At 41.4% G+C, this 144,179-nt stretch overlaps 1 long non-coding RNA gene across 3 annotated transcripts; it reads right to left on the bottom strand.

The window, feature by feature from the left end:
• Positions 1-51,886: 51,886 nt before the first annotated feature.
• On the bottom strand, positions 51,887-127,649 carry LOC128834583 (uncharacterized). 3 transcript variants are annotated; one of them, XR_008444454.1, is made up of 4 exons: positions 127,589-127,649; positions 65,303-66,452; positions 65,106-65,178; positions 51,887-52,705 (listed from the first exon to the last, which is right to left on the bottom strand). It is a non-coding gene; the product is annotated as an uncharacterized LOC128834583 (long non-coding RNA). The 3 variants fall into 3 exon arrangements; XR_008444455.1 differs by having other exon boundaries at positions 65,106-66,452; XR_008444453.1 differs by lacking the exon at positions 127,589-127,649 and adding an exon at positions 67,094-67,166 and having other exon boundaries at positions 65,106-66,452.
• Positions 127,650-144,179: the final 16,530 nt, after the last annotated feature.

Below are 144,179 nucleotides of genomic sequence, written 5' to 3'. Positions count from 1 at the left end.
AACTACCACAAGCTGCTTAACCCTTTCTTGGTGATCATGGCACCCTGTAAAACTCAGTTGTGGCCCTACCATCTGGCATATTATACATTTTAAAAGATCTCTTAAGGCTGGAATAAGACTTCACTGGAGCTAGTCCTCTGATCTGTCTTTGAAATAAATCACATTATTTTCTTATGGGGCCAGAGCTGCCATCACTAACTAGAGTTTTCCTTTTATTTTGTTTTACAACTTCATCTGTTTTTCTGCTTTAAGACTCACTCTCTGGCCAACCAACAGAACTTGGATGAAGTCAGCTGGGTAAATCTATATTTACTCTAAGGCTAACCAGACTCAGTTGACTTTAGCTTGCCACGTATCCCGAATGTTGAGACCTTGATTCCCTCCTCCCCCCTGCCGCCCCTCTGTCCCAAAAGCTACAAACACCAATTTTAATGTTGCAAAAAGTACTCTTGGCTGCATTTTGCTCCTTAGTTAACTCCACTTCCCTACATGAAAAGAAACATGTTGTTTATACATTCTGTGGTCTCGGTGCTGTTACTGGGTTGTGATGCTGTGACATGACTGTCAGACATGGCATGTCATGACAGCTTGATGTGCCATTTCATCCAGTCTTTTGCATATAATCTAAACCTTGATGCTAGATCCAATTATAGCAGAGGCCTTGCTTTCTTATATCCTCCATGTCTTCAAGGGTAATAGCACATAAATGGTGCTATTATAAATATGCTAAAGTAATTTTGATCCTTTTGGTCCATTAATATGTAGAATAGGCACTGCATCTGTGAGTAAAAAAGTTAGATAAGCAAATGGAAGAAAGGAATGCTACAGGGTAAAGACAGATGGCTGTACCTTCATGGGATGCATGGTTTTCTTCCATACCCAAATATTACTTTTAGTAATGGGTGAGCCTCAGCAATCTTGGAATTATCTGTTGTATTATCCCCATCTGTAAAAGTAAGGCCTAAGTCCACAAAGGTTCATAGGTGTTGCAACACCTGACTATTTTTTTAAGGTGCCCTTTAAAAATCACTGGAATCCACAAACCCAAGGTTAGGCCCTTAGCCTCCCTATACAGTTCGTGTGGGGAGAGAGGTATCTAAGAATGTGTACTGGCGTAGTTCACCCCCTCCTCAGCCCTGAAGAGCCTTATAGGCTGCACCAGGGAGAGAATCAGGTTGATAAAGGCAGGACTGGCTCTAGCTTTTTTGCCAGCAAAAAGCAAAAAAAAAAAAAAAGTGTGGGGGGGGGGCGGCTGGACTGCCGAAGCACAAAAAATAAAAATAAAAATAAAAATAAAAAAAACACGGCAGCTGCAGGGAGCGTGTGGAGGGAGGTCAAGGCGGCTCGCAGGGGGGTGAAGGGCGGCGTCTTGCAGACGGGTGAGAGGGACTCCCCCCTCCCCCCGGCCTTGGAGTGCCTCTCCTGTCCGGGCAGGCAGAGCCCCTAGGGGCTGCAGGAGGTGCTGACTCAGCCGCTCCTTTAAAGGCGGCTCAGCTGGGCCGGGCTCAGAGCGGCGCGGGAGGTGGAGGCTGGTGCAGGCGGCGGGGAATGGCACATCCCGGGGAGCCCGGCGGCACGGTGAGCAGCGGGGATCGCTAGTTCCTGCCCCCCGAGGCTGGGGTCCGTGCCCCTGCATGGGTGGGCTGGGACTGGCTGAGCACAGGGAGCTGGCCAGGGGCTCCGGAGCTGCGGACCGGGCTGCCAAAGCAAAAAAAAAAAAAAAAAGTGTCGCCCCAAGATTGGCCGGAATGCCGCCCCTTACATTGTACTGCCCCAGGCACGTGCTTTCTCATCTGGTGCCTGGAGCCGGCCCTGGATAAAGGTAACTGATGATGAATCCCAGCTGGAAAGGGGCAGGCTGAGCAGCTATAAAGCAAGGAAATTGAGCGCAGGAAAGGGTTTCAGGGAGATAATCTGTAGTTGCTCTCTGGGTTCAGCAGTGGGTAGGAGGACTCCTGAGGGAGCAAAAGACCTGGGATCCAGTCTGTGATGGACTCGGGCTTACCCAGAAGAGTTGTGAGGAAGAGAGCCTGTGGAAAGCGGAGTAGGAAGAAATCCAGGAAAAGATCAGCAAGAGTCGCTATAGACCTTGGCTGCTGATTATAGGGTCCCGGGGCTGGGACCTGAAGTATCTGGTGGGCCCAGGTTCCCTACCAGCCCCTGGGAAATGGTGCAGGACTGGTGAAGGTGGCATCTGGATAGTTGGTCTGGTGAGATGTCAATACCCTGGAAGGGGAGCAGCGGGAGCTACAATGCTTGGCCAAAGGACAGAGTCATGAAGAGGGAGTAACCTGAGTCCAGAGAGACCATGGGCAAGCAACTGAAGGGGGGAGCATCAAGAGCTAATCCCCACATGAGCCAAAAGGAAGTGTCCCAATGGTGAGTAGTAACCACCATCACAGAATACGATCCACAAAAGCTAGTCTGCAAGGTGGGGAGCAGTCTGAGATAACCACTGGAAGAGCTATAGTCCTACCCCTCTCATGGAGGCAAACACCTACATCTGGGCTGCAGAGGGGCCCTATCTCTGCTTGTGATCCACAGCTGGAAACCCCTCTGCTCGAGTCAGGTGGCTTAGGCACCTAAGGTGGTGTTGCAAGGAATGCTGGCAAAGGACAAGGTAATGGTGATGGCAGCAACTTCCTTAAGTCTGTATCCCAGGTATTAGAGCACTCACCCAGGATGCAGAAGACGCATTTAATTCCTCCTTCCCCCTGCCTGTTCAGGAGAGGATTTGATCAGGGGTTTCCCACGTATCAGGAGAGTCTCCTAACCACTGAGCTGTGGGATATTCTGGTGTTTGGGGGTAGGGAAGGGTGTGTCGCAACATCTCCTGTTGGAGCTGTTCCACTCTATATAAATAATTAGTCACTGTGTCAGAGAATGTGACTCTATAGGACACTCACTTGAAAAGTGGGAGGCTAGGGTTTATGGTTCCTCAAGAAAGACTGAAAACACACATCAGAATATCCTATAATCCAGTGGTTGGAGGACTCACCTGAGGGATGAGGATCCCCTGTTCAAATTGTTTCCCTCAGAAGGCAGAGGGGGAATTGTACTGGCGGTCTCCTGCATCCCAGGTAAATACCTTAACAAATTGGCCAAAGGCTACGAGAGGCATCCACCTCATTTTGTGTGGAGTTAAGTGTGCTCTGAGCATGCCTGCTGGATTGGATCTCACAGGCAAGTTAGGCAGGGCAAGGTCCATTTTCCCCTGGCTTGTGGATCATGCTGGGGCTTAGGTGTGAGGCAGGCATCCTGATGTCTGCTTAAACTCCATATATGAAGTTCATGACCACCTCATCAGGATGATATTGGGTCCTATTTCAGAAAACGTTGTGGTGGGAAGGCTGAGTTAGCCTTGTCAGATGCAATTACACAACATAACACACTGTAATGACATGAGACAACTAAATGGCAAAATGTTGGCACCCAACCAAGCATTTAAGGCACCTACTTTCAGCTCTACCATCTGCTATCCCTTTGCATAGCAGCTTTCCCAGCTGAAAACACAAGGCCGACTGGCTCAAACTGAGCATTTCTCCTGCCAGGGGTGCTGGAAAAAAATTGTATAATGCGGGTGCTGAGAGCCATTGAACCAAACTATAACACCTGTATATGATGAAAACCACTTCAAGCCAGGGGGTGTGGCAGCACCCCTAGTTCCAGCATCTATGCCTCCTTCCAACCTATGTTCAAATTGGAAGATTCAAATTTGCTCTCCTCCTGTGATCAACCCATGTTTAATGGAAAGTCTTCTGTTTTCTTTCCTCCCCTTCATCTAGTTGGCCTTGGGGAAGAATGAAATATTGTCAAGGAAAAGTCTTCTCTATATGGTGTGTGTGTGTGTGTGTGTATACACTAGGGTGACCAGATGTCCTGATTTTATAGGGACAATCCTGATTGTGGCTTTGTCTTATATAGGTGCCTATAACCCCCTCACTCCCCGTCCAGATTTTTCACACTTGCTGTCTGGTCACCTTAGTATACACAGTGTTAATACACACTTCCCCTTCAGGATATATACACACACAAAGCAATACAAAGAATAGAAATAAATGTTGGGGGCTGGCTGAAATTTTTTTCTCAACTATTTTTCAATAGAAAACTGGGTTTGAGTGTGAGGCCTGTGGCCTGAAGGGAAGGGAAGCTCTCCAGGGAAGGGAGCTCTCTGCTACCATTTATTGGTGCTCAGAGGAAAGATCATCCAAGAGCTGCTTCATAAAATAAGCTACTTACCCAGAATCAAGAGAAGCTCCATAGGGAAGGAGCTCTTCCCGAACATCAGTTGGGGATAGTGTGGGTACATGTGCACAAGCTTTGTCCCAGGTGACACTTTGGGAAGACACCGGAGCTGTACATGAACTTGGGATTGGTGGGACTGAGTTAAGAGAGGGAGGAGGACTTGTGGCAGGACTCATCACAAGGATTCTATGTGCTATTGACCCCCTCCACCGAAGACTTACAAAGGTGATGGCGCATATGCGGCTTTGCAGTGAGAAGCCTCGGAGCTGCCTCTCTTTGCAGACGTTGCAGGCCCCAGCAACAGAGCTGAGTGAATTCCATTGAGGGATCCCCTGCTAGCATCAACAACGCTGAAATCACTGTAGCTGAGTTAGGGAATTGGAGCCTCAGGATACGACCGGGTGGCATTTCCCCTCGAGACAGGCTGCCTGAGTGCACCTCTGGACTCTGGGACTGTGCTACCCACTGACACCAAAGTGTGAGTGTGGTGAAAACGAGGAATAAGTGAATAAGTGATGAGTTAAAGAGAGACTTACTTATTGATTATTCACCCTAGCAGGCAGGCAGTAGGTTCCCCAAGTTACTGTGGGGGCGGCAGTTCGACTTTGTATTTGTATATCTATATTGTTGGGCTATTGTTGTTGTTTTCACAAGTTGATGCTTTGTCCCCTTATTCACTAATGAAGTCTTTCCTCATTTTATACGAAGGTGCAGTACTTGCTAGCAGGGGAGTATTTCCTGAAAAGGATGCTCATGGGACATATTTAGTTTTTTTGCCAGGTTTCTGGGCAGGAGCTTGAGCCAATGTGAAATTTAAAAGGAACCCTCAAGATCTTTGACCTTGGCCCTTGTTGCTGCTAACAACACATGGGAGAAGGGTTACATCATCTTGTGTGTGAGAGAGGCAGAGAGAGGTGTCATCTTTTTGCCGAAAATTTTACTTTTTTCACAAGAAAAACCAAACACATCTCAAGTGAAATTCTGGCCCCATTGACTTCAGTGACTTTACCCTAAGAATCAATCCAAAAAAGCATTGCTTACCTAGTAAGGACACCACACTTATTCTCTCCCCTTTATGTGAGTATTTTCCAATTCCAATATATACCCAGGGCACAAAGTTACATTAAAATCTCAAATATAAATATTCTTTTAATGAACACAAAAGTCAGGGAACTCAAAGTTAATGTTTCCCAAGCAAACCATAACCTTGAGTAGCTATAGTATTTTGCATTACTATGTATACATTGTTAAATATATGCCCTAATAGCTACGAGTGAGTTATGGTTGCTATAGGAACCATAGCTTTAAATTTCATGACTCTTATGCATTTAAATTCTCAACTGGGTGATGAACAATTGTGAAGATTATTATTGTATCAGAACTTGGTATCTTCAGTTTTGCTATTCTCATTTGCTGCAAGTGTACTTGCAGTATTTATGAACTGTCACCTTTTCACTGTACTGATGCTGAAGTTAAGCATGCTAGTTCATCCTACCATATATGTCTTGCATCTGAAGAAGTGAGGTTCTTACCCACGAAAGCTTATGCTCCCAATACTTCTGTTAGTCTTAAAGGTGCCACAGGACCCTCTGTTGCTTTCTACCATATATGATATTTCATAGAAATGTAGGGCTACAATGGACCTCAAAAGATTGCCCAGTCCAGCCTACTGCACGGCTGCAGAACCAAGTAAACCTAGAGCATCCCTGACAGGTGCCTGTCCAACCTCTTTTTAAAAAATCTTCAGTGATGGGGAGATCCCTGTCTGGAGTGGCTCATGACCATGAGTGCCCAGCTCAGGGCAGACACCCCGAACTGCTGGTATGTTCTATAATTAGATTTCGCCAACCCAGTAAAAAATGTGAACTCATGAATCACTATAACAGTCTTAGACTGGAGACTGCATGGTATCGTGTCGCATGAACTTAGTGCTAAATGGTCACTTACACTAAAAATCACAAAATATTCAGGTCTCTTTCAGTCCCAAGAGTCCAGTCACTTACCCCAGGTCAATTTGTACCCTAGATCTTACACCAAAGACAACACCTGTAGCCAGTCCTGTATTCAACTATCTAAAGGTTGATAGGCCTCCTTAATAGGCAGGACAGGACAATTCTCATGTCTGGGTTCACAAGATTAGAGCAAACATTTGTAAAGTTATAAAGCAAAACTTGCATGTTTCCTTTTAGCATGGAGAACACACACTAAAGTGAGAATAACGTATGCAGGGTTGCGAGTTCAATCCTTGAGGGAACCATTTAGGGATCTGGGGGGGGGAAAATAATTAAGGAATGGAACTGCTTGAGATGCACAGGGCTGGAGAGAAGATAATCTTGCATTGTGAAAGCTGGGAATCACCAAAATGATTCCCTGTTATGTAAAGATACTCTATGTGCAGAACTAAGACAGTGTACAACCCCAATTCATTTCTATTGGTTCTTGCTAGGGCCTGCTCTGTACTTCAGAGATGCCAATGGGAATCATCTGTATAGCTACAGGGGGTGGTTTCTTTTATTAATGTTTTTTAAGTGAACTAGAACACATGTTCTGTGCAATTTGTGAACGGAGGAAAAAATCCAGCAGAAACTGAGCATGAGAACTGCAAAGGGAATTTTAAGGCACTGTTTAACAGACGCTTAGGGCTGGTCTACACTACACATGTAGGTTGACATAAGGCAGCTTATGTCAACCTAATTATGTCAGTGTCTACACTACAGTCTTTTCCTGCCAATGTAAGTGCCCTAATACACCAACATCATAACTCCACGAGAGGCATAAGGCTTATGTCAGTGTAGTTAGGGCGACCCAGTGTCTGTGTAGACACTGCCTCCCTTACAGCGGTTGTTGACAGTCTTGAAATTGACAAGAAAGATGGGGATCTAGAGCCCAGCTGCCCCCGCTTCCCTAGAGAGCTGGGGGGCTGGACCCTGCTCCTGGCTGGAAGCCGGGGGGAGAATGGACCCCACTCCCAACTGGGAGCTGGGGCAAGAAGCCTCGGCGGCTTCGGAACCCACTCCCAGCTGAGAAGCCTTGGTGGCTTTGGACCCATTCTCAGCCAGGAGCTGGGCAGACTTATCAACTTCATGGCTGCCCTGCTTCCGGCGGGGAAGCAACAGAGGGTTATGGGGTGAAGCTGAGAAGCCAGGGCACCTGGACCTTGCTCCCCAAGGGTGAGAAGTGCTGAGCGGCTTACCTGCTCCTGGAGGGGAACGGAGCAGCCTGCTTCTTATTTACAATGTCATCTGAAAGTGAGAACAGGCATTCGCATGGGACTTTTGTAGCCAGCACTCGTCTGCCCCTTAGCCACCATTCCAGAGGACATGTTTCCATGCTGATGCTGGGTTCTGCTCGATAACGATCCAAAGCAGTGTGGACAGACGCGTGTTCATTTTCATCATCTGAGTCAGATGCCACCAGCAGAAAAGTTGCTTTTCCTTCTTGGTGGTTCAGGTTCTGTAGTTTCTGCATCAGAGTGTTGCTCTTTTAAGACTTCTGAAAGCATGCTGCACACTGTTCTCGCTTTCAGGTGACATTATAAACAAGAAGCGGGCAGCATTATCTCATGCGAATGTAAACAAACTTCTTTGTCTGAGCGATTGGCTGAACAAGAAGGACTGAGTGGACTTGTAGGCTCTAAAGCTTTACATTTTTGCATGCAGTTATGTAACAAAAAAAATTCAACATTTGTAAGTTCACCTTTCATGATAAACAGATTGAACTACAGTACTTGTATTAGGCGAATTGAAAAATACTATTTTTTTTTACAGTGCAAATATTTGTACTCAAAAATAACTATGAAGTGAGTGCTGTACACTTCGTATTCCGTGTTGTAATTGAAATCAATATATTTAAAAATGTAGAAAACATCCAAAATATTTAAATAAATGGTATACTGTTATTGTTTTTAACAGCACAATTAATCCCAATTAATTTTTTAATTGCTTGACAGCCCTACTGCTTATATATAATCACACATTTATAGGTCCTCGTTATTAATTTTACATATGAAATTATTTAGCTCAGGTCAGCATATACAATTACAACATTCCTTTCTGACAACGTGAGTCCTGCTGCTTCTGTCCCATAATTTCATAAGCATTCTCCATCCCTAGTTACATGTAGCAATTATATTACTGATATACATTTTGTTCCTCTGTACAATTACACAATGTTTTTTTTTTTTTTTTTTTTTGAGGCAGGAAGGACAGCTGAAATATTTTTGTCTTTGCTGGAGAAATAAGTTGTGTGCATCTTTGTGACAGAGTGAAGGGGCCTTACCACCCACGGAACTAACTTACCACGCAACAAACGGTAATGAGGGAGAGTTCTTAACTGATTGCCCCATCAAAGGAAAGAGCTAAAGCAGGGTGACTTTGACTTAATGGAGGTTTCCAAGGGTAGTCAGACAGGCATGGTCACAAATATGTTCATCTTATTTGCCCCCCCCCACACACACCCTCACCCCCCCAAGTGTGAGTGCCTAAGTCAATATGTATGCATGTCAGGATGTACATGTACAAATCACTTGCATGCAGGACAAGTTCACATACTTAAAAAATATCTGGGGAGTGGGGACAGATATTAGTGAATGTCAAGCTTACCAAGGAATAGGGTTGCCAACTTTCTAATCGCACAAACCCAAGACTAGGGACCAAGTGGCTAGGCAGCAGTTCTGCAGAAAAGGCTCTAGGGGTTACAATGGACGAGAAGCTGGATATGAGTCAGCAGTGTGCCCTTGTTGCCAAGAAGGCTAACGGTATTTTGGGCTGTATAAGTAGGAGCATTGCCAGCAGATCAAGGGACATGATCATTCCCCTCTATTCGGCATTGGTGAGGCCTCATCTGGAGTACTGTGTCCAGTTTTGGGCTTCAAACTACAAGAAGGATGTGGAAAAATTGGAACAAGTCCATCGGAGGGCAACACAAATTATTAGGGGGCTGGAGCACATGATTTATGAAGAGAGGCTGAGGGAACTGGGATTATTTAGTCTTCAGAAGAGAAGAATGGGGGGTGGGGCGGATTTGATAGCTGCTTTCAACTACCTGAAGGGGGGTTCCAAAGAGGATGGATCTAGATTGTTCTCAGTGGTATCAGATGACAAAACAAGGAGTAATGGTCTCAAGTTGCAGTGGGGGAGGTCTAGGTTGGATATTAGGAAACAGTATTTCATTAGGAGGGTGGTGAAGCACTGGAATGGGTTACCTAGGGAAGTGGTGGAATCTCCTTCCTCAGAGGTTTTTAAGGTCAGGCTTGACAAAGCCCTGGCTGGGATGGTTTAGGTGGGGATTGGCCTTGCTTTGAGCAGGGGGTTGGACTAGATGACCTCCTGAGGTCCCTTCCAACCCTGAGATTCTATGATTCTATGAAGCACCCTTGCCCTGCACCTGCCCCACCTCTTCACTGAGGCCATGCCCCCGCTCACTCCATCCCCCTACCTTCACTCACTTTCACCGGGCTGGGGCATGGGGTTGGGATGCAGGAGGAGGTGCGGGTTCTGGGAGGGAGTTTGTGTGCAGGAGGGGGCTCAGGGCTTTGGGAGGGAGTTTGGATGCAGGAGGGGGTGAGGAGTGTGGTCTCTGGCAGGGCAGCGCTTACCTCAGGTGGCTCCCGGAAGCGGCCGGCATGTCCCTGCGGACCCTACGTGGAGGTGTGGTCATGTAGCTGTGTGCAACACCCCTGCCTGCAGGTACTGCCCCTGCAGCTCCCACTGGCCATGGTTCCTGGCCAATGGGAGCTGCAGAGTCGGAGCTCAGGGTGGGGCAGCACACAGAGTGCCCCTGGCTGACTGTGCCGGTCACTTCTGGGAGCCGTGCAGAGCCAGGGTAGGTAGGGAGCCTGTCTTAGCTCTGCTGTGCCATTGACCGGACTTCTAGAGGCCTATTAAAATCTCCCGGATTGCTTTGAATAGCTACCGGGAGATCAGTGCTGATTCCGGAAGACTCCCAGCTAATCTGGGAGGGTTGACAATGCTACCAAGAAGTCTGAGAAAAAGCAAATGTCCCAGGTTGGCAAAACTGGGGTGGAATATTTAGCCTGGACTAGGCCACTTTTCCATTTATTTGAAAACTTTTGTTGGAAACAGCTTTAAGCATTTGGACAATAAAGCCCTTTGAGAAAGTTTTCCCCATGCACTACACTGTTGTTGGGCTATGCTTAGAAACTCTTCTAGCTTATACTCTTACATAAAATAATGGAGAGGTATTAGAATGTCTTACCAAGTTATAAATTAATCTTGAGGTAGTACAAGTTATTGCAAACCACCTGAACTATGTTCTGACAGTCTCTAAATCATGATATGATATATCAATTTCTGCTTATGTGTAATTTGTTATTATGTCAATGTTAACCAACTCTCCAAGTTGTTAGACTGGAAATTACTAGCAAGTATAAATTACAGAACTAGAAAACCAAGCTGCAATAAGACAGACCTAACTACAAAGTTCAGCATTGCTTCCAAAGCTACAAATGAGCATTGTAATCACTACAGCACAATACCAGGCTGCTGACTTTACAATTGAATTATTTACCCGTTGCTCATTTAAATCAGCATTTGTTAACCTGGTCCTTCAAGCATCTGTGGGTTATCACTTCCTGTTGACATCAATGGGCAGGGCCCCTAGAGTGGGGTGGGGTAAAAAGAGAAGTTTGCCTGAGGCCCCCTGTTTGAGAAGGACCCCAAAATGATTGAGGGGCAGCCAGGCCAAATTTAAGTTAGCGGCATTTTGACCTGGTGCACGGGGTGGCTGTGCCACTCAGATTGGGCACCCACCATCAATCGTGTGAGGAGCAACTTGCCTGCCCCGGTTGGGCTCAGATCCCACCATTGCTGCTGCGGACATTACTGTGCCAGGCCTGAGGGGAACCACCAGGCCAAGAGCCCAGTGGTAGAAGCAGGGTCGGGGCTCGGGGATGCAGCTCCCACCAGCAGTGGGGGTGAAGCTGAGGGAGAGGTGGGACTGGAAGAAACAAACCCTGGCTGCACAGAGGGCAGAATTCCTACATTCCTGCAAGGAAGGTAATGACCCCACAGGCCTGGGCCCCACACTGACCCCCTCATCCCCTCCCCTCTTCTTAAACTCTTTTGTGTCCATGTTAATGTCTTTGTAAGTGTGGATGAGCCTCAGTTTCAGGTTCCCAAAAACCTCTGTACTGCCCTGTCACAGGGAGCTGAGTGAGCTCAGCAACGTGAAGGAGGTGCTCAGCTTCTGTCAGGATCAGTTCTTTGATTTATATCTATGAATAGAAAGATGCCCATGTACAAGCTTGACTGCCATTAAGCCAAAGTTCTTGTAATATGTCAGGAGGGGCATGTGGAGTTGCCACATGCAATACAAGAGGGCAAGAAGTTTGTCTCATCTCCATTTTCACAAGGAGGTAGGTTTTTTTCATGAGTTTGTATTGCCTGTATGGTATGCTTTGCATACCTGTAACCTTTCAATTAATGTTATTTATGTTTCAATAAACTGCTATGTTACTTTTCCAGATGTCCTAATCCTTCATGTAAATGAATTTATTAAACCCAGCCACTAGACTCAATGAATCCTGCCAGATCCAGCATGTCTGGGCCCACATACTATGTAGACTAAGCTTTATTTGCATAAACTTGTTCTGTAAGTGTAATCTTATGTATCATCTGCAGAGTTAAAGTTTCACTAATGTAAATCCCTGACAAATCAAGCACAGATGTAGCTCTTTGCCCTCAGAGCTTAGCTTGTCATTTGACTGCTCTCCCTTGTATCTTTTTCCCCCTAACATTTTTCAACACTAGTAGTCGCTTAAAGCTGTTTATGTAGATACATTGCAGGTACTAAACCTGACACTGAACATTAGTCATGTAGGCCTTTTCCTTTTGATCAAACTGCCTGACAAAATAGGGTTGGCATGTAATTCTGGGTGTCTGGTTATACCACCTGGAAAAATTTGCTCTGCCAGTCAATGGATGCCAGACAGATTGTTCCAGTTTGCTGGGCGATCTTTCCGATAAGAAGGAGTCAGGCTCAATAAATGGTTAACCTAAACTGTCAAATTCCATAGCGCAGCCAAGGAAAATTCAATCACAGGGCAGTAGGTGCTGTAACTCCTTAAAACCATGGGGGGAAGGAGAAGGAGCGGTTGAGGAGGATGGTGGAGTGAGGAGATGATTCTTGTGTGGCATGTGCTGCTGTCTGTGAGAAAGTAAATACTCTTCCAAATGTAAAACCAGTAGGAATTAAAAAGAAAAAGAAAAAAAAAAAAAAGTCCTGCCAGCTCTTGAATCATGTATGAAGGGGAGAAAAATGTTACTTTTGAATTTGGAGGGTGTTGGTGTTCTTTGGGTTTGTTTCTGATTACTTTAAGGTCTAAATATGCTTCCTCTGCTGGTACCCAGTTGCTATTTATTTGGCTTTAGTCTTTGATCTCCCTTACGCTGGCACATCATAAAAAACATATTCCTGTTTGAATTCTATATTATGCAGTTAGTTGCTGCTTGGTATGTTCACCAGGCTGGCTGTACCTACAGAATAAGACTTTCTTTGTTTTTGATAGACTCCAGGTGTTTATTGCTGCAACTGACTAATGGATTTGACCACAAAATATGCATGCAAGAAGCAAGCTGAAAAACTAATGGTAAAACTACTGGTCTGATAACTTCAGGGTGTGCTGTACAGTAACACTCCCTTCCCCCTTCCCCCTTCTGTAAAGAAGGACCCACATACTGAATTTCACTTCTGAGTAGAGTTAGGCAAAACCATCAGTTTTTGGAAACAAAATCTGAACTTTCTGTGAGCTTCTGTCAACATAGGCAAGGATGAATTTTCACCACATCTGCTGGTGAGCACAACTTTTTTTTGTAGTTTGAAAATGGAAAAAATCCCACCCCAGGAAACACGTTGCAAATATTTATACATTTGACTAGGTGTAAATGTTGCTATTCAATTAATGAAATCTTGTGTTTTTACTCACCAAAATCATCTTTCATATGGTTGGAAAGCAGAAGAGTTTGACGTGAAACTTTAACTTCCAGGAAAAAGCTTTTTATGTAAGTTTCACTAACCGTGGAAGTTTTTCATGTACTTCTCTACTTTGGCTATGATTTCATCAATACTACATGTTAAACCATCAATACTGTAGCATGTAAAACAAATTGAAAGAATTGCTTTTAAAAAATATAAACCTTCAACCAGGGACAAAACAAATGTTTCACCCATCTTCCATTTCTGAAGCTACTGAAGTACTTACTAATTGTAATAAAAAAATAAAGGTTGTGGAAAACTGGTTGGCTCAGGGGACTAGTAATATTGCTAATGACTCCCAGTTTCTACTATATAAGGGCCATACAGTAGAATTCTTGAAACAAGCTGGAGTTCTCAGGTTGTGCTCAGGACCCTAGGAATTGGCCTTTCTCCAGCCACTGAGTTCACCTGGGAACACAGAATTTAGAATTGGAAAATACATGCTAACACACAGGAGTACTAACTTAATAAATTAAGTCACAAATTGGTCTGATCCAGTATGGCTCTTCTCATAACAATGAAGCATTATAATATTAATATCAATGGTCCACTTAGCCCAGTATCCTGTCTCTGACAGTGCCCAGTGCCAGATGATTTAGAGAGAATGAACAGAACAAGGCAATTTTGAATGATCAATCCCATCATCCAGTCCCAGTTTCTGGTAGTTGGAGAGTTAGGAACAGCTGAAATATGGGGTTGCATCCCTGACCATTTTGGGTAATGTTGTAGAAGTGTTGGTCCCAGGATATTACAGAGACAAGATGGGTGAGGTTATATCTTTTATTGGACCAACTTCTGTTTGTGAGAGAGACAAGCTTTCAAGCTTACACAAAGCTCTTCTTCAGGCCTCAAAAGCTTGTCTCTGTCACCAACAGAAGTTGGTCCAATAAAAGATATTACCTCACCCGCCTTGTCTCATCTTGAAGAATAGCCATTGATGGACCTATCCTCCATGAAATGATATGTTAAACTATGAGATAAAATGCATACAGTATATCCATGAGGATAGATCTTATGACACCAAAGGCTACAGTTTGGAAAATTCCATCTTTTTCTGTTTTTTGTTTGTTTGTTCATCATTTTTTGGTATTTAAAGGCTGTGAATCAGTCCAGAACCCTAGCCCAATACAAATAAGCACGGATCTCTGGAGTTATTTCCCTAGTGTGTTCTGCCTTATAGAGTCACTCATCATATTTTCATAGTTAAAACTGAGTTGAGGGTTTCACTTTATGGATTACGGATACAGCATACGCTCTCCAAAAGTACAGCACTCTTGGTTACAGAATTCATTATCTGAGATTTTACTGCTAAATTTGTTTTATTACGTTATTGATTACAATTACTAAATAGTCAGCCCTCTAAGAAATTCAGCACTTCTCAAGTTTTCTTTGGCCCTAATGATCGTAATAATGAAGTAACAGAGACTCGCCAAACTTGATATCTAGGCAAAACTAATTGAAAACTCATGTAGACTACAATTTAAGAAACTGAGTTGTGAATAAGCTAAGATATTAATGACCGTTGTAACTAATTGTTATGGTTACATTCAGAAATAGGACTATGCCAATAGCTCAGGTCATTAATAAGTGGTTCCATTGAGACATCAAAGGTATCTCAGCCAGTCATTACTCTTCCTCACCAACTAATTTTCATACTCAGTTCCATTGGTTATGCATTTCCAAACCTCAACAAGTTTGAATGTCTTTTAAGTTTCAGTTGAACCTTAACACTGCATTTACTAGGTTTGTTTTAGGGATAAGTACAATATTCTTATCATATTTGTTATCCTTAAGTTACTGATGTGTATTTTCAACCATACCATCAAGCCTAACATAGGGGTTTTTTGTTTTTGTCTGGGAATTATAGACATTTAAAACTATTGGAGAAGCATTTTGAAGCCAGATCTTTCACCTTCAGATGCAGATTCAGCTCACCTACACATGCAGGCTTCTAAATGTTGATATGCTGCTGCTTTGCTTCTTGGCTGCTGCAGCTACATTGCTATTCATAAGCAACACTAATTGAGCCTCTGTTTTAGGAGGTTAATTCTGGCTCAAATTGGAAAAGTGCCCTTTATTTCCTGCATGTGGCCAACCGCAAAAGCTGGAGCGATGGGAAGCAAATGTATGGATCAAACCCATGCTTTTACTGCTGTGTTCTATTTTCTATGCAACACTGGTCCTCGATTATATCATATTCATATTGTGATTAACATCTGATTGTTGCCTCTCTCTTCGTTTTGTTTACACTGGGGTCTTTAGGATTATCAGTGCTTTACACAACCTTGTCAGATAGCCATTTTCTGCTATAGAAAGGGCCATTGGGATCTGTATCTCAGTTATGCACTGAGAGCCTGAGCCAGGTCCAATAAAAGATATTACCTCACCCACCTTGTCTCATCTTGAAGAATAGCCATTGATGGACCTATCCTCCATGAAATGATACGTTAAGCTATGAGGTATTAAGCCATTGACTTCAGTGGGAACTGTATCTGATCCTTAAACCCCAATTCAGCAGAACCCTTAAACACATGCTTAAGCCCAGCTCTATTCAACAAAGCATTTAAGCATGTGTTTATAAACCACTGACTTCCTGTATGTTTAATTAAAGGTGAGGGAGGGGTCCACACAAGGAAACTTGAGTTCAAAGAGAGAAGACAAAGAAGCCTGGGGGAATGGGTTACTGATGGGAATCGCTGGGTGCAGATGGGGGAGCCAATTATAAAATAGCTGGGGAGGTGTCTAGGTCATATCCTTTGGACTTGTTTCCAGAACCATTTCTGGTCAGATCATAGAATATCAGGGTTGGAAGGGAACTCAGGAGGTCATCTAGTCCAACCCGCTGCTCAAAGCAGGACCAACTAAATCAAGATATACTTGACCAAAATATTAAATCCTCTGCCACACTCTCCCTAAAGCTCCCTCCACTAAAAACTACTCCAAATTGTAGGTGCAGATTAACAGCAGCAGTTCAATTCTGGATGCCAATCCTGAATAGTTACACCTATTGCAAATTTATTTGGAGAATGCAGATTTTGTAGGCCTCAGCCATTTCAAAATGTAATGCCGACTCTTGATACATTAGGCACCAATTCATCCAGAAAAGCAATTATGTCCGTATTACCCTGGAACTCCCCTAACTCTTTTCTATAATCTTTAAATGTTTATAATTTACCATGCTCCCATCATGTGTGCTGTTTGTTTAGTTTTTTTCTTAATAAAGTAGATTGTGCAGCATGTCTGCTTTCAGTGCAGTGCTCCTTAATATTGATGTGGTTGTTTCAATAACTGTTTATATGCTGAAAGAAATGCCTTTCACTCAGTTTTCAAGGAAGACAAAATCCCACAAACTGAGTCCAGTTTTCTGTACAATGTGGTGGTTACTATTAAAAAGCAACCTTTCCCACGGTTACCACACATTATCTCATGTACCTTGGTTACTTCCCTATACCTACATAATTCTGGTTGCCTGCTGACTTTACAATGGCAACAATATATGTACTGCATGTCATGAAGAACCCCTTAAGTTGCCTTTAGTGTGATTCTGAGAGTTTCCCACAGTTGCATGTGTATATCATACTTGTTCTCTCTGTTACCTGGAGTGATAATTATGAAGACCCTAGAGGCAAATCAGAAGACTAACCATTCCTTTATCAGTGTTTAATTCAACTATAATCAAGAGCACTGCTGTGTTCATGTTCGGGCTGGTGTCAGGAAAACTCCATCCACGTAACTCTCTGTGGCACATTGCACTCAGTCAACAGAATGAAGTTTAGTTACTCACTTTGTATTAAAATAAACAGAATTTGATAGTATATCAATTATTTTCTTATGCAAGTATTGAGAGGGCCAGAATTGGACTGGATCAAAGATAAGATTAACTGGCTCCATGTTGAAAAAGGTGGCACACATTGGAATGTTATCTCAAATCAACAAACTCCAATTTGGTGATGCGGCACTCAGGACTCAGTTAACTAGCACCTTCTGAGCGTTGATCAGGGTCGGCTCCAGGCACCAGCCCTCCAAGCATGTGCTCAGGGCGGCACCTGGAGGGGGGCGGCGCTCACCCAGGGAGAGCGGGGCCGCGGCCGGGCTCGCCGCCCTCCCCCGGCGCTCGGCCGGCCGGGGAGAGCGGGCCCGTGGCCGGGATCGTCGCCCTCCTCCCGGCGCTCCGGCCAGTCGGGGAGAACGGGGCTGCGGCCGGGCTCGGCGCACTCCCCGCTGGGGGGCAGGGGGCAGCGGGAGGCTTTTTTGCCTGGGGCGGCAAAAATGCCAGAGCCGGCCCTGGCATTGATCAACCCTTGTATACTAGTAATGTACAACACCTGCTTCACTTTCAACTCTGCTTAGTTTGTCAGTATTTTCAGAGCAGTTTGGTAGCTATCATGGAAGTTGCAGGCTGGGATTGTCAAAGGCACCTAAGGGAGTTAGGCGCTCAACTCCTAATGACATTCACCTCCCTTAGGCTACTCTGAAAATCACTCCATGTACATGAGTCGTACTCTGACTTGTCCTTCCATGCTTTTGCTTAGCTCCACTTTCCTTCCTCACAATTTTTTTTTTTGTAGTGGGACTGGCTCCTTGGTGACTTGAGGAAAATTTTTTAAAGGTCTTTTGGCATTTAAAAATACAGATAGGCATTTAGGTGCATTTGAAAATCCCACTAGGCACCTAGCTCCAACTGCCACTTTTGAAAATGGGACTTTTGTGTTCTTGAAAATTTGTACCTGCAATGCCTCACTGATCTTCTCAGCTCATAAGGGCAGCATAACTGCTACAACACCTCATGAAGGGGTGTAGCATATGTTTGCCCCCGTGGCCAACTAGCTGTTGGTCATTACAGGCAAACATGTTCAACCTTCTCTCTTCCCCCCGCCCCCGTCCCTTTTTTGGCATGTAGTGTGTCTCAAGTGGTATGACCCCCGTTTATGCCTGGCACTCCAGGGAGCACTGGAGCTGAAATTGTGGCTGACCCTTGCATGAGTGGCACAAATGCCCCAGGGGTCAGTCCTGGGGCCAGCTGTGTTCAACATATTTATTAATGATCTGGATGATGGGATGGATTGCACCCTCCGCAAGTTCACAGATGACACTAAGCTGGAGGGAGAGGTAGGTACGCTGGAGGGTACGGATAGGGTCCAGAGTGACCTAGACAAATTGGAGGATTGGGCCAAAAGAAATCTGATGAGGTTCAACAAGGACAAGTGCAGAGTCCTTCACTTAGGATGGAAGAATCCCATGCACTGCTACAGGCTGGGGACCAACTGGCTAAGCAGCAGTTCTGCAGAAAAGAACCTGGGGATTACAGTGGATGAGAAGCTGGATATGAGTCAACAGTGTGCCCTTGTTGCCAAGAAGACTAATGGCTTATTGCGCTGTATTAGTAGGAGCATTGCCAGCAGATAGAGGGAAGTGATTATTCCCCTCTATTAGGCACTGGTGAGGCCACACCTGGGGTATTGTGTCCAGTTTTGGGCCCCCCCTGCTACAGAAAGGATGTGGACAAATTGGAGAGAGTCCAGCGGAGGGCAACGAAAATGATCAGGGGGATGGTCACAATGCCACTTCCGATGGGGGGCCAGGGGCAAACTGTCCTTCAACCGAGACAAGGGGATTTGGGGGTGGGGGGCAAAGTGGGACTGGTGGGTGGTATGGTTAAAGTCATATCATCTGGGTGCTCAGATCTTAGGATGAAAAATGATGTCTTGATATGGTGAAGGGAGGTGACTGTTGTTATAATATACAGAAACAAAACAACTTCAAGGATCAAGCGGCCCAGAGTGGGAGCCTGGGTAGCTGGCTAGACTGATGTGTAACTTAGTGAACTGACTCCTTCATTTTTGTCAACTATATGCAAAACAAAAGGATGTGAACTCCTTGTTTGTAAGAGGTGGATGCCTGTGTGGTGATGGAAAAATAATAAACACCCAAACTATTTTTAAAGAGGGAGAGACAAAGAAATTATTGACTTGTCCTTAGACAAACCCTTTCTGACCCACACTGACTATCCACAGCTTGGCTGCTGTCAGCTGTTTCTGCCCACCCTTTCTCAGCAGGAATTACTCTAGGCTACAGTATCAAAGAAGGAATGTCTATACTTGTTTCCCACTGCATTCCTTGCTGCTAGCCAGAAACAAGCTCAGACAAGACCTCTTCCTTGAGGGTTACCTTAGAGTAGGAAAAGGGGTAACCTCCCGTATACTTAAACCTCATCTAGCTTATCCTCAGATAAACATGTAACCTCTGTGTCACTTGTCAAGTATCTGTGAATCCCTACACAGGTCTTCTGAGTAACAGAGATATGACAAACAAGACACCATTTGTTTAAAACAATGAATGGAAAGCAATATTTAGCTTTGGACCTGTTTTGGTTGAAAGGCTGGTGTACTACATATGTTTGTATTTCTAAGAGTTGAATGGGAACAAGACAGCAGAAAAAAAACAAATGAGCTTTAAAAAATAAATGGAAAAGTCAAAGCGTTCTTAATGCAGCATTTGGGGTTTACAAGTAGCTTCCTGGTGAGGATAGATGGCTCTTCTTTTCCTCTCAATATTGATAGCACATACTGTACATTGTTGTTAAAAGTACCTAGCATACAACCACAAATAGCTGTCTGCTCTTCTCTGTGCAAATTCAAAACACAATGCAGCACACACCATTGAGTTAAGTGTTATAATTCCATTGAAGCCGATGAAAGGGAGGTAGTTAAATGTTACCCACAGTCTGGTTTTTTAAACCATTTGGGAATAGAGTTTGGTAAAGAGTGAGAAATTATTCAGACATTTCAGTGACTTCTAAATACTTTATCACATCTATGTTCACAAACATTTTATTAGCTTTTTTTGAACATTCATGTAAATAAAGTTGTGGTTAGAAAGATCTTCCTGGAAAGTGAATTTTAGGATCATAGATGAGATTTGTTTGATCACAACGCTGTTTGTTTGTTTGATTAAATGAACTCATTTTGAGTGGAAGAGAAATAGTTTATATAGGTTAGGTCATCTGTGAGAGAACAGAGACAGTTCCGTGTGACTTAGGTGATCAGTCATACAGCTCAAGCACCAAAGTGTGAATGCTCCATAGAATATGCACAGAAAATTATTCTGATGAAATTTGTGCAAATTTTTCATTACAAACTGTTAATATAAGTGTGTTTTGGAATACTAGGCCCTGATCATAAGTTACTGGGCTCAAAACAGGGGTAACTGAGTGAAATGTAATGACATGAAATACAGGAGGTCAAACTAGATGATCGAGTAGTGCCTTCTGGCCTTAAACTCCTATGAATCCTGCATATGCCTAATTGTACATGTTTTCACTAGTCCCACTGAAGTCATCTTTAACCTCCTCTTTGATAAGCTACCTAAATTTGAGTTTCTTAAGTAGCTTACTGTAATGAGTATCTTACTACATGTTTTTCCAGCCTTTGAATCATTCCTGTGGTTCTGTTTCTTTTTTTAAAATCTCTAATTTTCCAATCTGTTTTTAAAGTGTGGAAATCAGAACTGGACACAGTATTACAATAATGATTTCACCAGTGCTATAAACAGTATTGATACTACAGCTAGGAGGGAAAACAGTTTGTTCCTCCCACTAACATTTTTATATTTTGAAAAAAAATTCTGTCTTGTATTAGGATGAAAAGTCAAAACCCTTATGAACTGAAAATCCTTTAAAATAAATAAAATTGGTTGGAGTCAATTGAAATGTGTTTTAATAATTTCAAATCCTCTCATTTTGGTTCTGACAATCAATTTTTTTTTAAAAAATGATAATTTTGCTTAAATTTTGAAAGTCATTTCAAACGGACATTTGGTTTTTAAGTCAAAAATTAATTGAAACTGATCCTTTGCTATGAAAAGTTTTGGTTTCAATGAATCAGCATTTTCCAACAGAAAAAGTTTAGTCAATAAATTCCTGACCTCTCATTAATATCACCTCTTTATTCCTATTTAATATTCCCCTGTTTATACAGTCAAGGATCATGTTGGCCCTGGCACTGGATGGTCATGGTCAGTGGGTTTTCCATCATAATGCCTACACTAAGTCCTTTTCACCATTAAAGGTGATGTTTTCCCCCAGGTCAGGTTAGAGACGGGACAGTAGTAAGTGAATTTGGAGTAGCTTGCACTCCCACTGCAGTATTAAGTCTCTCAGTAAACAGAGCACTTCTATTTCCTGGACTGTTAGCTGGTCACCTTTCATGATTTTGCATTATTTTAAAGAAATAATTGCAGTTTTAAAATGCGATCAGGTGTTTAACTGGCAAAACATAGCCTGCAAAAGTCAAACAAATTATGCATTAGTCTTAATTGTTGGTTAGTTTTGATATTTAATCTGTAGACTCAGGACAAGAGATCCATATGAATGATACATGAGTGTGACAGGCAGGGAGACCGGAGAAAGTAAATTGTTTTGTTTTGGGATATGTTTTATGCAAATGTGTACCATGGATGAAAGGGTATGATGACAAAGCTGCTGGCAATTTCAACTTTGACTCAGGCACAGAATAAAGAAAAGGTTCCTTAGGGGAAAATGGGAAGATGCCCCCATAGATTCTATTTATCATCCTTGTTTTTTCACCTCATCTAGTTTGGTCTTCAGTTGATCCATGGATTCATATCTGCACATATGTGTGCAAAATACTTTTTAGAGCATGCCAAGTTTTAATTACAATTTGGATTCTTTTGGCTGCATGTTTTACAAATAGTATATTTTTTACTCTGTATCCCTAAGCCATTGAAGTCAATGAGAATCATTCCATTAATTTCAATGGGCATTGGATCAGGCCCTATGTGAAATTCATATAAAGTCCTGTTGCCACTGAAATATTTGGGCCTGGTTCTCAATTATACTGAGGCCCCTTTATGCTGCTCTGGTACTGTAAAGTGACCTAACAATGAGTGCAAATGTAATTTACTTTATAAGGCCCTTTGCATTGCCAGATCCAGGCACTTTGAATTCACTGGTGGCAAGACAGGGCTTATTGTTTAAGGAAAATTAAAGAACCCTCTGAAACATTGCAGTAGGGAACACAGGAAAATGATGGGCATAGACATTACATCCTTGCTTTTCTCCTTTCTATTTTTTCCATTCTTTTTTTCTTATTTCTCCTTCACTCTTTGCAACACTTCAAACTGTCACCTTTTGTCATGCTGTAGACACTAGTCCGCTTATTTGCCTGTGTATGGGCTTCCACCACAGATCTGATGGATACTGCACTACAAATTTAGGTCTCTGAGAAGCAGATTTCCTCTTGGTGCATGAGAAGTTATCTTGGCTTCATCAGAATCACTATGACTGGGTTTTCTACTAACCCCACCAATTTGTTTCAAAACATTTCCTTTTCAATTCATGCGAACTGTTTTGGGAAAGCTCAAAAATGTTGATTTTGATCATTGTATCAAATTCCATCTGCTCATCTAAGGTTTATCCAACCTCATCTGTCTGAAAGTTTGGCTGGAAAACTCACAAAAATCAGGCTTCCCGAGAGATTTCCACTACTTTCTGGTTCAGGTATGGCTGGACGTACCATAAGCACAGCTCATTACATGGTATTTTGGTATCTCCAGTTCTGAATGAACTCCCAAAGCATGGAGGCATGTGAAAAATTAAACAAATGAAGTGAGTGTGGAACTTTCTGGAACCTGTAGAAATGTTTGTGTTTCCTCTGAACAGATTTGACAATTCATAGTTCTCAGAATGCTTTGAGGTGTGCTGAAATGTTTCCTATCCTAAAAACATTGTTAATGATGTTGGGGACTTGCAGACCCAGTTAACAGTTTTGTCATCTAGGCATGAAACATTCTTTTAAAAAAATGAATTTACATTTAAATTCCTTACAAAATATTTTGATGCCAAGTAGTTATGGCTCATTAGCCAGCTATGTTTTTCAGTGAAAAAACTCAGCAATTCTATTAAAAATACATGGCATACGCTTAGGCTATACCTTGTAAAATTTTATTTTAAGAAATTAAGGTCCTGATTCAAATCTCACTAATGTTAATGGGAGTCTTTATTGATTCAGTGTGGTTTTGATAAGGCCCTAAGACATCTTCAGTAACAGGACTGTGAAAAAAGCATAAAATATTAGATCATTATTTATAGTCTCCAAGAAAAATGCTCAACTATTGTAAAATAAGACTGTAAAAAAATCTGGTTGTCTGTCAACTATAATAATCTACTAGACATTTCTATAATAGAATTTTCCATGTCCTGGCCTGCCTCCTCCCCACCAAACTCGTGGGTCTGCAGTTAAACACTGGGCTTATGCAGATAGCCAACAGTTTGGCTATGTCATTTACATATGACCTACAACACAGCAATAACAGATGTGACTGACTAATACCTGTATATGATTTGAATTTGATTTGAACATGAATGGTTTCAAATACCTTCTGAAAGGCTGAATCACTCAACTAGTGATCCTCCTGAAAAGTACAAATTGCAGAGGGTATCATAGCAAAATTAAAGTGATCATTAGAGAACATCTATAAAAATGTTTGTTGAATAATGTCAAGTAGGAACCATATGTTTTTTACTTCTTTTTGTTTATTAAATCTAACAACATGCTACAAGTCAATACTTATTACAGTTCTTACTGATGTAGTTACTGTATTGATACAGTAAGCTACATTATGATCTCACTTTATCCCAGTTTTGCACTGGTGTAACTGAATTGACATCAATGATGTTAGTGCGGATTTATACTGGTGTAATATAGTAGAATTATGCCCAAAGACTCTATGGGCCTGGTTGTGAATTCCTTGTCTACATTAGTCGCTGGATCGACGGGCAGCGATCGATCCAGTAGGGGTCAATTTATCGCATCTAGTCTGGACGTGATAAATTGACCGCCGAGTGCTCTCCCGTCGACTCCGGTACTCCACCAGGGCGAGAGGCACAGGTGGAGTCGACAGGAGAGCATCAGCCATCAATTTACTGCACTGAAGACACCACGGTAAGTAGATCTAAGAACGTCGACATCAGCTATGTTATTCATGTAGCTGAAGTTGCGTAACTTAGATCGATTTCCCCCCCCCACTAGTGTAGCAGGCCTTACTCACACTGGTGATCAGTTATTCATATGACTAGTGGTACTGATGTAATTGCTCAGCAGTATGACTAAAGGATTCACAAATGTGGTCATAAATGTCAATTTTGTAATGGAAAATGAAATAGTTAACGTAAGTATATTAAGTAATGCTGTGGGGCCACCTGTAGATATGATTTGTCATTAATAAATAAGTAAATATTTCATAAAAAAGTGACATCTTATATTTGGTATTTGACATTTTGTAAATCAGTGGATTTATTACAGTAGTATCCAGAGGCCCCAACTAGGATCTGTGCCCCATTGTGCTAGTTATTGTACAAACACATTGTAAGACAGCTCCAAACACTAATATTATCCGTGATGATAATGCCTAATTTTCTGAAATAGACAATAATTTAATATTCCGTTCACAAAATACAAATGCAAAATAAGACACCCAAACTGAGAGGGTCATTTGCAGGGTTTACAATTTTCCCGTTATTTAATATACATATATATTAATAGGTATGATTAGTATTGGGTACAATCAATCTAAATACTCAGATACCACAATGATGCATGCAGTGTAAAGTCCGGTATAGATAGATGGTTATTTTTCAAAGGATAGATTCTGGTAGAGTTGGTTGAATTTATTTTAATATGAAAATTTTTGAAAATTCATTTGGTAAGGTTCCAAATGGGCACAGTTTTAAATTTGCTTTGCAATATTTGAAATCAGAATTTTAATGAAAACCAGTATCAAACTGGTTAACTTTTTGTTTACCAAAAGTCAGGTTTGTTGGTAAATATTGTTAACTTTGATAAAATGTAGATTAAAAATGTGAAAGGTTTTTTGCATAAAATGTAAAGCATTGAAAGATTTTTTTGTTATTAAACTTCTTTTGTTAAATGGGAAAAAATCTTTAAAAGTTTTCAGCCAGCTCTTATGCTGCGCCAGCTCTTCAGGTGGTGTAAATCAGCATATTTTCATTAGTATAAATGGAGTGATGCCAATTTACACCTGCTTTGAATCAAGCTGTGGGGTGGGGGTATATGTTGAAAGGAAGCTGTTGATTTTGAGGAGGTTTGTCTATGTTGGCAATGACTTTTTATTCTCTTGGAGCCTCTTGGAAATGTCTGCAGAACATTCCAGGTTTGGTTTTGCTACTTAAATAAAAAACACTGACTAATATTTAAACACTGAAAGGCCAAACTCTCCCCTCAGATATGCATGCAAAATGCTTATGGAAGTCAGAAGAGTTGAGTACATATCTAAGTATACAAAATGTGGCCCTTTTTCTTATGTTTTTACTTTAAAAAATCCTAAGCAAAAACTCTCCTTTTAAAACCGGAAAAGAACAATTTTGAAGGTTCAGATGGTTTCAGGGGCAGATTCTGCAACCCCTTTTCCCCAATGATGTGTAATCCATTGACTTAATGGAGACTACCTGTGGAGTATGGGATACATCAGCATGAGTAAAAAAGGCAGAATCTGGCCCTATGATTTATGAAACAAAACAAAGAGAAAGGAAGAAACTATACATTAGAATAGAATGGGAAATTTATTCACAAACATAAACTGGTATAACATTTTATCCACAATTTAGGGAGCAAAACTCAAATATACATCTTTTACCTCCTTGATAAAATATTAGTGGACTTAACAGAAATAGGTCTTAAAAGCTGAGCTGGCATTTTGATTTGTAAAACAAATTAAACCAAACTTGACAATAAGGCATGTGCTTTAGATTTCCCTGGTTTGAGGCACTGTTTACTCTGGCAGATCTATCCTTAAGTGAGGCTTTTTTTCCCCCCTCAAAGCTGTTACATGGTAGACTGATGTTGGCTGACCCTAAAGCAAAAATTTGAAAACAGCACATTTATTTTTCTCCTAATGTTGAACACACATGCAATGAAGCATTTTTTTGGTCTTGCTGGAAAATCTTTAAAATCTGGACTATTTGTCCCTCTTACCCTGCCTTAAATGTTCTTGTGAATATAAAAATAACATGGTGAACTTGATCTTGGGGTGAGCTTAATCTTGGATCTATCTGTTTTGCAGCAAAAAGCAGTGTGCAGTTTGCCAAACTGGAAGAGAGAAATAGTGATTCTAACCCCTTATAATATCTGTGACAGGGGATTATATTGCATGCTTCAAATGTGGGTAAAGACTCAAAGTTCACTTGGCCAATTGTGCAAACTGTTTTAGAGGTACAAATTTACCTGTTGAGCACTAGCTGGTGAAATATTGATATAATGAAATCTGTTAACCCTTGTGATTTTTATCTTAGTGCTTATGGCAGGAGTGCCCAGAAGGCATTGTTGCATATTCTCTTACAAGTTCTTTTTCTTAGCGTGTGAGCAAAAGTTTAGTCTTTGAAGAAATACTTTGTTGGGTTTTTTTGTTCTTCCGTATACTTGGACAGAAAATGCCATTTGTCAGAGTTTACTCTCTGCATTATTCATTATATTTAAAGGCAAGTCTGGGGCAGGGTAGTTTCCTGGGATCTTAGATCTCTGGAAGAAGGGATTGCTTGCACACTGTTTGTGACTGCCTGTGATCCAGAACCATTTTGTGTATGTCAGTAAAGCAAGCTACATTTAAAATATTGCCCAGACTCCATGACCTTGATTGTTCCTCCACTGGGAAGCCAACCTGCAATGCCCCAGAAGTCTGCTACTTCTTGGCAGAGAGGCAATACTCATGTTGAAGAAGGGGCAACATTAGCTAGTTTACTGCAGTTGCTATTCTTACTCTTTGATAGACTCGAGGTTTAAGTATAATCACTCCAGGGCTGGTCTACATACAGTTTTTCCATGGATTTAACTAAACTGGATTTACCTATACAGATGAAAAATTCTTTAAAAATTTGAGTCCATCTTAAGGGACTAATTAGGTTTAGTTAAATCAGTGCTAAAATGGTATATAGACCAATCCTCGCACACTCTGGGTGAAGAGGGAAAAAGGAATTTTAAAAAACCCTGTGAGCGATCATGCCCTTTGGTGAAACTTCATAAATCTTTGCTGCTGCAGATTGAAACAACTAAAAAATTCCTTTGGGCTACTCTAACTTATGTCAACAAACAGCTCCCAAGGAGCTGTTCTGGCATTCCTGACTGGTAGAGCACATTGAGCTCTGGCCCTTCCCACTCCCAGCCTGCCCTAGAGTGCCACCTTCATTGAATGAACCAGGAGCCACTGGCATAGGCTGACTGTGGCAGCTGAGGACTCATCTATACTGGCAAAAAGCTCAGGTGCTGCTTTTAAAGCAGCTTTTGGTCCCTTTTACACTACTGAAGCAGAACAAAAGGGACTGAGGCTGGAGGGGAGAGGCCAAGAATCTGGCCCAGAGAGGAGACTCTTGCCCTGCTGCTGCTGCCTGTGTTATATCTGTTGTGTGGATAAACAGACATCAGTTGCCAAGATTGTCATATTGGCACCTATCTCACTAAAAATTCACTTTAAACATTAAATTATCCATACACCATAACAATGGTGTTGTTTCAAAAATTGACATAAACTGGCATGGGCATACATACTAATTTTTTTACTGTGACATTCCCCAGGGTACAATCTGAACTGTTGAACAGTGATGTCCCCTTCACTCTAGCCTGGGATGCATTTTATACTGCTTTGCTGTCAGAACATCCACTGCTGGCCTTTTTCACACAGCCTTCAGCAGGTAAATTCACTCCCAGCTAAACACATGAGCAATCTGACCTGTCACTCATGAATTTCCTACAGGGCAACACCAACAAATTCTTAGTCCCAGACTTTTCCCTCAGTAATGTGCATCTTGTACTGTGAAGCACACTGCTGAACAATGCAAGCTCATAGAAAGTCTGTCTTTTCATCAAAGGAAAATTATATATGCACCCACCTTGTTATCCCAAATGAAGTTTCCCTCATGATCTAATCCAAACATGCTGGTTAAGATAAAATAATAAGATAAGTTTATTAACTACAGAAAGATAGATTTTAAATGATTACAAGTGATGATGCATAAAAGTCAGGATTGGTCACAACAGAAAATAAGAGTAATATGCAAGCTATTACCTAACTTAACAAGCTAAGTGAACTTAAAAGCAAAAGTTTTGTCTTGCCATATGCTGTGATAAATTTCACAGGCTGGGTCTCCTTTCAGCCTGGAACCACTCCACCTGAGTTCAGTTTTTTGAGAGTCATTGATGTCTTGAGGAGAAAAGGTGAAATGGAGGCCACTGTCTCTTGTACCACGCTCCCCTCTTTGAGGATTACCTCCAACCGGGGTGCAGGCAACAAATAGTCTCATGTGGACATGAGGGTTGGACTGTCTGTGATGAAATATAAAATTTCTTGTTTACACCTTCCCATGGCTGAAGAACAGGTGCTGAAGCCAATGATAGTTCTTTAACACCTGGCTGGGGCCAGTGTGTCTTGGTCTCTGAAAAACTGGCTTGTTAGTGTTACCCAGAATTACAACATATTTCAGTAACAAACATAGAATAGAATCTTAACCTCAGATATAGTGTTGCTACACATGTTTTACTGGGACAATAATGTTTAGCAGATTATAACGTTTCAAATGATACATCATAAAGCATACTTAGTACAACATTTATCATAGACTTGTAAAAGTGGTGACCATAATAGTATATACTGTCACAATTATAGACAAATGGTAATATGGATCTGTTTCTCTCTGTTTTACTAATACAGGGACAAAGGCTATGATGGTTGGTGGTGATGGATAATATTAAAGATGGGCAGTTGTATAAATAAAATATATAAATCTCATACACAGGATCAGGTCATCCCATCTCACAAAATAAATTCAGCTGTCTTCACCATAATTTTACTTTTTCCTTATCTAGTTATAAGCACTATATGGTATTTTACATGGAGGACAATAACCATTCACAAAGTATAATTTTCCCCTTTATATTCAGTTTTAACGTCTTTTCCCAATGCTCATTATTATTAAATAAGAAATACAGGGGTGGGAGAGGTAGCTTGATGGATACCGCAGCCATGTGAAACTACTAAAGAAAGTTCAAGAGTGGGTTGATGTGAAGAGTAGCAGTAGCTTGCTCCCAACAGTGCTCCAGCCTTTAGGTACAGTAAAATTAGTCATACAATATCCTCGGAATCTGCTGCCTTCATTAATTCCTTAGGCCTACTGAAAAATAATAAATTCACTGTAATGAGTACAGGATGCTGTGGCTGGCAGAGGCAAGTGAAGTGGAGGAATTAACAGATACACTGCAACCAGGTGGAGCACAAGTACATGCATGCCAGAGACTACCTGTGCAAAGTGACAATCTCCAAAAGTACAGAGTACAACTAAACCACTCCTGTTAAATAACTGATTTTGTCAGTCCTTTGAGTGGTGCCTAAGACATGCATCACTGTATTTACATTATAATATACCTCTGACAGGGTGAGGGACCCCTGTCCATTGCAAGGGTGAGTTCACTCTGTCCTTTGAGTTGCCCTCTGTCTCTGGGCAGTGGGAGCTAAGGGTTAAGGTCAATAGAGTTGATCTGATCTGCAGGGCAGTAGGGCTGGGAGGAAGGATAGCTCAGTGGTTTGAGCATTGGTCTGCTAAACCCAGGGTTGTGAGTTCAATCCTTGAGGGGGCCACTTTGGGATCTGGGGCAAAATCAGTTCTTGGTCCTGCTGGTGAAGGCAGGGGACTGGACTTGATGACCTTTCAGGGTCCTTTCCTGTTCTATGAGATAGGTATATCTCCCTGTTGCTCAGACCTCCCTCGGGACTCCACATCTCCCATTGGTCGTGGTTTCTGGCCAATGGGAGCTGCAGAGCCAGCCCTTGGGCAGGAGCAGCGCACGTAGTCTCGCTGGCCGCCCATGCATCTAGGGGCTGCAGGGACCTGGTGGCCACTTCTGGGAGCCACATGGAGCTAGGGCAAGCAGGGAGCTGGCCTTAGCCCCGGGGCCCCACCGCACCACTGAGACGCCAGGGTCCCTTTTCAACTGGGAGTTTCATGGGGAAGGTCTGATTTCACAGTCTGTGCCATGTTTTTCATGGCCATGAATTTGATAGGGCCCTAGTCATGGGAGATGTAGTCCAGCCAGGGAGCCTAGCTTATAGAAGTGCATGGAGGCATGGGGCATCCAAACTATAACTCTTATGAAGCACTGCAGCAGGTTAAATAGACAGATTAATGTCAAACTGATTTTAAGAAACCATTTTGATTCAGTTCAACAAACTGAAATGTTTCAATCTGTGTTGACCCAACCTAAAATGAAATATTTTGTTTTGATTTTTGATGGAAAAATCTAAAAATTTCTGCAAAAACTAAATGTTTCAGTAGAAAACTTCAATTTTCTGTTGAAAAACCATTTTGACAGAAAATCTCTCACCCTTGCCAGAATATCTAGGCTCACAAAATTAATGCAAGATAAAGTTTTAAAAAAACAACAACAGAAGCATCAGGGATCCACTAGTAAATAGCTGCACAAGGGAGACTGCCTGGATCGGATTCACTGTTCCTTCAGTTCTTTGCTGCACATGGGATTGGAAGAGAATGCGGACAAAGATGGCCTTAGGCCATTTTTGTGTCTCCCTAATTCTGCCCCTGGCCCATGTCACAATTTAGAGGAGCCTGTAGGCTGCCCTAATTGGCACCAGTTTATGATGACTTTTATGCCCATACGAAATAGCCGGATTACAACGCATTCAGACCATGCCCTCTCCTCAATCTGGCCTGTCCAGGGGTGAAAGTAACTTAAAGGACTTACCGGTACACCAGAGTCCTGAGTGGGGATGTGGCCTCAACCGGAAGAGGCGGGGCCTCAACTGGAAGAAGTAGGGCCTTTCAAGATTTAAAGGCCCTGGGGCTCGGGCTCTGGCTGGGAGCCCCAGGGCCTTTAAATCACCCCGGAGCTACCAGCTGCAGAGGCGGCTGGGAGCCCCAGGGCTCAGAGGCGAATTAAAGGGCCCGGGGCTCCGGCCGCCGCAGAGCTCCGGGCCCTTAAATCACCGCGGGAGCCTGGCTGCCAGAGCTCCGGCGGGGATTTAAAGGGCCCCGGGCTCCCCGCAGTGGCTGGAGCCCTGGGCCCTTTAAATCACCGTCGTGGAAGCCGGTCCAGTCCGGCACGGCGTACTGGCTCTTGCTGCTATGCCGTACCAGACTGTACTGACTTACTTTTACCTCTGGGCCTGCCCCAGCACGTGACAGGGTCCAGTTTAGAACCATTATGCCGGCTCTCTGTGGGGTGGGGAATTTCATCCATGACAGGATTTTGTGGGGAATCTCATCCATGACAGCCATTTACACCCCCTGAATGGTGTAAAGGAGCCACAACGTGGAGCAGAACGTGGTCCAGAGTTCAAATAACGCTACTTACATTCCTCAGGATAGAGGGGGCTGAATTTATCCACCAGTCTGAGAATACATATATAGATCCTTTATAAAAGAAAATAGTGCCATAAACTGGAACTGATACATCATGTACAGGGATAACATTTAAATGCATTCCTTTGATCCAAATGTCAAAGTATCTCTGTTCTTGGATTATTAAAAGAAGTACTGTTCCAATATAGATAAAAGAAAAAGGAGATTTCTGTAAAACTCTTTAGCTTTCCATTCTCTGGATATGGGCCTGAGACACAGAATTTTGATCCACATCTAAACTTTCCCATAGTGTGAGTCAACAGGTTTGATTTAGTCCATTATAGAAATAGAAAATAGTGGCAAAGTTCAAATCCTCGTCTCTCTAACGTTCAGGATAAGGAGGGGTTCAAATCTGGGGTGTGAGCTCTGGGACCTTCTCAAATATTTTTCTTTAGATAGTTACATGTGTGGGGCTTGATCTACCACTGCCTTGCATCCTGTGCAACGTGAGTGCAAAAGGAATGTACAATGTTACCAAATCAAGTCAGTAGTCTGCTCACTCACTTCCTGTAGACATAAATGACTATAGAAGGTGCAAGGTAGTGGGGAATCAGGACTAAATGTTAGGCCTTGTCTACACACTAGTTTGTACCAGTTTAGTTAAACTGATGCAAGTCTCTGGCCTGGTCTACACTTAAAAGGTAGGTCAACTCGGGGGGATGAAAAATTCACACCACTGACAGATGCAGTTAAGCTGACGTAAGCCCCAATATAGAAACCAGAAAGTCAATGGAAGAAAAACCCCTTCTGTCACTGTCACAAGTATCTGTACTACTGCAGTAAAGTGATGTAGCTGCAGCGCTTGTAGGGCAGGTTTATTCTTAAAAAGCTGTAGTGGCGCAGCTGCAGCACTTGAGTGAAAACACTACTGCACTGATGGGAGACCTTCTCCTGTTGGCGTAGTTAATCCCACTCTGTGAGAGGCGGTAGCTGTGTTGACAGGAGGAGCTGTCCTGTTGACATAGCACTGTCTACACAGAGGGTTAGGTTGGTATAACTAGATTTTTCACACCCCGGAGTGATGTAGTTATACTGATGTAAGTTTATAGTGTAGACCTGCTCATAGTGTAGTCATACCCTCGGTGCGGAAATGATTATGTCAGTTTGAGAGTGGCTTATTTGGATTTAATATTAACCTATTCCTAATCAGTTTAAGATAAACTGACTAAGGCCTGGTCTGCACTTGAAAATTAAATTGGTACAACTATGTCACTCATGGTTGTGAAAAATCTACACCACTGAACAACATAGTTATACCGACCTAACCCCCATGTAGATAGCACTGTGTCGACAGGGAGCGCTTCTCCCATTGACATAGCTACTGCCTCTCACAGAGGTGAATTAACTACACTGATAGGAGCAGCTCTCCTTTCAGTGTAGGAGCATCTTCACTTAAATGCTACAGTGGCACAACTGCGCCAATGCGGCATTTTAAGTGTGGACCTGCCCTATGGACCTGTGTAAACAGCGGTAGGTCAATGGGAAGGTAGAATACTCACACCACGTAGGTAGTGTGTACACTGAAGTGCTACAGTGGTGCAGCTGTACTGCTGTAGCATTTTAAGTGTAGACAAGCCCCAAGCCTGGGTTAAACCAAAATAAGAGTATCCACACAGACTTTTGCACCTATTTAGCTAAATCAGTTTAAAATCATACTTTAAAGACAACTCTGCCATTGACAAACTCTTAAGGAGGAATACAGTAGAGCTCCAGTGTCCCCACAAATGTGAAATTTGGATAATCTTTGTGGGCTACATCCAAAACACCCAGCAAGACAGAAAATTAATTGAATCCTCATTGGTGAAATAACATAAGAATGTTTCTCTTTTGTTAGCTACAGCTTGTGTTTAGTTCCCGTGGAATGACCAATTTGATAGTGCCCAGCAAGGGCTTTTCTTGTGGCAGATTTTCTTAGTTCCATCAGCTGCATCAGATAGGAGTAAAGTTAGAAGTGAAGCACGTCATACTGACAGTGAATCCAGCAGACAGAAATTTGGCTGAGTTTTCCGCTTCACTTGAATCTCTGCTAAGTATGTGATGAAAGAGTGTTTTCAACTGTGCCAGCTGTGGAGAGGTTAATAAAATAAAACAAAAGAAACCTAGAGTATTAAAGCTTCTGGCTTTGCTGATTTTATGCATAAAAGCAACATGTCAGAAAGGCAGAACTTCTGGTGTCTTATTTTTTATTTAACTTGATGATTGTTCCATTCAGTTAATTGTTGAAGAGCATGCAAGTGCTGTTACGAATGTCCCCAGTCTATACATCTGCTTTTCAACATTTTTCTTACCTTGCTTGGCATAAGAACTTCATATCATGGTCCCAGACTCATGGTACCATTGCCCCCATCCTGCAATATGCTTATGTGTATAACTAACTTGACTGAGTACGGTTGGGTTACTTGCATGTATACAGTTACTTACGTGCATAAGCATTTCCAAAAATCAGGGCCAGTAGGTTGGATTTTCAAAAGCACCTAAAGATGCATTTACGCTGCAAAGAAAAATTCACAGCCGTGTCTCAGACCCAGGGTCAATTGACTTGGACTCATATGGCTTGGGCCGCAGAGCTAAAAATAGTAGTGTAGACATTCCCTCTTGGTCTGGAACCTGGGCTCTGAAACTCTGCGAGGAGGAAGGGTCTTAGAGCCTGGGCTACCGCCTGGGTGGAAACGTCTACACTGCTATTTTTAGCCCTGTGTGTCGAAGTCAATTAACCCAGGCTCTCAATCTCGACACTGCAGGTTTTTCTTTGCAGTGTAGATGTACCCTAAGTATTATAGGAGTACAAATCCCTTCAAATCTAGTAGGATTTGTGCTCCTTGCTCGCTTAAGCCACTTGAAAATCCCACCCTGTCTATCTACCAAGTCAACCAGAGGCTCTGCTTCCCACTCATCATCTTCTCCTCTCTATTCTTGCCCTTGCAACCATTCCAGAAGGTTTATGGTAAAGAAACAGGTGCTTAAATAATAAAGGTGATACCACATCTACCTGTAATGTAACATTGTAGCAGTGCCTGGGTTGAAGCTAGCAATCTATTTCCATTATGGGCCACTCCTTTCAGCAGTTTAAAACTTGGCCATACCAATTCATTGAATGTTCTGGAACTGAAACTTGACATACAATCCAGAACACTTTTTTTTTACCCTTCAGAATTCATTTGAAATGTGCATAATTGTGATTTATTTGATACTTTGACCTGCTACTGGCCTCGCACAGCGAGAATCCCCACTGACTTCAGTGAAATGCCCATTGATGACACTGGGAATGTGGTGCGTGCAAAGTATGCAGCATCACGCCCTAAGAGCATGTGGGTTAGCCAATGGGGAGGGTATGCCATGGCTGGGTCCTTGGATACCAAATGACCACTCTGGGTTAGCAAAACTGCTTTGCTTGAAATTCTTCCAAGGTTCAGAATGTCATGTTATAAAGTTGAATAATAGCTGGGTATGTAGATAGATTATCAAAAGGCAGCAGGATGCCATGGTATGGAGGAAGAAATAATTTGGAAGCAATTAGTTCAATCTTGGAACAGTTATGATGGAGTAATTGTATCATGCTTACGCATTGTAGTTGAAAACAGCTTTGCAGTTTTGAGTACTTGCTTCGGCCCTGATTTAGGAAAGCATTTAATAATGTGTTTAAGTCCCATTGACATCATTGAATTGACTTAAGTGCTGTTTTGAATAGGGATGTTTTTTCGGAATTGGGGCTTAGTATTCTTCTACTTTATTTTTTTCATTTTTTTTTTAATTTCCATGACAGAAGATGTCTACATATCTGTATCATACCAAAAGTGGGGGTATTGTGACATTGTTAGGTTATTAAAAGTATATAATATTTTGGTTATATGCACTGGAGTGTTTAAAATATTGTACATTCTTCATCTTCTCAAATGTTGTGGATAAAATGGATTATTTCATGCAAAAAATCCTGAAAAATGGAAAGTTTGAATAGATCTTAGTTTTTTCAGAGTATGTGAAACAATTTAAATGGTCAAATTCTGCTCTATTGCTCCTGGGTAACTATAGTGAATTCAGAAGGGTTGCTTGTGAGAGTGGATTTTTGTACCTAATATTTAACTGGATAATGCCATTGGATAGAACAGATTTACTCTTTGCATGCGCACGCGCAGACACACACACACACATTTTGCAAGGAGTAAATCTGTTCTATCCAATGGCATTATCCATATATACACACACACACACACTGTACTTCAGAGTTAATATTTTGTAAAATAGTTTTTAAAAGTCCATATGAACTGCAATAGGTAAAATAATCCAAAACAGAAGCATATATACAGTAATGACAAATTATAATCTACCAAAACATCAAGTTTCAATTATTGTCAGCCTGTCAGACAGGATTATCCATTTCATTTGCTCTGAAGGTAGTTAATGAAAAGCTTTATCAACAACACTACGTACCTCATAGCTAATACATAAAAACCGGAATTCATGGGAAAATCTTTGTTTTAATTGTCAGATTCATTTTTTTCTCTCAAAACATCTGTCATTATTTGCTAACTATAACTCTTTCTTCATACAGAGTTCTTTGTTCTAAAATGTAGTCTTAGGAAATTTCAGTAAAGCAGAATTACCTTTCTCATTTTGCATCATCTCAATGAGTAGAAATTAAAGCCAAATTAAAATTAGAAATAAGGAACACATTTTTAATAGTGAGGGTGATTATCCATTAGAACAAATTGCCAAAGGAAATGGTGGATTTCTATGTCCTGATGTCTTCAGTTTATGACTGGATGCCTTTCTGGACAATTTGTTTTAGTCAAACACAAGTTAGAGGTGTAACTCAATACTGGTGTAGCTGAGTAAAATTTTATGGTGGTCATACTATGTGCTTTAGTGGTCCCTTCTGGTCTTAAACACTATGCATCTGTGCAAAGATAACTCAGACATAATAACAGAAAAAATGTAAAGATCCTCCATCAGTATGGAAAGAGAAAAGAAACCAGGGGGAGATATAGGCCCTGATCCTGCATTAGAATTTGCTAGCATGGACCCCTGTCCCTGCATGGAGCACCATTGATTTCCAATGACTTTACTATCTCTGCATGGGCACAGGAGTCCACACTGGTGGATCTCATTGCAGAAACAGGTTCCTACTTACCTATATTATGGAGAACTGGCACAAAAAGCACCCCAGTGCAGGATCCACAAGGGGATTTAGACATCTAAAAGCCCAGTTTTAGGCAACACCACAGTCACAAAAGCTCCACTCAGCTGCTGCCTGACCCTTTAGGCACGCAAACTCATCTTAAATTTTCACTGTAAAAGTTTCCTAAGTGCCTACATTTCTGCTGCTGAGCAGATGCACTGCTGCCTCAGGGAGACATCAGGATGCCTGTCTCATGCTTAAGCCCCAGCATGATCCTCACACCGAAGGAAGATAGACATTGCCCTGCCTAACTTCCCTGCTGGGCCCAATTTGGTAGTCTAACTACACACACAACAGCTGGGAGGAGGATGGATACCCCTGCCTCTAGCCCAGTGATTAGGGTTCTCAGCTAGGATATAGATTCAATTCCCCCCTTTGCCAGATGATAAAAATAATGGATTTTAACATAGGTTCCCCACCTCTCAAGTGAGTTCCCTGACTCTGGGATATTCTGATGTGGGTCCCTCTTGTTTAAGCCAGTTCACTTTAATTAAATATGAATTGGGCTAGAGATAGTGAGAATCACTTTAGAGCCCGGTGGCTACAGCACTCACCTTAGAGGTGGGGAGCCCCTATTTAGATTCTTTATCCTGAACAAGCAGAAGGGGAAATTTACCTGGGGATTCCAAGGGGAGTATTATAATCCCAAGGCTAAAGGTTATGAGGAGGCTGCTCATACTCCACCTACCCCCAGCCGTTTTCTGCATTTGCCTAACTCATTCTCACAAGAAATGACTTAGGTGCGTAAGCTGGCTGACTCCAGGAGAGGCTCTCCTAGCTGGGGATCACAAGTAGAGATAGGTGCAACGTAACACGTGGGGTTGCGACGCCATGCAAATTTGGCTCATCGGCCCTTCTGTAGCAGGGGCAGAGGAGGAGACAGGACAAACCTGAGTGGTGCTGTGACCCATGCACCAACTCACCATGCCACTTGATTTAGGGGCCATCTGAAATTGGGGGCCCTGGGGAAACTGCCGTTCAACTGGGAGGGGGGTTAGGGAACCAAAGAGGGACAGTCCTGTCAAAACTGGGATTATTAGTGAATCTACGGGGAAAATAAAGAACATAAGTAGAAATCTGAAATTATTTCTATTTATACCACCAAATTAATCAGACATCACTTTGACTTAGGGTCAAATTTTTGCCTCAGTTATACTTTATGCATTCCTTCTTGTAGTTTGAGAAAATAAAATGTTAGTCTGTAGTGTAAGGAAAAGCATGGGTGAAGAGCAGAATTTGGCTCTGGATCTGCAAACAAATCCTATGTGAGCAACAATGAGAAGCGCTCATAAGAACGTGGGTGTGCGAGTATTCTGCAGAAAGAAGGCCACAAATGATAAATCAGCACTCTGCATGGGTGTAAACCCCACACTGGTACTGAAAGGGTTGAGGGGAGCTGGAGGGCTTAATTAGTGCATCTGGAGGATGGACCAGGCCCAGTTAAAGTTGAATCCCTGCTTGGGGGAGAAGCTGGGTGGAAAGAGAGAAAGTCCACAGGAGAAGAGGGCTGAAGGGAGAAAGAGAACTCTGCAATTCCTCTCTGGGCTGTAGAGTGGCCAGCAGGGCCAGGGAAGGAAGAGGAAGCCCAAAGAGAGAGTTGGTGTTGGGATCTTCCTCTGAGTAGAGAATTCAGGCAAGGGACCAGGAGAGAGAGAAGCCACAGGGGTGAAGCAAGCTCTGGCAATGAGCTCTGGCAAAAGGGCAGGATCTGGATGTCCAGGGAGAGAGGCAGTCATCTGGGGAAATGAGCAAGGGAAAGTTAAGAGGGATGAAAAGTCAAGTCTGAGGAGGGCAGAAGTTGGTTCAAGTTTATATATTTTTAATGGGAATTTGTTGGGGGATTCTAGGGGAGAGACCTGCGAGTCCCAGTCTGAAAGAAGGGTGAACCTACAGTGGCTGTGGAGCCTGGGGAGATAGAGAGGGATGAGTATTGTTATACAGGGGCCTAGGAAGAGGCTGTGGGAAAGGCCTGCTGAAGTAGAAAGAAGCCCAGGGAGGTTGCATGGGGAATAGATAGATCCTGTCTGCTTACTACAGCATTCCTGGACCAGAGCCCAGAGGAGAGGGAAGGCCTGGGTTCTCTTACGAGCCATTGGGGAATGTGGTGTGAAGCCACCTGGTATAAGGGGATAAGGACTCTTGAAAGCCCTGAGACAAGAGTGTATAAGGTGCTTGAGGCCCAGAGTCAGGGGCAGTAGATCTGCCGTAAGGACATTGGACTTCTGTTTGTTGGACTGTCCCCATGGAAGGGTGAGGGGGACTAAAAGTAAGAAGAAGAGACAGATCACTGCAGAGCCAGAGTGGTAGCCACCTGAGAGTCTGCTATGCCATACTCAGCCACTAGGAGAGGTGTCAGCCAAAGGCAGATTAAGGTTTTCTGGGGCCCTGGGCCACAGCAATTAGAGGGCCCCTCTCAAAACCCACAATCCATTTCTTTCACTTACCCGCAGCTCCCATTGGCTGGGAATGGCAAACTGCAGCCACTGGAAGCTGCAGGCAGCCATGCACATGTAAACAAATTGTCTGGCGGCCTGCCAGCAGACTACCCCGATGGGCCGCATGCTGAAGGTTGCCGACCCTTGAACTAGAAAGTTGGCAACCCTAGATCCAGAGCTTTAAGAGCCCCTTTGCGCTGCTCTGGACCTTCTTAGCTGATGTAAAGAGGCTGCACTGAGAGTGTGGATACTGTGTGTTAATCAGGACAAATGTATGCAGTGTTGATGGGTGTTTGCACTTACACCATATTTCATTGCAAGTTGGACTATATTTTATAAACCTTGTAATACTATATGAATTTCCAAGCAGACTTTGATTAATCCTGGCGTGGTATATCTGTATGGAAAACACTGACATTCTGCTTATTGGGCCGCTGCACTGGAAGGGGAGGAAACCTGCCTTTACTTGCAAGAAAAATGCTTTTCAAACATTGCTCTTATTTGTAGATCATATCTTACAGAAACCACGGGGACTGATTTTGGCCACATGAAGGCCTCCCTTTCAGCAAAATACACACATACATACTTTAGGGAAGGCCTCCCTTTTAATAAAATACATACATACGTTTTATTAAAAGGGAGGCCTTCCCTAAAGTTGCTTTAATTCCCTGTGGCTGGTTCAGTTTAGGCTTAAGAGATGGCCTTTAAACTGGGGAGCAGAATATCAAATATATCTAATTAAGCACGAACCTATTTAACTTTTATATATTTTTCTTAACTGCAGGGTCACATACAGCAGTGCTTCTCAAAGTCGGGCCGCCGCTTGTTCAGGGAAAGCCCCTGGTGGTCTGGGCCGGTTTGTTTACCTGCTGCGTCCACAGGTTCGGCCGATCACAGCTTCCATAGGCCACGGTTCACCGCTCCAGGACAATGGGGGCTGTGGGAAGCGGCAAGGACCGAGGGATGTGCTGGCCGCCCTTCCCGCAGCCCCCATTGGCCTGGAGTGGCAAACTGCGGCCAGCGGGAGCCGCGATCGGCCGAACCTGCAGACGCGGCAGGTAAACAAACCGGCCCTGCCTGCCAGGGTGCTTACCCTGAACAAGCAGCGGACTGGCTTTGAGAAGCACTGACATACAGGATATGGTGACTATTTGTGATTAGTGAGCCTTAAAGGATTCAGAAATTTGGTTCTAAGAACCATCCACTTGATCCATGTGATTGTAACAAAACTTCATGGTGCTTGAAGGCTAAATACGACAACACATCTTGATGCATGTCACAAAATTGTAGATGCTTACAGAGGACAGATCCATGAAAATCAGGACTGCCTTGGTGCTGGTCCACACTAACCCCCCACTTCGAACTAAGATACGCAACTTCAGTTACGTTATTCACATAGCTGAAGTCGAACTATCTTAGTTCGAACTTACCGCAGGTCCACAGGTGGCAGGCAGGCTCCCCCGTCGACTCCGCATACTCCTCTTGCCGAGCAGGAGTACCGGCGTCGACAGCGAGCACTTCCGGGATCAATCCCAGAAGATCGATTGCTTACCGCCGGACCCGGAGGTAAGTATAGACATACCCTTGAAAACTTGAGGAAGATGGCACCTTTGCTCAGATTACTAGTGGGGTGCAGCACCAGTCCATAAAGCCGATGTTGTGTGTACACAAACTCCCCCCCCCCCATTATCCATTCTGCCTCAAATGGATTTCCTCATCTTTACTATTTAAAATGAAAAGGAGATGATAGCTAGAGACAATTTGTTAAGAACTCTCTCACCAGTGGTTAAGTGACAGCACCATATATTGGTATATGAAACAACTAAATCTATGGATTATTTCTTGACTTGTGTGGTGGGTGCAGGACACAGTGTTCCGAGAGCTTTCCTCCCCTATAGCAGTCAGATTACAGAGCAGTATTCACAGCACCATGACTTGTGAATAGCACATCTAAGTAAGTAGATTGATAGCTTAGACTGTGGAACCCATCGCCACTAGATATCATTGAGGCAAAGAGTTTAGCAGGATTCAGAAAAGGATTAAACATTTATATAGATAATAAGAAATCCAGTTCTTTCGTTATTTTTAAAATATACGAGAAGAGCTTTGGAAGAGATATAAACACCTCAAACTTTGGGGCATAAACCAGCATTTAATAGGAGTTGGAATGGAGCTTTCTGGGGGGGAGGGGCAGGGGCAGGTTATCCTAAAAATGCCTACTGTTTTTGGTATTTGTCTGTGTCAGGATACAGGACTAGATGAACCATTGGTCTGATCCACTCTGGCAATTCCTGTGTTCCCATTGGGTAGTCAAAAACCTTGTAACGGTTTGAAAAAACAAAAAGGTAATGTATTTTCTGCCAATTCATTTCCCTTATTCAAAATAGGAATCAACTACCAAAATATGTTTAATAATGGACATATTTTTCCTGGCATTTATAGAAACACAGAAGATGAGTGTCTCATTATAAAAACATTCAATACTACAGAGATACTGTGCATATGTTTTTTCTTGAGTAGCAGAGTGAACAGTTGCATAAAAGTGAATGGATTAAAGAATGTAACAATGGAGATCATTATAGCTGGACTGAGACTACAATAACTTACACATTTTTTTGATGAATTTGCCAATCTTGTATGAAAATACTTAAGCAACTCTCTTTATGCTAATCTTTTGGCATTTCCTAGACAGCAAATAGATTTGAACAGAGATGGGCCTGACTAGCAAACATTTGGAACTTATCCAAAGTTTGGGAGTATTTGCACCTCTGCACCTACCCACCTCCAGGGGGGAGGGATAGCTCAGTGGTTTGAGTATTGGCTTGCTAAACCCAGGGTTGTCCATTCAATCCTTGAGGGGGCTATTTAGGGATCTGGGGCAAAAATCTGTCTGGGGATTGGTTCTGCTTTGAGCAGCGGGTTGGACTAGATGACCTCCTGAGGTCACTTCCAACCCTGATATTCTAAGATTTTGGTTCAACCCATTACAGAGGTAGGGTTCAGCTCTAAACTTCATCTGTAGATCCAAACTTATTCTCAATTCAGGGAGTGTTCAGATCCAGGGGCTTGGGTTTGGGCCGATTTCTAGATATTAATGGGGTGGGAATGCAAATGGATATGAATGGAGTGAATAATCTACATTCTGCCCCAGTTTTGCCTGTTGTAATGGGTAAGTAATTCACAGCCTGAAGCACGTTTGTTTGACTTGTGTCTTGAGAATCCAGCCTTCTCAAGTGAAATGCTGCTTTGCTGACTCCTCCAGTTTTGAAATCACTTTCTTGGTTACTCAAGCAGGAAAAGATAAACATTGGAAACATTATTAATAAAACGTACTTAATTCAGAATGGATTGGACAATAGAGTTTACAATCATGTATTCCACACTGTTCTGTGCTCCGACCCAGCAAGCTAGTGACTGCCCAGATCAGTTAAGCTTCCTCTGCTTCGTCTTGGGCCCTATAACTACTGTGGCAGGTCATTAACCGGCTGGTGAAGCCCCAGCACATTGTACATTTATTCTCAAATCCTAGCAGCCGTTGTCAAGTCCAGGAGCCAGAAGGAGGTATCTCTGATGTTAGCTGACAGAATGATAATTTATGCACTCTGTAACTTAAAGGGATTCCAAGACCAAGTGTAAGCTAACGAAAAGTGAATTGCTTTTTTGGAGAATTGTCCTTATTTAATCTGTTGAGTGAAGATGCAAAAATAGAATTGGGCAGTCAGTTGCTCTCTTGCTCTCTCTTTTTTTAAAATGAGAAAAAAAAAGATGAATGAATTAAATCTGATGCTAAAGTAAAAAGCAAAATAGAAACTATATGACTTGTGACTAGTACAAAATGTTTCTCCTCACCATGTTTTGGGTTTTTTTTTAAACTTTACTATCAATCACTGCAAAAAAAGTTTTTTAACTTACTTAGAGGTTTAGCTTTAAGTCTGGATTTTTTTAAAGCTCAAATGAAAGGATCTCTTTAATCAGATAATTGACCAGCTGGTAATTTCAGCCCTTTTGTGACACACCAGTTGGCAGGTACAGTAGTACATAACCATGAGCCTTTTGCCTCCATTCTCACTCCCTTTGGGACGCTCACAGAAGTGTCTCTGTCTTATCAGTCTCTGGGGACTGTCCCCAACATTTTGAAGTTCTGAAAAGGAGGGCCAGCTGTCAGAGGTAATGACTGCCTGTGGACGTGCAGATGGCACTAAAGCTACTCAGTCAATCCATCATGCACCTGAAAAAAAATGGGTTTCCACTGAACAGCTGTCTCAGTACAGTGTGACAAACTTGTCCTGGGTCCCCATAACCAGGCTCTGAAATTCTTAAACAGTTTTAGGTGGGGCTTCAATCATGAAGGATGTTAGCTTCCCCCAAAGTAAGTAATGGTAGCTAGGAAAGCATTGCATAAACTGTCACATCACAAAAGCCATGGAAGATTATCCCTTGCCATTATTGTCTGCCTTTTTCCTTTTATTCCTTCTCTACTCATCGCGTCCATTGGCAGCCATGAATGAAATGTAACATGCTAATGACTGACATCCATTAAAGCTCCTTGACAAACCTTGGGCCTTATTTTGAAAGGCCCCTGGAAGAAAAAGGATTGTGTGCTCTTTGAATCTGAGGCTGCTGAGCCGCTGCCAAATGTAGGCTGTTCCATTCAAAGAGCTGACTGAATAAATGAGAATAACATCCTTGGGGACCTTCAGGATCAGTTTACTCTGAAAATGCTCAGCCTTACAAAGGGTCAGAGTCACAAGGTAAATGAAAATGGCTGGGAGGGGACTTTGATGGCTGAAACACTGTAACTGTAGAGGACTTGAAAGTAAACTGTATTTTTAAAAAGAGAGAGAGAGAAGGTGGGGGGGCTCCCCACCGGAGAGTCATTTGTAGGGAAAGAGGCAGTTGAAAACCCTAGGAAATAGAAAGAAACCTCTCCACTCTGTTCATTCATAGTTGCTCTTTAAAATATTGCCTTTTAGAACACAAATGGTGTCAGTTGCAAGACAGAACCTCTCCTGTAGCCTGCTTCCTTGCTGTCCTATTAGCTGCAAGTTCATTCACAGTGATCAAACAAGCAGTAAGGGCTTTGTGCAAGAGTCTGAGTGTTTCCTGGTTAGGGGAACTGAGCATCTTCATGTCCCATTGGGAGGTAGGGATGCTTGTAGGATCCTAAGTAACTGAAAATCCACATATCCAAACTTTAAAAAGGATTTTCCATGTATTTGATCCTTCAGTTAGAAAATTTCCATATGGTTGGTTGAACAGGCCTTATGCAAGAACCAGTTTTAGGGAGGAAGATTTTATTTTGAGAGGAAGGATGTGCTGGGCTGGGAGAACACCTGGGTTCAGTTGCTGGTTCTCTGAAGATTTGCTATGTGAACTCGGGCAAGTCACTTAATCTTTTTGATCATTATCTGTCTTGTCTCTTTAGACCTCGATCCTGAAAACACTTAAGTATGTGCTTAACGTTACTAGCATGAGTATTAATGGGACTACTTGCAGTAGTAAAGTTAATGTGCTTGAGTGTTTGTAAGATTAGGGCTTTAGAGTGTAAAATGCCCAAGGCAGGAATAGTCTCTTACTATGTGTTTTTACCAGAGCTGGCATTTTGGCCCACTCTTAGTTGATATTACTGTAATATAAAAAATAGTAATAATAAAAATAACTAAAATACCGAATTGTAGCTCTCCCTCAGTCTTGTCTCTGAAGTTTGCAAATTTAATTTTAACTCCTCCAACTCAGGAAGTTGTAGTTGTACTTAAGCATAACAACACCTGTCAAGTACATAATTTTATAGATAGAAGTTGAGTAGCACTATACAAACAAAGTAAATATACTAATGGAGATGGTATGTTGTCATCAGTATATGCAATTAAATCATCTTCTCTCACACAATAAAGATGATGCCCTTAGGCCACTCAATGAAACAAAGAAATTACTCCACAGTTCTGCTGATGGAAAAGGCATTATTGGTCTAGTTTTAAATGCTCTTTCTTCCAAAAAGGGAGTCTGTAGGAAGACTGGGAAAGAGAATTTCCTACTGGAGACCAAGAGAAATTCAGGCCTACTGGTTTTAGACATCTATGACCAGATCCAAAGTCTTTCTATTGACTTCAGTGGGCTTTGCATCAGAATCTCTGTATGTGCCACACATCTTTTAAGTCAGCATCAGAATCTTTATATAACTTCCCTTATTCCTTATAAATGAAATGAATGACCAGATATGAGATCAGTGTTAGAGAAGGTATATAATGTAGTAGGTGATATTTTCCATTTGTGGAATCTTTTTGGGATCAAGTTGCTAAGCATTATTCTGATAACAATAGGACAGCAGATAATATCTCCTTGATATGCTTTTTATGGGTTTGGATGAGGGTAATTAGCCAGAATTTCCTTGATTATGACATCATCTCTTACTTGCAGGCTGAATTGTTATAGCAGAAATGCAGATACACCCCATTGAACAACTGGATTACAAAAGCCTGGAATGTACTTTTAATGGGAAATTTAAAAAAATCCAGAAGATATTCTTATGCCAGCTCCTGGACCACCTGGCTGTGTTTCATTAATTACTGGGGAAAAGAATGGGTCTGATCATGCTGCTGGGATTCACATATTGAAGGGACTCTCTACTCATAGATTTCACCATAGGTCTAGGCATCTGCATATGGAAACAGGAGAGCATTGCTTGGGCTGAAGGGTCTAGAAGCTGTTACTTGTCTGTATGCCTTCCTTTACACTGGGGAACACATAGCCTTGCCAGGAAGGAGAATGGGGTGGGGTGCTGTTGGGGTACCTAGAGATGGCACAGAGCTGCGTGGAGATCCCAGGTGAGCCGTAGTGAAGTTTGTGGAACAATTCCTTTCATTCTTTTGCAGGGCAGACAAGCTCCACTCCTCCAGTGGAAGAATGCAGAGGAAACTCTGTCAGGGGAACCTCGCAGATCTTGCTGCCCCATAAGGTAGGTATTATCTTGTTGGGTCAAGTTCTGGACCAGTAACATTTTGGATTTACACAGCACCTTTAATCTAAGGGCCTCAAAACTCTGTACAAAGGAGATGTGGGTAAGATGTATTACCCCATTTTATAGATGGGAAAATTAAGTGAATCCCCTAAAGCCACAGAGCATATCAGTGGAATAGATGGTAAAACATTCAATTAAAAAAAATGCAGTCTGATTCAGAGATCCTTGCTCTCAAAACTATCTTTATGACATATTTAAGTATATATGTGTGTATATATTATAAAAACATACACTCACGTTTCATAGTGCCTAGATAAAGCAGGAAGTATAGCCAATAATATATTCTTAAATATGTTTGTTTCTTAAAAATGTCTATTTAAAAGGAATTCCACTAAACCAAAGACACAAGAAATGACCTAGTTTGGGATTTATCTCAATTATGTGTGCCAAGAATCATATAATAGATTTTGTTTTCCAGGAGCAGACTTGAAGTGGCACATGGAGTTCATTAAAATCAAGCTAATGGTTTCAATCAAGTTTATAATAGAATGGAATAGCCAGCCAGCAATTCAGATCCTTTAGAAATTAGTGTTGTAACTGCTGACACATAAGTGTGTCTGCTTCCTTCCAGTGATGGGCAAATTATTTGTCACCTACATATTTTATGTTTAGAAATATGCTAGGCTAACGATGTTTATTCATTTTTATGCCAAACCCCAAGTTTTGTGGATAATAGTGAGCAGGTCAGATGGCTTTGCAGTAGGATGACCAATGTATGTTTTTCTACTCAGCAGTCATATGTAAAACCATAGTAGTATTAGGACAAAACAGGTTATATTTCTTTCGTCAAGTGGCACCACATGTTTTAAACACAGAGCAAGTTACACTGGAAGAAATAGAGTGGCATGGCTTAGCTTCTTGATACAAGCAGTATGAATGTATGTTTTAAAGTATTTCTTATTCTCCTGCTTCTCAGTATAGTTTTGTAAATATAATTCTTTAAGTTCATAGTTTCCTATATTTTAAATTGTCCTTTATGTTGCTCTGTTGTGAGGGTTTGTTTTGTCCTCTTCAAACTGTTCTGCTACTTTGGAAAGGCAGAATGTTGTGTCTCATCTGCAAAGGCTTAACGATGTTTTTGTGTGCTGGTAAAAATACCTTAAGGAGATCTAGGGTCTCCTTGAAATTACTTGTTTAGGAGTCAGAAAATTGATTGAGTTTTTTATTCTTTGCTGTGTATACAACTTTAGCCTTCAGAGGGCAGCCCAAGGCAGTAGACTGCCTTTGCATGCCTGAGCAGATCAACATGTGTTTCAGTGCAACCTGAGTAACCCTAGTTGAGAATATGCAGCAAAAGCCAAAGCTAGCACTCCTCATCTGTCATTGCACTGAGGATAGCTGAGGCAGCCATATTTAATCAGCATCGAAACCTCCTCCCGGGTGATGTTTGTACCCTCTTGTAATATTTTATTCTAAGCCGTTTCCCAGACAGCATTATTGATTCATGTCATTATTCTCCACATAGCACTGTGTGCTTATGCAATATGATACCTGATTGCAGTTCTTTTTATGGACATAACCTCATAACAAAAAAGTAAGGTGACTATTGTATAACATTTAAACTGTACTTTGTGTGAAATACAAGGAAAAGAGCATATCTATCTCTATCTCTATATATCTCTATATATTCTATTATGTACCTTATTTTACATATGTTGATATTACATAAATGTGTATTTACATGAATGAGGACTGAAAATCTCAGCACAATAATTCGTAATGGTGTTTCCTGTTAAGTTCCGTTGTACTTAGCTTTGACAGTATTAAAGGTGTGGGGGGTATGGGTTTCCTATCCTAGGGTATGAGTCTACCCTAAACAAAGGACATAATTTGTAGAGTGTACGTGTTTAATTTCATTCTAAAATTCTGTAAATTTCTGTAAAATTCTGTAGATTAGATGTCTTGAGAGACAGTATAGCTTTCATCGGGCACAGTATACGCTTTCCATAAACAATTGGCATCCAAGCTACTCCCCTCATCTTGCTTTAAATTCCCTCTTTTCCCCCTCGCTTTCTAATATCAACTTTCATATAATTCCGTATTGCCCCAGGCTCTCTTGTTTCATAGACCAAATCACTTCTAGTAAGAAAAAGTGAGTTGATATATGAAGGAAACATTTCCTTGATGGGCATAGGAAAAAAAAAGCCTAAAGAATTTTCTTGATGATCCGTTTCATTTCCTAGTTATACTGCTTACAAGATAACCTTCCAAAGAATGCCTTGAGAAAGTGCCCCTCGAGCCTAATTGGGGGATTTCAGTTTCAATTAAAATGGTACATCCCCCACCTCCCCCCACCACATAAACACCACTCCCTCTGAAACTGAGAATAAGCCTGGAACTTTGGTCTGTGGAAGTAACTCAGTCAGTTAGGCTTCTGAGCTGGCAAACTTCAACGTGTAGTGCAGAAAAACTGCTGGAACAAAACCACATTTTTATATTTATATTTTTCCTCTGAATAATGGAGGCCCTGTAATATAAGGAGGGGAATGGAATGTTTTTTATAATTGGGAGAATGTAGTTGAGGGAAGACAATCAAATGTCCTTGAAAACACTTCAGGGTATCTGTCACATGTATTCACAGATTTAATGATTCCAGCAACTGGAAATGGAGAAGCACTGTGGAAACAGAGCAGGTTTCAAAACATGAAAATGGAAAGATGCTGCACTAAAACCAAGACTGAGTTAGTAAAGCAAGATGAAAAATACACAGAGCTTTTGAATGGAAATATATAATCAAAACTATACAGTATGGACAACTTTTAGGTACATAGAAACTGGCATATTGGATCAGACCAGTGGTGCATCTAATCTAGAATCCTGGCTCCAACAGTAACCTGTACCATATGTTTTGGAGGAAGATACAAGGAGGGCTGACACAGGCACTTATGAAATAACCTGTCAATAGGGGAAATTTATTCATAATCCCCTCAGTCAGTTGTTGGCTTGTATCCCAAAGCATCAGGGCTTATTTAACGTCTAAACATTTTTAAAATATACATACACACATATGAATATCCATTTTACATTACCTATCTATCTATATACACACACACATGCATCTATATGCATATACATAATATGTGTGCGTGTGTGTATCTATATATTCAAACACACACATGCTTCTATATGCATATACATTACACACACAAACAGAAATATACAGATACAATTACCTAGGCTTAAAAACTACACACCGGGAGGGAGAGGGGTGTGATGGTTTTTAAAAAGTTAATGCAGAAAAGCAGATACACGTTTTAAACTTTTTCCCACTCCCATCATGTTCTAATATTCTCCATTTCTAACTCATTTCCACTCTTTGTGCTGAAGGCCACTGCCCACATGGAGGTTGTGTCAGACTTCTCCATAAATGGAACAACTATCTGTTGACTAGGAGTACAACATTAAGCTTGCACACAATTCATCACTCACGTGAAGGGTCAGCCTTCTTCTTTGGAGTTCATATCTGTGCATTTTTGACACCCATTGTGCTTGCCCACTAAGCGATCTTGCTGAAAATCAGTCTAGAAGATCACACAAGAAATGAGCCTTTCATACATTGCTTTGCTGGCTACTGCTGGAAGCACAAGAAAAATATACACTCATCTAAAATACATTCTGCCTATTGCATTGACAGCAAAGCCAAGATGAAGCATTTCCTTTGAAAATAGGGAAATGGTCTTTTTAAAATAAGAGAGAAATCAATTTGCATGTTTCTCTTGGAATGTGATCCTCATGCACTCTGCTGCAGGCGTGAGCCAGATGCTTTCCTGTAGTTCAGACACTTATAGGTTAAAAAGTTCGCAAATCATTTCTTATCACTGTGTTCTGTTCATGTCTTTGTCATCGGGATGGGGGACGTGAGGCAAGAAAGGAAGAATAACTCCTTATTCCACATTCTCTACTGCACGTTCTTTCCCCCTTCAGTGTTTCGTAATACTTTTTTCATTCTAAGATTTTCAAAAGGGACTAGTCATGGGATGCCTTAATTTTTGGGTGCCCAGTTTGAGACACCTTAAAGGGGATTGACTTTCTGAAAGGGTGAGCACTTGCCATTTGAAAATTGAGCCCTTTTAAGGCATTTCAAGTTGGGCACCCGAAAGCGGAGGCAACCCAAATCACTAGTCACTTTTGAAAGTCTTGGCTCAAATTCATCAGTGTGCTCATCAATTTGCATATGGGCTGCATTAATAGTCCCATTGACTTCACTAATGCAAAACTCCAGTGACAACTTCACTGGGACTACTTGTGTGATTAACTGACCATCAGCATAAGTGCTGCACAATCTAGCGTTTATTTTGGCTTCCCTTTCTACCTTTCAAACTATGCCAAGGCATTTCCTCATTCATTGAATATATTCATATTAGAGATGTAAAAGAACTATTAGGCCTGCATGGCAGGATTTTTTTCTTGAATGTTCTACATTGTTTTGTCCAATCCAGTTTTAAATAATTCTCTTGATGTGGGTTGTTCACTTTTCCCTTGACAGATGTATCCACAGTCTAAGTGTTAGAAAATGGTTCTTGATGCAGTATCCAGCCTAAATCTTCCTTTCCTTGGTTTCTTATCTTTTTCTTTTCTTTTGTTATAGACAGGGCCGGCTCCAGGGTTTTGGCCGCCCCAAGCAGCCAAAAAAAAAAAAAGCCGCAATCGCGATCTGCGGCGGCAATTCGGGGGGAGGTCCTTCGCTCTGAGGCAGAGTGAGAGACCGTCCGCCAAATTGCCGCCGAATAGCTGGACGTGTCGCCCCTCTCCCAAGCGACCGCCCCAAGCAGCTGCTTGACAAGCTGGTGCCTGGAGCCGGCCCTGGTTATAGAATATTTTTATTGTGCTCACAGGTGACCAGTAAAATTGCATATATAAAGGAGATCAGGACAAACCTTTAAAGTTGTTCATAGGGATCACATTCACAGAGAACACAATAAAACAATAGAACACAGTTTTAACTAAGGAATATTTCTTTTTCTTATTTTCATCCCATTACTCCTAGTTTAATCTTCTTACCCACCCTAAAAATAAATCTTTCATATTTGTTACAAGCTTCAGATAGTTGCAAAAGATTAAATGGGGGAATTTCAATAGTGTCTGACTGATTTAGGAGCATAAATCCCTTTGGCTTTCATTGGGACTTCCACTCTTAAGTAATTTGAGTGCTTTTGAAAATCCAACCAGTAGAGCTGGTTGGAAATTTTTTTCCCCATCAAATAGCAGAATTGAAACATTTTGTGAAATCATGTCAATTTTGCCAAAATTTCATTTTGGAGAAAAGAAGCTGGGCGGTGCGGTGGGGGTAGAATTCCAACAATGTTGAAGTGCTGTTGCAACATTGTTGGAATGAAATATTTTGATTTTTTTCTCTTGAAATGACTTTTTGCTTCAAGTTTTTATTTTGTATTGTATTTTTAATGTAATATACATTTTTAAGAGAAACATTTTGATTTTATCTAAAATAAATGTTTCAGAAAAAAATAAATTTAAGAACAATTGAATTTACTTCAATGGAGAATGTTGAAATCAGGGCCTGATTATGAAATTCTGAGGCTCAAAGCTAATTTATTTATTTATTTTATTTATTTTATGTCAAGTGTAAGAGGCCCCATATCATAAAAAAATTAATTTATTATTCACAGAAAGGATATTGAATATATAAACACGAAAGCTTTATATTTGCATATATACAAAGGAAAAGTTGGAAAACTAGAATAATAATCATTTTCAGCAGCCCTCTGTAACGATGATATCATGACAGAAATAAATTTTAAACAAATTCTTTGAACTAATTGTGTATATAAGTAAAGTAGAAGTAAACAATACAATATAAAAATACAAAATAAAAAGAATACACTAAATAATACAATTTACTAGAAGAAGAGTTCAATAAAAACCTATGTTATTTTACCATGGATATTTCTGTGAAAGTTAGTGCTATTTTGTCTATATTCTCACAGGAAAACAAGAGAGGATATATATATATATATTTTTACACCATGAATAAGGAAAATTATCCTTCTTTTCATATGAATAAATGAAAAAAAATTGATTAATTTTGTTAGGGAAATACAAAGTTTATACAGATTATATATAAAATATATTTACAAATGTTTATTCCGATTTAATTTTAGTTACAAAACAATGAATTGTTGGGATTTTTCATTTGCCATACTAAAAAAATACAATGTATTATACATATGATATGTGATTTATAAGTCTATATGAGAATTTTTACATAGCATAATACCTATAATAAAATATTATCTTGTGCACTCCAAACCCGCCGAGCAGAAAATCCCAGTCTTTTTTCTAGGCAGACATCTCTCTTCACGTTCGCTTCTCTATCCTCTGTCTCCCCCAGGACCACTAATTAATCTTGAGTAAACACCTCGGACACACAGAGTGAAAACAAGCTATATGAGCAAAAGAGAAAGAAAGAATTTACCAGAAAAAAGACCTCTATTTATCTTTTCGTCAGCACTCTCTGATATTTGCTGTGAAGTTTCCCGAAACTGACGGGGGAAGCCAACACAAATTTATCCTCCTCAGGATCCAGTCGACCCAAATTCATAAGACGATCACTTGCAAACTCAATCATGTGAAACATGGATAGCGCATGAAGCAGAAAGTGGCGTGTGCACTAAAATACAAATCTGTACATATGTACAGATCAAAAGAAGAACGAACATACTAACATACGAGTAAGAGCTTGGCAGGATTGCTTCACGAAACTGCCGGCTCTGACTTCACATTTTTCCCAATTTTATTGGCAGTGAGATTATTTATTTATTTAAATAAGTTATGAATGTTACCAGTAGCAGCTGGCCAACAAAACGCTGCCGTCGGAGACTGATAGCATACTTACTCATAGAAATACTAATTTTACAAGTGCAATTATTGATTTTTTTTCTCAGCCCCTGGCCTCCCGCCTGTCAATAATGAACAATTAGTGAATGGTAAGAGTAGGGTAAGGGTATTTGTATAGCCAGATATGCCTATTTTTGTCATATTTGAATAAAAATGTCTATATTTAGAGAGAATCTTCTTTTTCCCATATCTCCTTTATTTATCAACCGATTTTGAAAATATTTGAAATGGAGTCAGTTTTTTTGTTTTTTTGTTTTTAGAGGCCCCTCAGATTGCGAGGCCCTAAACTGTCGCTTAGTTAGTTTATACCTTAATTTGCCACTGTCTGAAATTCTGGGTTTTGCTCTGAAACAGAACAAAACAAATCTTTGAGATCTCAAAATCCTCTGCAAAATGTAATTTCCTTTCTGTGCCCAGCTTTGCCTACCACATACATACATGTACCACACTGACATTTGGGCAACATACGTCTCTTTAGTTCTTCACCTCTCCCCATAAGCAAATCCTTCCAGCCTCGTAATTATATTTTTCTACTCTGAATCCCTTCTTAATTTGTTGACATTTTTGTGATATTAAGATGGTCAGAAGTAAACAGAATATTTTGGGACCAGGCTAATCATTACTATTTACATTATGTCTCCGTATGCGTCCCGTGTGCATATTCACTGTTTTTTCCTTTTGCCACCATATTGCATTTCCAACTGTTATCTAATTTGTTATCCACCAGCACCACTCTACACATTTTTGCTTTCCAACTATCCATCTGCCTGTGCCATTCAGTGTATTTGTCACTGATTTCTGTGGATTAGACCATTAGAGCTTTATTTTATTTCTCTGATATCAGTGTGCCTACTTGCAGATTAAAATACTATTCAACCTGAGTAAGGGTGGTATAATCATGCCCTCATTGATAAACAAAGAGTTGCAAAGAAATGCACAAAGATCAGTGTTAGACATGGTTTATTTAATAATTTTGTTAATGATCGGGAATAAAATGTAAATAGCATGTTAATTAAATTTGTTGCTACTAAAGTGGAGGTTATACAAATTCCAATCAAGACAGAGAAATATAAGGAAATTGGAAAGGTTAGAAATACGGTCAGGAAGTAAGAAAACAATGTATGCAATAGAAAAATGCAGTCTGATAGTAACACGGATATTCAATGGCATACACATAAATGTAAAACAGTAATACCTACAGTGGTTCTAGTGGACAGCAAATTAGATATCTTACAGTCGTAATAAGGGGGTAAAAAAAAGTCAGTTTAGACTGCATATATAAAAGGTATTATGTCACGCACCAGGGTGGTGATAGTCCTTACACAGAGCAATAATGAGACTGCACCTAGAAAACTATGGTGTAAATCAGCATAGCTCCAATGGTTTCAGGACAGTATCTCAGGCATAAGACTCTTATCATCTGTTTTTTCCAGGACAAAGCCCACACCAGCATTACAACAATTGATGCTAGATGTCAGTTTCTTTGTGTCTGAAACTGTCCTTTTTCTTGCCTTGTGATGGTTTCTAGCTGAGAACGATGATCTTTCAGGGTCAAACTAATGGGAACCAGTGGAGTACCTCCTTCCTTCACTGTCCCAACACTGTGGAACTCTTCCAAAGATGAGGATGAGCCAAGTCTTGTCTTGTTTGCAACACTATACAGAACTCTCTTCACATACAGTTTGCCATTGATGTTAGTGGACACTCCCATTAAATATCAGTGGGCTTTGGATCAGAACCCTACTCTGTGAGAGAATCTCTCATCTAGCACTTGCAATGACTTTTCCCTCAGCCTGTGATGACTCATCCTTCAGGTGTGCTGCAGCAGCCAATCCATTAGCCAGGAGTGGGTCAGATGACCCTCCCAGATGATCCACAGAAAAAGCAGTGAACCGGTTTGTGCAACATCACCACTTGGCTGGGAACTCTCCCCCTGCCTCGTGGTGTTACAAACTGTCAGAGCTTCGAGCTTGCTCTGGCTCCTGCCTCAGGCTTGCAGCCAGCTCTCGCCAGCTGGCTCGTCAACAGATCCACCTGCACCTGCCTGAACTGGCTCTACCCCTGCCTGGGTGAGTAGCCCACAGACCCCCTTCAGAAGAGAATGGTAAAAGCTTTTGGTCCTACACCTCTACTTCAATATAACACTGTCCTCAGGAGCCAAAAAATCTTTCCGCGTTATGAGTGAAACTGCGTTATATCAAACTTGCTTTGATCTGCCAGAGTGCGCAGCCCCGCCCCCTGGAGCGCTGCTTTACCGCATTATATCCGAATTTGTGTTTTATTGGGTCGCGTTAAATCGGGGTAGAGATGTACTTTGAGCAGAACACACAGAGAGATTCAGTTAAATAACACTTAGTTTAGAACTGCCGATAAGTAGATAAATGGTAATCATAGATCTATTATTATACTGTTATATTATAGTTCACTATTATATATATATTATAAGGGAGAGTCACTAATTTATTGTATTCTGTATATTTTTAGATTAAACAGGAAAGTGCAGTTACGAAAAGATGCAGCATATGATAAAGCTGATAAACACACGTTGATGTCAAGTTTCCCTATTGTTTAGATTGTGTTTGCCCCTCATTACAGTCATTTGTTCTGCATGGCCAGGGTTGAGTTCCATATTTTGCTTTTGGCAGCTGAGAGCTATTATTGGGCTGCAACATCTGTTTCAACAACAGTGGGTCCCTGGTCAGCAAAACTAATTAAAAAAAGAAGCCCAGAGCAAAATACCATGACCTAGCTAATGTGTGTATGTGAAAACAGGGTAACGAATGGAATAATGAAAACTTTTGTATGCTTAGAATTATGTTAAAAAATGCAAGTGGTGAAAAGGCTTGGAATTGTTCATGTCACACTGCTATGAACAGTACAAGTGAAGGTTATGATACTGCAAACACTTGTGCAAGTAGGCAACTTTACACACATGAATATTGCCATTGAACTCAGTTAGATTACTTAGTTGTGTAAAGTTTCTCATGTGCATAGGTGTTTGCAGGATTAGGTCCCAAGTTTCCTGGGTGCTGTGCCTGAGTTTTGCTAATGTGTGATAGTAACTATCCAGAATTATCAACTGTATATTTAGTAATGATGTTCTGCAAATTTGCACTCATCAAGATAAAAGTAAATGACGCTGGTGAGATCTTGGCAGGATTATGACTGGGATCCAGGCAGTTGGGCATAACGGTCAGAGCCGTGGGGTTGGCCAGGCCTGGAGGTTAGAGCAGAACTGAGTAGAGGCAAGAATCAGGACGGGGGGATGCATGGGAGTGTAGTCAAGAGCAGAGCGTCAGAGCCAGGGATCAGCAGCTGAATGCCGGAGCGAATGAGTGAGCCAGGGATGTGGTTGGGAAGCAGAGCCTGGAGTCAGAGCCAGGGGTGCCAAGGATGGAGAAGGGCAGGAACTGAAGCAGTCACAAGAGCAGGCTGGGCAGGAGCAGGAAGCAGAACCAATCACAGCTGCAGGCATAGACTGCGCTGAGCAGCCGGTGTGCTCTAGCTGCTGCTGGGTCAAGTTGTTGCTAGCTCCATTCCTCCACCAGTCAGGAAGTGTAATCAATCAGGCAACCCCTGGCAGGATCAGCTGTGGCCAGTGTGTTGCTTAGAGACTGACCCTGCTGCAGCTGGCTACTTGACAGTTCTCCCCACACCAAATACTTCTCCATAAGGTTCCTACCTGGCCGGTATTTGACCAGCCTGGCTGGGATTTTTATGGTTTTGCCAGTTGCCAGAAAAATAATTTAATCTACCATTTTTTTAACATGGGTCTAAAGATTTGCATTATCATCACAATACACTGGGATATGTAATGTTAAAAATTTCTGTGTCCAGCTAAAGATGCTGCAGTGTTCCCACTGCTGCAGTTTAAGTGACAACAGATCAAAACTGTTGAAAATACAGCAGCTGTCTGCCCACCAACACACACGTGCACTGTGCCTATGTGTGTGAGAGGGTTTGCCTCATGCAAGAGTGAGGAGATGTACGATGTTATCAATCTTTTCTATATGTGTTATCTCTCTAGCTACTATAAGTGGCTGTTGCGGGAGGGTGTTGCAGAGTTGCCTTGTGATTGGGGCTTGGCGTTGCGGTGGGCTTGCCTTGTGGAGGGCGGGGAATGCTGGCGGGTTTTTGCATTTCAAAAAGTAACTCTACTTCTCCCTGACCTAGCAAGGAAGAGAGGAGTGATATTTATATTGGGCTGATGAAAGAAGATGACTTGTTTGAGAAGAAGGCATTAGACAAAATGCTCAGGACAGCAGGAACAGGAAGCTGTAGAAGTAAGAACTATGTGGTTGCCAGAGTGATAGCTGAGATCATTCCAAAACATTCCTGTTTCTTTCTCTTTCCAGGTTGACTATATGAGTTCTGAACTGTTTAAAACAGAACAGAACCCAACAGATGCTTTGTATTACATGCACGTAGACAAAAATTCAATGATTTTTTTCATATATGGGCTGAACTTCATGGCATAAGAGGGAGCAAGAAGCCCCTCTACGCCCCTTGCACAGGCTATGCTGGGGCAGAGGAGGGAATTATGTATTTCAGATTCACAATTTTTTTCCTGTGCAGCACTTGAGGCTTCACAACTTCCATACACAGGGCTTATGGCAAAATTACAATGAAGCCCTATTTGAATGTTAACAGATACCGATAACTAATCAAAGATTTACATAATTAATGTATCAGTTCATAGTCCAAGAATATATTATTTTTTTATTAATTGGTTAATATATGGCACTATGTGCTTCATACTTACTGAAGTCTTCTTTTAAAGGCTGGAACCTCAGCCTGAAAAAAATTCATTTTTCTGATAGCATGAGCAGGTAAAATACCTCTATGTTACTCAGAAACTATTTTAGCACTTTCAATATATTTTAAACATTTTCACAGTCTTATGGGGAAATGACAGAAGATAACCAAAAGGTGGGTACAAATTTCCATTTCCATGGCACGTTATTGTCGCAGACTGTTATGAAAGAAAGAAAAAATAAGGACTTTTATATATTTGGGCTGAGATTTGTCAAAGGAGTCTAAAGGTACCCAAAGTTGGGCACCTAACTCTTAAATTCAAGTTCTTAGAAAACCTCAGTCTTGAAACAGAGTCAAAATTTTCTGTAAAATTTTCAACGGGTAGCATAAGATAAAATTGCAAGAGGATCCTTTACCTATGTTCTCTCCCATAAACCCAATGGGATTTTAAAAGTCTAGGCTTCTGAAATTTTCCAGTTGATGAACACATGTGACATTTTGCTAATTACTGGTTGTGTACTGAACAGAAGTTCAATGTAACTCGTGTGTTGTAAAACCTCAAAACCCTTAGTTTGAGTTTTTCTTACAAATTTGAACTTTGCCAGGTTTGATGTGTAGATTGGGAAAGGCAAGTTGGACTTGATGGGTAAAATTCTATGGCCTGTGTTACGCAAGAGGTCAGACTAGATAACCCTAATGGTCCCTTCTAGCCTTAAAATCTATGGGTGATATCCAACCCCATTGAAGTCAAGGTAAAACTTCCATCTTTTTAATTCAAACAGAGCAATACTCAGAGTCTGTCAACACAGGCAGAGTGTAACTAGAGAGAACAGTTCTACAAACCTGTTTGCTGAAACAGTCAATTTTTGTTAGTTCTATTTAGCCAGGCCCGCCGACAGCAATTTTGGGGCTCAGGGCAGACCAGTCAATGGGCCCCCAGCAAGGATGGCTGAGGTTTTTGGGCGGTGCTACACCTGCATTGGCTGGTGCCCAGCTAGCTGCTATCGGCTGTGCTGCTGGGCGTGCTCTTCCAGCATGGCCAGGGCTTCCACATGCTCACCTGGGTGCTTTCCACCCTCTGCGTGCCTAGGAGCCCTGCAGCCCGCCCGAGCGATTTAAAAGGGCCCAGTGCCATGGGTGGCAGATATTGAAGGCAGGGATGGCTATGCCTCCCCAAACAGCCTTGCGTGGCCCTGCCCACGCTCCACACCCAGGCCCCTTCCTGCTTCCTGGGCTGTGCTGAGGGGGGCTTTTCCTCCCGTGGCCAGGGCCCCAGGCTGGGGGGCTAATGAGGGCTGCTGGCATTTCAGATCTGGGGGGCCCATGCCACCCACTCACCCATCTGGTATTCTGAGGATAGCGGGGGCCGTGCTGCCTGCTCATCCTCCCGGCATTCCAGGGCTGGCAGGGGAGACCGTGATGTCCACTCACCCGCCTGGCATTCCGGGGCTGGGGGGGGGGTGCCGCTTGCTCACCCGTCTGACACTCCAGGACTGGCGGCACTTGGACAGCCTGGGGTGTATGTGGGGGAGGGGGGTGGCTACCGCATTGGGGTGGGGAGGAACTTTGGTGGGAGAGGCGGGGCCTTGGGCAGAAGCGGTGGTCCGGGCCGGGGGCTAGCCTCCCCAAGCTGGGGGTTCACCTGCTGCCTATGCCACGGACCCTTTTTAATCACCTGGGAAATTGCCCCCTTTGCCTCCCGTCCGTCCCCCCCACCCCTCCCCATCAGTGGGCCTGTATTTAACACAATATTTTTTGACAGTGTGACAACTACAAATGGGTTTTTGTGCCTGGTTTTAACACAGAAACACTAATTTTTATTTTAGCCTTTTTCTGACCTGAACTCCTGCTTATCTATGATTTCATTTAATATGAAAAAAGAATCATTAGACCCTACTTTCTTGAAGACATCTAACTTATCTAAGTAATTCTTAACTTGCTCTTTACCTATTTTATCTGCAGCTCCTACCCCATTTACACTAATGTTCACTACGTCCGTTGTCTGATCACTGCTAACTTTTTTTTGATGAAAACTGAATTAAAAAAAGACATTTAACACTTTGGCAATTGCAGCATTTTCTGCTGTTGTCTTTCCCTCCTCATTTAGTAATGGACCTGCCTTGTCCTTGGTTTTCCTCTTGCTTCTAATATATTTGTAAAATGTTTTTGTTATCCTTTATGTCCTTAGCTAATTTAATCTCATTTTGTGCCTTGGCCTTTCCAATGTTGTCACTACATGTTTGTTTTTCTTACTATATACATCCTTCATAATTTGACCTAGTTTCCAATTTTGTATTACTCTTTTTATTGAGTTTCAGATTGTTGAAGATCTCCTGATTAAGCCAGCATGGACTCTTACCAGACTTCCTATCTTTCCTATTCATTGGGATATTTTGATCTTCTGCCATTAATAATGTGTCTTTAAAAACCTGCCAAATCTCCTGAACTCTTAGACCTTTTCCCCCCTTAGACTTGCTTCCAACAGGATCTTATTTACCAGCTCTCTGACTTTGCTAAAGTCTGTCTTGTTGAAGTCTGTTGTCTTTATTTCACTGTTTTGCTTCTTACTGTTTCTTAGAAATCATAAACTCTGTCATTTCATGATCACTTTCACCCAAGATGCCTTCCACCTTCAAATTTTTAACTGGTTCTCCCTATTTGTCAGAATCAAAGCTAGAACAGCCTTTCCCCTAGTCTCTTTCCCCACATTCTGTAATAAAAAGGTGTCTCCAATGCATTCCAAGAACTTGTTGAATACTTTGCGTCCTGATGTATTTCTCAACAGATGTTTGGGTAGTTGAAGTCCCTCATCATCACCAAATCCTGTGCTTTGGATGATTGTTAGATTTTTTTTTTTTTTTTTTACAAAAGCCTCATCCATGTCTTTTTCCTGGTTAGGTAGTCTAACTAAAGTATAGCCCTCCCATGACATCACCCTTGTTTTTTACTCCTTTTATCTTTACCCAGATATTTTCAACAAGTCTGTCTCCACTTCTATCTTTGTCTCAGTCCAAGTGTATATATATTTGATATAAAAGGCAACACCTCCTCCCCTTTCTCCCTGTCTGTCCTTCCTGAACAAGCTTCTATACCAATATTCCAGTCATGTGAATTATCCCATCAAGTCTCTGTGATGTCATAATTGTAAATATTCACTAGTATCTCTAGTTCTTCCTATTTATTCCCCATATTTCTTGTATAAGTATGCAGATATCTAAGATTTCTCCTCTATATTCCCTGTTGTCTCTCCTTTGTTCCTGCTGTGATTGCCTATCTTCCCCCTAGATTCCAACCATTTACCCAGGTGTCCATGTTGTGGACTTTCCTGTGAGCTTTTGTCTCCTGCCCCTGTTGAACCTAATTTAAAGCCTTCCTCACTAGGTTAGTCCATCTGTATCCGAAGATACTCTTCCCCTTCCTTGATAGGTGGACCGCCAACTCTGCTCAGCAACCCTCCTTCTCATAACAGCATCCCATGCTCGAGGAAGCTGAATCTTTCCTGGTGACACCATCCGCGCAGCCAGGCATTCATCTCCAAGATGTGTCTGTCTCTAACCTTGACAACTGGAAGGATCGATGAGAACACCACCTCTGCACCCAATTCCTTCACCCTTACACCCAGCACCCTGTAGTCACTTGTGACCTGCTCAGTGTCATACCTCGCATTAATGCTCACGTGGATGAGCAGCGTGAGGTAGTAGTCAGAGGCCAGATGATCCAGGGCAATCCTTCAACAATGTCTCTGATATGTGCCCCTGCCAGGCAGCACACCTCTTTGGATGTGACATCAGGCTGGCAGATGGATTCCTCTGTTCCACATAGAAGGAAGTCACCGATCACCACCATCCTTCATATCCTCTTGGGAGTGGTGGCCACGATCCTCCCAGCCTTGGAGGTACGTGGCTTCTCCTCCACCACTTTTGTGGGAGATTCCTCATCTCTCGTTGCCAGGGCAACATATTATTTTTATCTCCGTGGAATCTCTGAAATTCTTTTCCATTCATTCGTGTGGGAAGACTGCAAGATTAAGATTTATGGCCATCCTTGCCATTTCTTGCGTGGTCATTAGGAGTAGGATCCAAATCCGTTAAATTCATTGGAAAAATTCCCACTGACTTTAATGGGCTTTGGAGCAGGCCTTAGGTGTCTGAATTAATGACTATTGGTTGTTATTTTAAGTTATAAAATCCTTGGCAAGTACTGTGTTCTCAGTTGTCTGAGTCTATTGTTGGTGCTCAACAAATTATAAAAGTAAAAATTATAATTCTACTCCTGGTATTCTAAATGTCACTGGTGAGATTTGGATTGTCCACAGATAATTCTCTTTGGTAGGCTATAATCTAGGCTAATTTATCAATCTAGCTTGATGTGTATTACCTTGTCTTATTGATCAGATCACTTTGTGATCCATTTCTGTGTATATCATAGAATATCAGGGCTGGAAGGGACCTCAGGAGGTTATCTAGTCCAATCCCCTGCTCAAAGCAGGACCAATCCCCAGACAGATTTTTGCTCCAGATCCCTAAATGGCCCCCTCAAGGATTGAGGTCACAACCCTGGGTTTAGCAGGCCAATGCTCAAACCACTGAGCTATCCCTCCCCCCCATGAATGAGTTTTTCCATTTTTGTCATTAAGTTGTACAGTCTCCTCCTAACAATCATTTTTTGTTCCACTTCAGGTACAACACCATCGTTTGCCAACTGAGCCACTACTGTAATTATCCTTTTACCATTCTGCAATTAAAAACATCCATCAAAATTCATTTCTGTTTTGCTTGAAACACATCTTGTTTGTGGCATTTACAGTTTCTGGAAATTAACTAAATGCATGGAGTTCATTTATCATTTAGTTCATGATGTTCAATGATTATATCTCAGGTAATGATAACATTGGGCTGCTTTTTCTATTTGTATTAGGTGGCAGAGTGAAGCTTTTTTTAAACAGCTATTGTGGAGATTAAATTGTTACTAAAGCTAGTAGCTAAAATATATTTTTGGGGTAGGATTAAAAATGATTTTTTTTCTTTAAAAAAAATTTTTTTTTTTTTTTGGTATTTCAAAAGCTAAAAAAATACCAAAAACTTCCCATGAAAAATGTAATTAAAAAAGCCATTTTTCTTCCAAATAAGTTTGACCAATTTTGCAGTAGTTCTATTTAGGATTAAATTTTCAACAGGGCTTCAGCCTGATTTCCCTTTAACAGGCACAGTTTGCACCTCTAAGTCCACTTGAGACGTATCTAGTTCCCTTCTTTAACTCTCAGTAGAACACAGGCCTGGGCTCACCTCTTTGCTCCTCTCTCTCTGATTACCCTGGCAGCCAGAATAGGTTCCAACTGCCTATCTTCTGCAGCAGTTGTTGGGAGGCAGGGGAAGAGTAATTCTGCTTCCTGATGGTAAGGCAAGGTGGCTACTTTCTGACATAACAAGGACTCTGTCTGTTAAAGGATTAGGTTGGCTAAAGTCCAGCCCAGCAGGGCAGGAACTTTTTTTCCTGACTCATTTTGCCAGGGTACAGGTGTTCCACTTTGTTCCTTAGATGTTTGTCCAAACTAAATGTTGTCTGATAAAAATGAAAAAAATTGCGATTCACTTGAAATTGAAAATGGTGCAGATAATAATCATATGATACCATGGGCCCAGTGCTGGCTGGACTTTCATCTCTTGCGACCCCATAGCACAAGTGGTATGTCAGAGCAGAATTTGGCCCCAGGGCTTCAAAAAAGTTAATGCCAAGGCCTCTGTCAACAGTTTGTGAACCTTGGGAAAGATTTACAGTGGTTCAACCCTTGCAAATTTAACACGAGTCTTGCAATATGTGTTGATTTTGTTAAAATCCCAATTCCTGGAGTAAGCGATTACATGAGAATCTCAGACATCATTAGGAAGGAAAAGTAAATTTCTAGACTACATGGTTGTGGAGAAGAGGTTTAAAAATGTGATGCAGGGTCTAGTTGGCTCAAAACAGAAGAGAAATAAAAAGAAACCAAAATGTACTAGTTGTAGAAAACCTCATGATTTTTAAGCCAATCTTATGATTTTTTTAGAAGACTTGACTCATGATTATTGAACTGTTGGGGTTGGCAGCACTAAAAGAAACACACAAATCATCAGATATCAATTTAAACTTAAAGTTTAAGTCTTAGGTTTCAGTTTAAACTTAAGGTCTTTTTGCACCTCCTCCAGATCTGGGGTTTGGGCTCATGCCCATATTTAATAAAAAGGGTACTGTCAAGTTAAATGAGTAAAGAGGTGCTGTCAAATGAGGTAAATATCTAACTATGATCACCATGCTGTATTATTTTCACTTATGCCTTTAAGTGTTTTTGGGCAGGAATCTGATGATTGTTCAGTACAGAGAGAGTACAGTCAACAAAATAATATTTACTGTAGTGATACAGAGCTACTGGGACCTAGCCAAAAGGCACAGTGGTGCTTATGAGCAAAAGATAAAAGCAGAACCAGTGGGACCATCTAAATTGAATTTTGAGGTTCCTTTAACAAGAAATAAAGGACTGACGTCTTTCCAGTAATACTATACTTTCACATTACATCTGATTTGCAGTTGAATTATAACATCTACAGCGCTTAATATGGCCTTGATTCACCACTGCACTACTCCAGTTTTACAGTTCTGTAACTACATTGATCTAGTTACAAAGGTATAAAATTGGAGTAACACAGTGACGATGAATCAGGACAGCAACCTTGTCAAGAAAGAATTATGGACCAGATCTTCGACTCATAGCTTCATTGACGTCAAAGGAACTACATCAATTTATGCTAGCTCAGAATCTGGCCCAATTTGTAATAATTCAAAAGTAACCATGAAGTGTTGAAATCATAAACATTCCTACTGATTAGCATGGTGTTAACATAGTTTACTCTAGTGTTTTGATTTATATCTCATATTCCAAATATGAATCATGTTCTAATTACAAACATATTAGACTTTTTTTTTTTGCCTTGAAACATTTTTTTTAAAGATAATTGCATTTCAACTGTTTGAAACTTACCCACAGCTTGGGGTTATGCTGCTCTCTGATCTGAGTAACTGATGTTTTTCAAATTCCTTGGTGCACTGATTGCAATGCTAATCAGTTAGGTGAAATAGGAACAAGTAACTGGTACTTTCTGTCATTTCTAGCACTACAAACAGTGACTCCAACATTTATGCTTGAGTTGAACTAACCTTGGAATATCTGCTCACATTCACCTGAAAGTCAATGGACATCTGGAGCCAAACAGCCTTTATAGACTAACTTCTAAAAATGGGAAATAAAAACAAAACAACAAGAGCAACACAGCCTCTTAAGCATGTCTCCTAAGTTTTACCCTGGGAGACTGGATGGCTCAGGGGAATTGATAATGGAAACTGAAGCCATTCACCTGGAGTTTTTTTCCCAATCTGATCCAGATTAATATTGACTGAAAGTCTTTCATATCTGGCAGCTATTCCTTGGTCTCTGTGAAACAGTTAGTGGTCTCAGGCCAATTTCTAGTAGCAGCCTTATTCACAGGCACAGCAGAGGGGCCAAGAAGAGAATCAACATGGTGGCTGACCTGCAACTCTCTCCCTTAAAGGTGGTCCCTACAGGTCAAGGACAAGGTACTTTAGCAGGGAAGTGTGGGGCAGTCTGCAGTGCTGATGCTTGTGGGGTCAGTAGAGGAATTTATTTCATAATGACAATGGGCCAGAGGGATGAAAGGGAAAGAGTGACCCCAGGGCAGTAATAAAAGAGAGTTACCAAGTGCTGGGAAAGGGCACATCAGTTGCAATGTTGCGATGTCAAGGCCTTTGCTCGTCAATGGCGTATCGTAGTAATAACTATGCTTTGCACTTGAATCGCAGTTGTCATTCAAGGATCTCCCTTCAAGACAGGGAGATTTTCCCAAGCACAAATAACAGTTAGGCATATAATTTCCATTGTAAGTCAATGGGAACTAGGTCCCTAATTACCATCAGTGTCTTTGAAAATCTGATTGGCCACCTGAAATATATATTACAGAATAACTTGTGCTCATGGTTTCTCGGTTTAAAAAACTATTCATTCTCCTATTACATGTTGTTTTTTTCCCAAGTACACAAAGAAATGAAAGGAAATACTGGTAGCCTCAGAATTAATGTCAGTGACTATAATTGTAGATTTTACTCCTGGGTTGCGCTAAAGTAATGCTTTGCAGCATAGGATGACATTGAGAAGGGGAAGAACAAATTTATACCCCACCTAGCATTAGGGGTAAAGAGACAGCTAGTTTTAGCAAAAAACAGATCTCCCAAAAGCAGCCTATACATTCAGTTAGGTTCTCTGTCCATAGCTGGAGATGAGCTTAGGCTGAACATGCAGCACAGCATCTAAATACAGGCAGGTAATCAGGTAACTTGACCCACTTGATACCTACTTGAAAAAGTACAGGTTGGGTGTGCGGTACCTAAACTAATTACTCAGAAATGATTGCCTGGATTTGTGCCAAGTATTATCTCACCCGTCTTCAGCACTGCTCCAATGGAATGAGGAGAGACAGAAAATACAGTAACCTGAGAAGGAGATAAGAGCAAGAGAACAGTGAGAATGATCTTTAGCTGAGCAGTAGATGTTCTGTCTCTGCATTGCTCTTTTTCCCCGATTCTACCTGAAGTAAAGCATGCATCATCTTCTCCCTTTAAATAGATCAGTTTCCAAAATGTTTCAGCGGTATCACCCATGCATGTACTGAAAAACACGGGGTAGTCCACCCACTGTGAATAAATTTACACCACAGGGACTTACTAACCATTGGCTGTACTAGCATGGAACTGTCAGTGTGTAATCAGACCACTGGTAGCAGTGGAGGTATGCTTGGTTAATGCTGTGCAAATAAGATAGGTTCTAATCCAAAGGTCCATTAGAGTCAATGGAAAGACTCCCATTGCCTTTGAGTTTTGGATGAGACCCACAGAGAGCAGCAAATTTTGCTACAGCTGGGAAAAGCCAGCCATTATTATCTGATGTAATAAACAACCTCTTTATTGAGGCCAGTCAAAGGCTTTTGGAGAAGCCAGTAGGGTAAGTTAAAAGATAGGAAGACAAAAGAATTAAAGAAGCACAATACTTTTCGCTAGTTCTTTGTAATGTCTGAGTAAAATCTAGTGATTTTGTGTACAGATGGGACAACTCATTTGCCAAATTTAAAACTCACTTGAGAAATATGGGTTGTAGCTTTAGCACAAGATTAGAACCTTTTGAGGTAATTGGGGAGGAAGACATCTGGTACTGGGAGCTCTTTGATTTAGAAGACAAAGGCACAACAAGATGGAGTGACTGGAATCTGAAGGCAGCAAAATTCCAACTGGAAAAAAGATGCGTATTTTTAACAATGGGTAATTAACCGTAGACCAGTTTAGCCAAGGGATGCAATAAATTCTCTGGGTAAAATCCAGGCCCCCTTGAAGTCAATGGAAATTTTGCCATTGACTTTAAGAGGGCCTGGATTCCATTCTCCATCACTTGAAATAAAAATTGGATATCTTTTTAAGAGAAATGCTCTAATTCAACCACTAGTTATTAGGGTCAGTCAAGGATTACCGAGTGAAATCTAAGATCTGGATTAAGCAATGGGTCACACACTAGAAATTTATTTGGTCCTTTCTGGTGTTAAAGTATAGCAATCTATTAATTGATTTCTGTTTGGTGTTATATGTTTATGGACACAAATTATATGTATGTGAATATTAAAATGTAAATAAATAAAACACCAGACACCTATAGATAATATTGTGGAATGCAAAACATTTCTTTATCTTCACAAGGTAGAACTGACAAGAATCTCCCAAATAATGTATTTAGTCATCCCTATGAGTGACTGATTCTTTCCGCTCCTTATCTTATGCAACTCAGTATATTTATTTTTAAATGTATAAAGGCATGTAGTGCTAGTGAAATAGTGATTGACTGGCTGCACTGGAAACTGCAGTCCATATTTATCCATAGAACATACAGCTTGGGCATTTGTCAGTGTGTTTACCTATTGCTTCGCTTTTTATATCGTGTGGGGTTCAGGTTGGGGATGCTGCATGTTTACCCCAGTTCCCTTTCCATGATTTCAGCAGAGTTCTTGCTCCACATGTAAGGATTAGAGAGCAGACCAGTCTTCATCTTTGAACTCTATTTTGACACTGCCAACAAGTGTTGCAATTAGTGCCAACAAAAAAGGTCTTGTTTCTGTGGCTGGGGAGAGGACTTCAGTACTATCACACTAGCATCTTTCATGAGAACTAAACTTACTACTTTTTAAAAAAAAAATCATAGGGCCTGATCCTTAAAGGCCATTGAATTCAATAGAAAAACTCCCATTGACTTTAATGGGTTTTGAATTTAAACCAGTAGATGTTGAGAAAAATAACCCGGAAAATAGGAGACTTTATACATTTGACTTCAAACTGAAACTGAATGAGGGCAAATTACTCTGAGTTAAAAGAATCTGCTTGCTTTTGCTGCCAGTTAGTTTCTTTCTGTCATCTTTGGTGGTCATCTGAATTCTTAGACAAAGGAACTCTATGTGCTGTATGTGGCTGCTCCTCCAAAGTGAACCAACAGCCAAAATTACCTGTGACCTTTCCCATGAGCATGAGCAGAAACCTCTCCCAGAGCGAGATAAAGAAATTAGAACTTCATTCTTCCGTGGTTTACTCCTAGGAATGCTTCTTGGCAAGATGCTAAGAATAAACCAGTTATTGAAAAGGGGACCTGGGAAGTTGACAAGCATGGGCTAAGCCCAGCGAGGAAATTTGATGAGGAAATAAGATGCTTTGTAGATCAATGTGTAGTGATTAGTCTTTTGAATGCTGGGATTATTATATAAGGAGAAAGGGAGGGGGTGCTTATTGTATCTGACAGCTACCACTTATACAGGTATTCTTCCAAGTAATGAGGAACATAATGGAGTATTTGTTTATAAATCTTAAGTGAGCCCCCTGTATTTTCCACAGGCCAATTAAATGTGATAGAAAGCTAAAAACAACTTTTCTTTTTCTCCCCGTGAAACTAGAATCACAGTGGTGAAAGCAAGGATAAAAATCCCAGCAAAAATCCTTTTCTATGACCTGCATGCAGTCTGAAATGTCAGAGTCTCTGCTCACCTTGAAGAGAAAAATATTTATTTTATATTGCAAAGACCTCATACAGTGGCAATGAAACACATGCTGGAAGGAGAATCGCTGATGGTCTAGATAGCACTACACAATAACACAACATACTTGCCCTCCAGCTATATTGGAGCAGAGCCATTAGGTAAAAACAAACATTCAAATAGTACAGTGAATTTTAAAACCATCTAGATTTCACATTGTTTATTAATCTAAAAGTTGCTATAAAATCAAACATCTGGTTACCCAACAATTGTCAATTTTTCCCACTGTTTCATGAATGGCTAATTCTCCTTTTGAAAACAATGTACTAAACATGAGGGATCCTCAACAGAACTCTTCACCCACTCACAAACACAGATTTTACATACATGTATTTCTTCTTTTCACAGACACACATGTTACAGCAGAATGGCTTACTAGTAAATCATTGACATGTAGATTCTAGTAAGTGTGTGTGAGTGAGAGGGAGTGCACACAACCTTGTAGGGATAAAAATTCAAATTTCTTGAAAGCTGTTCCGTGTTTCGTACATGATGTATAGTACATTACATTATTTATGCCTAGAAATGCCAAATAAATAGAGAAAGACAAAGCATAAGGCTGAGGGTAAAACAAACTCAGACTCATCTCCAAATTTTTCAGAGAAGCTCGTGGGTTTGATTTAAACAAACCCATTTTCAACTTCATTTGACTCTGACTATCTTATAAATGAATGGTTGCTTGCTTGTTTGTTTAGTTTTCTGCACCCTGGCTCTTGTTAGTTAAGACCACCCGGAGTCAAATCTAAGTTAGAGAGTTTCCAGTCTTGTCTGTAGAATCATTTCCATTGTATGTGGGAAAGAAGAGGGATGTTTAATGTAAGTCTATCCCCCTCTATAATTGAAAATTCACTCTAGCAAATATTACTTTAAGTAGAAACAAAGCACAGATTCCCCAAGTAAAAATATCTATGGAATCAGATAATTAAAGAGAAAACAAAAACTATATTCACGAGGTTGCACATACACACACGCATATACTATGAGGTGTCATATCATCTAGACTGAGGTCCAGTCTCCTTTTGGGGGGGGGCATATATGGTACCCACATAATATATGCCCTCATGTTTGCACTTGGAAAATAAATTGTGGAGATCATTTAAGTTTTGAATCTCTCTACCTGATTTGCACTTTGTGTGGAGATGCAATACTCAGTTATGATATTTTGCAGATGAAACTTCTTCTGAAAATGCACCCCTACACATTTATATTGAATGTGCATTCAGTTTCCTCCATGAGCCTTGTTTTGGGAAATGTCTGCACTCTGGTCTCATCTGCCATTAATGGTCTAGCCATTACTCCTTAGACCAGCAACTAACTGGCTGAGGATTTCTATGGTAGTTTCTAGGGTTTGGAGTGTCTCTTCCCCCTTACCCACCCCCACTCAAAATTTTCATCTTATTCTGTCTCTCAAACAATCGACACATACTCTGTGGTTCAAAAGCTGCGAATCCATGGAAATTCTGCTGTAACTCTGCTTACTTGTAAATCCAGTATAAGTGTTATCAGTATCAGTATATATATAAAATAACATCAAGATTGTGTTTCCCTCTGAATTTCTAATATACTGCAGGGCAGTGGTTCTCAACCAGGGGTCTGGGGCCCCATAGGGGGCCGCAAGCAGGTTACAGGGGGTCCACCAAGCAGGGCCAGTGTTAGACGTGCTGGGGTCCAGGGTAGAAAACCGAAGTCCCACTTCATGGGGGTGAAGCCTGGGGCCCTGAGCCCTGTCACCTGGGGCTGAAGCAGAAGACTGAGCAACTTAGCTTCATGGTGCCCCCTGTGGCATGGGGCCCTGGCAACTGCCCTGCTTGCTACCCCTTAACATCGGCCATGGATTTTAGATGCAGAAAACCAGTTATTTTTGGAGTGATTGTTTTGATTTTAGCTTGCAAAACCACTGCCTCACAGTGTTCTTAAGACTACACCCTAAAATTATACTTGTTGTTTATTATCTACTGCTAATGGTGCACAGTAAAGCATAGAGCATTTCCTTTGAACTGACTTCGGTAACCATTCTTCTTTTATAACTGGTATTTCTTGTCGGTAAAGTCTCGCAGTCACCTGGTGAAGTATTTTGTTTTCTGGACAGATCTGACTTTTCATAAACATCTTCAGTATGAATCTTTTATGACTGCTCTTCATTTGTCTGGGTTACACTGAATAGTGAATGCAAAGACATAGCCTCTTCAGATACTGACTCAAGGGAAAACAACAAGCAGTTCACACAAAGGAAATTCAATCCCCTACCAGCTAATTAAAAAAGCATTACCTTCCACAAATGCTGACCTCCAGCCATGCAAAGGATAAAGATGGGAGTCTGTCAGTCATGTTTACCTAACAAACTCTGGCACAATATTATGATGAATGGACAGATCTAAAACGGGATGATATTGTTCAGAACTCGAAGGTACTCTTAATACCATGTTTAAAGAAGCAAAAGACCTCATCAGTAATTTGAAACTTCAGCCTGCATGCTAGGGATACACCAGTGGTAAACTTGACCAGTACCACAGATACTAGATACACAAAGCACAGTAGGAATATTATAGGCATCCTAGGGGATTTTAATACGGTTAGTATGAGTGTATTTAAAAGACCACAAAAGCTTCAGATAGCTTAATCTATGTATGCTGGTGTTCCACATTTCATTCATCTTCCCAATAGCAGAATGAACACTGAATGGTCTCTACTTGTTTTTGTGATCCAGGGTCATTATATTGTAGGACTAAATACACTACTGTTGAGTTTGGAGTCATTTCCATTTCTGTGATACCATTACTTCAATCAAATTCACAATGAGATTTTCTACTGGAAAGAGCATTCATTCATATTCTTCTACCTGGCATACAGTTCTTGTTCTCTCTTTCTCTATCACCATAGCATTCCAAGGTTCTGCAATTCATGATCCAAACTGTTGATTCATAATGTCAGTTCAATCATAAGGCACTTTGTTATTGTGAGAAAAAAGGCTTTAAACCCTTAAATTAAGATGGTAATGCTCCTTTCATTCAATTTTTTTCTTGACTCTACTGAACCAGTTTCTGAATGTCAGGAGTGGGGATGGGGGAAGCTCAAGATAATTTAAAACAAACACATGATGCTGTATAGCCTCATCTAGATAGAAGAATGTCTATGATCAACTCTGCATTTGAGCCATGTTTTAAGGGAAAATATGGGCTCAGAGATATTTATATTTAAGGCATTGTTCAGGCAGTGTGAAGGGGCCTTAAAGTGCAATATACTCACATATACTCACTTTAGTGTAGATGAAAATCAGGCCCAGGAAGTCAAGCATTTTGAGATAACTCTTCATGCTGCCCCATATTTCCTCCTGTGAGCTTGATTTTTGTATTGTTCGGTTCAGGTTGTAGGGGAAAAGGAAAAGTGCCATTTTCCCAGAGAAGAAAGACAGGAAAGATTGAGTTCTAAATATGTCTTTAAAATGCCTCATTCACATGTTGGGAGAATGCCTCAGAACTGTGAGAGGTTTGTATTTGATCTTATTGTGGCTTTCAGGTCACTAAGGCCTAGATCCTCAAAGGCATCTAGGTGCTTAATTCCCAGTGAGGATCTAGGCCTAAGATGTCCTCAATGCCTTGATCCTGAGAACTGGTACTCTTGAGTTTTTGGAAGCACTGAAAATTTGTCAGGACACCAGAATGAATGGATTATTAATAGATTACTCAAAATGAATTATTTGACTAATGACCTTAATGTAGCTTTTTGTGCATAGAACAAGTTATATCACAATGTCTAGTCACCTGGGGATAGCAGAGTACACAAGCTCGGAGGTGCTCAATTAGAGCCATCTTTGTATAAGTGATAGGCGGCTGCTCACAGGGAAGTCTCTGTTTTGAAACTTGCTCCACTCCTACCAATGCCTCGATTTGCTAGCCTTCTGGACAAGCTGCAAAGCCTGTTCTTTTTCTCTCCTTTCTCAGGCTATTGAGGAGAAAACAGGTTTTGGGAGGGTTATATTAATAGGAAGTCCTTTTGCATTATTTTGTCTGTTTTAACCTATTAGATGGGCACTGGAGATATTGTTGATGAAGTTGAAGAAATTATAATAAGAGATAAAGAGTAATAAAGACAATGGGAATTAATCATATCCTGTGGGGGAGGGGAAGAGAATTTGGCCCCCCGTTATGACTTCAGTGGAACTGAGCTAATTTTTTCATATCCCTAATTTTTAAAAAACATAAAATTATATGACTTTGCATGTATTTGTTTATTTTGTTTTTTATTAAGAGTATTGTGACTGAGTTAAAAGACATCATTGAACAGTTCCAGCCCTGTTGACCTGTATAGTCATGATCAGACAAAATTAGACTACTGCATGAATAGATTTCGTGGTGTGTCGTTATTAGTTAATTTAGGCAGGAAGAAAATATAGATGCTACAACATGTGCATCTGGAAAACTGAGCCTGGCTCAGTTCATTACCTCAAAGGAGGGCTACCTTTTTAGCATAGTGCAATGGAGTTCACTATGCCTGCAAAGCAGGTCATTGTAATCCCTCTTCTATATAGCCAATTGGCCCTGCAAATGCTGCTAGAATGGTAGGAGAGTACAGCCACCTGATACTGAAAACCATCCAGCACCAATGCCTAGGACAGTGGTTCTCAAACTTTTGTACTGGTGATCCCTTTCACATAGCAAGCCTCTGAGTTCGATCCCCATCCACCCCTTATAAATTAAAAACACTTTTTAATATATTTAACACCATTATAAATGCTGGAGGCAAAGCGTGGTTTGGGGTGGAGGCTGACAGCTCACAACCCCCCATATAATAACCTTGTGACCCCTTGAGGTGTCCCAACCCCCCAGTTTGAGAACCCCTGGTCTAAGAGTTTCACTGGGAAGGACGATGAGCCATATAGGCAGCAAGCACCTGGTCCACTGAGTACATCACAAACAACAGCAGAGAGAGAGCTGATAGGATCTGAAAACTGGAAGAGACAGACAGGTGGGCTCCAAGGACCCTTTTGTTTTAGTGTTTATGTTTAGGGCTTTGACTTCAGGAATCCTTTTTTGTTATCTCTCATTCACTATTGAGAGATTGACTCCCACCTATCTGTCCATGATACCAGCCTCCATCACCCACTTGCTAAATTTTCTAACAAGCATCTTTGTGCATTCTCACATGCTGCTCCTCAGGCTTGGGATGAGCTTCTTGTAAACATCTGAAATGGTATCTCATTATCTTCCTTCAAAACCCTCCTTAAAACTCTGCTTTGTTGCAATGCCTACAAAAAACTTGATAGTAATTAAGCTGCATATCATGCTGACCAACATTGTCTTGATTCCTTATACTGCCCCATCTGTTTATATCCATCTGGGTTTTGGTTTTTTTTTGTCTTCTACTGAGGGCTTATCCATGCTTAAAATGCTTCAGCACCAATGAGAGGGGTTCTCCTGTTTGGCACAGGTAATCCACCTCCTCAAAAGGTGGTAGCTAGGTCAATAGAAGAATGCTATCTATATGCAGACTTAGGTTAGCTTAACAGCGCTCCTCAAGGGTGTGGATTTTTCACACCCCTGACTGATGCAAGTAAACCAGCCTAATTTTCTAGCATAGACCACGCATTAGGCTATGTCTACACTTAAAATGTACCACTATCGTGCTTCAGTATAGACACTATATATGCCGAGGGAGGGATCCTCCCGTCAATGTAGGTAATCCACCTCCCCAAGAGGTGGTAGTTAAGTCAACCTAGCGCTGTCTACACTGGGACTTAGGTCAGCTTAACCATGCTGCTCGGGTGTGGATTTTTCACACCCCTGACTGAAACCAACCTAATTTTCTAGTGTAGACCAGGCCTTACTACAGCAACGGGAGGGGTCTCCTCTTGCCACAGTTAATCCACCTCCCCAAGAGGCAGTAGCACTGTTGACCTAGTGCTGTCTACACTGGGGGTTAGGTCAGCATAGCTATGTCTCTCAGGGATATGGATTTTTTTACACTCCTGCGAGACATAGCTACAGCGATGTAAGTTTTCAGTGTAGACCAGCCCTTAGATTGTAAGCTCTCTGGGGTAGAGGCTGCCTTTTATTCTGTGTTTGTACAGTACCTAACACAATCGGGTCCTGGTCCATGACTAGGACTCTTAGGTACTACAGTAATACTAATAATAATAATGGTAGCATCGCCTATTATTTAAGTTGCCTGATACTTCCATTATAAGACTCTGTTTTCAGTTGCTTATAACTTTGCCAAATTTTAATTGTTTGGGCTGAAATTTTCCATGCTGGTTTTCTACCTCAGGATGGAAGATTCTGGAAAATTTTAGCCAAAGCACTTTAGTCATTTCTAAGAACAAGGCTATGGAAAAATGTGTGGATTTTGCCCATGTTACAAATTTTTGGTGATATTTTCTTTAAGAAGCTTTAGTGCCCTCATGCTTTGGAGCAGGGACTTGAGATCTGGAGGATGGAAGGTGTTGTGAGGGAGAGAGCTTTGTGTCAGGATGCACGCTTTGCTGTCTCTGTGACTGTCTGCCCAAATTTGGCCAAGTTCTAAACCTTTAAAAAATTGTAGTGCGCACATGCTCAGTAGAGACTTCTTTGATTTTAGTAGCTAAATTCAACGAAGATTCCATCCACACTGGGCATGCTTCAGCCTGGAGTTGAGCAGGATTTTCCTTAGAGTTGCAGCTCTGGGCTGCTGCAAGCTGTGCCTGGTTCCATTCTGGGCACCTGAAATGAGGAGCATTTTCCTTGTGATTCAGTGTGCCCACTGCTGGGCCCAGGCAATGTGCAGGAGGAAGCTGCCTGGTTTGAATGCAAAGGGGATGAGCCGGGATGGGTGGATGTGGTGGGGAGAAGAGCAGATTGGGACTAGGATCCTAGTGGGAGAGACTAGGACTAGAGGCAAGCATGGGGCGAAGAGAACTCGGACGGGGAGTTGGGGTGGAGGGAACTGGCTGGGCAAGGAGACTATGAGTGGAGAGTGGAACTGGGAATGGTGGAGGAAATGGGGGGCTTGGAGGTAGCAGGTGGGGGGAAGACTATACCAATGAGATGCCAGAGGAGGAGACTGGGACTGGAAATCAGAGGGGTGGAGGGAAGAGGGGGAGAAGAGAGTAATCTGATAAGTATCAAGGATGCAGGGATAGAACTGGCACTGGCTGAGCAAAGACTGAGCTAAGGAGCTGGGAGAGGGGGAGGGTGGACATTGAAAATGGACAAGGAGTCTGGAGAGGGAGATTGGGACTGGGAGTCAAGAGAGATGGGGAACATAGGTGGTGGTGGGGGCGGAGGGCGATTGGAGGCTGGAGTGTGTGCGTGCAGAGAGACAGATTGGATGAGCAACCGGGAGGAGGTGGTGGGGAAGTGGGACTAGTTAGGCAAGGAGATGGGGGACAAGGAGGCTGGGATGGGGAACAGGTGTCTTTCATTTTTACACATCATTCCCAGTTATGAAGGTTATGCAGGTCAAATTAGGCCCTCAGTTGCACAGATAAAATTCTTTCATCTTTGATTATGTCCTCAGTGCCACCTGTGCAACCTCAGGGCCTTTTGTAGATCTGCACAGCAAAACTGATTAGCATACAGTAAGTTATTCTTTTGAAGATGCAGAAGGAGGAAAAGAATCCAGCTCACTCTTTCTTAGATGCATTGGCTCCTACAGGGATAACAGGAGTGAAAAGCAGTTTAAAAATGTCAGTAAAGAAACAGATATGACTCTCGGTCCACGAAAGGTATGCTATGCAAGAAGGTGCCATTTTTACACAGTTATTAGTAGAAATGCACTTCTTGTTTCATTATGAAAGCACCAAACTTGCCTTTACACAGGATGTGCCAGTCCTGCAGCATTCTTTCTTCAATACATGTTTACACCTAGAACTGGATATTTTTTGGAGGGGAACACACATGAGATATTATTACTTGCAAAGTCCTGGCGGTTGGGTTTGTTTTCTATTTTACCCTCCAAAAAACCACCAGGACAAAATGAGCACATTGGTAATATTATCAGTCTCCTTGAAAAGGTAATGCTGTATTTATGGGAGCACACAGTTCCATTATGTGATGCATGCAACCATCCTGCCTTACAGGAGCTGAGATACTGAACTACACAGATGGGCTGTCCTGACAGCCATTGGATATTATTTGTCACCTGGTGGGGAAAAAGGAAAAGTGGAAAAGATGTAAATACAGCAACAAAAGGCCAAATTTAGCCCTGGCATAAATATTGAAGTGCATAGAGATGTGCCCACTTACACCATAACAGAATTAGTACCAACATCTATAGACATGAAGTGGCCGATGTATACAAAATCTGGAGTAATGTGACTGTAGATGTTTATATAGTGAGTGAGCCACCTAATAACATAGTCACTGTTGACATATGTATTCCCATGTTCGAAATGAGTAATGCTTCTCTGTGTGTACACACACAAATATTTTGATAATCAGCAATAGTGAAAAAGGAAATCAAAATTATTATGAAATTATTAATACATATCAAAAGTTTACTTGGTGCTTTGAAGACATGTATGAAAACAAGGGACTTGACCTGAGGCACACATTTATCTAAATAAACAAATACAGATAAAGGGCAGAGTGAATCGAGGGGTGAGAGTTACAACATTAAAGAGAGATGAGTGAGTAGTTGTTTTTGGTTTTTTCCCCCATGCATTTTGTTTGTTCCGCAGGTTATTTGGTTTTGGTTTTGGGGACTGTTTGCCTTCAATGTACATCTTCCCACTGGTGAAACTAAATAATATTGGATTGCATATTCTTGACTTAAAATGAAAAAAAAAACCTCTGTACAAGAAATATCCAATCTATACCATCTGTACAATCATAGGTATATGGTTATTTTAGTGATGTCATCTGGTCAATAGTGTGAAACCGTGCTGGAGTTGGAAGGAGCCAGTGGTGCTGTACCTAAAAAGAAAGAGGGGTTATCTTGATGTTTTGGTTCAATATACTGTTCTCATTTGGAAAGCAGTGCTCTGTTCATCAGCTCTTCAGCTGATGTTATCAGTTCGTGAGTTTACTCCTTTTAAAATCCATATTTTTATTTAAATTCATCTGTTCATTTGAAGCTTTCTTACCAGATGAGCCCCAAGAGATTAATTTTATTTGCAGAAAAGTAGCAGGGGGCATCATCTTCAAATTGTTTTCCATATGTACAAAACACACTACTAAGAAAATAATACACACACACAACCTATAGGCACTACAAGAAACACAGGCTTCAATGTATTACATAATCTAGTCCAGAGAAACTCTTTGATTAAGAAGGCAGGGCTGGTGCCATAGGACTGAAACATATGGATATAAAAAAGTTAAAAGAAGTGGAATTAGGTAGCTTATTTATGTTCTCTTCTTCCCAGTGCACAATATCATTATCATTTTGTCAGGATCCCATGGCAATCCTCATGAAGTGTGAGCAGATTGACTCACCAAAGCTGCAGCCCAAATGAGCCCTAGCTCTCTGATGTTCATGGACAGCTTGTGAAGCTTTCCAGTTGGAGTTGGGATCTCCTCTGGGGATACTGCAGTGAGCTCAGAAAATCCTTTTCTTTCTTTTTCTTCCCTTACCATAATATTTTATTTTATTCTATAGGGCTAAATCCAGCCATTGGAAATAAGGTTAAATCAAAGATTATTGTAACTAGTTTTTTAAAAAGAAAGTTTCTTCAACATTTTTATTATAACTGTAAGTTCAAAATCTACTATCATATTTTACTGTTGTGGATAAACCCATTTGGTCTGTAGCCTTGAATTTAGGCATGTAGATTAAATCAAATGTTAGTTTTAGGTGGCTAAACAGTGCAAAAGGTTAATGCACCATTCTTTTGCCACATAAGGCTAGGGTTCAAATTTGGTTTCTGTCACAAACAAAACCTAGTTCAATGGTATTTCAATGGTGCAAAACATTTTTCAGGATTACCAAACTATGTTCTTTGGCACAATTGTTAGTTGCTCCTAAAGACAAGTCAGTGACTGGAATTGCAGGGCTGTTGCTGGTAAGAATAAGGTATCTTGAAAGAGCATGTATTGTGTCATCCTTGTTCATGGATTCAGTGACATGCTATCATTTCTTTCTGCTCTATTAAAAATTCTCTCATACTAGACCCAACAGCAAACACCTAATACTTCCTTCAAATGATTGTCAGGACTAACAATAGTACATGTACTGTAAGCGGGTGTCAGTAAAAGTTTGTACAGTGCCTACCGCAATGAGACCTCAGTCTGGTTGGTCTCTAGGCACTGCCACAACTTTTGTTAAATAATAATAGGAGGCCATCTAACCTATTGAGAGTTGGAACCTCTCTTCAACATGATTGTTGTCCTCCCAATATGGTTAAAACACAGTTGAATCAGTGGAACTGGAGTCAGAGGACCCATGTTCCCTGGAGGGACTTTTATTGACAGGACACCAGAAAAAAACAGGGCTAGAAGCAATGCAGCCACATAGACAGAGCAATGCACAGGGTTTAATAAAGTTCCACTAGTGACCAGGTAGCAAGTGTGAAAAATTGGGACAGGGGGTGGAGGGTAATAGGTGCCTATATAAGATGAAGCCCTGAATATCGGGACTGTCCCTATAAAATCAGGACATCTGATCACCCTAGTTCCACTTAACCTGCATTCAGCATTACTCTTTATTAATGAAACATGGTGTCAGTGTCAGAGCTGTGAGTTCTCTGCAGTACAGCAGTTGGCAGCGTGAGCCATGCAACTCTGTATGAAGCCCTCCAGAGCCCTGGATTTTGCAGACACAAACCTAGCCCAGCAATGGACCCAGTGGAAGCAGGAGTTTGAGCTGTACGCAGACCTGGCCATGCAGGAGGATGACAACAGCAGGAAAGTAAAACTGTTATGTTACCTAACTGGGGAACAAGGTAGAGAGAGCTGCATCACTCTGAAGCTAACCACTGTCCCAAGCCTCACAGAAGTCCTAGGAGCCCTGGAGCCCTATTGCTCCCCAAAGGAGAATGAAACTGTAGTGAAAAAACAGTGTTGCTCCAGAGACCAATCCAAGAGGCAGGGGTAGACTCCTATGTTTCAGCCATACGGACAATAGCTGCTACATGCAATTTTGTGGACTTGACAGACTCTATAATTCAGGACAAGATAGTCTGCAGCACTTGGGATCATCACCTGCCTGAGCATCTGCCCTGGAAAGGGAATATCACATTAGACAGATGCTTAGATGTGGGGCATGCCATGGAAGACTCAAGAGAAAGGATGAAAGTCCAACAAGGCACCACAACCCCAGAAGTACATGCTGTGAAAGAGAGCAGGTGGCTGTGGTTCCGTACCTGTAGTGAAATGCATATATTTGGGGAGGCAGCATAAGTGGGTAAAGAAGAAGTGCCTTATCCTAGCACAGCATTGCAAGGAATATGTCAGGTTAAGCCATTTGAGCCGTGTGTGCAAGAGGAGAAGAAGTTTTTAGAAAGATTGTCAGACTTGTACAAGAAGGGGATGGCACATCAGACAACAGTGATGAAATCATGACTCCATCCTTGACTCTGCAGAGAGCATCTCAAGTTCAGGCTGCCAGGCCAAGAAAGCAACAAGGGACAATACCAACCTCTGTGCATGCAAAAAATGTTAACACAGAGATGCCCTGTATGATTTCAGCTGGATAGAGGAGCCTCCTGCAATGTGATTCCTCTGGGTGAACTGGACTTGAACAGGCCCATTAGAAAGAGCAATCAGAATCTAATAATGTACAATGAGAGCATAATGTAGCCCATAGGAAAACATTACCTCATAGGAACTAACCTCAAAAATAACAAGTTTGTGGTGATAGATGGTAAGCACTATAGACCCTCTTGGGGAATACAACCATACAAGTCATGGACCAGATCAGGGTGCAGTGTCTGTCTGAATTTTATAGCTGCAGTGCCTGAAGCAAAAGGAGTCATCCTCTGGATAATGGAGACAATTTTCAAAGAAATTGGGATGTTTTCAAAAGCAACAGGTCCTTGAAGGAAAGCTGCGGCTGGAAGTAGATCCTACAGTGGAATCTGGGTGCTTGCCACAAGAAAAATTCCAGTGGCACTACATAATCCAGTATGCAAGGAGCTCAAAAGGCTGCAGAGAGGAGTATCATAGCACTTGTAGAGGCTAGAAGAGCCTGGGTAAGCAGCATAGTAGTAGTAAAGAAGCCATCAGTCAAATTACACATCTGCATACATACAAAAGCACTGAACAGTGCATTGAAATGATGCCACTATCCACTGCCCACAGTTGAGGACATTTTGCCAGAACTCTCCAAAGCCAGAATCTTTATGGTCCATGATGTGAGGAACAGGTTTTGGCACATAAGTCTGGATATAGAGTCCAGCATGCTGACAACCTTGCAACATAATCTGGTCACTACAGATGACTGTGCACTCCCATGGACATAAACCCAGCACCAGAGGTTCACCAGAGAAGATTCACTCAAGCATTGGAAGGACTGTCTGTGGTGAAAATGATTGTAGGTGAATGGAGCAATGATACAGAAACTGAACAAGACCATGACAGAAAATGACAAGCTTTTCTACAGCAATGCAAGGATGTGAACATAAAACTCAACACAGAAAAAATGTGACTCGAACAGCATAAGGTGACGTACACTGGACACCTGCTCACAGCAGAAGGACTGAAAGCAGATCCCAGCAAGCTCAAGCTACGTGCAGACATGCCAGCTCCAGCAGATGTGAAAGAGGCACAGTGCTTAATAGGAATGGTACATTTTCTCTCGAAGTTCTGTCCACACCTGATTGCAGTGGCAGAACCCTTATGTCAGCTCACAAGACAGGATGTTGACCAGGACTCAACAGACTCCCAGCATCAAACATTTGACATGCTGAAACAAATGATAATGGATGATCCTGTCCTGAAATACTACCAGCCAGGAGAGCCACTGGCACTCCAATGCGATGCATGGGGGAAAATGATGGGGTGTAGCTCTTTTGCAGGAGCAACTGGTCACTTTTGCCAGCAGAGCCCTGTCATTCTGAACAGGAATATGCACAAATAGAAACATTTGCTTCTGGCTGTGATATTTGGAGTGGAGCAATTCCATCAATACATGTATGGCCACCCAGTAATAATGCAATCAGACCACAAAGCCCTAGAGACAATCATAGAAAAGCACCTTCTTAGTGCTCCAAAGAGATTGCAGTGCTTGTTTATGTGCCTCCAGGTAGAGAGAAGATATTTTCCAGGACAACTTCTGTTGTTAGCTGACACCCTGAGCAGGCATATATACCCAGAATCATTGAATTGTGGGAAGCGATCAAGACATAGTGCAACCTGATAATGGATTCAATCGTCCAATTTCAACAGGAAATCAAAGAGGCTATGGAAGAGGACATCCGACTACAGGCAATCAAGAGAGCCATACAAGCAAGGTGGCCAGAAGACAAAAGCCAAGTATTAGTAGGAGCAGAATCATTTGTTCAAGTTAATGATGAGGTGAGTGCAGGATGGAGTCATATTTTGATGACAGAGTTTTGTTGTCCTCTCCTCATTATGTAAGGATGCCATGCAAAAAATACATGCCTCACACCTGGGCATTGACAGCTGTCTTAAATGGGCCCAAGAAGTGTGTTTACTGCCTGGGAATGAATATAAAACTCGACTCCTTGATAGAAGGGTTGTGATGCCTGCTGATTGCGTGATCACAGAATCTCTTTCTGATGACAGTTACCCCAGGAGCTGCCCACCCAATCATGGGAAAAGGTTGGAGTGGACTTATGTACCTTCAATGGAAAGCAATGCTTCATTACAGTGGGCTACTGTTCAAATTTTTGGGAGGTCAATGCTCTAATAGCAGAAGCAAGTCAGTCAGTGGCAAACTGAAGGCCCGCTTGTGAGGCATGGCATTCCGGACACTGTATTCACTGACACGGTTATATAAGGTGACTATGCAAGAGGAGCAAGTGATCCAAAGGAACAGGAGATGCTTATGAGCCAGCAGACAACACCCAGAAAGAGCCCACAAGGATTATCACAGAATGGAGAGAGAGAAACAGAGACGCTGACTTTGCAAGTTCCTGGGGGTGTTTGACCCCTGCCTTGCCCTGGCCCACCTCTTCCCATTCCCGCCACTACCCCTTCCCACTCACTTATGCCCCCTCTGATCGGCGTGGCACTCTGGCAGGCAGGAGGGCTGGGGGTGGGAAGGGCAGGAGCTGATCTGTGGGGCTCCCAATGGGTGCTGAGCACCCACTATTTTTTTCTGTGGGTGCTCCAGCTCCGGAGCACCCACAGACTTGGCACCTATGGACAAAAAACCATCCAGGGGCCAACCCTACAGGGAGAGAGGACACTCCCCAGGGTGTGTGTGTGGTAAACTCGAGACGGGTGACGGGGAGACAGAGAGAGATCACTCTCAATTTGGTCTCCTCAACAGGGGACCACACCATCTCAAAGACTATGTAACCAGCTGAGTCTGTGGTAAAGATGAGACTCCAACTAAGCTACATGCGAGCAATCTCTGTCCAAAGGGACATAGGATGGGGGTCTGGGTATCAATAATTTCTTTTAATGTTTATATTAAAATGTCTGTAAAGTAGGGAAGAGGTATCATAATCTGTGGAACTGGAGTTAGAGGGAATGTTATTGACAAGATATCAGGAAAACAAGGAATGCTTAAAATTGGGCTGAAAGTAACTCAGCTACATGGACAGAGCAGTGTCCAGTTTCACTAGTTCAACTTAAGTTGTATTCAGCTTCATTCTTTGCTAATGAAACAACTATTACATCTTGCAGTAATAGGATCTGAATTTTTACCTTGGCCATAGTGTCAAAGTTACAACATAGATAGTTTCTGCCCACACTACAAAATGGAACCATGTTTTAACCATTACAGGAAAGAAATATGTTGTAACCAGGTCTCCCAATGTGGCTGGGTTTTCTCTCTCTCTCTCTCTCTCTCTCTCTCTCTTTTTTTTCCTAAGGTAAGTCCCAAAAGGCAAATGGAGGAGATGGAGAATGAATTGAGGTTAGCACATAAGGGAAGAGAGAAAAGCCACCCCCACTCCTAAGCACTGTAAACAGATCTTAAACCTTGAGTTCTAGGGATCTTTGAAGGGAGAGGGTTAAAGTCCATCAGGGGAATTTAATTTGCCAGCTGCTCATTTTCATCAGTGATTCAGAAACCAAAGCAAAGAATGCACTTTTCAGAAATATTTCTCTGACCAAATAGCAAGCCATTGTTTTATTTAAGAATTTAAGAAAGATTTTTTTTTTAAAGGGAGGGTGGGAGGTTGAACCTGTTGCGATAAATCTTTAAATTGCTGACTGGGATTTACACAAACAGTAAAGCCATCAATACTTTCTAAAGGTGAGGTAAAAGGCTGTTTATTTTAATCTGCCAAGACCCAAGTTCCTGTTTCTGCATCTCTTCTGTAATTGTTGATATCATCTCCACCTAGAAAATATAGGGAACTCTCTTTCATCCTGTTTTAGGTGTCAGTGATGCTATCGGCTCTTAAAAGGGAAGCTTAGAACTGAGGTTGGTTGAAAATATTTCATCAACTACAGAAAAGTGGGTTTAACCAACTGAGGTAACTACTGGGCTAAAAAAATTTCAGACATTGTTCGCTTCCCTTGATAGAAAATTTTAGATTTTTCACTGAAAAAACAGAAAATTGGAGGTTTCATTTTTTTGTTTTATGAAAACCTGAACATTTCCACAGTTGAAATTTTTTGCCTAGAAGAAACCATTCCCCAACCAGCTGTACTTAGAATCCTAAACTCAGGTCTTGTCAGGTAAATAAGGATGAAACTAATTGTCAAATATTTTAATTTTTAAAACTAAAATAAATTGGAACAGGAGGGGGAAGCACTCACTAAACAAGCCACGGAGGAAAGGGAGTTGAGGGGAAGTAGTGTTTACCCATGCAAGGAAGAGCTGTGCTCCCCTCTGCTGCCTTTTATTTTAATCCTTTAAACAGTTAAACAGTTACACTGTATACTTGTAAATTTAAATGCACAGACTGTGTTATTGTTTATGATTCCCAGTCAGTATGTCTGTTTTTTAAAGTGTGTTCTGTTCATGTTTAACACTACTTAAGGAACTCCACTCCCTCATTGGGACAGAGAGGGAGCAAAAATGATGCTGTAGCCCAGTGGTTAGGGCAGTGTTTTGCAAACATTGGGTCCTTACCCGCCAGTGAGTCACAGGAATGGTCTAGGTGGGTCGCCTGTTACAGCCCCACTATGTCACTCTCTCCCACACCATGCTAGCCTAAGAAGCACCCCGCCACCAACAGCACCCAGTGGGGGGGGAGGGAAGGGGTATTTTGCTCCAGGCCCTACATTTGAGAGGCCCCCAAAATGAGTGGTGGTAAGAGCTGGCACATAGGATTTCAGCATCACTCAGGTTGCAGCATCACTCAGGTTTGGCCCAGCCACCCCCTCCATCATGACCAACGGGCAGCCAGGCCAAATTTGAGTGGGTGGCATTGCAACCTGTGACCCCAGGCACCAGGTTGCAATGCTTGGAGCAAGGAGCCAGGCCCAGCCCTGCAGGACAGGAGCTGCCACTGCAGGGGGTGTGGGGGTGTGTGCTTTTCAGTACCCTTCCCCCGGGAGGCTTCCCCAGCTGGCTGAGGCTGCAGGAGCAGGCAGGGCTCAGGGATGCTGAGCAAAGAGTTTGAGGGCCTGGCAGGGTAGGGAAGCAGGGTTCTCTCCTCACCTTGATGCAGGGGAAGACTGGTATTGTGTGGCCCCCTTGCTGGGAGGGGGACCTGTGTTTGGGGTCTGGTTCATTTAGGTCTCCTACCCATAAAAAGATCTTTGAAAGGCTAATTCTCTCCCAAGACAGAGACTGCCTGGAAGGCTGTTTTTGTGTGTTCTTTTATTTTCTTCCACTTAAGAGCGAGGACCTCTAACTAAAGGGGTGCAGCAGGAGTTGTCTATCCACCAGAGGGAGTAAGGTTGGGAGCGCAAGAGCAAGGGGGCTGGAGGGAACTGAGTAGGGGCTTGAAGTCTGGGCTGGGTGCCAGCCATGTAGAGCAAATAAGTTGGTGGGCTCTCTTTTCTGTTTGAATGACAAAACAGTAAATAGCAGGTGGCTATGCACATGCACACACACACAGACACACTCTAAAGCTTGGGAACCACTAAATTAGGGCACTCATCTGGGAAGAGGAAGACCCAGCTTCCAGTCCCTCTGTTCCAAGGAATAGTTAATTACTTGAATACAAAGAACAGCTTCAAACAGCAGAGATGGAATCAGACCCACCCCAGACTACCCCGTAGCTCAGTGGTTAGAGGGGGACAATCAAAGCTCAAATCCCTTCTCTACATCAGGCTGAGAGGCGAATTGAGCCTGGGGCTTCCACATGCTGGGTGACTGCTCGAACCACTGGGCTAAAAGTTATAAGGAGAAGACACTTCCTCCTCTAGCTGTTTCATGTGGGTTTGGGTGTGCTCTGAGTACTCCTACAAGATTGGGCCTGACAGACAAGGTAGGCAGCACAGCACATTGTCCGGTGATCCCACTGGGGCTTAGGCATGACTTAGGTGCCCCAGGCTGTGTGCATAATCGCTGGTAGCTTTGAGGTACTAAAGTGGCAGTTAGGCAGCTAAGTCCTTTTGTGGAACTAGTCCTTTGGTGTTTGCAGACTGGTTTGTCTTGGTTTGTGAGCTGGGGCCAGAACAACACCTCTGCTTCTATAAGCAGTGGGGGGGGGGGGAAGTCTTGCTGGAGCTGATGTGGGGTGTTTGGAGGGAGTAGTGGGGAGAAAAGGGGGGTGCTGCCTCTGCAGCATTGGCACTTACTTCCTGGGGCCCTGCCAAGCTTCTTCCATGAAAATGGGGCTCAGCACTACTTTGGACATCAGGCTTTGGGCAGGAGTGAGGAGGATTGAGCAGGGACAAGATCGTCACTCTGACTGAGTTACCTGAGCAGCCTCTATCTCCCCCCCACGGGAGGGGGAGATTTGACCCACAACTATTCTCCCCGTCTTAACTAATGTCTGTACATTGTGTTATGCTGAGATGTACTGGTGCCTGCATGGATCAAAAACCTCTTTGAGATTGGGTGTGAGTGCAGCTTTCAACTAACATAACTGTCTCGCTAAGTTAATCAGAAGCCCCCTACCTCAAATACAAGGGATTGTGAATTCGCTCAGGAGTTTTGGACTCAGTGGGCGGAGGGGTATTGCTGAATACTATTTGGGTAAGAGTGTGTGTGAGTGAGAGTGTGAGTGAAGCTAGTCTGGGCCAGAGCAAAACAGCCACACAGCAGCCTGTAAGCACAAAGTGACCCTGGAAAAACCTAGAGAGAGGTCTAGGGTGGGGATGCTGGCTGAAAGGAAGTTTTCACCTGTAAACTCAGAAATTGCTCTTTTGGTTTTGGTTCCTCCTGTGTTTGGAAGACAGGACTTTGTACATTCCTTGTAAATAAACAAGACTGTATCAAAGAAGAAACCAGACTCTACTCCCACCTGGGCCATCCCCTGGACCGCAGACATTCACTAGTCACTCACATCAAAAAGGGGTGACAAGTGTTTTGAACACAGAAAGTAGTCTAATGAAAGGAAGTCCTGTGGTGAAGGGGCTAGCCTCAGATTCGGTGGACCGACGTTTCAATTCCTCTTTTCCACCTTAGACTCCCTGTGTCCTTGGGGAAGTCACTTAGATGCCTAACTCCCATTGATTTCAGTGGGAGGAGATAGGTGGCTCAGTTCTCCATCTGTAAAATGGGGATAATGGCAGTTTCTTACCTCATAGGGTTGTTGTGATAATAAATACATTAAAGATTGTGAGGTGCTCAGATCCTACGGTAAAAGGGACCATAGAGGTATGTCAGAGATACATAAAAAGTGCTAGATTTTAGCATATTTATAAAGAAAAGGGAGAGCCTTGCTCTATCTAACTAAGGGGGTGCCCAGACTTACAACACCAAGGGTCACAGCTAAATTAGCAAATATTTCCATGATATTGCCTGGATATATCTCTCCAGTGACAAATTAAAAGAAAAACTTGAGTGAATTCACCAGCCATACAAACTTGCAGTCAATCACTTTTGTTTGCACCCCGAAGTGCTGCTTCGATATAAAGTTTTCAACCTTTTTTGGGGGGTAGTACTTGGCCTACAGGCTGCCCTGGGGCATGCCGGTATAGGGAACCAGGACTGCTTTAGCTTCTGGAAAACCATGTGACAGGAGGACATCTTGGGTCCTTCCAGTAGGAATCCTGACATTAAATCCAAATTTTCAATATTTCCTCCTGCAAAAGATCTGGTCCCTGATGCCACAAGTCGGGCCTGTATGGGTGAAGCCACCTTCCTCCTTTGTCTGGCATCCAGAACTGGTGACAGATTGATACATGCCAGGAAGGCTGTAAGAAAAGCTCATCTGTTGCACCTGTTAGAAAAAAGTCCTGAAGGCAAGCAAAGATGTTGGAACGATCCCTCATATCACACACAGTGGCACTTCAAGAATGACTACATATGCCAGCCAGACTCCAGCTTCCCTGATTCCTCACAGTCTTATCATGACTAGCATATGTAGTGTGGCACTGAGCATGAAAAACTAAAAATGAGGTCACTGCTCAACCTGCACTAGAATTAGACTTGAAGGGCCTTGGATATTAACCTGTTCTCTCTGGGATTGGATTTTTTTTATTTCTTTCTTAGATTGCATTGCCTGGTGTTCTAGCCATACTGAAAATATTCATTCAGTTAGGACTAGACTCTAACATTACAATCTGCTGTGACAATGGGCCAGCGTGTGGTTGTGCTGCCATAGGAGCAAATGAGGGAACAAACGGACTCTAAGAATCTCAATTCATTTCTCCACTTGATACGGGGGGTTAGTAAACTGAGACAACCAGTAGTGGATTATTTCCCTTTCATGCCAACTGAATTTTGCTGGCTGATGCATTTGGCAAGCAGAGTCATTGCTCCACCCCATTCCCTGCCCACCTGCCTCTGGTGAGGGAGTGACAGCCCTGCAGAGCCCACTCTTCCTCTGGCATGGGGATCATTGGTTCAGGTAGTTTGCATAGGGAAGTGAGGGACCATAAAGGGTCCTGTATTCCACTCCATAGGCAGAATGAGCAAATCTTGCCCTTAGCTTCAGTAAAATATTTTCATCAAGTTTAAACCTCTCACAGGTATATTTTTCAGTTTGAATTTTCTGCCAGTCTACCCATCACTAATGGATTTCATGTCTCCCAAAATTAGTATAATCCCAGCACATCTATGTACGGCAAACAGAACTGTGCCTTGGGCTGAACCCTCCACATTCCATTGTCCATAGTGGTTATAGTGAGAGGGATCATGTACTGTACATGCAAAGTACTATTAAGTTTTCTCTGACACACCCACTGTGCTCCTTTGGCTACATGTATGTTACCTGATAACTAGCAAGCCATAATGAGTTAACATTTCACAGTTTCAGCAGACACCCTCCAAGCATGATTTGAATCATCCACTCACACAACAACTGTGAAAGATCTTTGCTGCAGTTACATCCACAGAGTGAAGATGTGCAGAAGGGTTTGACAGAAATCTGTGCACTTCTAAGCACACTGCCTAGTTGCTGATTTGAGCAATGTAAATGTTTTGTTTAATGAGCTGATCTTAATAACAGAATTGGGTTTATCAACTGACCTGGAATCATTTGACTCACTCCTGCTGTAACATAGAATTGTGTGTATTATAGACTCAGTTAAAGCCTGTGAGAAGAAATAAGCTACGTGTCCACTGTATGTGTGCATACATAAGTGTACATATCAAAAGTTTAATATCCCCACTTCCTTAAAAAGTAAATTAACTTACCTTACAAAAGTTCAGGTAATACCTATAGCAGGGATCGGTAACCTTTGGCACGCGGCTCATCAGGAAAATCCGCTGGCGGGCCGGGACGGTTTGTTTACCTGCAGCATCTGCAGGTTCAGCCGATCGCAGCTCCCACTGGCCGCAGTTCGCCGTTTCAGGCCAATGGGGGCTGCGGGAAGCAGCGGCCAGCATATCCCTCGGCCCAGGCCAAAGGTTGCCGATCCCTGACCTATACAAATAGTTATAGTAAAGATCCAGTTCTATAGCATTAGAGAGCTCTTGTTCAAATCTTGTCCCAAACTGAAGTCTAAAAGGGACAACACTTCCTCAGGTTGGAGACTAGGTTTCCAGTCCCTTGGCTCCACCTCCCTTTTGCTACAGCCTATCAGCCATTTCCACCTTATATTAAACTCCCTCAGTTTCCCCGCCGCCTTACTGTTCACTAGCCAGGAGGAATTAAGGGGCCACTGATTCTAGTCACCCACAAAAAGGGCAAACAAATCAACAGACTTGGCATTTTCTCTCAGTGAGAAGTTGTGGTGTTGCATTCCTAACACCAGATGGTGCAAAAGAGTAACACAATTCCACATCTGATCTAAAATGTTCTCCACCAGTAACAAGTTCGGCTGACTTCACCTGGATCCAGAGAAAACTCAAAACAACTCAAGTCCCTCATATCCTCACCTCCTCAAAAATCTTCTCTCCCTTGAGTTCTTTGCTTCCTCAGTGGCAGATGGCTCTCACACCTAAAATGACTTTTAAAGAAAAAATGTTTACTGGCTTTCTCACACCCCCAATGCCCTGTGGTGGAGTGAAAAGACCCCACATAGGGTCTGGACAGGAGAGTGTTAAAACCCCACTCTAAACACACAACTATCTCTGCATGCTGCTATCTGGGATGGGTGGATTAGCAGCTGATCCCCACAGGAATGCTAATAAGCCTTATTGACAGTAGGCAGTTGACTCCCTAAGGAGCAGAGTACATAAACCTGTTGGGAAAGAGGGGTGGAAAGTGCAAGAGAACTAAAGGTTGGTGATATCTTCTCACTTGTTTAGGGATCATGAAACTGAGTTTTATATAATGTCTTATTTTGGACTGTGGTTGAGGAAAACTACATTTTCTTTTGCATATGCCCACGAAAAATTCTCCTTAGGCCTTAAAGGGGTGGGAACATTTCCTATTTTATAATCCCACATCAAGTGTTTATATTCTAATCCAAGATCCATTGTTTCAACTGTCACTGGAGTACAATAGTTAGCCTACCTCCTAGATACTTTTCACAGCCACCCCTACCTCTAGTCTATAAAAACTAAAGAAGAGATTTTCAAGGGGTTTAGGATCACAAGTCCCATTGGAAGATTTTTAAAGTCTTTACCTAAATCACTGATTACCTTACTCAACTCCCTTTAACCTCTTGCAAGAGTGAAAGAGATGGCATTTTCCCAGATGCCCGTCCCTTTATATCCACAATTACATGGCTCTATCTACATAGATAGACCCTATGGCTTAGACTTTCATTTTCTAATTGTTTCTCTGTCACTTACTTACTGTGAAGCTAAATTGGCCAAGCCATTTAACCACTTTGACTCAGTTTCCCCATTTGTAAAAAAAAAAATTGGCTAAAATCTCGTTTCCAAAGATGTTGAGGGGACTAACTAGTTAGTGGTAATAAAGCACTTTACAAATGCTCTAAGAATTAATGCAAAGAGTAACTAATAGGATATAGAGTTCAAACAGGAAGGTACATCAAATATGTTAGTAGTTTGATTCACAGGAGGTGGCCTTGTGACACCTTGCTTTTAGTGTTTCAGAGGCAAAATCCTCTGTAGCCACTAGGCATCAGCAAGGTCTCTAAAGATTCATTAACCCTTCTTAGACATTACACTTCTTGTGGACTACCATTATTTATAACCACAATAATTGTGAAGTGAGATGAAGGGTTGATGTATCTAGTAGAGATGGGCCCAAAGTGGAACGTTGGATCTAAACCCCTTCAGTGTTTGGAGAAGTTCTATTTCAGAGTCAAACTGGCCCATCTCTATAACATGGATCTCAACCGAACACTGCTTCTACAACCCTCCCTACCTAGGGTTACCGCCTGGTTGGGTTTTTTTATGGATTTGCCAGTTGCCAGAAAAATAATTTAATCTGCCAGGGATTTTTTTTTAATATGGATTTAAAGATTTGCATTATCATCACAATACACATGGATATGTAATGTTAAAAGTTTCTGTGTCCAGCTAAAGATGCTGCATGCAGTGTTGCCACTTCCACAGTTAAACGATAACAGATCAAAACTGTTGAAAATACAGCAGCTGTCTGCCCACCAACATGCAAGTGCACCCTGCGTTTGAGTCATGCAAATGAGGAGATGTACAACGTTATCAATCTTATCTATCTGTGTTATCTCTCTAGATACTATAAGTAGCTCTTGAGTTGCAGAATTACCTTGTAGTTGGGGTTGCAGCGGGCTTGCCTGGGGTGGGGTTTGCCGGCTTTTTTGCATTTCAAAGGTGGTAAGCCTACCCCCATCCCTGCTGATCTTCTAAACTTGGGCCTAGTCATAATTTCTACCTCACTTTTACTCATATTCTGAAATGGTTTTGCATAATTTCAAACAAAAATCACCTGTGTTTTGAAAGATATACAGAATGACCTAGGCTCAGCTAAGTGAGAGTTGTATGGGATGGAGGACATCTGGATCAAGTTTGTTCCACTGTTAATACCACAGCTTCTTCCCACTTTCCTATTTGTGGGACGTTTACCTGGTTCTTGATAGCTATCCCTTAACATTCTGCCTCCAGACTTTCCTTGTAGCTTTTCAGTGCATCAGCTGCTCTGTGTGGAGAGTGCTTCCTAACATCTGTGTTGAATTTACTTCTTTCATTTCCACGGATGTTCTTTTTCAACCATTATTGGTTTTAGGCTAAAAATATTAAATTGTATAGAAAATGTCAATACAAGTTAAAACTGGTGTATAGTCAAGGTGAATTTCCTTTTAATTGTCTTATTTTCTAATGCGTTTAAGTTGCAGAGCTTCAGCCTCTATGATGACAGAGAAGAATTTTATCCTGTCTTGATTTAGACATGAAATATTTTCTCATTATACTGAGTCTTGAACTCATATAACCACTGCAGAATGCCACTACCCTCCACTACATTTCCTCTCCACCCCCCAAAAAGGGGGGTTGTATTTAACAGAAAAAGCTATACTTTTTAGAAAAAAAAACAAAAAAACACACAGACTATGATGCTACTGGTTCAGTGCAAAGCAATATAATATAGCAGAAAATGGAAGAGCATATTGGATTCATCACAGAAAACTGGGTTTAGGCTTGAGCAAATTTGTCTTTGGAATGCATTATCATTTATTTTAAGAGTCCACAAGATGCTTGCAACTCTATGCCAAGATATAAAAATGGTCCCTTCCCCAAAAGGCCTATAATATTGAAAGCAATTCAAACACACACACATTTAATGCTGATGGGTCTCTCTAATTTATTTTCATGTTCACCTTTCATCTATTCTTCTACAGTTCTTCCTTTTCCTTTCCTGTCCTCCACCTTATTTTTGCTTTCATCCATCATCTCCAGGTCTCAGTCGTGTGCCTGCTGACTGGATGGTGGGCAGCTCTTCATAATGGAATGGTGACTCCAAACAGCCAAAACATTTGAAGAACCTTGAGAAGGGGAATTCAAGTTTTGCATGTGGCTCATGCATCATAGAGTGAGGATTATTTGACAACCATGAGTAGTCCCATTGAAGTCACAGTAGTAAGCAAACACCATGCTCTTTGCAGGATTGGGCCCTTACATTGTTCTTCTAGTGTAGCATAGCTAGCACTTTGGTTTTGCCCTGACTCCTTACTTCTTCAAACTACATTGTTTTGGTAGAGTGAGCAGATCTTACATGTCACTTCTCTGTGGGACAGTTTTTATCAACGGGACAGTATTTTTATTTTTATATCAATGGAACAATACCACAGACATGGTTTTGGCTTGTGTGTAGAATTTTGAGGCAGGTTTCAAAATAACTTGCTATGTTCTTGGCAGGCAAGCTACAAAAGCATATGGTGCTGTGTTACTTACTATATGATATTAAAAATAGTATAAGGCTTTACATTTCAACTGTGAAACTATATTGCTTCTCATTAAAACACTTCAGAAATGTCCATCTTCATAAATGTAAAATATTGAATTACACATGCCAAAGAACAGAGTTATTATAGTTCCTCAGAATGAAATCTTCCAGTGCTTAATAATATTGGTCCACCAACATCCTTCTTGTGACCTTATAACAATTTTTGTTGTTTCCTTTAAATAATTTAGTGAGTGATTGCTTAGTGATGATGTTTAAATAAAAACACAATGTGATAGTTAATCTGCAAGACAGATGCTATTAATATTAGGTTAATGTACTTTCAAAAGTATCCTGCTTGAATTTACAGGAGTATATTGGGTTAAACAGTGGTGAATTTTCCTTACCCAATGGAACTGTTACACTTTCTGTGTACGTCTTCGCTGCAGAGCTGGTCTGGGAGATCAGCTCCTAGCCTGGATCTAAGCAGCCACATTGCAAAGATCTACCTGAGAGCCTGTGTCCTCATTGGTGCTTCACTCCCCCATGTGTGTTGCTAAGACGTCTAGGGGCATGTTTCATGGTTCTTTGTGCTGCAGTAAGCTGAGCTGCTCTGATTCTTTCCCAATTAATTGTGGGAGAACTTGTCTCTCCTTCTGGGCCCTAGGGAAACTGGGGGAAGGGATTGTAGGACTACCAGCACTTAGTGATTTAGCCTGTATACTCACTGCAAAATGGGTGTCCTATCGGGCCAAGTGAGAGCAGAATCTGGGCAGTGGCTCTCAACCTTTGCAGACGACTGTACCCCTTTCAGGAGTCTGATTTGTCTTCTATACCCCCAAGTTTCACCTCACTTAAAAACTACTTGCTTACAAAATCAGACATAAAAATACAAAAGTGTCACAGCTCACTATTACTGAAAAATTGCTGACTTTCTCATTTTTGCCATATAATTATAAAATAAATCGATTGGAATATAAATATTGCACTTACATTTCAGTGTATGCTATAGAGAGCAGTTATAAACAAGTCATTATCTGTATGAAATTTTAGTTTGTACTGACTTTGCTAGTGCTTTTCTGTAACCTGTTGTAAAACTAGGCAACTATCTAGATGAGTTTTATTTACCCCCTGGAAGACCTCTGTGTACCCACAGGGTTACATGTACCCCTGGTTGAGAACCACTGCTTTAATGCATACCCCAAGATGGGCCTACGCTGGGTTGAAAGCACTATTTAACTAAGGTGAGAAGGTGTTTTGTATGGTACAAGAGTCCAGGCTAACTCTTCAATGAAAACCTCCTTGTTATTACAGAGGTGCAGTTATATTGTTTAGTAACTCTCCCACAATGCACAATATCTTAACTGGAATATGGTGTAAAAGTAAATACCTATAAGTATGTTGAACAACCCTGTCAATATAGCCTTGCCAACATTTTTTTCTCTACACCCTCTTCTCCTCCCCATCACCCCAAATTAGGACAATATTTAGAAAGAAGAATTTTTGGCAAGAAATGACAGAAAATCAATTGCAAGCACAGCTATGTTAAATTCTGGATTGTATGCTAATTATATACTAAATTAATTTCAGATTATTCCCATTAAGTTTCCCATGGCCAGTTCTGTTGTTCTCTCTTTTTTTTTTCATTCTTCTAGTACCATAAAAAGACAGAATAGATGAATGAAGAATCTCTGCTTAAAAACTTGATTGTCATATTGTAGATTGACAGTGGGCTCGATCCACAAGGACTTCACTGGGATTACTTAGGTGCTCAAAGATAAGTATGAATTGAAGTGCTTTGCTGAGTAGCACTATGTGCTCTGTAGCTGAAGCTGGAGAGATTCATGCTTTCAGTTCTGGAGTTCAGTTCAGTTCCCAGTTCAATCCTGGGAAGAAGGATGGTGTAGTGGTTAGGGCTCTCCCTTTGGATTTGGGAAACTGTGATTTTCTAATCCCTGCTCTAGACTTTCTGGATGATCTTGGCAAATCCTTAGTAATTCTCTCCCACAGTGATAACAGCACTTCCCTACCTCACAGGAGTGTGAAGAGAATGAATGTGTTAAAGATCATGAGGCACTCAGATACTATGGAGAGTATCAGCACCTAAAATAAATCAGAGCCAGCGTGCTCAGCACCTTATGGGATGGAATTCACTATGAATATCATTAAAATATTAGTTTTGGCTGTACATTTTTTAATCATTGTAACAGTTATGATCATATTTGTGCTAAATAACTTTTGTTATTGGCAGATAGGACAAGCCAAATATTTTGGAAGCCAAGTGTGGGAGTTACTACTACTACTGAGTTTTTCCCCCCAGGCCAACAGAAGCTGAGCATTCCACAGGTAACACTGTTTAGACACTCTTTTAAAAGAGCTAAATATGTGTAGCTTGACTAAGAGATGATTAATGAGGGGATATGATAACACTCTACAAATATTAGAAAGATGTTAACAATAAGGTGGAGAGGGGACTGTTTTGACAGTACAAGGGGGTATAATCAGGAGTAATGGGATAAAATTAAGAAAAGGAAACTTTAGTTTATCAGGAAGGAAATATGAAATATATTAGGCTGTAGAATTGTCTCCAAAGTGATTCAGTGGACCTGCCGTTTCTTGGGATTTATTATAAAACTATACAAAACACTAGAAAATGCACTGTAGGAAATAATCCTGCCTCTACAGAAGAAGGGATGATGTAGCCAGATTTTCTATGTCTAACTTCCATGATTCTATTTTGATTTGGACATAGTTACCATAATGTTTTCAGAGATTCTATTCTAATGTTTTTCTTATAAACCTCTAAAAAACAATTACTTAATTTTATAGAAATACACCTTGCAACTACTAGAGTTGGTCCTTAAAATGGATTAATCATATTGTATCATTTGGTGTAGAAAAGTGGTTTTGAATGTGAGTTACAGATATTAATTTTCTGCCCTCCCACTCCCGAAATAAAAATCATTACATGTGAGAAAGGAAGAACTGGCTTAGTTTAAGCACTAGTTCATTTTTGCTATTTTTTTCTTCACTGTTAGTAAACATTACATCTATGTTTTCATACACAGTATGTTCACAACACAGCTGGTTGAATTATTCATTGTGAATAATACTTGTGGTGAATTTAGCCCTTTTTATGATTGCGCTAAGCCTGATTTCTACTGATATGTTTCTTATTCACAGGTATTCACCAAATAGTTTACATGAACAGAGTTTGTCCTATGTGGTGTTTACAAATTGTTTGTTTTGACTATTTACTTGTTATGTGTTATTGGTCATCTAAATCACATAGTATTATTTCTGTTCCCTTTTAGAACAGGACAATAATGAATAATTACTTCTGCTAAAACTCATGAAGCTTTCCAGATTAGCAAACTCCCAATGGCTGTCTGAATACTCACAGATGATAAATAATGACCCCAGAAATCATTGTGAATAGAATTTTGTATTTATATCCATAGAAATATTCCTGAATAATTTTTTTTTAAATTATTTGACCAGCTCCAGTATGCAACATCCTTTTAATGTCATTGTGAGTTTGCTGGTAAGACTTTTTAATGGTACTATGTGTTCAAAAGCAAACACTAAAAGTAAAGGAAAGTCCGAGGCAAGTACCTCTTCCCCTCTGAGACAGGGGCACTCACCTCTTAACTACCTCCTAGCAGCTTGATGTGGAAATGCAGTCCTTCCTGCCCCTGGCACCTCCTGTAGGTTGTAGACCTTACTTGGTAGGTTTTCAATGGTTCAGCCCTCCAACCAAGTCACACAGTCAAAAATGGATGAACCCCTTCTGGAGTAACAAAGGTCCAACACGGACTATTGGTGTGCCCTTATTAGTGCCGTCATCCCTATCTCTTGGCCCTTTTAAATCTAGCCCTATTTCTTGGTCCTTTAAAATAGCCATGTCCCCTTTCCAGGGCTTGGACCACTCCAGCATTGGATTGTGGGGCAACTGGGTCCACCCACTACTCCAGGTCCCAACCCAGAGACTCTATACCCAGCAGCCACAACCACTGCCTCAAGTTTGTTGCTGCTATTCCCTAGGCCTTTTCCCACATAAGCCCTTTCTCTTCACCCTTAGCTTGCGATTGAAGTTCCCAGAGCCTCTTCCTCCTAACTGAATACAAAATACCACTATAACCCATTTTCTGGTTCTCCTTCAAGCTCCTGTGACCAGAAATAAATTATTATATTAATAGAGATATCCTATCTCCTAGAACTGAAAGGGACCTTGAAAGGTCATCAAGTCCAGCCCCCTGCCTTCACTAGCAGGACCAAGTACTGATTTTGCCCCAGATCCCTAAGTGGCCCCCTCAAGGATTGAGCTCACAACCCTGGGTTTAGCAAGCCAATGCTCAAACCACTGAGCTATCCCTCCCCTTGTTTCTCTGGTCCCAGCCAAGAACTGACTTGCTCAGCTCCTGCAGCTCCTTTTATCTGAGCCGGCGGGACTCTTATTGCAGGCTTCTATGCAGTCTTTCTAGGCAGGCATGGGGACACGCCCTTCTCAGCTCCTTTCCAGGGGTGAGATGTAGTAGGACCGCTGAGCCTCCAATATAAGGCCACAAAGGCCTCGTACACCCTGTCACACTCTCCCACCCCCCAAACAAAACAAAACAAAATTACTTTAGTAAGGTGAACTAAAGCTGAGTTTATGTATTAGTAATTTAAAAGTAATGTCTTTCTAAGCATGTTATTCTTAATTTAAAAAAAAATAGCCAACGCGTTCAGAATTATGGTTATAAGAAACCCAAATATTTGTACATTTGAAAATGCTGAGTTGAAATACCCCATCTACCTGCAGTCTGCTCTAAAAGAAATACTAGCCTCCCACATTAACTTCCATATGGGTGAAATACTGAAAATGTTCACCCTAGAAGATGCTAAACTTTAGTAATTGTCCAAGGTACTATAATTTCATGATCCAGACCTAGGAGGTTTGTATATGGAGACATGTTAGCCGTGTGTCTAACGATGCTTGAATAGTTGACTGGCATATAGAATTATAGGGTCCAATCCTACTAGGTCTTAAGTGGCATCAACACCTTGCAGGATCAAGCTCTTGGTAAGGAGTTGGTAATGGCTGGTTTTAGTTTGCTACTTACCCAGTCTGGAATTTGTAACATAGTTTATATTTTGCTGTGGGCTGTGATGTATTATCATAAAGAAAGCTGGAGTTGGCACCCACTGTATGATTAAATGTAAGGAATTCTATTTTATGTGATCACTGATAATAAGCAACTACTTGTTATAAATGAGTACTTGGAGTTTTCAGTTGTCATAGACCAATATTGTATGTGCAGTGCACTTCTAGCCTGAAGCCATTAAGATGTAAGCAACCATCAATCCTTAATTTATCTTCATTTTCTTGTTTCTATATTTAATACAAGTACATTGATGACAATGCTTCATCTCAGCAGCGGATATTTTTCTTAATATCAGAAATGTTACTTGCCCCAGAGAAAGAGAGAGAGAGACTCTAACATCCATCCCATCACTCAGATTTTTTTTAAATAGCTTGTGCTCTACCTTTAATAGAAGGTATCTGTATAATTCATTCCTTGAAAGTTCAAGGATTTATGGATTTCTTTTCTATCTTGTCTAGCCAAATAATACAAAGCTTACATAAGCAACAAGCTGATCTCTTGAAACTGCTTCTTTGACTGAAGATATATTGTGAAGTCATCAGAAATTAATTTGACAAAATCTGTGTTTAATGTGCAGATGCTGGGTGTGGCCTGGTCACATGTAGGATGACAGACTAGATGGTCTGGTGGTCGATGACTCTATATATATGACAGGATGGTCAACAGGACAATAAGAAAAGACATAGAAAGCCAATGGAAAAATCAGCAAACAAGATTTTTGCACATTTCATCTTTCATGAGCAGCAGCTGTGAGGGTATGTATGTATGGAAAGACAGGAAACATAGATAAGGTCAAGGTTGCAGAAGAATTTAGGTGACACTTTAAGTTACAGAGTACACATAGGTGCAACACAAACATTTACTTCCACGGTAACTGTATCATTTAATTACAAAGAAGGAACCACCCAATAGCAGGGAAGCTAAGTTCGATACAACTGCAAGGAAAATGCCAATTTTTCAAGGAAAGATTACAACAAGAATCTAAGACTCCAGTTTAGCAGGACACTTAAACTACAGTGTAACTTCTTAGCGGAGGTGCAACCTGCCTCAGGAAGCACGTGACCAGGATTTGCCACCGAATTTGGTCCACTGATCAGATCATTAGCTTCCCTGTCTTGGTCCAGGAACTGATGGGGAGTGCGACATGAACACTGATCCATGCCCCCCTATGGTGTAACTTTAAGTACATAAGTACAGTGGAGTCGCATCATAGGCACATTTAACTTACGCAATTTTAACCATACGTGCGTGGCAAAACAAAAAAAAAAGAGAAAAATAACAATTTAAATACTGTACCTGTAGTGCGGGCGATTCCGCCCGCCATTCCACTCAATGAGCGTTTGACTATATGCAATTTTCGCCTTATGCGCTGACTTCAGAACCTAACCCCTGCGTAAGATGCGACTCCACTGTAGTCACATTAATATTAAAGAAATAGGCAAGCAGAAGCAAAGGGATTTTCACATAGCTCTGACAATTCACCTCAGTCTGAAATTTCACCATGCATTCTTCTAATCTTGGTTGTCTTCAGAGCAAAAACTAATTGACCTAAATTATATGATGGGTTCGTAACAAAGACAAATGTAAGACCACCAAACACATCTCCACTTGTGGCCTAACTAAGGGTATGTCTACACTACGAAATTAGGTCGAATTTATAGAAGCCGGTTTTATAGATATCGGTTTTATACAGTCGATTGTGTGTGTCCCCACATAAAATGCTCTAAGTGCACGAAGCCGGCGTATCGCGTCCACAGTACCGAGGCTAGCATCGACTTCCGGAGCGTTGCACTGTGGGTAGCTATCCCACAGTTTCTGCAGTCTCCGCCACCCTTTGGAATTCTTGGTTGAGATCCCAATGCCTGATGATGCAAAACAGTGTTGCGGGGAGTTCTGGGTACATGCCGTCAGGCCCCTCCCCCTCCGTCAGAGCAACGTCAGACAATCGATTCGAGCCTTTTTACCTGGGTTACCTGTGTAGACAACATACCGCGGCAAGCCTGGAGCCCGCTCAGCTCAGCTCAGCTCACCGTCACCATATGTCATCTGGGTGCTGGCAGACGTGGTACTGCATTACTACACAGTAGCAGCTAATTGCCTTTTGGCAGTAGACGGTGCAGTATGACTGGTAGCTTTCATCGGCTATCTGGGTGCTGGCAGACGTGGGGCTGCATTGCTACACAGCAGCAGCCCCTTGCCTTTTGGCAGTAGATGGTGTATTACAATTGGTATCCGTCGTCGTCGTACTCCAGTTCAATCATAGGCACCTGGGCAGACATGCTTTGTCTCCTGGAGACTCAGTCCTGCCGGCAGTCGTATTGAACCGTCTTGACGATGATGGCTAGCAGTCGTAGTACAGTATCTTCTGCCAAGCACCCAGAAGATGCCGAGGGCTATCAGTCATGCTGCACCGTCTGCTGCCAGCTTAAGATGTAAAAAATAGATGGACCAGATTTGTTCTGTATTCATTTGTTTCCCTCTCCCACCGTGGTCACCTGTGCTCTCCACGCTGGGCAAACAGGAAATGAAATTCAAAAGTTCGTGGGGCTTTTCCTGTCTACCTGGTCAGTGCATCTGAGTTGAGAGTGCTGTCCAGAGCGGTCACAATGAAGCACTGTGGGATAGCTCCCGGAGGCCAATAACGTCTAATTCCGTCCACACTACCCCAAATCCGACCCGCAAAGGCCGATTTTAGCGCTAATCCCCTCATCGGAGGTGGAGTAAAGAAATCGGTTTAAAGGGCCCTTTAAGTCGAAAGAAAGGGCTTCATCATGTGGACGTATCCAGGCTTAATTCGATTTAACCCTGCTAAAGTCGACCTAAACTCGTAGTGTAGACCAGGGCTAAGGTTTGAAAGGAACAACTAATGGATTAACTCTTTGATAACCATCTATTTCCTTTTCTAAACCATACTGCATGTTGCACTGTAGTATATAATACAGGAATTACTTTTTGAAACTTTGAGATGTAATTACTAAGTATTCTGAAAGAATTTGCACATACTGTGTATTTGCATAGTATTTATGGGGCTGGCCAAACCAGGTGGGAAAAAAATCACAAAATTGAACAAATTTTGTATGGGCTTAGCTACACTGAGTTTTTGTGCCCTGATATGGCTATAGAGGTGGTGCAATGCCTGATATGGCTATAGAGTGTAGATGCTGTATTGGTGTATAAATGGGCTTGCACAGCTGCAGCTTACCCCAGGTTGAAATTCTAAATTACAAGTGGTGGATTCTCCATCTTTTGATGGCTTTAGATCAAGACTAGATGCCTTCCTGGAAGATCTGCCTTAGTCCAAAAGAAGGTACTGGGTTTGCTACAGGAGTAACTGGATGAATTTCTATGATCTACATAGGTGCTGACTCTGTGGGTGCTCCAGGGCTGGAGCATGCACGGAAAAAAATTAGTGGGTGCTCAGCACCCACTGGCAGCCAGCTCCCCTCTCTCCCCCAGTGCCTCCGACCTGCCTGCTTCCCCACTGATCAGTGCCTCCTCCCCCCGCCCTCCCAGCGCCTACCACCTGCCACAATCAGCTGTTTCGCAGCATGCAGGAGGCTCTGGGAGGGATGGGGAGGAGTGAGGATGGGGCACACTGGGGAGTGGGGGCAGAACTAGGTGGGAAAGAGGCAGGGCAGTGTTGGGGGCTTGGGGGAAGGGATGGGGTGGGAGCGGGGCCCAGGGTGGAACAGGAAGAGGTGGGGCAAAGGTGGGGGCTTGGGGGAAGGGGTCAGGTGGGGGCAGGGCCTGGGGCAGAGCAGGGGGTTGAGCACCTCTCAGGCCTGGAGGAAGCCGGTACCTATGATGTATTATACAGGAGATCAGACTGAATGATCTAATGGTGCCTTCTGGCCTTAAAATCTATGAAATGGGAGCAGCATCTCCCACTACTAGGAAGGTGTGCATATTTGTACAGAAAATATTCCAGTGTTCAGGATCCCAAATCTGCTGTCACGTGTGCCTGCTATGTTTAAGCCACTTCACTTCTCCAGAAGCAAAGCCTCCAGTCACTGATTCATAGCTGTCATATCAGGGAACCCCTGGAAGTCAGCGTACTTTAGAGCAGCCTTTAGAATCATGCCCTGTGCACAGACAGCAACTGAGGAGTGCTAAGCCACCCTTGCAACCTCATCCTAAGCAGCTCTGCCATACTCTGGGATCTGATCTTTAGGTCTTGTCGACACATGGTTTTTTTTTTTTCTTTTGGTACAAGCATGCTGCAGCTCAGGTGGGGGTTGCAAAGGTGGCTTTGCACTCCCCAGATCCTGTGGTGGCTGTTCATCAGCCTGGTCTCCTGGCATGACCCTGAAGTCTAATCTAAATTATTACACCAACCAGAGGTTGATATGGCAGTGGGAACCAACAGAGTTAAGGGACTTGAGGCTCTGCTTCTGGAGAAGCTAATGTAGGACTCAATCCAGAAAGGCAATGAGCACTTTGTTCCCAATCCAGCAAAGCATGTAAGCACATGCATAATCCAACTGATTGCTAGGTCAGGGCCAGAGAGCTCAGTCCCTTGCCGGACCGAGCTGTTAATGCAGCAGACATGCCAGGCAGCGGACTTACAATATTTAACAAGGGATTTTTTTTGTAAAACTTTTTGTAAAAATTTATACTGCCTTTCTAGGATAGAGATGTGCTGTCCCCATTTGTGGAAAAACATGAAAGGAGTCAGATAAATTTAAGATGGAGGAGACATGTAAAAACAAAGTCCTTCATGTGCACCCGCCCTGGCAATGAACAATTGTTTGTGGCTGTCGGTTCTCTGGCATCTTTGTTCAATTCAGTTTTAATGGTGGAAATTGTTAAACTTCTCCTCATGGTAGTGGGTTCTCATGGTGCTAAGCACAGTACCATCACTTGCAAGACAGTCTCATACCTAATATGGCAAGACCAGGACTAATTATTTGTGAAAAGGGTTACTTCATTTACAAAGTTAAGAGTGCCTTATACTGTCAATGACTGATCATATTATTTTATTTTTGTAATACAAAGAATGAGTTAGCAAGGTTGCATGTGTCCCTGTGTTGCAAGGTACACTTTAAAATTTAATGGACAAATTTAGCAGCTTGACTTTCTGGTGTTAATGACAGTGCACACCTCTGAGAAATTATGCCTGTCTGTTTTGGATATGTTAGTTCTTTGGCTGCATAATTGCCCTGAGTGTATTGTTATTGAATTTTTGGCAGCTGGTCCACATACCAATGGTGATGTAACCCAGCTGACATTATAGCCTTTGCAGGTCATGCATGACTCTTGTATTCACAGTTTAATAAAGCTAGGGAACAACACTTTCAGAGAGAAAAAATCTCAACTCTGAATTGTCTGATGTATTCAAAACAGTATAATATCAGTCTGTGCCACAATTAAATTCTTTTAAGATGTTAAGCAGACCTTCATCCCATCTCATATGAGAATAATTGACATCAGTTGAGTTATGCTGGTATAAAGTGAAAGGTGAATTGGGCCCTCTTGTTCCAAGATTAGATAACTTGATGCTTGGATATAGGGTACTAAAGGTCTTAATTTCAGATTATGCCATTCTCTTTATTTTCAGATACGTTACAGGTTTCTCCCTCTCTCAAAACAGGGAAGCCTGAAATGACCAATGGCTGAATCAAAGTGATTTTACAGCTGTTGAATGGTTCCAGAATGGTAAAGCATTCCCTTGAGAAATTCCTCCGACAGATCCTTTACTTCCCATTCATTCCCTTATCCAGATACTCTGTTTTGAATATGTTTTTTGTCATTTTTGGCAAGCAAAATTCTCTCTGGAAGTCTTAATTTAAGACTGATTGTTCCTATGTCCACTCATATGACAGTGACAGTGTGTACAAATATTGTAGCTTATTTTGCTCTAAATAAAGAAAATCAAGATTATGCACACACGGTGTTTAAATTTGTATATTGTGACACTAGTAAATGTCCTGGAAAGCTATCAGTGTCTTCATGGAGTACTGTATCACATTTTGACTGAATTAGAATTTGCGGAGTGTGTGCAAATGCTTTGTCCTTTTCATCTGCAACCATTTTAAGCAGCATTTATCCATTTCTTCTGCCGTCACCACTCTGCTCTTCCTTGCTAAGAGGTTGAGCTTCTCTTTGTCATCCCGCTGGACATAATCATCCCTTTAAATTCCAGGGTGTGAGATCACTGAAGATGTTAAACATTACACTAGTGTGCCAACAGATCACCGAATAGCCTTTCTCCTAGTACTGCCTAACTCTGTCAAATTGCCTAGAAAGCTGGAGGGCATAAAGCAAATGTGACAAGGTAAGTAAAAGAGAAAGGAACAAGTCATCAATATTTTACAGGCAGTTTCTGAGCATTTAATGCATTGTACTGTGAACCTTTTGATGCCTCATCACTACTAAGGAACTTATTTCAAAGTGGAATTGATATGCTTGCACTCTCAATGTAATATAGAGGGTCACATTCCAGAATAATTCACCAAATTCTCTATATATTGAAACAACAGTGACATGGTCAAAAGCCAGAGGCGAAGGTGTAAATATTGTAACCCCAAAGGGATTTTAGGAATCACTATCACATTAGTGCTGTAGAGCACTGAAGATATAAGTGATGCTTGGCTCAAAGCCTATGGCTGATTGGTAGCCACACATGGTTTTGAACTACAGAATAGGAGTCAGGTCATCATTGTTAGGAAGGAAAAGTAGTAGAAAGATGGAAACAAGATGCATTTTTCACTGGTAATTCAAGGATTTTTTTATGCTGGGTCATTTTGCTTTGGGTCTCCTTCAGAGTTGCCAACTTTCACACAGTAAATAAGCACTCTGACTTTCACAATAAACCAAAAATCAAGATAATTCCATTTCAAAACAAGGCCAAAACAAGCCAATCCCTAAGAACCCCAACACTTTCTGTGACTAGATCCCCTCGGCGTGCAGTCTGGGACTGTGGTGGGTCCGCTGTGCACCCCTGACTCTCTCCCTTCTTGCTCCTGCTTGCCCCTTGCCTCTGCTTGCCGGGAGCCGATCAAAAAAAAGAAGCAACAAGCTACAACCAGCTACAAGCCAAACAAGCAACAAGCTACAAGCAAAAAACTAGCCAATAAGCAACTCACAAGCCAATTAAGCCAAAAACAAGCCCAATTTCTACATTTTTTCCCTCAGGTTTGGCATATCTGGTCTTCTGCCATTTGAAGAAAGTTGTGGGAGGAAAATGACAATGTTTGTAACAAAATAAAAACAAGAGGAGAAAGAATAATACAGAGAAGCTACACTTGTTTACTAATCTTCAATTAATTTGTTCTCATTAGTGAAAATATAGTCTTCAAGAAATTACATCCTTTTTTTTAAACTGAATTTATCTTGCTAAACCTATGTGTAAAGTACAAGTGAGACAGGGAGAGAGAAAGCAATTAGATGACTTCAAGAAATAATTTCTGATTACAACATAGTGCTTCTTAGCCATTTTATGAACTGGTGTTTAAAAATAAATAAATAAATCATCTACCAAAGTCACAGCATATAAAACACTTGTCTGTGTGGTGAAAAATACACACATTGTATTTCATTCTGTATAGTAAGCTGTTAAAGTGCAACCTTTAACTTCAGAGCATGATAAGCAGCAGTCTTTGTAAGACAAATGCATTTTTTCTCAAACAAAGAAAAAGGTAGAAAGGTACGAAAGGCATTATATGAAAAAATGCATGCCTTTTATTAGATCAAGCAGAAAAATCTTCTGTATAAATTGTGCTTAGGGTTTTATCAGAGACCTCTTGAGGTCCCTTCAAGACTGACATTTCCGTAATTCCATGCTTATACTGAAAATTAGTGACCTTTTTGTATGCCTATTGAAGTCAATGGAAAGACTCCCATTGACTCCACTGGGCATTGGATTGAGCCTTATGTGGTTATTTTACTGGAGTTAAAATTCAGCCTGGGTTTGATAAGAGGTTTGGCAAGTTTGACATACTTACTCTGAATTTTGTATCAAAACCCCCTGATGGGAGGTGTAGGATATGCCAGTTTCAGGTAGAAATCACAGAAAAGCCAGTAGTTTTGATGGAGCTCTGCTGTGAATTTTTGTATCTATTCAAACTCTAAACTCAAAGCAAAAATTAAGGGAGGCAAATCCATGCAAATTGAAACTAAAGTTCAGTAAATCCCCAGCAAAGTCACAGTGCTGAGTTTTGCACAACTCTAGTTGAGTGATTCCACAGTGCTGAGAGGGAAAAGCAAAACTATTAACTGGAAAGGCAAAGAGAGGCATTCTGATTTGTAGAAAAAAGGGGAAACATTTTCCTTCATCTAAAGGGACTTTGTTTTTTTGAAGGGGAAATCATGGGATCTTTTGCTGTGCAATTGGAAGCTGAGATGAGTGTGTATTTGAATGAGAAAATGGCTTTAATTTTTGGCTTTGGACATTTTTCAGAACGGAAAAATGAAAACATAGAATTTGCTAACTAAATTCATAATTGTTCTGAACTAGAGCTGTGTCTCTCTGTCCTTGTTAATTAAATTGGCCTTCTTTGGAAGTACTCATTTATAATATGATATAAGCTGTGCTTACTAGGTATGTTTGCCTTTGCAATAATGCATGACTACAATAGAAGAGTAACTACAGAGACTCCAGGGAAAAAAAATAAGGTAATACTGTCTGAGCACTTTAATTTCTTCTTTTCCATTTTTTCCATGTCTCCTCCTGGAAATTACCAGCATAGGGCCAATGCTCTTCTCTGGTCCAGTGAGCAAAAAGGAGAATGCACATACAGATCCATCTTGGGGTGCATGAATGGAGGCCATGGCAGCTCCACTGCTTGCTCTTAACCATCCTTCAAAGGTGCAGAATCCTTTCTCTGGGTGCTCTGCACGGTTTGGAAGGCAGGGGTGGGAGAGTGTAGAGAGGAGCTACTAGCCACTGCATTCTTCCTACTCTAGGCGGCAAATGTCTAAGGCAATATCCGTGCCTACTTTAACATTGCATCGGGTGGTATCAACTCAAGCTCTGCTCTTGAATCTTCTGCTTAATATGAACCCGACCATCCCCTAATTAGTGACACACTGAGCCCTTGGCATGTGATGGGAGTACAATAAATAGAGAGGCTGATATTGATTTGGTGGAAGTGAATGTTCAGTTTAGGTGTTGTCAGTTCTAGGCAGAATGCTGTAACTGTAGTAGATACACGGCCTGCCTCTTATGTACACTAAGGGAGTTTTACACAGCTCTGGCACTGTAAAGAAGCCTTAAATGGAATGGTAAATGTAACTAATACCCACTTTAAGGCTTTTTTACACCGTCAGGACAATTTAAAAGGACTTTCCTGTAAATGAGAATCAGGCCCATGATAGCTAAGTGTATATTAGCCTGAATTCTCAAATGTACACATATTCACATCTTTTCTAATTCCATTGCTATTCCTCTCTGCAAACTCTGCATATAGAAATAAGCCATGGCAGAGGGCACTTGCACTGAACCTGTCAATCTGTGCAAAAACTTTTAAAAGACTGGCAAGCAGAGGAGACTATCTGTGGTGACTCAAGGTATCAAATGCTGGATCTGGTTAAATTTCTAGCTGATGTTCACCAGGTTGTTGATCAGCCTGCTGAAAAGAAGCCTTCTAAGAATAAATTGTATCATTACCTGAGATGCTTGTTGGCATTAGTGTTCTCTGTGGCTTTTCTTGAACATAACCTAGGGTTTCATTGTAATAAAATGGCAGGATGACTTGTTTTGTTACCTTGAAGTTGGCTAAAGATTTTTTGTAACTTCCCAGGCCAATAATAAATGACTCTGTGTCAAATGTGCTTTACACATTATAGCAATTTTGTCCCATATAGAATAAACCAAGTTAACAATAGAGAGACAAAGTGGGTGAGGTAATATCTTTTATTGGGCCAACTTCTGTGGGTGAAAGAGACAAGCTTTCAAGCTACATAGGGCTCTTCTTCAGGTCTGGGAAAGGTACTCAGAGGCCAGGTCTACACTATAAACTCACATTGGTATAACAATATTGCTCTGGGGTGTGGAAAATCCACACCCCTGAGCGATGCAGTTATACCGAACTAGCCCCCGGTGTAGACAGCAATATGTCGACAGGAGGGCTTCTCCCATCGACATAGCTACCACCTCTCTCAAGTGGATTAACTATGGCAATGGAAAAAGTTCTCCTGTTTGCATAGTAGCATCTTCATTGAAGTGCCACAGCAATGCAGTTGCACCGCTGCAGCATTTTAAGTGTAGGCCTGCCCAGAATGTCATATCTAAATACAAGCTGGAACAGATTATTTATTATAAGTAGTTAAAACATATTCTAAGGGATCATTCAAGATGAAGTGGCCCATTAATATCCGAGCAGTCATAAAAAAAAGGGGGGGGGAGGAGTTAGTGGGTTGCAGATTGTTGTAATAAGCCATAAATCATTAATAAGTGTCATTATTAAGACTATGATTTTTAGTGTCTAGCAAAGTTATTAATTTACGCTCCAAGGCTTGTCTTATGAAGGTGTTGTGCACGTTTCCTTTGAGGAAGAGAACCAAGAAGTCAGATATGGAGCAATCGTTTTGTGAAAAGTGATTGCCTATGTTTGATATGGTGTTTTTGTCTTTTATCATTTTTCTGGGTGAGTTCATTCAAGGGTGTAGGGTTGTCTGGTTTCACCCACATAGTTGTGACTCAGAAGAATGACACAGAAAACCTTTCAGAGTAGCAGCCGTGTTAGTCTGTATCAGCAAAACCAACGAGGAGTCCTCGTGGCACCTTAGAGATTAACAAATTTATTTGGGCATAAGCTTTCATGGGCTAGAACCCACTTCATCAGATGCATGGAGTGGAAAATACAGTAGAGAGGTATAAATACACAGCATATGAAAAGATGGGACTTGGGACCAACATGGCGACAGTAACACTGCAAATCAGTTAATAATATACAGACCAATTGATAGTTAATACTGATAGACAGGTAAAGGAAGTACCTATCCAGGGACGGATTTCAACATTAGTTCAGCACAAAGTTGTCAGCCTGTGGATTAGTCAATTGCTCAGATGTAAGGGCATGTATTTAAAGCAATAAGCAATGTGGGTGGGAATGCTGGTGCTCTGGTGATGTAGAGACCAGATCCAGAATGACTTTTGTCAGTGTCTGCAGTGAATAGATTGATTTACACCCACTGTCAGTGCTTAGCAAACTAATAATAATAATATGCTTTCCAAATAGGTCACTATGGAAAAGCTGGCTTTATTATAAGTACCAGTTGTTGGACCTGCTAGAGTCTGAGTCATGGGGATTATTGACTGGACCCTAGTAAATCAGACTGTACTGCTGACTTTATACATATACTGTGGTTGTAATTTATGTGTTAGGTTATATATATTCCCTCATTTCATATTGTTCTGTAGTTTAAGGCAGATTTATATTCTTTTCCAGTGTGATTTTGAACTTAATAAAGATAGTCGCCACAGGGTATTATTTATATGTACACCTCTTTTGGTACGGGCCATGCTAGAGACATTATGACTCACATATTTCAAAAGTGTCCTTGGCTTTTGGGTGCCTTAGTTTCTGGTGCATACCCTTCAAAAGCTAACATGAGAGGTGCAGCACAAACTTACAGCCCTCATGGGATTAGGCCAAGATGGTGTAAGCCTCTTTTGTGCTCTTTTGATTCTGGGCTGCTCAAAGGCCCCTGGGGTAACTTAGGCAGTCCTGAGGACCTAATTTATAGTAGCTTCCCCAGATTGCCCTGTGGGCTACAGTACAGAATGCCACTGCCAAACTCCTAACTAGGGTTTGTGAAGAGGTCTTTTGGCTACATTCTGTAGTGCTTGTGCCAGGAGAATCTTTCCCCAGTCAGAACCAGGGATTTTAGGGCCCCTTTACATTGCTCTGGCCTTTCTATGCATTGTAAAGAGCTGGATGTCAACACCTGGTCTCAAACCCCAGTCTTGAACCCAGGCCCTCTGGGTTATTGGGAAGAAGCCTTGGCCACGCATGGGAAAGCACCTCCAACATGGACTCTATGCAAAGCTGGAAAAATTTATCTTGGAGCAGCCTACCATAGAGTTTCTCGGATATATACTATCTCCCAAAAGTGTCTACGTGCAACTCCATAAGGTAGAATCCAGAATTGACTGGGTGATGTCCAGAAGCATTTGAGTAACCTAACACTTTATCAAGTTTGCAAACTTTTACAAGCACTTTATTTGGGGTTACTCTCAAATTCTGGCTCTGATAACCTCCTTGCTTTGCAAACTCGCCAAATTCATCTGGATTTTGGAAGCCCTACATGCTTTTGAAAACCTGAAGATGTTCAACACTGAGACAATCCTTGTGCACCCAGACCCAAGTCAGACATTCATCCTGAAAACTGATGCCTCCAATGTTGCTAATGGGGCAGTGTTGTCCCAAAGACAGAGGCTTGATCAAGAGCTCCATCTCTGCACATATTTCTCTCTGAAGCTCTCCCCTGCTGAACATAACAATGGTATTTCAGCTAATGAGGCATCAGGAGAGCTTTTGAAACCTGGAGGTCCTAACTGGAAGGGGCAAGATGCCCTGTGCAGCTATATACTAATCACAAAAATTTAGAACACCTGTGCTCTGCTAAAGCCTTGAATCAATGACAGCTAAGTTGGGCTCTCTTCTTCTCAAGATTTGATTTTTATCATCACATATTGCCCTGACTCTAAGAATGGAAAGGCAGACACCATCTCTAGGAAAGAAGAGTATGCCAGGGATCCTAGAGAATCTGATGTAGAGCCATCCTGCATCCTGAAGCCACATCACTTCCTTGGAGGGTCATTACTATCAGACTTAATGGCAACTATACATTCTGCTCTTCGAGATGACCCTTTTCCCCAGAAGCTCCTAGCCTCTCATACCAAACCCCCAGTTTAAATTACACACAGGTACGGTCTCCTTTATGTCCACAGATGTATATATCCCCCAAGGGAAGCCCCCTTCTGGAAGTTTTACATCTATACCTCGATGTCCCTTGGGCAGGACCTGGCATGCTGATCATTTTGGTGGACAAAACTGCAGTCTGACATTCCTGCTTATGTCTAATCCTGCGACACCTGCACCTGTACAAAGGTACCTCAAACTAAACCCTGCAGAATGCTAATACCCGCTGAGACCCCTGTAAGGCCCTGGTCCTGGATCACCATGAACTTAATTGTCAAACTCCCTGAATCCAAGGGTTGCCATGCCATCAGGACAGTGGTGACCAGCTTACAAAGATGGTGCATTTCACCTCCTATATACAACTCCCCATTGCTGAAGATACCACTGCCTCCTTATCTCCCATGTCTTGCACCTCCATGGCCTCCCAGATTACATCACTTCATACCAAGGACCCTTCTGAGTTTGTACCATGGTTTTGGAGGGAAGTGTTCTGCTTCCTAGAGGTGTGTCTTCATACAGCACCCACCTGTCATCCACAAACAGAGTGTCAAACAGAAAGGGTGAACCAGGTACTGGAACAGTACCTACACTGCTTCACCGATTTCCACCAATATGACTGGGCCTCACTGATTCCGTATGTGAAATTCGCGTATAATAACATGGACCACACTTCAATCCAGATGAGCCCATTTTTCACTAACTGGTTTTCAGCCCCATTTTCATTCTGTACTGCCCACAGCACCTGCTGTTCCTGCAGCATCCGACCTGATGCACCCCAACCAACAAACCCGAGAGAAGCTAAAGAGACATCTTAATGTGGCCAAGGCAGTGTACAAGCATTATGCTGACTGCCATTGACAGAAAGGTGCCACTTTTGCAATGGGGCATAAAGTTTGGCTGTTAAGCCAGCCTGTTTTGAGGCATTTGGCTATCTGTAAACTAGACCATCCATACATGGGCTCTTACCAGATCTGCAGACCAATCAACCTGCTGACCTTCAAGCTACAGCTTCCCTGATCCCTCAAGGTGCAGCCTGTATTTCAGGTTTTCCTCCTGAAATCCTTCTCAAACAATCCTTTCCATAACTGAAAACAATCCCCCCAGCCACTGATTCAGATTCAGGGACAAGAAGAGTATATTGTCCATTAGATCCTAGATTCCCAGATATGATGTGATAAGTTGTGGTACCTCATCAATAGGAAAGGATATGGGTCTGAGGAGTGAACCTGGAAACCAGTTCACCATGAACACACTCCTGAAAAAAGTCAATGGCTTCCACAGAGCACACCCAGATAAACCTAGACCTCCTGCATCCTGAGGTCACCCCACAAGGGGAAGGTGATGTCAGGACCTTGGCTCAAGCCCAGGTCCATTGGGAAGCAGCTTTGGCTATTGTACAATGCTGATTCATCCAATTACCAGGGAATCCACAGACTTGGGTGGCCCAGCTTCCAGGGTTCTGAGACCTGCTTTCTGGTTGGCTAATTGACTGTGAGTGGTTGGTGACCACAGATCTGGACTGCCCTTCAACCTGCCTGACCCCGGGCGTTACACTGCAGTGGGATTGAGGATCTCATTCTTAGAGTTTGTCTTTCAGAGGTGCTCAGCACCTCAAATTGAAATTAATAGGAGCTGCAGTGCTCAACATATCTGAAAACTGGATCTTAAATGTCCAGCACTGGGCTCTCAAAATATAGAGGCCACATTTGGAAACTGTGCTCATCCTCTTTTGCGCCTGAACTGATTTACATTCCTAACATGAATTATTGACTTTCTGAGATAAATATCACTCATAATTCTGCAACAGGTTATCCCATTAGAATATTTCATCTCTTTACTCAGTTCAATGACTTTTCTGAAAATACTGTATAAGAGAGAGACAGACAGATGGCTACATTTAGGGTATCTATCATAACATTTTTACGATTTTATTCCCATTAATGTCTGTTCAGCAACTCTCACAAAATAGTTAATTTAGAATTTCAATAGTTAATAATTAGATATATTTTTAACATGACATTTCTTGTTTTACCCTTCAGATATTGTGCTTACAGTAGTTGAGGAAGGGAGGAGATGGCAGAATAGAAAACTGACATGATTACAGTATAATATAAACTTAAATGAGAGCTACCAGCTCTATATGAATGTTTATTATTTTCAGAAAGTTTAATATATATTTGTCTATAGGAAGTGAGTTAATTCAGATGAATTCACATTCACTATCAGACATAATTATTTACAATGGACTATCAAGTCATATGCCATAACTGAGACTCACCACATGATTTTATTAGTCTAATCCTTAGCCTACCTCCCTGTCCCTTTCTGCCTCTTCTATAAAGCACCTTCTTCATATTTCAAACAAATGCAAATAATAAAAATATTGTAATATACTATTCTCACTATATATCTTATGAGTCAAACTCTAGTCATTTACATGTGCATAAGACTTGAGTTATTGCACTGATTTCCATAAATTACTCCAGATTTCACACAGCATATTTGAGATTGAAATCTGGCCCTATGTATATAAATGATTCCACAATCCTGCATCAAATATATCAAAATTGTCATCCAATTTGAAAGATAGCTTTAATAGGTTACTAATTGTCATGATCCAATCTGTGGGCCAAATTCTTTTTTCCTTTATACCAGTGTAAATCTTGAGTAACTCCATTAATTTCAGTGGAGCTAATCCAGATTTATACTGGTATAATTGAAAGCATGGGAATTTGAGCCTATAATGCTAGGTGTTGAGAGATTATATAGTATGAGGTTATTTTAGCTATTACTAAGGCTGAGAGTAGTCAGTTTTCTTTTCCTAAAGCTCAGGTCATTTAACATGGATATATATCCTTGTAGAAATACCATACCGTAAATCTACATTCCATGGAGGCTTAATTCCTAAACTGTATATATTCTGTCTATAACCATCTCCAAAAATGCACATATCTCATTCTGACAAGGCCTATATATGAAAAATGGTGTAGGACACAAAATGAAAATTAGGGGCATGAGAAAAAATAAGTTATGAAATGTGTGTGCACACATGGAGGTTAGACAGAGGCTCCTTTGAAAGTTTAACCCTAACTGATCATGGTTTTTATTCTACCCTTCATATGCAGAAACTTGTCAAATTTATCTCTTCATGCCACAAGGGCAGTAGAATTTCTGCCATATAATACTAATTTTGTTTTTACAGACGTGGATCTAAGTGTAGAATAGGGTTTCCATATGTGCCCTTCCGGCAAAAACATTCAATATCTAACCTATATCTACAGTCATATGTGAGTCTGTAGTTATGCTTTTTTGTCTACTAGCTGCCTCATGTCTGTCTAATCTGGGTGGGCTCCTTACCTATGTTTTACAGGATTTACATCAGAATGGTAATTCTAATTATTCCAACATCATCATGTCTGATCGCATCTCACTGAAGTCAGGGGAAAGACTCCCATTGACTTCAGTGCGCTTTGGATTAGGCCCTGTATGAGAAATAACTAATCAGTAAATATAAATAATATTTGGAGATATACCTATCTCATAGAACTGGAAGGGACCCTGAAAGGTCCTGGAGTCCAGGCCCGTGCCTTCACTAGCAGGACCAAGTACTGATTTTGCTCCAGATCCCTAAGTGGCCCCAGGAGTGCTGCCAGCTTTTCTGATGCCCTAGGCAGCGGAAGGTCCTGCTGCTGAAATACCACCGCGGTCACCACCCCCCAAATTGTAGTGCCCTAGGCAACTGCCTAGGTCACCTAATGGATTGTACCAGCCCTGAGTGGCCCCCTCAAGGATTGAGCTCACAGCCCTGGGTTTTGCAATGCTCAAACCACTGAGCTATCCCTCCCCCCAGTTTAGTTTGAACTACAGACACTAAGCAGGAAATAAAATATATTTGTCTAATGTTTGTCCTCATTTCTCATACCTTGTTTATGATTGTTACAAGAAAAAATACAGATAACCCAATGATGCAATAACACTGCATCATTGGGATATGAGTTGCTATGACATGTTTCAGTATATGAATTGTTTCAGCTGTGGTGTTGCACATCGTTAACTTCAGTGGAGCTTTGCAGACTCACACCACCTGACAATAGGGACAAATATGTCTTTGCTTCAAGGAGACAGACAACGCCTCTTTAATATTTTGTGTGAACAAACTCCATTCTGTTGTCATCTCTCAAACTTGGTCACTTCAGGCAGGTTTTATTGTGAAGTACAATGTTTAGCTGATATTAATAGCCTGTACTGAATTATTATTTACTAAGAGCCAGACTCCCCTGGCCTTCATAAAGGTGCATGAGAGGGAAGGGTTGGACAAGATGCAACCAGAGACTCTCTGTTCTGCAAGTCCTGCATAAGAGGCAGGGACATTCACAGTCCCTGAGCTTGCAAGTATGCAGGGGTCTGCACATCAGAGGTCTGCCTTCACTCCCTCCCTCCCTCTGGGTGAAGTGAAGGAGGCAGGTCCATGGTCTTACCCCTATTCCATAATGGCCCACTCCAGAGACTGGGCACACTGGAGTAGCAGCAAGCATGCACCCTTTGCAAACTAGTCAGTTTAGGAGCCATCCCTTCCCACGCTCTGCACCACCTCCTGCTCAGGACTATTTTAGTGACACCTATAAAATATGGATTTTATAAGAATTAATGTCTATATCAACATGAAATGCTGAGACAGTAAACAGACATGGTTTCTATACTTCAGAGTCTGAATTTTTAGACTACAAAACAAAAAGTCTCCTAGCTGCCAAACTGAAATACATTTGTGAAAGAATTTATAATGATGCCATATGGTATAAAATAATTGCAATGTTAATACAGTCAAACATACATTAATCAGTGCAAGGTTTCAAGAAACAACTTTAGTCTTTTCAATCAAAAAGCGAATACTTTCAATCTGTTTTTTAAAATTGTCACTATCGTTCTACAGAAGGGTAGGGTGACATTTAAACAGAGACCTTGAAATGACAAATGCCAGCTTAAATGAAAGGTGAGTTTCTAGTAACTTCAAAGTGTCAGGTACAAAGCGTGCTTTATTTTACATAAGTAATGGTGGTGTATTGAAAAGCCAATGTGAAATGAAAGTCATCGGTGGGAACCTAAGCAAAGTGCTTAATAATGAGGAAATGAATGGCCAGAGACTCCTTGAGTACAAAGACACAGGTGAAATGTCAGCTCATAAAGGGCCAAAGTTTGAGCTGTCTTACACTGAAGAGTAGAGCTAGTTGAAAATTTTCATTAAAAACTTTAATAAAATGGCCCCCTCCCCCGCAAAAAATTAAAACCTGCGAAGAATTTTTATGTATCAAAATTTTCTGACTTTTTTGACAACATTCACAATTTGTACACATTTCAGTTTTGGGGTTCCTCCCCTTTTTCTCCCTTTCTTTTGCCCTTTTTCAGAGGCAAAATGAAGGAAGGAAACATGCAGAAGAAAGGAGATGGGAGGAAGAAAGAGGGAGGGGAAAACAAAACTTAAGAACCAAGCTTTTAGGGGAGGGTCAGTTTTCAGGGTGTTCTGTTGTTGTTTGTTGGGGTCTTTTGTCCAAAAATTGGAAAACTTCCAAATTTTTCATGAACCATTTTTCAGCTGCCTTTAGTGGTGAGCAATTGTGGAATGGAATCTCCATCTCTGGAGATATTTAAGAGTAGGTTAGATAAATGTCTATCAGGGATGGTCTAGACAGTATTTGGTCCTGCCATGAGGGCAGGGGACTGGACTCGATGACCTCTCGAGGTGCCTTCCAGTCCTAAAGTCTATGAATCTATGAAGTCAATGGAGACAGTTGAGGCACTGCTCAGCAGTGTAAATGGTTCACACACTCTGGCCCAAAGTGACCAAAGCGTAGATGATCCTGCTTAACATTTATTCAGCTATTTCATCCTGTTTGTGCTGAGCCAAGCTTAGTTTGCTGGACAGCAGATGACTCCAACAACTGTATTTCTGAAAAATGGAATTTCACAAGGAAGAGAAACAATAGCATTGTATTCATTTATTGTGGTTTGTAAGTCTATTGTAAGTCTATTTGACTTTGATTTTCTTATTTGACTTTAAATTTGACATTGCTTAATAATACTTATGTGTCCATAAAAGTGCTGAGTCTGTGCTCTAGTAATGTAATCAGTTTGTGAGAAACCTAATGTGGGTAACTGCTGAATTAAAATTACTTATTCAATATGTGTGGTATATTGTATCTACTCCAATATTATCCGTGTGCCAAAAAGGTATCACCTATTAGATGCATGAAGCATGGTGTAATGCTGCTCTAATAATACAGAGATATTCAAATCCAGGCCCAAACAGCCCAATCCTGGAGTTGTACCAGCATTTAAATGGGAAAGTGATATCCGGTCAGCTTAACCCTGGAGGGCACACAGATAAATAGGTCAGCAATGGCGACACACATCGTAGTATGGGATAGCAGTTTGAGGCTTGCCAAGATAGTGTGACCGAGTAATGTGTGCACCCAAACATTAGTCTGCACTAACTCAATAGGCAGCGAACTTGCTATTTCAAAGCACAATATAGACTACTATGCTCTAACTGTGAAGTTATTATGCTTTTGCATGATGTGTACAAGGGTCATTTATCAAGCACAAACTCAAGTTAGTGCATAGTAAATTCCTGTGTAGACAAACCCTAAAATGAAGAATGTTATCTATATCTTTCATGGATGCAGAAAACCCACAGGTATGGGATATGTACGTATAAGAAATACGCACTTAAAATAGCCAATGCCACTTAGTGGTGACCATTGAAATATGAATTAATTCCCTCCTGATAACCAACCTATTTCCAGCCCCTGGACTCTCCTGAACATTTCCCCAGCCTCCTGGATATCTTACCCACTGTCTAGACAGTCTCATGGAACCCACCCATAAACACTTAGATCAAAATGAATAGACAGAAAAAAAAAAACCCCCACAGAGCTGACAAAACAAAATCTTTTATTTATACTACAACAACAACAAAGACTTACTACTGGGTCCTGAATTAAAAAATAGAAAAACCAAACAAAATTGGTATGGAAGGTTTTACATAGATAACTTGTATACAAGTGTGTGCGTGTGCTTTTTACTCCTCAATTTCCATGGGATTAAGATCTCTTCCAACTCACTAATCTAAAAATTAAAAAGTTGGTTAGATATAAACTGGGGGAAAAAATCCCCACAGTTGCTAAAAATAGAGCCATGTGGTAAAGATAAGTATGTTTTTTTTCCCGTATAATTTGTTACCACAAGGTAGTGGACCACAGCCCAGCACTTCCTTCCCCAGCCTTTGAACTTCTCCCCTCCACACAGCTGCCAAATGAGCACAAAGACTTATGGGGCACAATCAAGCCCAGCCAGCATGCTGCCATGTGAATGTAGCAAGCCAAATGTGGAGCGGAGCCAGCAGAAGAAGTTCCCTCTGATTGCAATTTGTGAGGTGCTGTTGCCAAACTGCAGATGGATGGGGGAGGAACAGAGAAGCTGAACAGGGAAGAGTGGCTGCAGGGCAGTGAGACAATAGACAGTCTATTAGAGGCTGTCTATGGGCCAGATTCACCATGGGAGCAGAGATGATGTGCAAATTCCACCTAATCCTGCACCGATAGGAGCATCTGTGTGTGCATAGTGGCTGTGCTGCTTGACCCTTCCCAGGGGGGATTTACCAGGCAGAGACCTCTATCTTATTTACTGGTAGTTACTCCCCAGAGTATATCTGTGTTAGGGTATATCTGTCTGGCCCTGCCCACTTTGTACTTTCTTTGTACTACCTTCAGTCCCCCCCACAACTTGTGCTCACCCCACTACTGGCCAATTTACATTCTCTGAGGACCCACAGCCTGAGTTGTGCTGGTGCAATCCAGAGCATGACTCAGATTGAATTCAAAGTAGTAGCTGTGTTAGTCTGTATCAGCAAAAAGAAAGAGAAGTACTTGTGGCACCTTAGAGACTAACAAATGTATTTGAGCATAAGCTTTTGTGGGCTAATGCCCACTTCATCAGATGCATGCAGTGGAAAATACAGTAGGAAGAAATATATATATATATAGAGAGAGAGAACATGAAAAAATGGGTGTTGCCATACCAACTGTAATGAGTATGGCCCATTTCAAATAGTTGACAAGAAGGTGTGAGTAATAGGAGGGGGAAAATTAGCATGGGGAAATAGTTTAGTTGAAGTGATTCAAGTTGTCTAGTATTTTACAGCAGCAACCAGAGGTGTTGCTATTAGACTAGTGGTCATCTGTTTGAAGATCCTAGATGAACAGGGCACTCTTTAACCACAAACTTAGGTAGCATAAGTTTTAAAGATACCAATGCAAATGGCCTCCTATGACAAGGCAGTTCATGCCTGCTGGAATATGACTTTTTTCTTACAAATTGTATGTTCTTATATCCCAGATTCACAACTGGCATCAATTAAAATGTAAGGCCTGACAAAGGGTATCGGAAACTCAAGAATCTATGCATAAAATAGCAGATTGATATTTCATCGGAGGCTAAACTATCTTTTTTTTTTCACCTTGTAATTAAGAATTCTGTGAACATCCTAAAATATATACTCAGCAAGTTAATCCCAGTGCTATGTAGAGGTTCTTTCACTAAAAGAACAACCTATTTTATCTAAATACCAGTGCTGCATCCTAAAGGGATGAAAAAAAGTTGTAAGTTTTTCATTTCGCCTACAGTACATTGGAATCTTGGAAATGTGCCGTGGATCTGTAACTAACCACACAACAAAAGAAACTCTAGAAAATAGGGGAAAAGTGATGGTGGAAAAATCCGAAGTCTAACTAAGCTTTCACAGCTGAAAGACATAGCAGTGAGAGTTGTTTGTCAATAGGGCTTTCCCTAGATTTTTAGACGCTATGTAGATTTTTCAGTTGAGGTATAGTGTTAAGCTCTTGCTGATTTGCAAATATAGGAAGTATGTGCAGGATTGCATATGATACAGCATAGATCTGGAATTTTGGGGGAGGGGGGGGTGGAGGACCTTTTCATGCACTGGCTGTAACCAATCAAGTTTTGCATGATGCCAAAAAATTAAACACAGTACAGCCAGACTCTGTCAGCAATGAGTTGATTGCTTTAAATAAGGGAGATTTCCTGAATGTTTAAATTGAAACTTCTACTATGATTAAAGCAAAGAGAAGTACCAGGATGGCTTCCTAACTATTTAGTTCCTAAAATTCCTGTGAGGTCTGGAGATGACAAATTCAATTCTGATGTGCTGTGTTTTACACTCTGCAGGCTGTAGTAAAAGGGAAAACTAATCAAGCTTGGGTTTCCCATGGGTTGAGCTTTAAGATGTTTTCCTATTTAAAGTCATGGAAATATGTTAAAACCCACATAGACTGGGTGAAGTTTATACAAGGCAAAATGTATGTGACCGTGTTTTTGCACAGTGTGCATATTTTGACTTTTCATTATTTTTTGTTTGTTTTAATCTTTCATCCTACTTAAAACTGTATTCCAACCACATTTATAGTATAAAAAATGTGGAAGAAGAGTTTATAATATGCTCTAAAAATGTTGCTTAAGACTGGAGTGTACCTGAATTCTAAATTGAATTTCTTCAGTAAGGAATTAAGTCCAGCAACAGATATAATAAGCACATAATCAACTGTGCAAAGATTTTATACAGTGAAATCCTGGCCTCACTGAAATCAGTGGGAGTTTTGCCATTAATTTAAATGAAGCTGGAATTTCACCCTTAAAGCCTCTGTTTTAAGGAAAGATTTAGCTTACAAGTAATTATCCCACCGGGCAGTTTAGAGTCAAGGGCTGTACAAAATGTATAGATGAATGGAATTCACTTAATGACTAGCCATGAGAAAGGTAGAATTTATATACATTTTCTATAGGCTCAACATTTTCCATGGGCAGGTCTACACTACCACTTCAGTCGATCCAACTTGTGTCACTCGGGTAAGGGGGGAGCTTTTTCACACCCCTGAACAACGTAGTTACAGTGACCTAAGTGTTGTTCACACCCAGTGCTATGTTAGTGGGAGACGACCTCCCGTCGACATAGCTTCCACCTCTCGCAAAGGTGGAGTAATTATGCCGATAGGAGAGTGCTCTTCCGTCGACATAGAGCACCTTCACCAGATGCACTACAGTGGCTCATTTGCACCGATCTAGCACTTCTTGAGATGAATATCATGAAATTGGACTACTCCACAGTGTGTTTGTATTGAAACCTACCTCTGAAATGATTGTGACAGTAAATATATATTTTCCAGTGATCAGTTCTAAATATCCCATTACAAAATAATGTGGATAGTTATATTAGTTTTATTATGCAACTGCACACTTTGCCATACAAAATGATCTCATCAGGATTTCTGGATCCTACAATAAGTAATATTGATATTTAGATCTTCTGAGTCTAAGGAGTTTTAAAGCTAGTTTGACTTGCTGTATTGTTTTCATTGTCAAAGGTTCCCTCTTTCATTATGGTTATTCATTGCAGAGATATTTTTCAGTTTGTAATTTTAAAAATCTCCCTGTACAACCTCTTTGATACTCACTATTTCTAATTTTAACTACAGTGACGGGGAGGGAGAAGGAGGAACACATTTTTGTAGGTTTATTTTGTCATATAAATTATTTATCAACATTTACATATTGGACTGACAGATTCACTATGTTTACTATTGAGCGACCTTTGTCATTGTTTTGGAAATCTAAAAGATTTTAAATAAACATAAAGAAATAGGTAAATAACACATTTGACAGGCCTTTCCACTGAAACTGGCTCTGAGGTCACTCAGAAATTCATACTCATGTTAGGACATATTTATATGAATACAAAATTAGTTGTTTCTCAAACAACTACTGCTATCTTTTCTCAGTGAGATGGTTTGAACATGCGATTATATAGTAGTTGGATTTGAAGTTTGCATTTTCCCATCTTACTCAGCTTTCACCAAGAACTGTTTCAACTGCTGGAAATTTCCTGTTTTGCTTTAGCATTGTAATGCACATGCTGGTTTTAAATTCCTTTTTTCCATAAACACAATCACTTGGATTGATATACAGTAAATGGCACCTGTTGATAAGTGTGGCTTAGCTTCCTTTTGAAATAAATTCAGGGTATGTCTACACTACAAGCGCTACAGCTGCACCTACGCTGCTGCAGCGTAGACACTGCAGCGATGGAAGGGGTTTTTCCATCACTGTGATAAATCCACCTCTCCAAGGGGTGGTAGCCAGGTCAACAGAACAATTCTTCCATCAACCTAGCTGCATCTTCAGGATGACCTAAATACGTCTCAGAAGGTGTGAAATTTTTCACAGCCCTGAGCGATACGGCTAGGTCGACCTAAGTTTTAGGTGTAGACCAGGCTTCAGCTCAGGCCATTTTTTAATCAACAGTGCTGTGCTGCTGCATACTACAAAATCACAGTCCTGATCCATACAGTTGCTCTGTTTCAGAACACAGAAGACTTGTATTCATAGGTGGGAATTAGGATAGTTTGTAATCATGGGCAGTGGGTATAATAGGCCAGGAGAGGCTAAGCCTCCCCTGGCGCAGCCACTGCCAGCCCTGCCACTGGAAGCCTGGACTGTGGTAGCCCCACCTCTTCCCCTCTCTGCTGGGAGTGGGCTTCTGCAGGAAGATTTTGCTTATTTATTATGTGCCAAGCAGGTTCCCAGGTGGCTAAGGAGGTGGTATCTGCTACTCAGCTTCCCAGGTCCCAGAACCCTCCATCCCCTCTCTGGAGGTCCCCGCCACTGCTTGTTGGTTCCTCCACTCCTCCCTGTTTGGCCCCCTTGTTGCTGCTCGCCAGTCCCTCCTCCGGTGAGGCCAGGCCTGGGGTGGAGCAGGGGGTGGAATGTGTGTGGGGCCATGGGCATAAGAGGCAGAATGGGGAGCTAGCTTCCCCAATGGAAAGCTTCACCCCCACCGCCCATGTAAGTAATCCTAAACCTCATTTTAGGGTCTAAACCTGCTCCTGCTGAAGCCAATGGCAAAACTCCCTTCATTTTAGTCAAGCAGAACTGTGCTCTTAATTAAAGGATAATAAGCAGTAAACTTGCAGCCTGCTTTGCTGTCTGGTAGCATATTCCCTAAAAGAAAGCAATAACATTAATGCACTCTGTTGCTCTCTACTTGCCCAAATACCGCATCCATTGGTATGTTGATTTTCATACCATATGAAACTATGCCATCAACACCTACAGTGAAGTTCATGTTGACTCTTATGGACTCTTCTGTGTGTGTGGAACTCCCATTAACGCCAGTGAGGTCTGTGAAGTGAGAATGGTCCTAAATATATAGAAATAATTGCCAAAAGGCTGATTCAATGGTGGTCATGCATTTCAGTTCACTCTTATCTATAGAATTAAAAAAGTCAGCTAAATCTTCATGTGGGGGAGGGTTTCCTGCTCAGAGCAGCAAGAATGGAGTGACAGTCTTTGTGGTATACTCTGCTATCATTTTGTTGAAAGAACTTGAAGGGTCAGTAGAGTCACTGGAACTGTGGCAATACCTTAAAAGTTAACCAAAGCAAACAAGCAGGAGTCCCAGCTGCAGACAATTACCACATCCACACAGACTAAACAAAAGGCTACCACTCCATCCTTGCTGATCCTGAAAGATAGGGATCACTGGCCAGTGGGAGTGTGAATTAGATTTATACCAAGTCAGCTGCAGAAGCACTCACTCAGGCTGTTGTTTCATATAATTGCTGGTGCTAAGTGCCACGCCACAACTGCAAGCAAATCCCAGAGTGATTGCAAATGACAGGCAAATGCAAGAAAAGGAAAAAGAAGGGAAAGAGAATGTTTGGTTCTATGGATGTGTAAAAATCCCCTCCCTTCTGGAAACTTTGTTTTACTGCTTCCCTCAGAGATAGATTTGATTCTCTCCCAGTCTTGTTTTCAGACATTTCATTTGGGGAGAAGAAAGAAGTTTCTGTGTTCTTTGAAGCTTGTGTTTGCTGCTTAGACAGGAAGCCAGAGCTTCTGTCAGTCAACAGCACATGCAAAATTTATCAAGTACATTACTTGACAGAGGTTACTCTGTCATTACTAACTAAAGGGGGTCTGCCAAGGAATTTTTTTTATGGAAGCATGTGCTGCCAAAGGCAAAGTGTCCATTGATTGATTGTCGCAGCTGACCTAAACATACAAGGATCACTGTGTAATAACCCCTTTATCATATATAAACCACCCAAAACTAAGTTCAAATAACATGAAGGGTCTCATTGAAACCACTAAAGCCCGGCAAATTTAAAGATAGAGGACATATATCCTTTCTTTAATCACCCCATTGTGCTTAGGTGTTGCAGAATATATTGAAGATGATACAGCCTGCTGTTTGGAGGCTCCTACAGTACTTACACACAGTGGATTGACATGAAGATGGACTTCAGTCCATACTGCTGGGCTTTTTAGATGTTTCTCTTTATTATTTTATTTTCTGCCAAACAATATGTTCATACTGTACAATTACAGAAATAATTAAAACAACATAATGTGTAAGTAATCCATAGGCACACAAATTACTCAGAGCCTAAAAAATACCCTTTAGAACTATTTAACAGTAGTTTCTAATAACTTAACTTCCCTTTCTAAAAAAAGTGGCATTTACCAAAAACAATAGAAAATTACTCATTCAAAGGAAGTATGAATCTACATGCTCAACTATACCATCTCAAGCAGCCATTACAATCTATCACATATTGTTCTAATTTCCTTTTGGGATGAAACTGCAGGTATGGAAGAGGAACTATTAAAGTTATCTCATTTTCAATGTTGAGTCCTGCAAAGCACAGAGAGAGAGGCCTGTTTGGTGGAGAACAGCTAAGAACAGCACAACTAATTCATGTATAACAGTCACCATTAAAAGTTAATGTTTACCAGTCATTACTATGCAGCGGTATCTAAAATGAGAGGAGTTTTTACCTATTTTAAGTATAGGGAAATCTGATGGCATCAGGTACCACTACAGTAAAACTTAGCAAATGCTGAATTTTAATAGTAGAAGGAACTAAAATAAAAAGAATTATTGTTTAAGTGGAGATCTGAGAATTCACTCATCCATTGCTCAGTGGCTATGAAAAGCTGTTGTATAATAATAGCAAAGACAGCAGCTACTTAGAGAGATCAGTGATAATTTAAATTGCTAGAAGCTAAATCCTGGTCCCACTGACATTAGTAACATTACTTGGCATCACAGATACCCAAGCACCAGGCTCAGAGTCAGGTCTGGAGTGGAGATGTAAAGGACTCCTTGCCCACCCCTGCAGCTGTGCTGTCTGCAGTAGTATGGGGGCACAGTTACTCAGGAATGATTCGCAGATCCTTACACAGGACAGAACAACTGTAAACAATCATTGAAATAAACTGTTGGGAGATTACAAACCAAATATTTGGAACTCAAGTATAAAACCAACAATAATGCTATGATATTAACATGTAATTTATGATACCATAAAACTCAAAGTAAAAACCAAGATATATGCAATGATACTGCTGCCAAGTATGCACCTGTGCTGTTGGGGTGCAGTGCAAGAAAGTCTGGATAAGTGCTTCTGTGGACAAGTATAGCAATCTGAGAAGTCAGTGCTGTGTGTACAAATTCACTACACCAGTTTACACTAACCTGGTTGTAGAGTGGACATAGTGGATTATTGCAAGAACAAATTATACTAGAAAAAGTGTAAGATCAGTCCAGTTCTTTTCTGTAGATGGGCCTCTTGGGAAAAATTCTGCCTCTGGAGCTCATTTATATAAGCTTTCTACCCGGCAATCCTCTAGGTTTGCCCATGTTTGCTCCCACTGTTGGACCTCTACATTTTTTCCATCTAGACTTTCTTGAGTAAAGTATCATTTAACCTATGATTAGCCAATTTTATAATTCTCCTTATATGAGTAACGTACATTTACAGTCATAAATTTTCAAATGATGGTTTGTTACTCCTTGATTTAATAGTCCAAATTCATCCCTAGTGTAACCCTAGCATTAGGTTTCTCCAAAGATTAATTTGGCTCATTTACATATTTTTAGTATTAACAAACTCTTTTATTTTAATGCCTAATCTTGATCCTATTGAAGTCAGTGGCAACACTTCCATTGACTTCAAGGGAGCAGGATAGACCCCATAGTTCTCTCTATAAATTTTAAAACATAAACACATATTCGTTCGTCCAAATGACATTGACTATTATAGGTCACATCACTCAGCAGTATGTGATCCTAAATATACTTCACTTGTATGATACCCTGTTCTCGGCCAAGATGGTTAATATACTGCACTGCCTATGCCTGTCTATTGACTTTCATTCACCAGTTTCTTATATAGCACTTTATCAAAGGCTTTCCTCAAATTTAAATGGATAACAGTATGTCCACCACCCTTTCATCAGCTATTTCTCAGTCACTGAGAGGGACAGTCTTTCACAACCTGCTCTGAAACAAAGTCCACATGGCATTTAGAGTCAAAACTCACCCTTTTCCCGATGTTTTGCTTAATTAACAGTAACATAAAATACTTCAACTTGGGCTTTCTCCCTAAGCTTGGTTGCTTCCAGGGTTCCTCTCTCATGACAGCTCTGCCCTCACCCTAGATCCTTCCACTGCACACACACTTTTCTTCCTTTCTCTCCCTGAGGCCCATAACCCCTCTGTAAAGGCAGCAGCTCTCAGTAGCCTGCTTCCTACCTTTTTCTGGAGGGCCTCGATGTCAGGTTCATACAGCTGGCAGGTGTTGTGGACACTATCTCTAGGACAGACCACTAACCCCTTCCTGTCCACAGCCACTGTGGGAATTGTTCACCCCCCTTCCCAATCATCCTTTCAAAGAACTGCACCAGATTGGTCTAAAAATATTTATTCTTCGTAACCGCTGCTGCTTAACAGCCCATTCTTCTCAAAATAGCCAACTATTTCATCCCTAATGATAGATGCAAGTATCTTACAGTACCTGGAATAGAAGACAACAAGCTGTACTGCAGTAACCAACTTCACACCTGTTACCTTTCTTAAAAATAGGGACTACATCAGCCTTTCTCCAGTTCCATGATATCCTGCCTCTGCTCGGTGACATTGTAAATAAACAGTGAGTGATGCCAATGACTCCGTACTTAATTCCTGCAATATTCATGGAGAATCTCATCCATCCGGTCTCAGTAATTTATATTCTTCTGGTGCACTTTACTTCATGCCAACTTAGCCCTCATATTGAAACAGTGAATCACTGGTTATCAGCACCTGTCCTATATTCATACCCAGTATTGGTCCCTCCCTAGAGATTGCACTTACAAAATAATATGTGACATTCTTGCCCTAGCTATTTACATAACATTCCAGCATGCAGGGATGGCAAGATATGAAGATATGATGAGATAAGGAGATGTGTTGAGTTTCTCAGCCTTCTTTTTCCTTCCACTATTAAAGTTCTTATATAATTTTTTAGGAGTCTACTTTAAATGAGATTCACTCCCCTGCAGCTGAAGGAAAAGGAAGAGATGGAAGAGCTCCATTGTTGACTTCTGACTAGATGAGGCAGAATTATAACTGTAAACAAACTTCCAAAGATGGGAAAGTGTGCAAAGTACAAATTTTAAAATCTCTACCATTGTAAGTCAGTCAGCATCAGACTTGGGGAATAAAATGATAGAGGCACTGTCTCCAGCCCCAGAATTGCATTTCAGAACTGAAAGCATCATGCAACCTCATTACAAAGCAAAAGATACAAGGGAAGGCAGGGTGATTAGAGACCCAACACACTATGGTTTGGGTGAATGACTTTGTTTCCTATTTACACGCACTCATACCTCCCTGCTCTAAACCCACCTACTGGCCACTCTAGACATTCACAAGTAATACTGCATGGGGAGCTACTAGAAACCTGGCTCAAAGAGATACCTGGCTCTGCTGCAGGTATTATAGTCAATTTATACATCTTCCCTCTGAAGGAAGTTTTCTAAAAACATCTCTTTAGGAGTTGGGCTTGCCAAAAATAACATTTTGTCAGCAGCCCCGCTTGTCAAAACCAGCATTTTAGCTAGGGCAAGCGCTTGGTGTGCAAGTAATGTGTTCTCGGAAGCAAAGTTCATGGCCATTGGAAGCTAAGAGCTATTAATACATTAGTGTCACTGAATCATCCTTCCTTTACCCCCTTCATTTTGATAAAATGCTATTTTCACCAATCTCCTCCCCCTAATAAAACAGTATTTTTTGGAAAGTCACTCTCCCTCATGAAACATTATTTTCCTCAAACAAAACTCCTGATCAAACTCCACGTTCAGCAAGCTTTTCTCCTGATTAAATTGCCATGGTCCCTGTTCCCGATAAAAAAAGTGTTTTCTGTATGTCTCTGCTTCTGATAAAATGTTACTTTTTCCAACCTTCCACTCCTGATAAAACATTCATTTTGCCAAGTTCTGCTCCTGAGAAAACGTTATGTTTGGCAAAGTCTGCTCCTGATATAACATTTATTTTTGCCAGACCTCTACTTCTATTAATTTTTTTCTGAAAATTATTATTTCCACCGAAGCCTCCTTTATGAAAGAGATTGGATATGACACAGCAGTGGGTGTCAGGATAGCACTTGCCAGCCAATGTTTTATCACCAACCGTGACTGTTAACAGTGAAGCCCTAGAAAAACTGATGTCAAGTGCATCACACATTCTTCTGGAATAACATGAAGGAACAATGAGAAAAAAATGTATTGAAGATATTTGCAGGCTTATGCTGAAAATGGTCTCAGTGACAATATAAGCTCCTAATATACTGCCAAACCTGGCCCTGTTTAAAGAGGGGGGGAAATATCAAACTCAGAAGTAGATTAAAAGTAAAACAACCATGGTGATCACCTCATGGTCTCTCTATTCAGAGTTCCTGTACATAAAATGATGTTATGGTTGAGAGTCCCCTGTTAGTAATTTGGAGGGGGGGGAGGGGGCGGATCACAGACAACAGTTCTTTCGATGGCAGGGGCGAAAGTAAGTTAAAGGACTTACTGGTACGCTGGAGTCCTGAACAGGGTTGTGGCCTCATCCGGAAGGGGCGTGGCCTCAACCAGAAGAAGTGGGCCTTTACATCAAGATTTAAAGGGCCCAGGGCTCTCGCTGCGGCCAGGAGCCCCAGGGCCTTTAAATCACCCCCCGAAGCTACCAGCTGCAGAGGTGGCTGGGAGTCCCGGGGTTTAGGGGCGATTTAAAGGGCCTGGGGCTCTAGCCGCCACTACTGCAGCAGAGCTCCAGGCCCTTTAAATCCCCACAGGAGCCCTGCCGCCGCTACCCCGGGACTCCGGCAGCGGGGCTCGGGAGGTGATTTAAAGGGCCCTGGGCTCCGGCCGCTGCAGGGAGCCCCGGGCCCTTTAAATCGCCAGCCTGGGGAAGCCAGTCCGGTTCGGACGGTGTACCGGCTCTTGCTGGTACTCCATACCGGACCATACCGGCTTATGTGGGTATCTCTATATTGCAATGTAAGCCCAGGGTTAGTAGAACTTGAGTTAGCAGACCCTGGGTTTGTTAATCTAGAACTTGAGCATCTATACTCATTTGCAATCCCAAGTTAGAAATAGTTGACCCTTGGGTCCCAATCCGGAGTTCTACTGTCTACGCTGCATTATGCAGGTCTGAGTCCAACCACCCATGTCCCTGACTTCCTAGCGTCCACCCAAAATTTGGCTGCTCTAGCCTTTTGTTCATTTTGTAGTGTAGAAAAACTTGACTGTCCCCCAAACTTGACTGTCCAGAGGCCAAAGAAAGTCCATCTGTGGGATTGTGGGAAACTTTTGGGAGACTCCCAGAGCACAAGTTTAGTGGGTCTGCGTCTATACTGCAAAGCAATAAGACTTGAATCCTGGGTCCCAGCTTGACTCAGGTTTGGCCCATCCACCACCACAGGATCATGAGACCCTGGGTCTGAGTCCTGGGTTAGTGTGATTTGTGTGTGGACAGAAACAGTATTTCTACACAGTAATTAAACACCCACAGCTGACCGCTGACTTGGGCTCAGGCTGTGGGGCTGTAAAACTGCTGTGTAGATGTTCAGGTTTGGGCAGGATCCCAGACTATCAGACCGTCCTCCCTCACAGGGTCCCAGACCCCAGGCTCCAGCCCAAGCCTGAATGTCTACACAGCAATTTTAGCCCCGCAGCCTGAGCCCTCTGAGCCCAAGTCATCTAACCTGGGCCAATCACAGCCATGCCGCGGGTCTTTTACTCCAGTGTAGACATACCAAGGGAGCTTAGCCTGAGTTTTTGAACTGTGGACTCTCTGTTCTTCCCAAGTTCAGATTGGTGGCAGCCATCATTCTATAAATGACTTTTCTAGATTCTAGAAATCCCACCAAGCAAGGGCAAAATGCTGCTTTTCTGGTTGTGAGGTGTTATGGAAGGGGTAGGAGCAGCAGGCTCCAGTGCCATCCTGTCTGTACAGGGCAATATACACTCCCGATAATCGACTGTTGAACTGCACCATGTGAATAAGGGGTCAAGGACTGGCCTTGAACTCAACCCAGCTGACCATGTTACTAGGCTCAGTAGTTAGATATCCCACCTAGTCCAATAAAGAGTATTATCTCCATATTCTGCCATCCTACGTTGATGTGCTAGTAGTGAGAAGGGCCTCCTGTGTATATCCTTTTTTCCCCCTAGCACATGAGAGTCCAGAATTTTGACCTAAACTTTTACATACAGAGTTAAAACCAAATAATTTATTTACTACCAGCGAGCCACTGTAGTGAGCTCTGTTTGATTTTAACAATGTGGCATTGGACAAGATGTAGTGACAGGTAAAGCTATAAGTATTCAAGCTGAAAAACATCAGAACTCAATCTTTGTTTTATGAAAGAGACTGGAAAATGGTTGCAGGTACTGTTCCAAAAAATGAAAAAAAAAAAAAAAATCCACGCCAAACCCCACGTTTTTAGAAATAGTCCAATGTACAAAATTCATCTCTCACTTTATATTAGCAAATATAATGAGCCAAGTCTGGTTTAGTTGGTGTTATCTTTTCCTCCCAGACTGGGAGCATTTTCTTGCCAACAGAACAAAAAAAAAGTTAAAATGTTTTCCTGATTATGTCATAATTAGAAATCATAGCTCCACTGTAGCAAAAGTTAAATGAAAAAAAAGTTAACAAGTCAGTAGTAACAATGAACCTGGACTAAGTAAAGGCAAAGCTTAAGAAAATGTGAATCTTCTTAAAGGATATTAAGGCCAACATTTTCCAAAATGGCTACTGATTTTGGGTGCCAAATTTGAGATTCCAAATAGTTTCTCAAATTGAACACCCAAAATAAGTGGCCACTTTTGAAAATTTAGACATTTAGGAGATGTCTACACTGCAATAAAGCACTTATGGCTGGCCCGTGTCAGCGGACTCGGGCTCGCAGGGCTTGGGCTGGAGGCTATAAAATTGCACTGTAGACGTCTGGGCTCTGGCTGGAGCCTGGGCTTTGGGACCCTCCCCCTTCCGGGGTCTCAGAGCCCAGGCTTGGATGTCTACACTGCAATTTTATAGCTCCATAGTCCCAACCCCAGGAGCTTGAGTCAGCTGACAGGGGCCAGCTGTGGGTATTTTATTGCAGCACAGACATACTCTTACTTTCTACTGCATTTGTGCATTTAAACAAGCCCAGTTTTCAAACAAGTTGATTCTGGTAACATCCACTCTTATTTAAAATAATGTATTGATGGTTGCTAATGCGTACCTCAGAATTGTTTTCAGTGAAATAATGAGAAACAAGGAAAATCTTTTTGTTCATATTAGATTTTGTAAACCTGTTTTGTTTCTTTTTACGAGATCTAAGCTTTGGGCTGGCAGCTAGTGGGCTATGTCTTTCTAATGTTTTTGTCAGACAGAATTATAAAAATGTGTTAAGTCCATTTTTCAAGTTCTACAAATCTATACTTGTTCCAATGTTCTCTTCTTCCCCACAAAAGAAAGCTGTTCAAATCTCATACAGTTTGTTGGGCTCTTCAACATTTGACTCCTAAGACACGAGCAATGTAAACCAGTCTCCACTGTTCTAATGACTCTGATAAAGCAGTGCCTTGAAAGAGACCAGAGCAGTAGCTGATCAGCTCCACTGACATTAATAAATCTCACAACATCGCTACTTTCTGGATTAAGGTTTGGACCTTTCAGAGGTTTGCACCGCAGTCCCCAGCAGTATCAGTTAAAGAGTTCCCCTGAAGTCACTTTACAATTCATGTAGTTGGTCTATTTTAAGACAGTAATCCTATTTCTAACATTCAGTCCCTTCTGACATCCCTTGCACTCTTGACCTGGCACCACTGGCTGCTGTTCAGCAGCTAATTTGCACACCACATAAGCATTTAGAAAACTCACAGTTAAACAAGGAATAAGAGTCATCAGCACCTGATTGGTTGATAACTTTTCTATTATGTGATGGAAGGGAATAAGAAAGTATTATTTTATAAGAAAAGAAAAAAAGTTTTGTTTGCTTTTATAAGTCATGTATCAGACCCTGATTCATTTACTATATTTAATAGATCAAGTCATGGTTATGTTTTGCCTAAACTATTAGCACAGTATATTAAGCCATTAATGCTGTGTGATTTTCTAGGAAAGATTAACTAACATTTCATTTTTTATATGAAACTCTGTTGTAGACACAAGTCTAGGGGCACACAGTCCCTGTCTAGACACTGCCCCCTTTATATCACATATATTAAGTTTGTATTTCATTTCCCTAAAATAACATAACAGGTCCTAGAACAACAATGCACCCGCAAGAAAATAGGAAATTTCTAGCTCAACACCACAGTCAAATCTCTTCAATCTAGGAGAAATGGAAGTAAATGGAGGTTAACATTAAATGAAAAAGAAAGAAACATTGTAGATTCTTTCTGTAGTTATAGTTGAGCTGAAAAAGCAATGTTGGGAATGGCTCTTTCAATTGTCAGAGCATGGCTTGATGCTCTGAATTTCTAGGCTGTGAATTTCTGCCTCATGAAACCAGTTGTCATGTCACTTCTTAACACCGAAAAGCAATAGAAAGTTGACACAGAGAAGCAACAAACCTCTGCCATCTCTCACCCACTGTTAATGCAGACAGTCAATTAATATTTACATCTTATGCAATTATTTGAACTAACATAAACTTACCAATGTTTTCTAAAGCTTGAGAAACATTTAATTTGCAAGGGGAAAGGGAAAGACAGGTATCAAATACTTTTCTGTCAGATGTGCAATGGCTACGGAGTTTGCTTATACACACCAGATGTGTTCATCATAAGATCCTTTAATGCTCTTTCAGATATGGCTAAGGTTAGCTTTAAACAAAGTATCTTACACACAGCACTACCTATTGACTGAACAATATAATACAGTTTAGCATTCCATTACATCTCTCCCTTTAGGTTCTACATTCCTGCCATTTATAATATTCATACTATCAGTTCAGTACATATCTGTCTGTTAAGTATCTCTGAATCATTCTGGCTTTCTAATTACACAACCCAAACATGTAACAACTTGGTCATCCTGCTGTCTATTAGTTGCAACAAGTGACTGTGGTCAGTTTAGAATCCTTGATTCTTCTTCTGCAGAGTTTGCTCCGTTGATTGTTCTTTCTGAGGAGCAAACTGTAGATGTTGACAGTTTCTGTTGAACTCGCCACTGTCAGTCTCAATCACATAAGATCTGGCACTGAATTCTTTTTCTTTACAACAGCTGGAGTTGTCCATCCTTTTTTCTCCATCCAATTCGACATGAACAGAGTCACCACATCTCTTTTAAAAGTGTTCAGAAGGTCTTTTAACCTTTTTATCATATTTGTCTACTGTTGTCATGTCTGGCCACTTTGGAAATGGGTTCTTGTCCAAAGTTGGAACAGTAGTTCTGAGTAGTCTTCCCATCATGAATTGTGCTGGACTATATCCAGTAGCCACTATTGGTCTTGATCTGTAAATCACAAAGAGCAAGAAATGGAACTTCCCACTGTAGGATTTTCTTGGCTGCCTGTCCAGCTCCCTTAGCCTCTTCATTCACTTGTGGGTAATGTGGGCTGCTAGTAATATGATCAAAATCATATTTCATTTGGAAGGACTTAAAATCTGCTGCAGTAAATTGTGGTCCATTGTCCGTCACTAGTTGTTCTGGAATACTTAAATGAGCAAAAGTGCACTTCAGGTTCTCAATAACACTGTGATATGTTATGTCTTTCAAGTACATTATTCTTATATACCTGGCAAAATAGTCCACAACGATCAGATAATGATATCCTCTGAATATGCATAAATCTTCAGCAAGTCTCTTCCAAGGTCTGGCTGGTCAAGGTGTTCTTATTAAAAGTTCTTTGTGTTGTGTTGGTCTGTTAGTTCTGTAATCTTCACATGCAGATATTTTATTCTTTATATCCTTGCTGATGCCCACCCCCCACATGACTGGTGGCCTGTTCACAACATTTAGTTAATCCTTGATGTCCTTCATGGATGAGGTTCAGATTTCTCCTCTCATTTCATTTGTAATTATGATGCAATTTCCTTTAATCATGAGACCATTTGACTCACTTAATTGTCCAAGCACCGCAAAGTAGTCTCTTGACACTTCCTTAGTGTCCTTTTAGATACTGGGGCCAGCCATCCCTAATGTAACGTAGCACTGAAGTTGCATGTCTGTCAGGTTTGCTTTTTGTAGCTGGTGTAATCTCTATTCTGACACTAGTCTGTATGCATCCACAGCATCCACTTATGCCTTTATGTCATCTTCGAGCTGATGGGTAGTTGAGTGTAATGCTGGGCTTCATGACAGAGTGTCTGCTACTACCAGATTTTTCCCAGGAACATATTTAGCAATTGGGTTAAATCACATTAAACGTAGCAATCAACATTGGCATCTCAGCAGTGCTTGATCCAGGTCTTTTCTGTTGATGAGGGTTATGAGCAGTTTATGGTCTGTTACCTGTGTAAATGAATCTAGTCCACACAGATATCTGTAAAAATTCTCACATGCCCATATGCTTGCCAGGAATTACTTTTCAATCTGTGCATATAATTTTTCTGCTTTTGTGAGTGTGAGAGAGCTAAATGCAACTGGCTTCCATTCAGAGACATGATGTTACAACAATATACCACCTAGGCCACAGCTACTTGCACCCACACTGACTATTGTTGGTTTGTTCACATCATAGTACTTGAGAACTATGAGAATTATGCCAATCTGCTCCATTTTCTTTAACTTAGTTTTCACTTAAGGAAGTAATGGGATAGGAATCTTGCATGGTGCATGTACACTATATGATTCAGCATTGTCTCTTAATGTTATTTGCACTGGATCGCCTTTCAAATGTCCAATATCACCAAATATTCCATTGAGTTCTTCCATCTTTCTCACTAGGCCCATCATGGCTGCCATGCTGTGCCTGAAAAAGCTGTTGGTTTGTAGACCTTTAATCACATACTCTCTGAGTGCATAGCTTTTGTCTTTGTAAGCTGTTTCTGTGGTATATTTGGCCCATGCAGCAAAGAATACCTTCAGGGCTAGTCAGAGTTGTGTCAGGTGACTTTAGCTCTGGGAGGAGTGAAAGGTGATTGTAAGTCCAATCTGAGATGATTGTGACATTAGCTCTTGAGTCAATTTTGAAGTCAATAGTCTTGCCATGAATATTCATTTTCACTCTCCAGGAAGGCTCTATGTTATCACAAGTGATAGATCCCAGAAATAATGGCTCTTGATCGTCCACAATATAAATCAACTCCCTGACTACTTTGGTGTGGCAAACAGCTGCAAAATGTCCATATTTCATGCATTTATTACACCGTGTGCCTCTGACTGGACATGCATCATATCTTCAGATAAGATATTTTCCACACCTTGTCCATGTAGGCTGGGATTTGTCCCTCTTAGCCTGGGAGTTCCCGCTCCTTGCCTCAGGAATTTTATGATAATGACATTTAACATTCAAGGGTCTATTTACAGTTTCTAAGTAGTTTCAGGTTTTTCAGGATTGTCAAGTTGCTCAATGTTTCACTGTCTCACCAACTTAGACTGCTTTGATCTCTGTATAGCTGTGGCTATGGTTAAATCTCTCTTCAGTTGTACCTGCTATGAAAGGTGTTATCTGTTAACCTAATAACCAGCCTGTCTCTGATATTTTCAAGTTTTACATTCCCAGAATCACAGTTTTCAGCCAATGTATGCAGTGCTCTTATAAATCACTCAACATTTTCCCTGGTTCTTGAATTCTCTACTGGAAACATGCATTTTCATAAACCACATTTCTCTGAGGTATAAAGTATGCATCAAATATAGTCAGAAACCCTTTCATAGTCATCTTTGTCACTGTCTTCAGTAAAGTCAAATGATCTAAAGATATGCTCTGCTTGTTTCCCTATAGCATAAATTAAAGAAGATACCTGTATATCTTCAGTTTCTTTGTGGAGTTTGTTTGCAATTACAAACCTTGAAAAATAATGCTTCTAATCTGTCCATTGTGAAAGTTTGTCAAAGATGAAGTTCTCTTGGGCATTGAAGAGTGGCATGTTGATGAGATCCTGCAAACTTTGTGGCTGTTTTCCTTCTGGTTCTGTTCTTAGTTTACTCCTGACACCACGTCATGTACTTGTGCACCAGATATGGACTGGCCACAGAGCTTGCTTATATACACCAGTTGTATTCATCATAAGATCATTTAATACTCTGCCAGGTATGGCTAAGGTTAGCTTTAAATAAGGTTGTGGCTGAGCAGTATAATATAGTTTAGTATTACAATACAATAGGGGTCATTTGTAGCACTTTTCTACTTTATTTGGAATACATGAAAAAAAGGCTTCCCTCCCTGACATGCAAGAGATGAGTGTAGGTCATGGGGTGGCTGTGAGGCACTCTTACCTGAGCATAATCACTGCTGCAAAACCCTCAGAATCTGTAGGTTTAGCTATGTATCAGAGAGGTAGCAGTGTTATAGATTTAGCTATACCCCTTGACTCAGATCACTTGGCTGGAAGCACAGTTGATTGTCTCCATGTGCTCAGGTCAACTTGGCTCCCAGGATCCTGCAAAATGAATTTCCATGACTGACAAGTTATGGGGAAGGAATGAGTTCTGACTGTATGGGTGGCCGGCAGTGTATTTTAGCTGTTCACTGCAACTGTTGATTATTGTGCTGTTTTCAATATTGGAAGGGACTCCCCGAACGTGGGATGGCTGCACTTAGCACATGTTTTAAAAATAAATGCATAAATCTACAAAGCTGAATTAGCATCAAATTGCTTTTGGAACTCAAGGTTGCATATCTTTATTCTGATACATTTCAATATCTACCACCATATAGGTAACACACGTTATTTTTAACTAATGTGAGTTAGGAAAGGAAGTTCTGGGATGGGGAGGAGGAAGAAGAACAGGGCATCATCATAGAATCATAGAATTGGAAGGGACCTTGAGAGGTATCTAGTTCAATCCCCTGCACTCCAGACAGGACTAAATATTATCTAGACCATTCCTGATAGGTGTTTGTCTAACCTGTTCTTAAAATCTCCAGTGATGGAGATTCCACAACCTCTCTAGGCAATTTATTCCAGTGCTTAACCACCCTGACAGTTAGGAAGTTCTTCCTAATGTCCAACCTAAATCCCCCTTGCTGCAATTTAAGCCCATTGCTTCTCTGTCCATGTGAGGACAAGATGATTTAGGATTGGGCCTGAAGTTCTAGGGGATGTCGATAATTTATATTTTATAAAGAGAAATTAATAAAAGAAATTTTAAAAGGGCCACATCTAAGCTGTCTCTGACTGTGTCTTCACGGCCAAAAAAGGTGTGTTTGTACAGAGAGATGACTAACGTGAGTTAAGTATCTCACTGCAAAATCCTAGTGGAGACAAGGCTCGGGGAGTTTTTACCATGATGTAGGTGGGCAAGGTCAACACTATACCTCCATCCTGGTTTGACCTCACTTCACTTATTTACCGTGTACATTAGTTATTCTGCTGCTTTTTAAAAAAGTCCTTTTTTTGCAGTGAAAACATAGTCTGTGCTCACCAGAGACGGAGACTGGGTATATTTAGTTGAAGGGTATGACAAGCTAGAAAGCAACAATAGTACAGAGCAATAGTGCAACACTGTATTTATTTTAAAGAAATTAAAATCACCTGGGCTTTTTACATACCAACCTAGAAGATAAGGAGGCTAAGGGAAACTCCCATTATAGTCAGGAGACAATAGTCATGTAGTCTTCCTCCCATACAGTCCGGGGTGAAAGTAAGGCGGTACGGGCCGGTACAGCGTACCAGTAAAAGGTGGCTGCTGGTACTGGCCCGTAGCGGCCAATGATAAAGCGCTGCCACAGGCCTACCAACCGGGGGAGGGGGCCCAAAAGGGGCATCACAGCAGTGTTTTAAGCAAGGTCTTTAAAGCATTGCTGTGGTAAAGGATCCTGCTTAAAGTGCTGCTGTGGCAGTGCTTTAATGTTGTTTCCCCTTCTGCCCCCCCCCCCCCCCAGGCCACCGACGGGGGAGGAGGGGAAGGAACAGATGCCAGAGGCTGGTGCGGGCCAGGTAACGCAGATGGGCTGGCTGGGGGATGCTGACTCCCAGCCCCGCCCCTTCCGCCCAAGGCCCTGCCCCTTCCAGGGGCTGGAACCAACCCCCATCCCGGTAAGTGTTGAGTGTTACTTTCACCCCTGCATACAGGGCTCCTGATCAAAGATTCCTTTGTGTAAATGCTAATGAAACCTCCCCCTGATCCATTAATGGACTATAACACCTGAAAAATACAGGGATTCAGGGAAAGCATGTCTGGACATGAAAGCTGATTCCCAGAAGGAGACTTGAAAAATGAGTCCTGAAGACTGGAAAGCATCGGGAGCTGGTCTCTGGACAGCAGCACAATGCTTTCAGATGCACCAGTGATTTCAAAGGGTGTAAGCTTGTCACTTTTCTGGTCTTCCTCTGTATCTAAAGACTCTCATCTCTAGTTATGAGAAGGGTAAATCTGGAGAGGTTAAGAAAATTGTTTCCTTCTTTTAATTCTGTTTTCTTTCTTTTTTAATTAATCTAATTTTTATTAAGATTACTGGGAAGTATACAGTTTCACACACTGTCCCCAAAGAATACAAATCCCCATTAGTGCTAAGGAGAGGTGCTGAAGGGAAAAGAGTTTCTCACAAAACTACCCTTCTCAGTCTCAGTCAAGAGGTCTGCCATAGAAAAGAAAGTTGACAGATAGAATTTTTACTAAAAAATTAATTTATCTGAAACTATTCACAAATTCAGGATGAATATGACAAATAGTTTCAGATTAAACACTTAGAAAAAGTTGGTTTTAGTTGATCAAAATGTTCCCATTAATTTGAAACAAAAAAACCCAAGTTTTTCTATTCAATGAAAATTTTTTGAAAAAAAAAAGAGGTTTATATTCAAATCAAACAAAAAATTGTTATTATTTATTTTATTTTTCAGTTTGCCCCCCCCCCCCCCCCCAAGCCCTCCAAAAATTCATTATTTGCTCAGCTCATGTGTGGACAGAGGAGTCCTCTCACAGTGAGTGGTGTTGCCATTTGGCTGCAGCGAGTGAACGCAAGTGAAAAAGCTAAAAGACCAAGCAGGAAATGAGAGTTATTGGTCAGAAGTTTATTAGGTATTTGCTTTGCACAACACTTGCACTTCCAGCAATTAGAGCTAAAATTAGATCTGAAATGTAGAACATGAGTTAATCAGAACTCCCTAATCTAAAGTACCCTCACAGAGGAACTAAAGCACTTGGGAATAGAGTGAACGTTATACCTTGTTGCAACTAACATTGTAGCTGCTCCTGTGTGAAGAGAGAGAGTAGCATGAGAGCTGTCTGGAAGCAGGCTGGACTGGCAGCTTTGATTCTCTGACCCACCTTGGAACACTTTTTTCATTGGTTAATAAATGTTAAGCATAGTTTTAAAAAAAATCCATTCACATTTCTAGTACTGTATACAGCAGTGTTAAGCATAGTCTCTCCCAGTAATTTGTTGAATTCCAAGTCTCCTTTAGGTGCAAATGCCATTATTTTAGGATAACTAGACATTTCTGGGGTCTGAGTGACAGAAAAACCAGTTTTGTTTGCCCCAAAATAAAAGGTGGTTTTTTTATTTTGCATTTTGTAAAAACTGATAATTGAATATCATTTATTTATTTCATGTATATGATTTGTTATGGTTCTAGCATGTGAGATCTGGATGCATATTTAGAAGGTGAAATAAATGATAAAAAATTTACTTGAACAACTGTTTAGGGGCTTCATTCAAGAACTGGATATTGTATTGTACTGTGTGCCTGTGTACACCTCCTCACGCTACCATTCATGCATAAACTGTTATAACATACTCAACATGTATAGAGAAGAACAGGAGTACTTGTGGCACCTTAGAGACTAACAAATTTATTAGAGCATAAGCTTTCGTGGGCTACAGCCCACTTCTTCGGATGCATATTCTTCTATATGCATCCGAAGAAGTGGGCTGTAGTCCACGAAAGCTTATGCTCTAATAAATTTGTTAGTCTCTAAGGTGCCACAAGTACTCCTGTTCTTCTTTTTGCGGATACAGACTAACACGGCTGTTACTCTGAAACATGTATAGAGAATACCTAGGTGGGGTATCTCAGGTTATTCTCAGCCCTGCATTTCTTTGCAAGACGTTCCTTATGCTTGTCGCAATTGCAATAATTGCAAGGGAAAATAATCAGTTTTTCTTTCAATTTTCTATAAATATGCACCATCTCTCCACATGAGTAAACTGTTGCAACAGCTGTATTTACGCAGCATAAGGAACTACATGTAAAGAAAATGGGACCCCTAAAAATGGTGTTTGTTCACCCTGCAGTATTCCAGTTCTTCTCAAGCTCACATATAACCTACTTTAAAAGCTTAGAAATTTTATATTTTCTTTTCAGAAGTGTAAAAAAATACTTTAAAGTACATATATGGACTGACCACAGATTTATTGCCATTGACTTTTTGTAAGGCAGTCAGAATGAGGCTGCTAATGCAAGTTTATGAGAACAGCTGGTACATTTACTGGCAGCTTTATAAGCACACCTCAAGAACTGCTCCACGTCTGTAAAAAGTATGGTATCAAACAAACTGTACTGGACATGTGGGGCTATCGATGGGTAAGGCTCTATAAACCTAGCCATAACTATTGCAGCTGTGACCATAAAACGTTTTAGAAAAGCAAAAAAATCAGACACAAAAACATTTAATGAATTTCAAATGAAAAACCCGGATTGCTGAGTGGAGCCATGTAATGATTTGGGGGAGTACTTTACAGGTCTAAATTAAACAACGAGAAAAGTTTAGAAGTCATTATATTTTGTTGTTTCCTCTAATCAGCCTCAGTTAAAATTTCCTAACTACAATTAGCTTTCTTGCTGCTTTTAAAATCACCTTTCAGAGTGCAGGCTGCCACTAGCATCCAACAAAACAATGGGAGTTCTTTAATAGCACTGCCAGGAGGGTGCTAGTTGCAGCATTTTGTCACACAGGCAAAGCTGGTGTACTTGGATTAACCAGAGAAAATTGAGCAGTTCACCTTGTGCGTAATAAAGGTCCATTTCAAATTTGTTCTTCCCCTTCAGCATCCCTTAATGAAAGTTTATGTCCTCACAAATTAATTGGTTTTATTTATTTTTTACGTGAACACCAGCAGTTGTTAGTTGAATTCGGAAAATTGACCTCAATATTTTACTGACTGAATTTTTACATGAATCAGTGAATGGGAACTTGTTTATTGACACGGTAATGTACATGTACCTATATGTATTCAGTGTACAGTGCTATCTCTTCAAGCTCTCTGAGGAGCAAATATATTGAGTCTCCAAATGAGAAACAATGGTGCTGAAGGCATTTCTTACATACCCTGAGACCTGTCTGGGGGGGCGGGGAGCAGAAAAAGTCTTCGCCTATGAGGTATCCAAAATTATACCCAGGTGAAGTAGCTTTTAGGAAGGCTTCAGATGAATTTGACCTTGTGTGCTAGGAATCCATGATCCTTCATAGATTTGAGAAACTTCACTCATATGATTATTACTCTAGCTTTTCTTAATGCCACTGTCCCTCAGCATCTGCTAATCCTTTGTCTCATTATAATTCTCTTTTTTCCACACACATGTGCACAATGGACCAGATCCTCAGCTGGTGTAAATTGATGTGGCTTCATTGGTTCAAGGGAACTGTGCTGACTGACATCAGCTGTGGATCTGACCTTGTAGTATACAAATATAAAGATATTTCATTTGGGAATAAATATTACTGGTAAAAGCTTTCTTCTGCCTCTAAGTGCTACAGTCTGGGGGAGGATGGGGTGGCTATGCATCTGCTTCAAACTAAAGAGCCAAATTTCAAATGTTCATCTCATGTTTTCAAAGCATGAGCTGTAGAGAAGAGGCAGTTTAGCCTAGGCTTGAAAAGGCTACATCATGTAGCGCTTCTGCTCAGTTTTTTCAGAAGCTGTCATGCCCAGGCCATTCTAGTTAGCATTTAAAATTTGGATTACATTTTCTTCTGCCCCTGCTGATAGCCATCCCAGAGTCCTATGCTGTATTAGTGGTGATAATCCTTGCCTTTTTGGCTGAAGTCCACGACAGTGGAAACCCCGCCAATCCCATATCTCACATAGTTTCTCTCTAACACAGCCTAGTCACGGACAACTATTCTGCTGCTTTCCTGCACAGGAGTAACAACCCTGACTGATTTTAAATGCAGTGTCTTGTTCTGCTAATATGCACAGGTGAGATGAAAATTTCAAACATCCACTAATGCCTTTCTTTGAGCTCATTACTCCCAACAGACTTCTTGCTCCATCTAAAAATATTGGTGGACCACTGTTCACTCAGATGGCCTTGAATTTAATAATAATTTGAATATGGTTATTTTCCTGTCCATTAGCTGTATTGACAATTATAGATGCTCCCTTGATGCTTTCTGGAACAAGCTCTGACTTTTTTATTGGCAGTGTCTTGAGAAACTATATTGCTTAATTAAAGTGCAGTTTGAAGTCGACATGCAAGTGCTCTTGCTTAGTTTTTCCTTCCTGACAGCCTAACTTGGCAATGTTTGCACTGTGTTATACTAAGTGCATTATTATCTAGTTGTAGTCCTACTTTTCTCCTCTGGGTACTGTTTCCTCTCTGTGTTAGTACTGATTTAGGTATGAAGGTCTCAGGGAAATAATCATCGAGAGGAATTTAACTAGCTCTAGGTTTGAATTTTTTGTTTGTTGTTGTTGCTATATTTAAGTGTGGATCCAGAGAAGCCTTCTCTCTGCATTCCTGCTAGGTCAGACACTTCAATGGCGATACAT

The sequence above is a fragment of the Malaclemys terrapin genome, chromosome 3 (assembly GCF_027887155.1).
Source record: "Malaclemys terrapin pileata isolate rMalTer1 chromosome 3, rMalTer1.hap1, whole genome shotgun sequence".
Lineage (NCBI taxonomy): Eukaryota > Metazoa > Chordata > Testudines > Emydidae > Malaclemys > Malaclemys terrapin.
The sequence above is the reverse complement of the archived record's forward strand: the minus strand, read 5'-3'. Positions and strand labels throughout refer to the sequence as shown.